We start from the raw sequence: 144,179 nt of genomic DNA, 5'->3' as shown, positions 1-144,179 counted from the left end.
AGGAATATCTGAACATAAACATCCTGTCAACAGGACATGCGCAGACTCTGTGACTCCCCAAAGCCTGCTCCCTTTTAAGGTGGAACGGAAATATCCTAACATCCTCCCCCTTTCCGTGTAACCTGTTGTACCTGTGGTTCACCCAATTGCAACCTTTGTACATAAACCTTAAGTTGTTCTTTGTTAACAACCTTAGACAACAGATCAGCAGGAATTTCATTTCCTGGCATGTAGGACACCTGAATCAGTCCTTTCTGAATACACTCCCTTGCACGATGTAGCTTAATCTGCAAGTACTTGGTTCTCTGCTTGCAACTCTCCGAGTTCAGCAAAGCCAAACACGATCTATTGTCTTGATACACTTGTACAGGACATTTCACAGACACCCCGATGTCCTTAAACAGTTGCATCAACCATTCACAATCCATGAGTGAAAATGACAGAGCATTGAGTTCTGCTTCACAGGAACTTAGGCTCACTGTTGTCTGCTTCTTGCACAACCAGTCAAACAGGCAGTGGTTGTACATGTAGCATACTCCAGAAGTGCTTGTGCCATCCGTGGTGTCACTTCCAAAACTTGCATCAGCAAAGATTTCAAGACCTCCAGTCTTCTGACTGGTAAACCTCAGCCTGTAGTGCATAGTCCCTTTCAAATAGCGGGCTATGCGCTTCAGAGCTTTCCAATCCTGAACTGTAGGATTGTTGGCATGTCTGCTAAGCAGATTACAGCTTACAGCTATGTCAGGTCTTGAACATCTGGCAATGAAATTCAGTTTGCCTAGAATGCATCTGTACAGCGTTGTGTCAGAAAACGCTTCAGCAGTACTGTTTACCTGGTAACCTGTCACCATCGGTGTGTCTGCTGGGTTTGCATCAACCAAATTCAACCTGGTTAATACATCAGCAATTTTCTGTGTTTGGTGTACCAGAAAATTACCTGCTTGGTCCTTCTCCACCTGCAGAGAAAGATAGTTGGATACCTCACCAAGATCCTTCATGTCAAAGTGCTCCTTCAGCTGAGCTAGGGTGCTTTGATAAAAAGCCTGATTCTTCCAAAACATCAGAAGATCATCAACAAAACATAAACAATACAGTTTGTTTTGTCCCTCCTCCTTGACAAACACACATGGATCAGCTTTGCCCTGGTGAAAACCTAGAGAAAGCAATGTCTCAGTGAGTTTTGTGTTCCAACACCTGGCACTCTGCTTGAGACCATATAAGGATTTCCGCAGTTTACAGACCATTCCCTTCTGTATCTGCATCCCATCAGGTGGAAGCATGAACAGCTCCTCCCCCAAAATCCCGTACAAAAAAGCTGTATTAATGTCGTGGTGGGAAACAAGCAGTTTCTGCTCCTCAGCCATCTTGAGCATCAGCCGAATGCTCTCATATTTGACTGTGGGTGAGTAGGTCTCGTGGTAATCCTGTCCTGGTACCTGTGAAAAACCTCTGGCAACCAATCTGGCTTTGTGTCTGACTACCTTGCCATTCTGGTCTGTCTTGGCCTTGAAGACCCATTTGCTGCCAACCAGTCTCATCCCTGGGACTACCGGTACCAATTCCCAAGTTTGGTTCCTGTTCAAGGAATCAACTTCAGCCTTCATGGCATTAAGCCAAGGCTCAGCATCTTTAGAGGTTAACTCCTGAACCTCTTTGAAGCTTGAAGGTTCCCATACCTTCTCTGAGCTACTAAGAACAGCAGTTGCTGTCTTAGCAAACTCATCAGCATACCTCTTTGGAGGTCTGCCTTTGGTCGCCCTTTCAGATCTGCGTACTAGACGCAAGTCTTCTGGACTCATCTCCTCTTTCTTAGGAGAAAAGTGACCAATGGTGAACAGTGGTTCTTCCAGTTCATTGTCAGACGCATCAGATGGTCTGACTGAGGCCTTTGCGCTCTCGTAGTCTGCTGTGTCATCACTGTCACTGACACCAGCAGCAGCAGCAGCGCCGCCCACTGAACTGGAATCCGAACTCTGATCATCATCATCATCATCATCATCCTCATCATCAGCAGCAGCTTTCTCATCTTTAGCTGCTTGCTTGACATCACCTTCATCCTCCTCTGGGTAACTCTGGAAAATTCCCACATTTTCCCCCCACTTGGGATTGTACTCAACACTCCTTGTGAACTTAATGGACTTAGAGTCAGTCATCCATACCCTGTATGCACCTTTTTCGTACCCCATGAACAAACCATGTGCCCCACGCTTCCCAAGCTTGTTGGTTTGTTGTGTGCGTACCCACATGTCCGAACCAAAGATTCTCATGTGTTTGGTGTTGGGTTTCTTGCCAAACATCTTCTCATAGGGGGTACAACCAATGGGTGATGACAATCTGCGATTAAAGGAATAAACCAAATTCCCCAGAGCCTCCCCCCAAAACTTATCAGGGAGATTGGCATCATGCAACAAGGTTTTGATTCCTTGCAGCAATGTCTGATTTGCTCTCTCCGCAAGCCCATTCATGCATGGTGATCTGGGCGTTGACATGTCATGCTGGATTCCCTTCTCAGTCAGGAAAGCTTCAAACTGCTGAGAAGTAAACTCCCCGCCCCGATCAGTAAAAAAACAAGAAATACGTTTACCGTGCACATTTTCCAACCAAGCACAGAATGCCTTAAACTTTGGAAACGCTTGCGATTTCTGTTCGAGCAAAAACACGTGAATGTACCTCAAAAAAGAATCAATTAGAACCATGAAGTACCTTGCTCCTCCTATAGAGGGCGCTAGTGGCCCAACCAGGTCCGCATGCACTAGCTGGTAGGGTTTGGAAGCCTGCCTGCTAGACTCCTTGCCTTTTGGAGCAACCTTCACCTTGTTCTCTGCACAAGATACACATTTCATGTGAAATTTACAGGGTTTGATGTTCAAACTCTCAACCACCTCTGGCATCTTGGCCAGTGCCTTCCAAGAGAGGTGACAAAACCTTCGATGTGCATCGTGAATGCAACCTGCATGAAGAACTTTGTTAGTTTGTGCAACACAACAAGAATCAGCATTATTCACAACAGCAGTGTCATCATAAGTTATATGGAACAAACCATCCATAAACTTTGCATGCAAATAGTCCTCTTTGCCTTTACTGATGACACAGACGCTCCTCTTGAAGGAAATCTGAAAACCACGCCCAGTAAGCTGTGGGACGCTCAACAAGTTGCTCGCCGCTCCTGGAACAAAAAGTACATTACTGATGGTAGTGTGCAGACTTGCAAGTTTCACAGTCCCTTCTCCTGCAATTTGCAACGTCCTTCCATCAGCCAGGTGGATCTCACCTTCCTGAGGCTTGAAGGAGATAAAGAGATGGTGATCCTTTGAAATGTGGCGCGTACAGCCTGAATCAACAACAAAGCTGCCTTTGGCTGTTGGAGCAGTCCTTACAGCAAGCAAACCCTTGTTTTGCACCGGTGTGGGCTTTTGCAGCATGCCCCCCCTGCTGCTCCTGGCCAGCAGACGTGCCTTTAGCCTTTGGTGAAGCTGTGCCAGCAAGCAAAACGTTGCTTTCCACTGGCGTGGGCTTTTGCAGCTTGCCCCCCTGCTGCTCCTGGCCATCTGCAGGCGGCTGCGGCTGTTTACCTTTGCCTTTCCGGCCTCTGCAAAGGCGATGGCCTTGGTTCTCACGAGAACCAGAGCTCTCAGCTGCCGACTCCTTGGCTCCCCCTGGAGGCTGGTATGCTGCCTGGGATGACGTGACGGTCAGCTCCCCCTGCAGCTTGCAACCGGTGCCCTCAGCATCCCTGCAATCACTCGCATTCTGGGAAACAGCTAGGACCTCCGATGCAGTCAAACTCTGGGCTGGGATTACTGGCTTGTGAGCTTTCATCAAAGCATACCACATTCCACGTGCAGTGGTGTTGCCAGCCAGCGTCTTAATTTCCTCAAGAGATACGGATAAGACTATTACGTCTATCGCTTTCGAATCATGTGATTTCCATCTCTCTGTCAGAGGAACTGGGGGGGGGGCTCACTCACGGTATGCCATACCCCAAACTGACGCAGCAAACTCTCACACCATTTTGCCCAGGTTTCATAATTCTGCCCATCTAACTTAGGACAGTCAGCATTTCCAGAAGCTTGGAAAAACTCCATTCCAGCTTTTGGCATTAGCCGTGAGTCTTTTTTAACTTGAGAGACTCCTTATCTTGGCAGCCATTAATCACGAAGCCTTTTTGGCTCAGCTCCCAGGCCAATTAAGCCTTGCCGGAGATCAAAGACTCCTTGCGAGGTAAAACAGAAAAGCGTCCCTTCCTTTCGCTTTCCCCACTTCATACCTCTCAAACGCAGTCTGTTGCAGCTTTACTCTCCTGTAGGTGCCGTGAATCTGGGCCCGAAACCTTGTTGATGGGAAACTGCCAGGGAGATATATGTCCATCATGGCCCCCAAGGCGACAGTCGGACGTCCATCAATCTCCCGTAGCTCAGGCAGATCCAGCAGTTAGCGACACGAAGCCGTTCTGGAAACGGATTGCCACATTCCAGGCTTGTGTACACTGTTGATCAGCAGATAAAAGCACAGCCAAAAGTCGCACCGCAGAAGAGCATAATTTACAGACTTTATTAGCGTTTAACAGAACAAAAGAAAACGTGACCGTTCTGTGTCAGCATCTCTGGCCAACTGGCAAAAACGAAAGGAATATCAGAACATAAACATCCTGTGAATAGGACATGCGCAGACTCTGATCCTCCCAAAGCCTGCTCCCTTTTAAGGTGGAACGGAAATATCCTAACAATCCAGTCATCAGCGGAAATCTGGGTAGCTGGATTGAATGGTGCCGAAGGTCTAACTAAGCGCCAGAAGGAGCGGGAGTCATGCCTCTCTACAGCCGAACGAAGAGTGGACCAAGCCTCAAGGATGTGCTGCTGTTTCTTGCAATGAATCATGTTTCTGTATGTCCTTTTAATCTCTGTGAGCTTTGCACGGGTTTGGGGGTCGTTGGAAAATTTGATGATTCTGACCATTTTCCTAATTCGCCGCCTTAGGGCTTTACATTCCTTGTCAAACCAAGGCGATTCAGAGAAAAGGCGTTGGTGAGTAGGCGAGGTAGTGGTTGTGTAAATTCTTGAGAAAGCATCAAGTAATTTCCGGTATTGATCAGCGGGCAGGATTGAATCAGAGGGAGCTGCAGACATATCAAATGATTTTTGTATGTCCAGGGCAAGGGAGGAGCTGAGGTTTGTCCATTTCTTTGTTTTGTATACAGGGTGGCTTTGTACCATGGTTCTATAGTTTGAGGGGACTGAAGGTGGCTCTGTTAGGTTTAACAATAGAGTCAATGGAAGGTGGTCGCCACCAAAATATTCAGCCACTTCCATTTTTGTAGAAATTGAGAGTAGCTCCGGCGTCAGTAAAATGTAGTCGACAACACTGGTTCCCCGGGAAGTGATACACGTAAATTGCTGCGAGGACAAGGGAGTAATGTTGCCATTCGCGATGCAGAGATCGTTTTCCATGGCCAATTGGGCCATCAGTCTCCCCGACGCATTTGTTATAGGATCAAGAGAGCATCTGTTTCCCCAGGGGGGCTGCAAGGGGTTGTCCAGGAGTGCTGCGGGAGATACTATATCATCATCGTTGGGACCTATTCTTGCATTAAAGTCGCCTAAGAGGATTTGAGGAAGTCCTGGGTTAGTTGTTTGAAGATCATGGAGCCAAGACGAAAGTTCAGACCACCTTTCATTGCGGTCAGAATCGTTAATTACTGGGGGCAGATATACTGTAGTTAACAACCATGGGCTTTTGGTCTTTGGGAGATGGATCTTTATAGTGAGAAAGTAAGGGGAAGATTTAATTTCCTCGCAAATAGTGAGAGATAAGCTGGTTGAAATAAGACAGGCGAGGCCAACTTGGGGGCGACCCCTGTTGGTTAGTTTGCGAGCACAGGAGCTAAAGGAGCAATAATTTGGGAGAGCGATACTTTGTTGGGACCAGGTCTCTTGGAGGCACACAATGTCGAAAGAAGAGATGAAATTCATTGCTTCAGGATCCATTTGCTTTGTCGCCCAGCCGTTAACATTCCAGGAGACAATTTTAAGGCTCTGGGATGGGTTGGGAGCGTCTTTCAAGGAAAGAACTGCTTTTGCTTGATTTGTGAGTGAGGGTTGAGTCTGGACATATCTAATGATGTTGGATTTCCGCGGAGATAGGGAGCCGGCTGGAGTTTGTCTCTGGTCTGATCTTTGTCAATTATTTCCCAAGGTGCTTTTAGGGATTACTTTTTTATGAGCCGGCCCATTGCTCTCCATACATGGCAAACTAGCCAAATGTTCTATAGTTTCAGCTGTTAACTGTTGAATACTGACATTAGTGGTCACCGGGCCTTTGAAGTGTGTTATCTCTTTCCGTAGGTATTTTTCCGGTACCTGACTGTGGCCTAATTCTGCCTCATCTAGGTACCTCAGCTTGTCCCAAGAGCCTGGTGAGTTCACCTTCGGAATGGTTCTCCTTATTGGAGGTGGTGTAGTGTTCTCTTCAGTGTGCCGGGCTTCCTTAATTGAGGGTAGGTTAATCTCAGCCATTGTCTGGAGGTAACATGGCCGACAGGCCGCTGGGTTTTGTTCTTGTATTGGGTTCAAATTATAGGAAGACTGGTCCTTTTTATGGACGTCCACATTGATTTCCTTGATTATATCTCTCCCAGCCAGCTTAGTTCTTAGCATATCTAATATTTCTAATATTTCAGTTTGTATTGGAGATGGAAAATGGCAAAATTGCCTAATTAAGGTATTTTCTTCCACGGAGAAAAGATCCTCATCTTCATTCTCTTGAGGTTGCAGGTCTTGCAGGTGGACATCTTTCCTTTTTAGTTTTTGAGGCTCTCGTTTCTGGAGACCAGGCCGGATTTTGGGAGGTTGTTTCTCCTTACTAGGGTGTGAGGGTTTGATTAGCTGCTTGTGCGTGAAAACGTGCTCCCTCAGAGTTTGTGCGCCCCCACAAACCTCCGTGTGTGACGGAGCTCCTCAGACATGTCTGCTCTAGTCACTAGTAGAGTCCGACAGTGGCTGTCTGCGGAAGCGTTTCCAACAAAGAAGTTCCTTAACGGAAACGCGTCTCCTGGACTCACGGCGTGACAGTTTCCTGCGAGGTATGGGTCTCCCTATGGGAGACTCCGATACCTCCCCACTGTTCTCGCTGGAAGCCTCCCTGAGCCCTCCCTCCTGCTCGCATTCCCTCAGAGACCCACTCCTCCCCCTGCTGGTCCCTGCTTCAGCAGTTGAGTCTCTTTCATCCTGCCTGAGTCCCTCCACCACCTGATGCTCTGATGGCAGTTCCCTGACATCCACCTCCCCTCCAGGGCCCCCCTCACCCCCTCCCAATTCCTCCCCCCTGGGAGGTGAAGGGCTAAAACCCCGAAACGAATCTTCCTCATCTTCTGACGTCTCGAACAATTCTCTCCATCGATCGTCGTCCTGGCCAGCTGAATCCTCCTCCTCTTCAGAATCTGGGAACCCCTCCAACTCCTCTTCCTCGTCGGTGGTGGCAAAGTATTCCCTTCGGAACCTCGCTACAGGCTGAGGTTTACGTGGGAACCTCTGATGAAAAGTCTCTATTAAAACCTCGTCATTGACATCCTCTGCCCTAACCCAGGTGTTTTCCGACTCCGGTTCCCCTTCCCACATTACCAAATACTCTACTTGATCTCCCTTCCACCTGGAATCGAGGATCTCCGCTACATGGTAGCTGTGTTCCTTCTCCTCCATTGCTGGTCCCCTAGTGACCCTCCCCTCACTGTCTCCTCTATACGGTGACAGCAACGACCTGTGAAAAACTGGGTGCAGCTTCATGTGGTTCGGTAACCGGAGCCTGAAAGCCACTGGATTGACCTGCTGTATGACTTCAAACGGACCCAGCCTTTTGGGTCTTAATTTCTTACAACCTCCTTTGAATGGCAACCCTTGGGTTGACAGCCACACCTGGTCCCCCACCCTGATGCTTTCACCTTCCCTTCTGTTTTTGTCTGCTTGCCTCTTATATTCCTCCTTAGCCCTGTTTAAGTTGAGTTGGAGCTGGCGATGGATCGCTTCCATTTCTTCCACGAACTGTTCTGCAGCTGGAACGCTCCAGTTCTCCCCCTCCCCCCCTGGGAAGGCTCTGGGATGGCACCCGTGATTAGCCAAAAAGGGGCTCATCCCCGTGGACACGTTCTCTGCATTGTTGTAGGCAAATTCTGCCAACGCCAGCTTCTCCACCCAATCATTCTCTCTGTCATTAACATAACACCTCAAATATTGTTGGAGAACCCCATTTGCTCTTTCCGCCTGCCCGTTGGTTTCAGGATGACGGGCCGTCGAGAAATTAACCTCTACATGCAGTAAGCTCATGAGCTTCCTCCAGAACCTGGAAGTAAATTGTTTCCCTCGGTCTGAAACCACCCTCAAGGGGGCGCCATGCAACCTAAACACATTCTCTACAAACAATTTGGCGGTTTCTTCTGCTGTAACCGCATGTGAGCAGGCTATGAAGTGGGCCATTTTAGTTAACAGGTCTACTACAACCATGATGGCTGTTTTCCCTCTAGACCTTGGCAGATCAGTCATGAAATCTATTGCCACTGCTTCCCACGGTCTCTCAGGTGTGGGCAGTGGTTCTAATAAACCAGCCGGCGCCTGCCTCTCCCCCTTGGCTCTTTGGCATTGTTCACACCCTCTCACATACTCCCGCACATCTTCCCTGACCTTGGGCCACCAAAATTCCCTGGTAACCAGCCACATGGTTTTGTGTTGCCCAAAGTGCCCTGCTGTGGGGCTATCGTGCAGCTGCTTGAGTACTTTCTCCCTCAATTCCCCTTCAGGTATATATAACGCTCCCTTATAATACAATGCCCCATTTCTCTCCTCAAAACCACCGGGTTTGTCTTCCTCCCCTCTGAGATCCCTGAGTTTCCCCTGGGCGTATGCATCCTGCACCGTACCCTCTACCAATTCCCTTTGCCCCACCAAAGTCGCCCCACACACCCAGCGGTCCTCTGGAATGATATGGGTTTCTTCGGGTGCTCCCTCCCCCTCCAAATATTCAGGCTTGCGTGAGAGAGCGTCCGCCCTAACATTCTCTGGGCCTGGCACATAACAAATCTCAAAGTTAAATTTGGAGAACTCTTGGGCCCATCTCAACTGCCTTTGGTTGAGCACTCGCGCCGTTCTCCAGTACTCTAGATTTTTATGGTCCGTGCACACTTGCACTTTATGTTGTGCACCAACTAGCAGATGCCTCCATCTCCGGAACGCCTCATGAATAGCAAGCAGTTCTCGGTCGTACACCGTGTAGTTCCTCTCGGATTTGTTCAGCTTCCGCGAGAAGAAGGCACACGGACGCCACTCCGACTCCTCCTTCCCCGGCTGCAGAAGAAGCACCGCCCCTATGGCTCTGTCAGATGCGTCTGTTTCAACCCTTAGCTTCTTTCGTAAATCCACATGCAGAAGTTGTTCTTCAGAGGCGAAGGCCCTTTTCAGTTCCTCAAACGCTCGCCCCGCCTCCGCCGTCCATACAAACTTCTTCTTACTGCTGAGACAGTCAGTGATGGGCGCCGTCAGATGGGCGAAGTTGCGGATGAACTTACGATAAAAGTTTCCAAACCCTAGGAACCTCTGCACATCCTTCTTGGTTTTGGGTGTTTTCCATTCCAGCACTGCCTGTACCTTGCCGGGATCCATGGCCAATCCCTTGTCTGACAGGCGGTACCCCAGGAATTCCACCTCCTTGGTATGGAACCGACACTTCTCCAGTTTGACCCACAGCCTGTTGGCTTGCAGTCTGCTCAACACTTCTCTGACGTCTCTCACATGTTGCTCCTCATTCTCAGAATACACCAACACATCATCTAGAAAGGCAACGCAATTCTTGTAGAGCAAAGGGTCCAGCACGTGGTTCATAAAAGATTGAAAACACGCGGAGCCTGCTTGTAATCCAAATGGCATAACGAGGTATTCAAACGCCCCCAAAGGGGTAAACATGGTGGTTTTCCATTCATCCCCTTTCCTTATGCGTATCAGGTTGTACGCCCCCCTTAGATCCAGCTTTGTGAAAATCTTTCCCTTCCTCACCATGGTCAAAATATCATCAATTCTGGGCATAGGGAACGCCACCGGTTCAGTCACTGCATTCAGCCGCCTAAAATCACATACAAGTCTCGGCTTGTCCGCATTCTTTCTGTCCACAAAGAACACTGGGCTCCCCCCTGCTGCTTTGGACTCTCTGATGAAGCCTCTCTTCAGGTTCTTGTCAATGAACCCTCGCAACTCCTGCATTTCCCTGTCTGACATGGCATACAACTTGCCCACGGGAAGCTGTGCTCCAGGGAGTAAATTGATCTGACAATCAAAGGGTCTATGAGGTGGTAGTTGGTCAGCTTCCTTCTCGCTGAACACGTCGCTGAGATCTGCATACTGTGGTGGTACCTTCACCTTCCCCATTACTTCAGTCCCTGCTAGGGTGGCTTGGGCCCCTACTGAACCCTTCTCCCCTTTGCAGTGTTCTAGGCAATGTGCTGAACCAAAGGACACCACTCTTTGATGCCAGCCAACCAGCGGATCATGTAGAGCTAGCCAGCTCATTCCCAAAATAATGGGAGCGCCTCCCAGGGTGGCCACATTAAACGCTATCAGTTCTGTGTGCCTTGCCACCCTCATTATCATTGGGACAGTCTGCAAGCGGACTCCTCCTCCCAACAACTCCCTGCCATCAATCGTGGTCACCTGCAGGGGGTTGCTTAAAGGGATGGTCTGTATCTGGTGTTCAGCAGCAAACTCCTTGCTCATAAAATTGCAGGAGCTGCCTGAGTCCAATAGCGCCTTTATTTTTAGGGGGTGCCCATTCTGCAGCTCTAGCGACACTTCAATCACTAGAGCAGGTCGAGGAGCTTCTGGCACGGGCACTTTCACTGCTCTTTGGCCTGGCTGCAGTGCCCCAATTGTGGCAACCAGGCGTTGGCTTTTACCTGCTCCGCTCCCCCTTCTTCTCCCCCCTCGACAGCTCCCACCATCCCTTGCCATTCCTTCCTCTGGGGGCAGACTCTGGCAAAGTGGCCTGGCTGTTGGCAGAGATAGCATTTCCGGGGGCCCTTTCCCTCCTTCTTAGCTCCCTCGCTGGTTTTTGAAAATGCGCGCGCGCGCGCTGTTCCGATTTCCATCGGCTCTGCCGGCGGGAAAGCTGGCTCAGGAATGTCTGGAATGCGGAACTCCTTCCAACGTTCCCCTCTCCCTTCCCGCCTCTCCAAGGCTCTTGCCTCCTGCCGCGCTCCTATGGTCAGCGCAGATTTGGTCAGCTGATCCATAGACTCCGCCCTGGGGCTCCGTGCCAGCTCGTCTTTCACCCCCGAAGAAAGACCTTCTTCAAATAGCATTTGAACGGGTGCCGCCGATAAATCCCAACTCAGTCTGTGAATCAGCATGGTAAACTCAGTCCAATATTCACGGACAGATCGACTCCCCTGCTTACAAGCCATTAGCTGTCTGCGCACCACCCCTTCCTCAATATCGCTGGAAAACATGATATCCATTGCACGAAAGAACTTCATTGTGTCCTTTAGTATGTCATTGTGCGTTGCCATTAGGGGTCGCACCCAGTCTCTAGCCCCTTTCTCAAGATGCCCAATTACAAAAGCAACTCGCGATTCCTCATCAGGGAACTCATCGAACTGCACATTAAGGGCATATTGCATCTCTGTCCTAAAAGCATGGTAGTCCTTGGGGTCCCCCCCAAATTTCTGCACCAATCCTGGTACCTTTCTGGGGAATTGAGTGGCTCTCCCCTTCTTGTCTGCATCCTGAGCCCTTCTCTCCTCCAGCCTCGCCGTCTGCAGGGCCAGTTGAACCTCCAACGCTCGGTATCTATCTTCCAAGCTTGGACCAGCTCCAGCCCCTGCTCCTCCGGTTCCGGTTGGTTCGCTCATGATGCCTTCTCTTGCACAGGCAGCGTACAAAGACTGTCGGACTGCTGTGAGGGTTTGATTAGCTGCTTGTGCGTGAAAACGTGCTCCCTCAGAGTTTGTGCGCCCCCACAAACCTCCGTGTGTGACGGAGCTCCTCAGACATGTCTGCTCTAGTCACTAGTAGAGTCCGACAGTGGCTGTCTGCGGAAGCGTTTCCAACAAAGAAGTTCCTTAACGGAAACGCGTCTCCTGGACTCACGGCGTGACAGTTTCCTGCGAGGTATGGGTCTCCCTATGGGAGACTCCGATACCTCCCCACTGTTCTCGCTGGAAGCCTCCCTGAGCCCTCCCTCCTGCTCGCATTCCCTCAGAGACCCACTCCTCCCCCTGCTGGTCCCTGCTTCAGCAGTTGAGTCTCTTTCATCCTGCCTGAGTCCCTCCACCACCTGATGCTCTGATGGCAGTTCCCTGACATCCGGTTTGCGGGCTTGGCTTCCAGAAGGGGATTCAGTGGTGCCTTGTTTTCAAAAAATCTGAGAATTTTTATCTGGACCTTTAAGAATATATATCTTGATCTGTAGATGAACTTGGCCAGGTTCTGGTCTCTAAATGTGATCATTGCTCTCATTGAACAACCATCATGATGCAAATAGTCTACAGAAATAATGTCATATGGCTTTACTGCTCCTGGCAATATATCATTCAGAAAGTTCAAGGAGCTCATTCTTCGATCTTTCCCTGTAAGGAAGCCCTTTGATTTTGGGAAGTTTGTAAATACCAATTTTTGGGGATTTAAAATCAGGTTCCAACATCTTGCCTGAGTAAAGATTTGCCCATCTTGTATAGTGTTGCCATCGCGATTGGGCATTGCATCGTCCCCATTTCCCGATTTGCTGAGCGGTTTGCTGCCTTCATTGTCAGCGACCACTTCTCCCCCAGAATCTGGCTCACTGAGTGAACTGTTACCAGAGCTCTGGGACGTTGCTTCCGTCCTCCCATTTAGTTCTAAACTCTGGTTCAGAGATGCCACCTTAGCCGTTAGCTTTAGCGATGGCTTCTTTTTCCCCTTCCTGCCTTTCTCTTTTTTGTCACGTGCAGCAGATTTATTTGAGTCCAATGGGAGTAGATTAAATAGTTTCTGCCATTGTTTATGTCGGCTTATCTTTATTTTCCTTGTTGTTTTAATGTTCTTAGTTTTCTTTTCCTGGGCTTTTGATCTATTTTTTTGCAATTTCTTGGTTGTTACTGCTTGTCTCATCTTCACAAGTTCATCAGGGTTATGCACAAGGTCATCTGGTTTATGCCCTTGGGGTGCATCAGTTGCTGTTGCCTCTTTTGGTTGGAGAATAAAATTTTCCACAAGGGTCAGCAATAACCCATTTGTTATTGTCAAATAATTTTTTATGTTGGAAAGGTCTGTATTTATATTTTGGAAATGGGTCTGAAAATGGCCATCACTCAGTTCAGTTTGAGTATGTTTGGAAGTGGGCGCCTGGTCTTGGTGGCCTGTTGTTAGTTCTGCCAGGGGCCGTTGATTACAAGTGACAGAAATATTTTCCTCAAGTTTCTCAGCTAGAACTAGCTCTTGCGCCAGGCTTCTTGGGGAATTTGTGTTTCCAGAATTTTGTTGAAGCTCTTTGAAGTAATGTGACCGGTCAAGATAAGTGAGGGGGGGAGGAGTGAGTTCATCAATAATTGGTTCAATTTGTTCACTCATGCATTCCTCCCTCTTGGTGAAGTAATTTATAATTTTACTTTGTCTCTTTCCAGGTCCCGGGGGGCTAAGTGGCGTATCTGGCAAGATACCCAACTCCTTACATATCTTTCTAGTGAGGACCATGTTGGGTAGTAGTCTTCCTATTAGAGAGCCAGTTGTCCCCCAGTGTTTCTGCCTAATTGGCAGGGCCAATGGATGAGTAGGGGTGTATCTGCAGCTTTCTCCTGCTTAGCTCATCAACGAGCACTGATTCTCAGTATGTTTCTTTGGTGGAGCTGGAAGAGGGAGGAAGGAAGGGAGGAAGGTTTAAGAGCTCTTCCGTCAGCTCCCAGTGTCCTTTTTACTGATAAAAGCTGATAGAAGCTGGAGGTTAATTGATATAAGGTGAAGGATGGTAATTATTTTCCAAGCCGAGCCTCTTTATCAGCCAGGTTTGCTGAAGACGGTCTTACTCACACAGACGGGACTCAGACGGGGCTCGAAGAAGACTTGCTTCAACCCTTTTTTCGGTGTTTCCGATCACCCACCTTGAGTTTTTTCCTTTCCAGTGACGGGGAGCCCCTTCACGGCAGGGGAATCAGGCCAGACCTCTTCCCTTCCCCACACAGTCGTTTCAGAAGATTACTCAGCTCCACAGCACTAACACAGCACTAACTGCACAGCGAGGGGTGCGGCAAGGCAGCAAGGCTGAAGCACGGGGCAGGTGATAAAACAATAAGGCAATAAAAGCCCAGAGGGGTAAAAAAAAAAAAAAACCTACTTAGAACTACTTGAAACTTGGTCTAAAGCAATAAAACAGTAAAAGCACTGAGGGGGTTAAAAGTAACCACTTAAAACTACTTAAGACTTAATCTAAAGGCAGACGGAGTTAACTAGGCTGCAACCTTCGTCGCCATCTTCTTTCTATGTAGCTGGAACCCAAAAAAACCTGTTTGGCTTTGTGTAGGCTTATTACACTTCGCTTTGCTATTTGTGGGTGAATGAACACCGAAAGAAAAATCCAAGCTTATTTGTCCTCTTTCTATTGAGATGGAACCAAAACACCTATTCTTGATTTGGGCTGATAACAAATATGTCACTCTGCGATTTCGGGGTGAATGTGCTTTCTAACCCCAAAAACACCAATTTGAAATAAGCACATTCAGAGCTTTATCATCTTCTTTTTATGTAGATGCAACCCAAAACACCTTTTTGCTTTGGTTGGGGGTGATTCTGGTGCACACCCAAAAAACACCATGCGAATTGAAATAAGCCCAATCAAAGGTTATTCGTCGTCTTTCTACACATATGGAAGCGAAAAGACGGTCTTGTGTTATTTTGGTCTCATTACACACACTTTGCGATTTTTGGGTAAATGTGCATTAACACCAAAGAACACGACTTGAAATAACCGAGACCCAAGATTCTTCCTTCTATGTAGCTGGAACCCAAAACAACCTGTTTGGCTTTGTTTGGGATTATTACACTTCGCTTTGCTATTTGTGGGTGAATGAACACCGAAAGAACAATCCAAGCTTATTCGTCCTCTTTCTATTGAGATGGAACCAAAACACCTATGCTTGATTTGGGCTAATAACAAACATTTCACGCTGCGATTTTTGGGTGAATGTGCATTCTAACCCCAAAAACTGTTAGGATATTTCCGTTCCACCTTAAAAGGGAGCAGGATCTTTGTGTCACAGCCTGCGTATTTCCTGTTCACAGGATGTTTAAGTTTGCTATTGCTTTCGATTTCTCAGTCTGTCGGAGACACTGACTCAGAACAGTCATGTTTTTCCTTTGTTCTGATCAACGCTAAATAAAGTTTGTAAATATGCTCTCCTGCTGTGCATCTTCTGCTGTGTGCATTATCTGCTGATAAAGAGTGTGCACGAGCCCTGGAACGTTGCAAGGTATTTCCAGGAAACTCGTGTCGCTAGAAGCTGCGTGACTACAGGGATCGATGGATCGTCCGGCAGCCGGCTTGGGGCCATAATGGACTATATCTCCATCCTTTGAAATTAGCCCAATCAGAGCTTTATCATCTTTTTCTTATGTAGATGGATCCCAAAACACCTTTTTGCTTTGGTTGGGGGTGATTCTGGTGCACACCCAAAAAACACCATGTGAATTGAAATAATCCCAATCAAAGTTATTCGTCTTCTTTCTACGCATATGGAAGCGAAAAGACGGTGTTGTGTTATTTTGGTCTCATTACAAACACTTTGCGATTTCTGGGTCAATGTGCATTAACACCAAAGAACACGAGTTGAAATAAGGGAAGCCTGCACTCACCGCCACAGCTTAAGAGGCCTCAGGGAAGCTTCCGGGACACTGCTGCTGCTGCTGTGCTGCCCTACTGAGTGCTGGTTGGGTCGCTCCCTTTCCTGCCAACTCCACCTGGCCTAGGGGGTGGAGCCTGCACTCACCGCCACAGCTTAAGAGGCCCGAGGGAGGCTTCCGGGACACTGCTGGTGCTGCTCCTCTAGTGAGTGCTGGTTGGGTCGCTCCCTTTCCTGCCAACTCCACCTGGCCTAGGGGGTGGAGCCTGCACTCACCGCCACAGCTTAAGAGGCCTCAGGGAGGCTTCCGGGACACTGCTGCTGCTGCTGCTCCAGTGAGTGCTGGGTGGGCCGCTCCTTTTCCTGCCAACTCCATCTGGCCTAGGGGGTGGAGCCTGCACTCACCGCCACAGCTTAAGAGGCCTCAGGGAAGCTTCCGGGACACTGCTGCTGCTGCTGCTCTAGTGAGTGCTGGGTGGGCCGCTCTCTTTCCTGCCAACTCCATCTGGCCTAGGGGGCGGAGCCTGCACTCACCACCACAGTTTAGAGCCCTATGCAGCTCCCTGCAGCAAGTGACAAAATGGTTTTAAATGTTTTAAGTGCTTTTAATTTGCTGCACTTTAAATGGTGGTTGTTTTTTTTATAATATTCTATAATTTTATTGTTTTATTTCTGCTTGGGGTTGGATAAGTATTTAGTCAGGCTGGGGAGTAGTTTAATTTTAGCACTATTGTTTCTTGCTTTGCTTCTTTTTTATTATTCTGTTAACTTATTATATAGTTTGTATATTGCTTTATAAGGGGAAGGGTCAGGGCTGCCTGGGAGTGGGCCTCAGCCAATAGAATGGGTGGGGCAGGTTCCACAGGGGGGAATGTATTGGGACACCCGATCTCAGTGATCATGGGCAGGAGGAGGAGTTACGCTAAGACCAGACCATGTCATTACCGAGGAGGCAGGGTTAGTCGTTGTTTGAGGACTATCCCTACCTCCAGGTCTGGTCCTGACCAGAAGGATACTGGAATCAGCAAGGGAAACCCAAATGACCTGAAAGTGTTGCTGTGCAATGCCAGGTCAATGATGAATAAAACCACTGCCATCCATGACCTGATTGTGGATGGAGGATTTGACCTGGCATGTGTGACAGAGACCTGGTTGGATGAAGCAGATGGGCCTGTCCTTGCCGCTTTCCCACCAGGTTTCTCTTACGCACAGCAACCCAGGTCATGTGGGCGGGGAGGGGGGTTGCAGTGATTTTTAGGAAGTCATTAGTCTGCACCAGGCGTCCTGTTGGGAAGACCCAGTTCTCTGAGTGCATGTTCTGGAAGTTGGGCAATAGGGGCAGTACAGGATTCCTATTTGTGTACCAACCTCCCCACTGCAACAAGGATTCCCTGCCCGAGCTGCTTCAGGTCGTGGCGGATATGCTCCTGGAGACACCTAGCTTGGTTGTCCTGGGGGATTTTAACACCCATGCTGACACGACCTTACAAGTGGCCGCTCGGGACTTCGTGCAAAGCATAGCCTCCATGGGGCTGTCCCTGAATAAGTTTGGCCCAACTCATAGCCACGGACATGCCTTAGACTTGGTGTTTACCTCTACGGATGTTGGTGATCTGACACTAATTAAAAGCGAAACAAAAGAAGTGCCATGGTCAGATCACTTCCTGGTGCAACTGGACTTTTCCGCGACCCTTCCCCTCTGCAGGGAGGTGGGACTGATCCGGATGGTCCGCCCCCGCTACTTAATGGATCCAACTGGTTTCCAGAGAGTGGTAGGGGATGTTTTATCCCACGTTGATGGCCTCTCAGCTGATTCCCTGGTGGCCCGCTGGAATGCGGAGTTAACCAGGGCTATTGACTGTCTGGCTCCGAAGCGCCCTCTCCGATTGCATGGAGCCCGGACAGCCCCGTGGTTTTCCCCGGAGCTGAGGGCGATGAAACAATCGTTGAGACGGCTAGAGCGCCGGTGGCGGAAAACTCACTCTGAATCAGACCAGACACAGGCTAGAGCTCAACGTCGAGCCTACCAAGTGGCAATGGCGACGGTGAAGAGGGCTTTCTTCGCTGCCTCCATTGCATCTGCAGAAAACAGCAGCAGGAGACCTTTTCAGGTGGTTTGCAATCTATCGGAACCACCTGCACCACCGAGGCCTGGTAGGGACCCCAAGGTCTCCTGCAATGCTTTTGCAAAGTTTTTTGCAGATAAAGTCGCTCAGATTCAGAAGGAGGTAGACTCCACCGTGGGAGCAGGGCCAGGGTGGGAGAGTGCTAGAGTTCTGTCTAGTCCTGTTATATGGGACCAAGTCCAATCTGTTACCTCCGAGGATGTGGACAGGCTGCTTGGACAAGTGAAACCAACCACTTGTCTCCTTGATCCTTGCCCATCCTGGCTGATAAAAGCAAGCCGGGAAGGGCTGGGCGATGGGCTCTGTGGGGTGGTGAATGCTTCCCTCTGTGAGGGAGCCTTCCCAGACCCGCTGAAAGAGGCAGTCATTAAACCGCTTCTTAAAAAAAATCTTTAGACCCAATCAATTTGGCTAACTATCGCCCAGTCTCAAATTTACCATTCTTGGGCACGGTGATGGAGCGGGTGGTTGCCGAACAACTCCAAGCACTCCTGGAGGATGCGGACCATTTGCATCCCTTCCAGTCCGGATTCAGGCCTCACCATGGGACTGAAACTGCCTTGGTCGCGCTGGTTGATGATCTCCGGCGGGCTAGGGACAAAGGTGAGAGCTGTTTCCTAGTTCTGCTGGATCTCTCAGCAGCCTTTCACACCATCAACCATAACATCCTTCTGGGCCGTCTTGAGGGGCTGGGAGCTGGGGGCACTGTTATACGGTGGTTCCGCTCCTTCCTCCTGGGCCGTGTCCAGAAAGTGGTGTTGGGGGATGAGTGTTCAGACCCCTGGGCTCTCACTTGTGGGGTGCCTCAGGGTTCCATCCTCTCCTCCATGCTTTTTAATATCTATATGAAGCCACTGGGAGAGATCATCAGGGGGTTTGGGCTGGGTGTTCATCAGTATGCAGATGACACCCAGCTCTACCTCTCCTTTAAATCAGAACCAGTGAAAGCGGTGAAGGTCCTGTGTGAGTGCCTGGAGGCGGTTGGAGGATGGATGGCGGCTAACTGATTGAGGTTGAATCCTGACAAGACAGAAGTACTGTTTTGGGGGGACCGGGGGCGGGTGGGTGTGGGGGATTCCCTGGTCCTGAATGGGGTAACTGTGCCCCTGAAGGACCAGGGGTGCAGCCTGGGAGTCATTTTGGACTCACAGTTGTCCATGGAGGCACAGGTTAATTCTTTGTCCAGAGCAGCTGTCTACCAGCTCCACCTGGTACGCAGGCTAAGACCCTACCTGCCCGCGGACTGTCTCACCAGAGTGGTGCTTGCTCTGGTTATCTCCCGCTTGGACTACTGCAATGCGCTCTACGTGGGGCTACCTTTGAAGGTGACTTGGAAACTACAACTAATCCAGAATGCGGCAGCTAGACTGGTGACTGGGAGTGGCCGCCGGGACCATATAACACCGGTTCTGAGAGATCTGCATTGGCTCCCAGTATGTTTCCGAGCACAATTCAAAGTGTTGGTGCTGACCTTTAAAGCTCTAAACGGCCTCGGTCCAGTAGACCTGAAGGAGCGTCTCCACCCCAATCGTTCTGCCCAGACACTGAGGTCCAGCGCCGAGGGCCTTCTGGCGGTTCCCTCACTGCGAGAAGTAAGGTTACAGGGAACCAGGCAGAGGGCCTTCTCGGTAGTGGCACCTGCCCTGTGGAACGCCTTCCCAGCAGATTTCAAGGCAATAAACAACTATTTTACTTTTAAAAGACAACTGAAGGCAGCCGTCTTTAGGGAAGTTTTTAATGTCTAATGCTGTATTGTTTTTAATATTCAGTTGGAAGCCGCCCAGAGTGGCCGGGGAAACCCAGCCAGATGGGCGGGGTACAAATAAATTGTTGTTGTTGTTGTTGTTGTTGTTGTTGTTGTTGTTGTTGTTGTTGTTAGGCCACACCTAACTCAATGTCAAATCACACATCATAGCCAGGGGCACAGCCTGCACAAAATAAAAACTCAGATCCATGTCTTCTTGGCCGTTCTAGGCCAAAAAACATGCTTTCGAAGCACGAATCCTCATGGATCCTCATGCTTTTTGCATTAAGCCAACCCTAATTCACCATCAAAACAAACATCATACCCAGGGGCACAGCCTGCACCACAAAACTCTAATATCCCCCGCTTCCTGTTCATACCGTGGCCCAAAAACATGGTTTTGAACCACGGATCCTCACGGATCCTCATGCTTTTTGCATTGGGCCACCCCAACCCCCCCCCCCAAAAAAAAACAAACATCTTAGCCAGGGGAACAGCCTGCACCACAAAAAAACACGGATCCACGGCTTCCTGGCCAAACCATGGCCTAAATACGTGGTTTCAAAGCACGAATCCTCATGGATCCTCATGCTTTTTGCATTGGGCCACCCCTAACAAACCGTCAAATCACACATCATAGCCAAGGGCAGAGCCTTCACCACAAAAAACACGGATCCATGGCTTCCTGGCCACTCCATGGCCCAAAAACGTGGATTCGAAGCACGGATCCTCATGGATCCTCACTCTTTTTGCATTGGGCCAACCCTAACTCACCATCAAAACAAACATCTTAGCCAGGGGAACAGCCTGCACCACAAAAATCTAGGATCTACAGCTTCCTGGCAACTCCATGGCCCAAAAACATGGTTTTGAAGCACGGATCCTCATGGATCCTCACGCTTTTTGCATTGGGAGAACCAAAACTCATCATCAATTACACATCATAGCCAAAAACAGGTTTTCGAAGCACGGCTCCTGATGGTTCATCTTGCTTTTTGCATTGGCCACCCCAAACTCACAGTGAAATCACAAATCATAGCCAAGAGCACAGCCTGCACAACAAAAACTTGGATCCACAGGACTTCCGGGGAGGCGCCTCCGGCAATGGCTGAATTCCTCTGATCGGGAGGAATTTGCTCCGTGAAAAGCAGGGTCTGACTGCCACGGTGAAGGCGGAGACCCATAGAAATCACAGGCGGGAGAAGCCTGTGAAGCTGGGATTCGGCTGGCACCGTTTGCGCCCCCCCTACTCGCGGGGAAACCCTGTTTTGGGGATCCGGAGCGATGTGGGGTGAGTGGCGCGGTGCTTTGAATCGATCGCTTCTTTCACGGAGTGAAGCCGCATTGCTGTTGCCGGAGAGCGCTGACTTTTTCCTGTGGACAATTGGATTTTAAACGACTACCCGTGAGTAGAACGGAAAATTGGACTTTGAAACACTTTAATTTGGCGCTGAAGCAGGAAGGCTCTTGTGAGGGTTTGATTAGCTGCTTGTGCGTGAAAACGTGCTCCCTCAGAGTTTGTGCGCCCCCACAAACCTCCGTGTGTGACGGAGCTCCTCAGACATGTCTGCTCTAGTCACTAGTAGAGTCCGACAGTGGCTGTCTGCGGAAGCGTTTCCAGCAAAGAAGTTCCTTAACGGAAACGCGTCTCCTGGACTCACGGCGTGACAGTTTCCTGCGAGGTATGGGTCTCCCTATGGGAGACTCCGATACCTCCCCACTGTTCTCGCTGGAAGCCTCCCTGAGCCCTCCCTCCTGCTCGCATTCCCTCAGAGACTCACTCCTCCCCCTGCTGGTCCCTGCTTCAGCAGTTGAGTCTCTTTCATCCTGCCTGAGTCCCTCCACCACCTGATGCTCTGATGGCAGTTCCCTGACATCCACCTCCCCTCCAGGGCCCCCCTCACCCCCTCCCAATTCCTCCCCCCTGGGAGGTGAAGGGCTAAAACCCCGAAACGAATCTTCCTCATCTTCTGACGTCTCGAACAATTCTCTCCATCGATCGTCGTCCTGGCCAGCTGAATCCTCCTCCTCTTCAGAATCTGGGAACCCCTCCAACTCCTCTTCCTCGTCGGTGGTGGCAAAGTATTCCCTTCGGAACCTCGCTACAGGCTGAGGTTTACGTGGGAACCTCTGATGAAAAGTCTCTATTAAAACCTCGTCATTGACATCCTCTGCCCTAACCCAGGTGTTTTCCGACTCCGGTTCCCCTTCCCACATTACCAAATACTCTACTTGATCTCCCTTCCACCTGGAATCGAGGATCTCCGCTACATGGTAGCTGTGTTCCTTCTCCTCCATTGCTGGTCCCCTAGTGACCCTCCCCTCACTGTCTCCTCTATACGGTGACAGCAACGACCTGTGAAAAACTGGGTGCAGCTTCATGTGGTTCGGTAACCGGAGCCTGAAAGCCACTGGATTGACCTGCTGTATGACTTCAAACGGACCCAGCCTTTTGGGTCTTAATTTCTTACAACCTCCTTTGAATGGCAACCCTTGGGTTGACAGCCACACCTGGTCCCCCACCCTGATGCTTTCACCTTCCCTTCTGTTTTTGTCTGCTTGCCTCTTATATTCCTCCTTAGCCCTGTTTAAGTTGAGTTGGAGCTGGCGATGGATCGCTTCCATTTCTTCCACGAACTGTTCTGCAGCTGGAACGCTCCAGTTCTCCCCCTCCCCCCCTGGGAAGGCTCTGGGATGGCACCCGTGATTAGCCAAAAAGGGGCTCATCCCCGTGGAAACGTTCTCTGCATTGTTGTAGGCAAATTCTGCCAACGCCAGCTTCTCCACCCAATCATTCTCTCTGTCATTAACATAACACCTCAAATATTGTTGGAGAACCCCATTTGCTCTTTCCGCCTGCCCGTTGGTTTCAGGATGACGGGCCGTCGAGAAATTAACCTCTACATGCAGTAAGCTCATGAGCTTCCTCCAGAACCTGGAAGTAAATTGTTTCCCTCGGTCTGAAACCACCCTCAAGGGGGCGCCATGCAACCTAAACACATTCTCTACAAACAATTTGGCGGTTTCTTCTGCTGTAACCGCATGTGAGCAGGCTATGAAGTGGGCCATTTTAGTTAACAGGTCTACTACAACCATGATGGCTGTTTTCCCTCTAGACCTTGGCAGATCAGTCATGAAATCTATTGCCACTGCTTCCCACGGTCTCTCAGGTGTGGGCAGTGGTTCTAATAAACCAGCCGGCGCCTGCCTCTCCCCCTTGGCTCTTTGGCATTGTTCACACCCTCTCACATACTCCCGCACATCTTCCCTGACCTTGGGCCACCAAAATTCCCTGGTAACCAGCCACATGGTTTTGTGTTGCCCAAAGTGCCCTGCTGTGGGGCTATCGTGCAGCTGCTTGAGTACTTTCTCCCTCAATTCCCCTTCAGGTATATATAACGCTCCCTTATAATACAATGCCCCATTTCTCTCCTCAAAACCACCGGGTTTGTCTTCCTCCCCTCTGAGATCCCTGAGTTTCCCCTGGGCGTATGCATCCTGCACCGTACCCTCTACCAATTCCCTTTGCCCCACCAAAGTCGCCCCACACACCCAGCGGTCCTCTGGAATGATATGGGTTTCTTCGGGTGCTCCCTCCCCCTCCAAATATTCAGGTTTGCGTGAGAGAGCGTCCGCCCTAACATTCTCTGGGCCTGGCACATAACAAATCTCAAAGTTAAATTTGGAGAACTCTTGGGCCCATCTCAACTGCCTTTGGTTGAGCACTCGCGCCGTTCTCCAGTACTCTAGATTTTTATGGTCCGTGCACACTTGCACTTTATGTTGTGCACCAACTAGCAGATGCCTCCATCTCCGGAACGCCTCATGAATAGCAAGCAGTTCTCGGTCGTACACCGTGTAGTTCCTCTCGGATTTGTTCAGCTTCCGCGAGAAGAAGGCACACGGACGCCACTCCGACTCCTCCTTCCCCGGCTGCAGAAGAAGCACCGCCCCTATGGCTCTGTCAGATGCGTCTGTTTCAACCCTTAGCTTCTTTCGTAAATCCACATGCAGAAGTTGTTCTTCAGAGGCGAAGGCCCTTTTCAGTTCCTCAAACGCTCGCTCCGCCTCCGCCGTCCATACAAACTTCTTCTTACTGCTGAGACAGTCAGTGATGGGCGCCGTCAGATGGGCGAAGTTGCGGATGAACTTACGATAAAAGTTTCCAAACCCTAGGAACCTCTGCACATCCTTCTTGGTTTTGGGTGTTTTCCATTCCAGCACTGCCTGTACCTTGCCGGGATCCATGGCCAATCCCTTGTCTGACAGGCGGTACCCCAGGAATTCCACCTCCTTGGTATGGAACCGACACTTCTCCAGTTTGACCCACAGCCTGTTGGCTTGCAGTTTGCTCAACACTTCTCTGACGTCTCTCACATGTTGCTCCTCATTCTCAGAATACACCAACACATCATCTAGAAAGGCAACGCAATTCTTGTAGAGCAAAGGACCCAGCACGTGGTTCATAAAAGATTGAAAACACGCGGAGCCTGCTTGTAATCCAAATGGCATAACGAGGTATTCAAACGCCCCCAAAGGGGTAAACATGGTGGTTTTCCATTCATCCCCTTTCCTTATGCGTATCAGGTTGTACGCCCCCCTTAGATCCAGCTTTGTGAAAATCTTTCCCTTCCTCACCATGGTCAAAATATCATCAATTCTGGGCATAGGGAACGCCACCGGTTCAGTCACTGCATTCAGCCGCCTAAAATCACATACAAGTCTCGGCTTGTCCGCATTTTTTTTGTCCACAAAGAACACTGGGCTCCCCCCTGCTGCTTTGGACTCTCTGATGAAGCCTCTCTTCAGGTTCTTGTCAATGAACCCTCGCAACTCCTGCATTTCCCTGTCTGACATGGCATACAACTTGCCCACGGGAAGCTGTGCTCCAGGGAGTAAATTGATCTGACAATCAAAGGGTCTATGAGGTGGTAGTTGGTCAGCTTCCTTCTCGCTGAACACGTCGCTGAGATCTGCATACTGTGGTGGTACCTTCACCTTCCCCATTACTTCAGTCCCTGCTAGGGTGGCTTGGGCCCCTACTGAACCCTTCTCCCCTTTGCAGTGTTCTAGGCAATGTGCTGAACCAAAGGACACCACTCTTTGATGCCAGCCAACCAGCGGATCATGTAGAGCTAGCCAGCTCATTCCCAAAATAATGGGAGCGCCTCCCAGGGTGGCCACATTAAACGCTATCAGTTCTGTGTGCCTTGCCACCCTCATTATCATTGGGACAGTCTGCAAGCGGACTCCTCCTCCCAACAACTCCCTGCCATCAATCGTGGTCACCTGCAGGGGGTTGCTTAAAGGGATGGTCTGTATCTGGTGTTCAGCAGCAAACTCCTTGCTCATAAAATTGCAGGAGCTGCCTGAGTCCAATAGCGCCTTTATTTTTAGGGGGTGCCCATTCTGCAGCTCTAGCGACACTTCAATCACTAGAGCAGGTCGAGGAGCTTCTGGCACGGGCACTTTCACTGCTCTTTGGCCTGGCTGCAGTGCCCCAATTGTGGCAACCAGGCGTTGGCTTTTACCTGCTCCGCTCCCCCTTCTTCTCCCCCCTCGACAGCTCCCACCATCCCTTGCCATTCCTTCCTCTGGGGGCAGACTCTGGCAAAGTGGCCTGGCTGTTGGCAGAGATAGCATTTCCGGGGGCCCTTTCCCTCCTTCTTAGCTCCCTCGCTGGTTTTTGAAAATGCGCGCGCGCGCGCTGTTCCGATTTCCATCGGCTCTGCCGGCGGGAAAGCTGGCTCAGGAATGTCTGGAATGCGGAACTCCTTCCAACGTTCCCCTCTCCCTTCCCGCCTCTCCAAGGCTCTTGCCTCCTGCCGCGCTCCTATGGTCAGCGCAGATTTGGTCAGCTGATCCATAGACTCCGCCCTGGGGCTCCGTGCCAGCTCGTCTTTCACCCCCGAAGAAAGACCTTCTTCAAATAGCATTTGAACGGGTGCCGCCGATAACTCCCAACTCAGTCTGTGAATCAGCATGGTAAACTCAGTCCAATATTCACGGACAGATCGACTCCCCTGCTTACAAGCCATTAGCTGTCTGCGCACCACCCCTTCCTCAATATCGCTGGAAAACATGATATCCATTGCACGAAAGAACTTCATTGTGTCCTTTAGTATGTCATTGTGCGTTGCCATTAGGGGTCGAACCCAGTCTCTAGCCCCTTTCTCAAGATGCCCAATTACAAAAGCAACTCGCGATTCCTCATCAGGGAACTCATCGAACTGCACATTAAGGGCATATTGCATCTCTGTCCTAAAAGCATGGTAGTCCTTGGGGTCCCCCCCAAATTTCTGCACCAATCCTGGTACCTTTCTGGGGAATTGAGTGGCTCTCCCCTTCTTGTCTGCATCCTGAGCCCTTCTCTCCTCCAGCCTCGCCGTCTGCAGGGCCAGTTGAACCTCCAACGCTCGGTATCTATCTTCCAAGCTTGGACCAGCTCCAGCCCCTGCTCCTCCGGTTCCGGTTGGTTCGCTCATGATGCCTTCTCTTGCACAGGCAGCGTACAAAGACTGTCGGACTGCTGTGAGGGTTTGATTAGCTGCTTGTGCGTGAAAACGTGCTCCCTCAGAGTTTGTGCGCCCCCACAAACCTCCGTGTGTGACGGAGCTCCTCAGACATGTCTGCTCTAGTCACTAGTAGAGTCCGACAGTGGCTGTCTGCGGAAGCGTTTCCAGCAAAGAAGTTCCTTAACGGAAACGCGTCTCCTGGACTCACGGCGTGACAGTTTCCTGCGAGGTATGGGTCTCCCTATGGGAGACTCCGATACCTCCCCACTGTTCTCGCTGGAAGCCTCCCTGAGCCCTCCCTCCTGCTCGCATTCCCTCAGAGACTCACTCCTCCCCCTGCTGGTCCCTGCTTCAGCAGTTGAGTCTCTTTCATCCTGCCTGAGTCCCTCCACCACCTGATGCTCTGATGGCAGTTCCCTGACAGCTCTAAACAGGAAGTCCGCCTCCCATTTTGTAAATAGATTGAAGCAAAGACGTTATAAGCTAAAGTCTTTGAAAGCTTTTGATAAAGGATTAAATTCCCACCGGACAAGAATATATAACCCCTCTTGGAAGCAGGAGAAGAGAGGGGAAGTTTTGGATTTAGTGTGCCTGCAGAAGAGAGTCAAAATTAAATTGCCACTGCTCTGAACCTGGAAAAGGGCTGCCAGATGACGTTCGGGGAATGTTTATTGACAGAACGGATTTGACAGCTAGCTAAATAAGAAAGGCACTGTCTCCATTGTCCTCTTCTGCGTTTAAAAATGGAGGAAAAAGTTACTGAAAATTGAAACTATTGTTACTTGCTTGAGTTGTGTTTGAAAGAATTGATACAAACGGAGACTGTTTCCCTCTAGAGGGAGCATGTGAAACTGTCACAGGAGTGCAACAGGGAGAGCTCCAGCTGCAAGATAAGATTCTGAAAAATAGAGTCTGACCTTGGATCACTCAAAATGTTGATAGGAGAAGCCATCGTGACTGTATTATACAAGATAAACTACTCGCTGGAACAGCTTTATAAAAAGACAGATGACACGATCTCTAAAATTGACAATTTGGAACAGAACGTGATTAACTTGAATCAAAAAGTGAGTGTCAATACAGAAACAACTCAGGATTGGGTACAGGAACATATCTTGGTTGGACAAATGGTGGAGGAAAAGGAGAAAGCTGATGATGTGAAAATGGTGGAGAAAAAGGAGAAAGTTGATGATGTGAAACCAAAAATAGTACAAGCGGGATCCTTAATTTCTCAGAAGCAGATTGAGGATTATAAATTGAGGTCTTTCATGACTGAATTTAGCAAAAGTCAAATTTTGAGGCTAGGATCCCGGCTTGGATTGAAGAAGGAAAGTTGGAAAGAACCCTCTATCCAGGGATTGACTGACTTTTGGGACATGGACCTGGGCTTGGAGGAGTTTGAAGTTTTGGGGGTTGCTAAAATTGGAGGAATCCTGAAATACGTTCTGAAACACTCTATGGCCTTTACTTTTAACTTTGGAAATTTGGCTGAACTGTCCAGAAGGAACAAAAGAATTGCTAGGCTGGAGTTTTCCCAAGATTTGCTCCTGAGCATCAAAGAATATGAAGAAGACCTGCAGAAGGGACTTGGAAGAGATTTAAGAGCCTCGGATATAAGGGCACCAGGTTGATGGATTATATGGAACTGATGGAAAGGACTGGCAGAATCCGAAGCCAGGGAGAGGAGATAGTGGAAGATTAATGGAAAATTTAAAGTGTTTATTTTGAAATTTTGTTAAAGTAATGACTGTCAGAAAAATGGTGGAATGATATTTTATGGATTTAGCAAAAATGCTGTAAGAAGTTGGGTGTATATAAGTAATCAACCGTTAATGGGAAATAAGGGTTAGAATATGCTATTCACAATATGACAGAAAACAGAGAAAGATGGAAAGGATTTGCTGAAACAAGTACTAGAAGCGGAATACAAGAAGGGAGGTGTGAGGAAGTCGAGGAAACAAGGGAATGAAAGACAGAGTATGGAAAAGGAGGGATGTTTTTAAATTGTTTTTGTCTTGCTTTGTTTATGTGTTTAGTTCAATGGGTTTAGGGTGGGCTTATATTGTTTATATATTGTATTGTTTTTCTCTTTCTTTATTCTTTTTTTGTTTTTTCTCTCTTTTTCTACTTTTTGGTAACTTTTAAAAGCAATAAATATTATTTTTTTAAAAAACTTAAAACAAAACTAAACAAAAACTCGGATCCACGAGTTCCTTGCCATTCTAGGTACAAAAACATGATTTCAAAGAATGGATCGTCATGGATCCTCATGCTTTTTGCATTGGGCCAAACCAAACTCACCGGCAAATCACACATCATTCCCAGGGGCACAGCCTGCACCACAAAAAACTCAGATCCATGGTTTCCTTGCCGTTTTAGGGCAAAAACGTGGTTTCGAAGCACGGATCCTCCTGGATCCTCACGCTTTTTTCATTGGGCCAACCCTAACTCACCATCAAAACAATTATCATAGCCAGGGTCACAGCCTGCACCACAAAAAAGCGGATCCACGGCTTCCTGGCCACTCCATGGCCCAAAAACGTGGTTTCGAGGCACGGATCCTCATGGATGATCTTGCTTTTCGCATTGGCCACCCCAAACTCACCGTGAAATCACACATCGAAAAACTCAGATCCACGGCTTCCTGGCCACTCCATGGCCCAAAAACATGGTTTCGAAGCACAGATTCTCAGGGATCATCACGCTTTTTGCTTTGGGCCACCTTTAACTCACCGTCAAATCAAACGTCATAGCCAGGGGCACAGCCTGTACCACAAAAATCTAGGACCCATGGCTTCCTGGCTGCTCCATGGCCCAAAAACTTGGTTTCGAAGCATGGATCCTCATGGAGCCTTACGCTTTTTTCATTGGGCCACCCATAACTCACCGTCAAATCACACGTCACAGCCAGGGGCATAGCCTGCACCACAAAAAGCACAGATCCACCGCTTCCTGACTGCTCCATGGCCCAAAATCGTGGTTTCGAGGAACGGATCCTCATGGATCCTCACACTTTTTGCATTGGGCCACCCCTAATTCACCGTCAAATCACATGTCATAGCCAGGGGCACAGCCTGCACCACAAAAATCTAGGATCTACAGCTTCCTGGCAACTCCATGGCCCAAAAACGTGGTTTTGAAGCACTGATCCTCATGGTTCCTCACGCTTTTTGCATTAGCCCCCCCCCCAACTCCCCGTCAAATCACACGTCATAGCCAGGGGCACAGTCTGCATCCCAAAAAACACGGATCCACGGCTTCCTGGACACACCGTGGCCCCCAAACAGGGTTTCGAAGCATGGATCCTCATGGATCCTCACACTTTTTGAATTGGACCAACCATAACTCACCATCAAATCACACATCATAACACAGCCTGCACCACAAAAAACACTGATCCATGGCTGCCTGGTCACTCGATGGCCCAAAAACGTGGTTTCGAAGCACGGATCCTCATGGATCCTCACGCTTTTTGCATTGCCCCCCCCCTCCAACACACCGTCAAATCACACGTCATAGTCAGGGGCAAAGCCTGCACCACAAAATACTTGGATCCACTGCTTCCTGGACACACCGTGGCACAAAAACGTGGTTTCGAAGCACAGATCCTTATGGAGCCTCACGCTTTTTGCATTGGGCCAACCCTATGTTGTTTAGTCGTTTAGTCGTGTCCGACTCTTCGTGACCCCATGGACCAGAGCACGCCAGGCACTCCTGTCTTCCACTGCCTCCCGCAGTTTGGTCAAGCTCATGCTGGTAGCTTCAAGAACACTACCCAACCATCTCGTCCTCTGTCGTCCCCTTCTCCTTGTGTCCTCCATCTTTCCCAACATCAGGGTCTTTTCCAGGGAGTCTTCTCTTCTCATGAGGTGGCCAAAGTATTGGAGCCTCAGCTTCAGGAACTGTCCTTCCAGTGAGCACTCAGGGCTGATTTCCTTCAGAATGGAGAGGTTTGATCTTCTTGCAGTCCATGGGACTCTCAAGAGTCTCCTCCAGCACCATAATTCATTTTTATTTTATTTTTTAGTTTAGAAATTAGCATGTTTATTTTTTTTAATATAAAATATTTATTAAGGTTTTCAAGAAATTACAAAATAGAAAATAAAAAATAAAAAAGGAAAATACAAAATAAAAATAGTTAAAAAACAATTCAATCATCACATATTTTTCATTTGCTTATTTCCCGGACCGCCTCACACCTTCCTTCTCTGTATTCCAGTTCAAATTATTATTTCAGGAAATCCCTCCCCTCTTCATTCATCTTAATCTTCAATTTTTAAATATTATAACAATAAATTTTTACCTATTAATAACCATTTTCTCATATTCCCTTATAACATTACAGCTAAAGACCACTTAGTTTCAATCCAACATCATTCTAACATTCATTCATTTTACAGTATTTCTGTAAATAATCTTTAAACTTTTTCCAATCTTCTTCCACCGAATCATCTCCCTGGTCTCAGATTCTGCCAGTCATTTCTGCCAGCTCCATATAGTCCATTATCTTCATCTGCCATTCTTCCAAGGTGGGTAGATCTTGTGTCTTCCAGTACTTTGCGATGAGTATTCTTGCTGCTGTTGTGGCATACATAAAAAAAGTTCTGTCCTTCTTTGGCACCAATTGGCTGACCATACCCAGGAGAAAGGCCTCTGGTTTCTTCAGGAAGGTATATTAAATACCTTTTTCATTTCATTATAGATCATCTCCCAGAAAGCCTTAATCCTTGGGCACGTCCACCATAGGTGAAAGAATGTACCTTCAGTTTCCTTACATTTCCAACATTTATTATCGGGCAAATGATAGATTTTTGCAAGCTTGACTGGGGTTATGTACCACCTGTATATCATTTTCATAATATTCTCTCTTAAGGCATTACATGCCGTAAATTTCAGACCTGTGGTCCACAACTGTTCCCAGTCAGCAAACATAATGTTATGTCCAACATCTTGTGCCCATTTAATCGTAGCAGATTTGACCGTTTCATCCTGAGTATTCCATTTCAACAGCAAGTTATACATCATTGACAAAGTCTTAGTTTTAGGTTCTAACAATTCTGTTTCTAATTTTGATTTTTCCACCTGGAAACCAATTTTCTTATCCAAGTTATATGCCTCCATTATCTGATAGTAATGAAGCCAGTCTCACACTTTATCTTTTAATTTCTCAAAGCCCTGCAGTTTCAATTTGTCTCCTTCTTGTTCCAAAATTTCCCAATATTTTGGCCATTTGGCCTCCATATTAAGTTTTTTCTGAGCCTTCGCCTCCATTGGTGATAGCCACCTTGGGGTTTTGTTTTCAAGTAAGTTTTTATATCTTGTCCAAACATTAAACAATGCTCTTCTGACAATATGGTTTTTAAATGCTTTATGCGCTTTAACCTTGTCATACCACAAATATGTGTGCCACCCAAAAACATTGTTAAACCCTTCTAGATCCAAAATGTCTGTGTTCTCAAGAAGCAGCCATTCTTTCAGCCAGCAAAATGCTGCTGACTTATAGTAAAGTTTAAGGTCTGGCAGGGCAAATCCACCTCTGTCCTTTGCATCAGTTAATATTTTAAATTTTATTCTGGGCTTCTTGCCCTGCCAGACAAATCTAGAAATGTCTCTCTGCCACTTCTTGAAACAGTAGATAGGTAGCCGTGTTGGTCTGCCATAGTCAAAATAAAAAAATTCCTTCCAGTAGCACCTTAAAGACCAACTAAGTTAGTTCTTGGTATGAGCTTTCGTGTGCATGCACACTTCTTCAGATACACTGAAACAGAAGTTGCCAGATCCTTTTATATAGTGAGAAGGTGGGGAGGGGTGTTACTCAGAAGGGTGGTGGGAATGGGAGATAGGCAGATAGCTGAGAGAGCCTGTTGATGACTCTTAACGACTGTAATAGGTCTTACAGGAAAAGGCAAGGGGTGAGAAGGTGAGAAATGGTTTAGTCATGTATAGTGAGATAAGAATCCAATGTCTTTGTTCAGCCCAGGTCTTTCCATGGTTTTAAGTTTGGTAAAAATAAAAAAATTCCTTCCTGTAGCACCTTAAAGACCAACTAAGTTAGTTCTTGGTATAAGCTTTCGTGTGCATGCACACTTCTTCAGATACACTCAAGTTTGGTAATGAGTTGTAATTCAGCAGCTTCTCTTTCCAGTCTATTTCTGAAATTCCTTTGTAGTAAAACAGCTACTTTGAGATCTTGTATAGAATGTCCTGGGAGATTGAAGTGTTCTCCTACTCTTACCACATTGTTAACTATTAGTTTGGCCTTTTGTTCTGAATAAATTGCACTTACACCATTTTCAAACCCTTGACCAACCCCCATCCCCTGAAGATTTTTCTTCATGAAACTCCAAGAAATATTGTCAAAGGCTTTCTCCGCATCTACAAAAAATAAAACAGCTTTAGTGTTAATATTCACTTGCAACTTCTCTAAAATATTAATTATATTTCTCGTGTTGTCAGACAAGTGTCTGCCCAGGAGAAAGCCCGCTTGGTCCTTATGTATCTCCTCTACTAGGACTTTTTTCAGTCTTTTAGCCAAAATGTCTGCAAAAATTTTGTAATCCACATTAAGTAGGGATATGGGGCGGTAATTCTTGAGTTGCGTCTTTTCAGATTCATTTTTCGGTATTAGTGTAATATAAGCTTCTTTCCACGACTCTGGCGCTTTTTTCCCCTTCAAGATTTCATTTAGTGGTTTTATTATCCAGTCCTTCAAAGATCTATAGTATTTTGAGGTCAAACCATCTGGCCCTGGAGATTTGCCCAACTGCATGTTCTGAATGGCACCTTCCACCTCCTGTTCTGTTATTTTGTAGTTCAACATTAACTTATTTTCTTGAGAGATTTTCTGAAGTCCATTTATTTTTAAAAATTGGTCTAAATCAACCTCTTTCTGTGGCCCTTGTGTATATAGCTGTTTAAAATACCTCTGGAAGCATTTTCTAATTTCCACTGGATTCTGGATGTTCTTTCCTTCCACTTCCAAGTTAATAATGGTGTTGAGTTTTTGTCTTTTTTTTCATTTGCCAGGCTAACAGTTTTCCACATTTATTAGCCAATTCAAATGTCCTTTGTCTCATCTGCTTAATTTTCCATTCTATTTCCTGATTCATCATCTTCATATATTGAACTTGGTATAACTTTATTTCTCTCAGAATCTCTTGTGACTTTGGTTTCGCTCTCAGTTTCTTCTCACCCTCTTTTATTTTTTCCAGAATTTTATCTTTTTTCTCATTTTTAGTTCTCTTCTTTATTGCATTCTGTTGAATAAGAAACCCCCTCATAACTGCTTTACTTGCATCCCAGATTACTCTTTTTTCAATGGTAGTGTTCATGTTTATCTCAAAATAGTCTCTCAAGGTTTTTTGGGCCTTCTTAACGACTTCTTGATCTCTAAACAAGGTGCCATTCATCCTCCATCTGAAGGAACCGGCAGGTGTTAGTTTCATCTCCATTTTCACAGCGTTATGGTCGGAGCATGTTTTAGGGCAAATTTTCACTTTTCGAGTCTTAGGTGCCAGTCCTCTAGTTATCCAGATTTGGTCAATTCTTGTCCATGTCAGTTTGGCTTCAGAGAAGAAGGTCCCCTCTCTACCCAAGGGGTTCTTTATTCTCCATATGTCAATCAAGTCCATATTGTCAGTCATTTCAAAAAAGGTTTTTGGTAGTCTTCCATCTTTAGTGACTAACTGTCTCTGCGACTTGTCCATATTTGTAGATACCACTCCATTCATATCTCCCATCATAATAATGTTGTAATCCATGTAGTCTAACAATGTCTCATGCAACTTCTTAAAAAATTCAGATTTCCCCTCATTTGGTGCGTATACTCCTACTATCAAGAATTTTTCTCCTTGTGTTTGGATTTCAATTGCCACATATCTTCCTTGATCATCTTTAAAAATAAATTTTGGTGATAGGCTTTCTTTGGCATAAATTACTACTCCTCTCTTTTTGACCTTGTCCAATGAAATAAACTCCTGGCCCAATCTTTTATTAATCAATACTTTCCTATGAAGCCTTATCACATGTGTTTCCTGCAAACAAATCAAGTCCAATTGTTCCTTTTTCAATAAATGAAAAACTTTTTTCCTTTTCTCCGGGGAATTACATCCATGAATATTCCAACTTACTCCAGCACCATAATTCAAAAGCATAAATTCTTTGGCGATCAGCCTTCTTTATGGTCCAGCTCTCACTTCCATACATCACTACTGGGAAAACCATAGCTTTTACTATACGGACCTTTGTTGGCAAGGTGATGTCTCTACTTTTTAAGATGCTGTCTAGGTTTGTCATTGCTTCTCTCCCAAGAAGCAGGAGTCTTTTAATTTCGTGGCTGCTGTCACCATCTGCAGTGATCATGGAGCCCAAGAAAGTAAAATCTCTCACTGCCTCCATATCTTCCCCTTCTATTTGCCAGGAGGTGATGGGACCAGTGGCCATGATCTTCGTTTTTTTGATGTTGAGCTTCAAACCATGTTTTGCGCTCTCCTCTTTCACCCTCAATAAAAGGTTCTTTAATTCCTCCTCACTTTCTGCCATCAAGGTTGTGTCATCTGCATATCTGAGGTTGTTGATATTTCTTCCAGCAATCTTAATTCCGGCTAGGGATTCATGCAGCCCAGCCTTTTGCATGATGAATTCTGCATATAAGTTAAATAAGCAGGGAGACAATATACAGCTTTGTCGTACTCCTTTCCCAATTTTGAACCAATCAGTTGTTCCATATCCAGTTCTAACTGTAGCTTCTTGTCCCACATAGAGATTTCTCAGGAGACAGATGAGGTGATCTGGCACTCCCATTTCTTTAAGAACTTGCCATAGTTTGCTGTGGTCAACACAGTCAAAGGCTTTTTGCAATTTGGTCTCTGATTCCTCTGCCCCTTCTAAATCCAGCTTGCACTTCTGGGACTTCTCGGTCCACATACTGCTTAAGCCTGCCTTGTAGAATTTTAAGCATAACCTTGCTAGCGTGTGAAATGAGTGCAATTGTGCGGTAGTTGGAGCATTCTTTGGCACTGCCCTTCTTTGGGATTCAGATGTAGACTGATCTTCTCCAATCCTCTGGCCACTGCTGAGTTTTCCAAACTTGCTGGCATATTGAGTGTAGCACCTTAACAGCATCATCTTTTAAAATTTTAAATAGTTCAGCTGGAATACCATCACTTCCACTGGCCTTGTTATTTGCAGTGCTTTCTCAGGCCCATTTGACTTCACTCTCCAGGATGCCTGGCTCAAGGTCAGCAACCACACTACCTGGGGTGTACGAGCCATCCATAGCTTTCTGGTATAATTCCTCTGTGTATTCTTGCCACCTCTTCTTGATGTCTTCTGCTTCAGTTAGGTCCTTTCCACTTTTGTCCTTTATTATGGTAGTCTTTGTACGAAATGTTCCTTTCATTTCTCCGATTTTCTTGAACAGATCTCTGATTCTTCCCATTCTGTTGTTTTCCTCTATTTCTTTGCATTGCTCGTTTAAGAAGGCCTTCTTGTCTCTCCTTGCTATTTTTTCTTTCACTATCTCCCTCGCATTTTGCTTGCCTTCTCTCCCCCGCTATTTGTAAGGCCTCGTTGGACAGCCACTTTCCTTTCTTGCATTTCCTTTTCATTGGGATGGTTTTCGTTGCTGCCTCCTGTATAATGTTGTGGTTCGAGGACCCAACCACCGCAAAGTGAAATGAAGACACAAGGACACGTGATATAAGGTTGATGGGCTAGAAAAGGCCACAACTTTATTGATTACAGCAATGAAAAGGTATTGGCTTAGGCATTGGATCGCAAAACAAGTGGGTTTATTCACCAGGGGTTCAACACCTGTTGATGCTAATCCAACTATAGGCTCACCCCTGATGTCACCGAGGGTCGTGCCATGGCCTCCCGCCAAGCAGGCATCGGACGGAATACACGACCCCCAGATTCCTTTAACGGAATACCCCTAAAATTGAAGGCATAGGCGATGGCCACACCTAGCACTTCGACGCACCACAACACATTATTCCAATGCCTAACCGCCACCCGATACCCTCAAAGCTGCAACCAATCCCAGATGCTTTTAATGACACTAGCTAACTAAATGTCGTTCCCCAGATCCGATAGGTGGACACCATCATTCCGGTATAAAGCTTGGTCGCCGATCCGGATACGGTCCTGATAAATGACTCGGCCATACATAAAGCACACCCAACGGGCTACCGCCCGATTTACGAGTTTCCTGGTTCTTTCAATGGCCATACAGCTTTGCGCACCGCGCCAAACAGTTCTTTTCAGGAAGGAGGACCAGAGCACCATCGTTCTGGGACAGAAGGCTCCAAATGCATTCAAGTCTCTTTTTGTGCTCCACAACAAGCCCACACTCCTTCTGTTAGCGAGGTCATTCTCCCCCAAATGAATCACAAGGATATCAGGAGGGCCGAACTTGGCTACTTTCTCCCACAGCAATGGCATAAGCTCCTCCCAAGGCATGCCTCTTCTCGAAAACCAGGAAACTCGAACACCATGTGGAAGGCCAAGACTGGGTGCCAGGCCGCAGCTCACCGCTCGCATGCGGGCCCAATGCACTATACTGTGGCCGCAAATCCACACGCTTCTTCTGAGCATAGCTGGGGGTAAAGACAGAAAAGAAAAGGCAGGTAAGTAGGGTAAAGCGTCAGGTCGCGTACTAGCGAATATAAGACTTATAAGCATTGGATTTCCACCGGCCCATTTCTTTGATCCTGTCCGCCAGTAACCCCAGGTGCGCAGCCGTGGTTGCGGCACCAATCCTAAATGAGTGCGCAGCGTACTCCTGGGAGGATAGACCACAAGCCTCAATAGCCTTGCGCGGTACTCTGGTGAATTGGTGCCTCAACAAGGGTGACCCATCTTCGTGGACCAGAAACAGACCCGGGTCGGGCGGTCTGAGGTAGAGATACCGCCTAGTGTCCTTTACCGGGCATGGGCCCTGCTGCACCGACGCCGTGAGCTTAACTAGGACACCCTTACCAGCCTGATCAGTCTTGGACTGACGTATACGCATTGTCACGGTAGTTTCGGACACCTGCACGTCCTTGCACCGGAGGCCGCGTGTTGAACCTCATGCACTAACTTAAACACCACCTCACCAACTCTGAGCGCGCCAAAAAAGGCGATAGCGTATGCTGCGGAAAAGAGACGTGCCTCGAATCTGGACCAGCAAATTGACCTGACTTTTATGCTTATCTGAGATGACAACCCGTATGAAATTGGCTTACGGCCCTTGGCCCTGTGAGGTTGTAGCCTGCCCCAACCCTCAATGGCTCCACGGATCAAGAAGTCGCTACTCGGGTCATGAGCAAATGTAGCTTTTGAAAAGAAGCTGATGGCGGCTACATGTATCTTTAAGGTTTTGGGGGCATGTCCCAAATCGTCAAGATGGGAAAGGTATTGCAGAACGTCATCCGCGCTTGGTGGCACGCTAGGCGAAAGCCCCAATATCCCTGACCTGAAGCCCATGAAGTCACACCATGCTTTTTTGTAAGATCTGAGGGTGGAGGGTGTGACAGATGCCAATACTCCCTTAATCAGTTTGCATCTCCAAGGTTCCCCAGGTGCTCCGGAAAGGGTTCGGGCAACAGTCGAGCTCCAGGCGCTAGCAACCGGAAGCGAGGCATGACCGCAGCAGGGACGACACCCTCTCAGAACGAGATGACTGCCTAGCCAGTATGTTCACCACCGCCTGGTTATCAGTTCTGAAACACACCCAGCGATTCCGGAACTCCTCCGTCCAGATATGCACGGCCACTACTATGGGAAAAAACTCAAGAAAAGTGAAATCCCGCGTGATAGCCTTGCTCTGCTACCCCGCTGGCCACTGTTGAGAGCACCACCGACCCCTGAAGTACAAGCCAAAACCCAGGGGCCCTGCTGCATCTGATAGAATCTGGAAATCTGAGGACCAGTTAAAGGCCTCCTGCCATAAGGATACTGCATTGTAGCGGTTCAGACATGTAATCCCGATCTCTAGGTCAGCCTTGACTGACTTCAGTAGTCTGAATTGTTGGTAAAAGGTTTCAAACGCAGAGAAAACACTGACTAGGCCTGTGGTTTGCAGGGCACAGGAGGCTACCCTGACCCATCTTGCACACAGGACCCCCTTGTATTGGGGAGTTCTTGGGGAGGAACAGAAGATTGTGCCTGATGGGTTCTCTTGGAAGCCATTATATCGCCCGCACATTAACCCTTGTACGCTAAACTTTAACAGTGTAAATTGGTCAAGCAGGCCAGGCACTGTTTAGAACCGCCAGCCTGTGCCTTTCCCTTTTAACTTAGGCCTTTATTACAAGAGGGCACTTTAGCCCAGCCGGCCTAGTTCAGTAATGATGTGAGCATAGGCTGGTCATTTGCATGTTGGCTTGAGTTGTGCTCTGTGTTGAAATAAGTTAAAGAACAAAAGGGGTGCTTAGGACGCCTAAGCCTTCTTGTCAGCCCCTATCCCTCACAACTAAAACGATAGTAAAGGGTGATACGGAACGGAAGGGGGGGGGGGCTCCTGTTACAATGTATCCATTCTGTTTCTGCTTTTGCCCTATAGTACAGAATGGGTTTGAAATCATTGAAATCTTTAGAAATTGATATAAAATCAACCGTAACTCCGATTTCTTCGCTCTTGGTGTCATTCAGCTCAGTTCCCCGTGGACTCCATGATGCTATCCCTACTTCCATAATCCCCGAAGCAGCAGGTCACGTACGCAGGAACTTCTTAATCCTGTCAGATCGTTTCGCCAAACCTTTCCTCTAGGCAATATTAGGTGGCAGACGATGCATATCTCTGACCCATTGTCTTGCCACCACCGGTACTCAATAAATGTGTATCTATGTATATTTCCCGCTCCGCATATCCCCCCTCCCTCATCCGAAAATGCTAATTAATGTAATCCCACCTTTTCATAATGTATTTATGACATGTAAAGTATATTCATGATGTAACTTGTGAAACCCAACCTTCCCATAATGTATTCGTGACGTTTCATGCACTGTATTCTGGGATATGGAGGGAAATTTCAAAAGTTCATGTCACCCCTTTCTCTGGGTTCAATCTCGCCTTGAACCTGTTGCGCAATAAACTTGGACCTTCTGCAGTTTGCTCCTGTGTCCGGCTGAGCTCATTTTCTTCCGCAGGGACCCACGGACTTAGTCCGATGAGCTGGGTGGCAGAGTAACCCCGCACCCAGATTTTAGCCGTAACAGTTGGCTGCCCAACGCGGGGCTTGCGGTTCTCCCGAGCTGCTGACTGGGGGCCCCGAAATCTTCAGCCGGCTCCAGGCCATTTTGCCTAGGAAGATCCTTTTGGACCCCCAGCCATCTTCTGGGCGGTAATCGAAAGCCCTAGGAGTTCAGCCGGGGAGCAAAAGAGGGATCCAGCCGGCTTATTCATCGATCCCGGGATCATCATAGAAGACGCGTGAGTATAAGGAAAAAGGAAAATCCAGTGCACTGGTGGGAAGGGGGTGGAATCTCCTGGCAACTGAATTCTCTGCCCTCCTCTCTATCGCTCCTTCTCGCCTTTCTCTTGGTCCGGTTAGTGAGAGAGACCGTGGACCGCTGCTCAACCCGAAAGGGGGGTTCTGAGCTCTATCCCTTTTCCTTAAAATCTCCAGCCAGCCGCACCAATTGGGAGCCCGAAAGTAAGACGGAGAGACCCGACTTGAAAGGTAGCCGACTTTCTGCAACGGGCATCCCAGTTGAAAGCAAGGGGTTGGAGCTCTCTTTCCGAACTTCCCGAGCGTCCTTGCTAGGGGGCAGGAAGTGGTCTTGCTTTCTGTATCAATCCCAGCCGCACCGGTCGAGCTACATACCACGTGTACTGTAAGCTCGCTTCCGAAAGCAAGGGGGATTTTCGACCCGAAATTCTATCCAGGGACCACCCGATCTGGCACCGCATGGCGCGGGCGTCCAGTAGGGCCCCTTTTCCTGAGATGTGACGATAGGTAGGAGGTTGCCAGGAGGGATAGCCCATGAGGAATTGGGCAGGACCGGCAGAGTGGAAAGAGACCCCAGGTTATAGGAAATAAGGAAATAAGGAAATAAGGAAATAAGGAAATAAGGAAATAGGAAATGGAATGCAAGGAACCGGATAGCTAGAGCTCTCTAAAACCCACTAAGGAAGTTGCCAGGCAACTAGAAGCCCCTTCTCCTCTTTACTATATGTCCCTGTACTAAGCATACCAAACCCCTAGACATACCAATCCTAATCAGCCCCTCTCTTTCCCCCTTCTCTATCCCAGACACCCCCCCCAAAAAAAAGGAAAAAGCAAAAAAAAAAAAAGCAACAACAGCAACGCATGCATCTATAAAGGGGTACCCAGTCAACCAAGCGTTGTGAGCCCTACCAGTTTGATTAACTGGTGGTGTGTTTGAAGAGGCAAGGAGGCTCATAAAACCATGTGGGACCTTCCTACTAATTTCACTTAATGAAGCCAAAGGTAGTGGCCCAACTCCTTGCAATAACCAACTAAAGGATGAGAATATATATGTTTACATGTTTACATGTTGTCTGTTATGTGTGTTGTCTGTTAATACATATATGAGAATATGTATGTTTACATGTTGTCTGTTATGTGTGTTGTCTGTTCCTTCTGTCTCTGGCAGACTGCCTTTCTTAAGTGTGCATAGTTTAAACTGCAAGCTTGCTTCAAAATTTAAATCTAAGGAAGCCATGCTGGATCTTAGCAGTCCTAAATAAGAGAAGATGAGAATGAAGTGTGCAAATGTTTACCCCACCTCTTGCTTTGCCCCAACTTTTGAGATTGTGAGTCTACAGTCTTATTTTGGAAGGTGCTTTTAACCTAATGTTTCTGCTGCAAAAGCCTAGTTGAGCACAACTGCTCTCTCAAGCTAAAATGCAGTGTATGCATTTCATTAAGCGTATGCCTATAAAAGTATGGTGTTCATTCTAAGAAAAATATTTGAGTCCAGTTTTAACTTTGATTTGGTTGGACAGAAGAGTTATTGTAAGGCTCCTGATATCAGTCTCTATAAGACTTCATGGCCTCTTTTGTTAGAAAATGCCCCCCCTCCCCCTTGTTTCACTCTGCCTCTTTCAGTTGTTTTCTCCCTTCTTACTTCTGTGCCAGGTAAATTTACTCCCGAGTAAGCTTCCTTTAAAGGAAACTGCAAAGAGGGGAGGGGGCAACACTTGTGTATTCCCTTTAAAAATTAAATCTAGGGCTGCTTTAACTGTGCTTTATAAGAGATCCTCTCCCTATCTTACGAAAACTGTTCACTTCTTCCTTAAATATAATTTCAAACTCACTCAAACTATCTCAAGATCTGCAAAAAGGGTTCTGTGTAAAGTTATGTACTTTTATTTTCCTCTTCCTTAGTACATGATATGAGCATAGATGATTCCTTTCCCAGCTGTAAATCTGTACTTAAATGTGTATGCCTCTTTGGTAGTACAAATCTTGCTGCGAAATCTTGCTGTGAACCCTATATTTTGGAGGGTTGGACTAGATGACCCCAGGGTCCCCTTTCAACTCTCCCAATTTGTGGCTGTGTGGAAGGCTATGTGTCTGCAAGCATTGGAGGGTAATTCTTAAATTCTGGTGTGGTAATGGAGTTGAAATTCAGCCTAGCTTTGCTCTTTAGTTTTAAAAGGTGAGAGGTGAAGCCCAACTGGTAATATCAAGCATTTGAGTGATTACAGTGTTTATCATTTTGTCTACTATTTAAAAATCAGATTTAAAAGTCTACTCAAAGTTTAAGCACATACAAATGAATAATCAAGTACAATTAGCCTTGACCAATGACTGGCCATTTTTACTCATAAATAAGAGAGCGGTTGATTGTTCTGCGAATGACCAGATAAAATGACCAATAATGATAGCCCTTTCCTGTACATAAAGGAAGGTGAATACTGTACTTGAATTACTGAGTTTCTCTTTTTGTGTTTTAAAATCTAACTCTACTTTTAAAATCTACCCCTTACCTTTCCCTTCCTTATTCAAATTGAGCCAAAAGATGCAACATTTTCAATGGTATAAAAGGTTTCTGAGACATGAACTCTGCACATGCACAGAGGCTAGATCAGCTGAGAGAGAGAGAGAGAGAGAGAGAGAGAGAGAGAGAGAGAGAGAGAGAGAGAAAGGAGGGGGGAGAGAGAAGGTTTGGAGAGCAGTGTGCTGCAGGGAGAAACCTTTCCAAATTTCCTTATGTAAAACGTGGAACCATTGAGGGAAATCATCCTTAATGTGTTTTGCTCCAGGGGCTACTTAAGACAAGAGTTAAGTACTGGACATGCCAAATTTTTTTCACAGGTAAATATCAAAGCACTCCCACTGTGAGTTCCTCTCTTGAGTAGTTTCTCCCCCCCCCCCATGGGATTTAAATTTTATAAGAGGTTTTTTTTTTTGGTGTGTGTGTATATGCCTATACATTGCCTATACATTTAGGAACAGCATTTCCTGACAGGCTTCTCACATGAAATAATTTTCCCTTTTAACAGGATATGTGAACCCCGATAACAAAGTGTTTGTCCCTTTTCCTCCCACAGCAACTTTCTTTCTGTTCTGTGAAACAAGTCTGAATCCCTGCTACAGTTTGACTTCCATCTCTTTGTGGCTTTGACACTTTTTTTAAAGTTACAAGTAATCTGTTTTCATTTATTTAATCTGTCTCTCCATGATGTCTATGAAGTTAATCGAAGCACAACCAAACATTGTTTGTGGAATGGTATTTGTTTACCTTTTTGCCTGAGCATTTCTTATTAATTCTGTCATTTTGGCTAGTGCAAGGTACTTGCACAACTTTAAATTGCCATTCATTTTTTCCCTTGGTATTAAGTCATTTTCCAGTATTGTCCTATAGCCAATGTTGTCACATCAAGAAACACTCTTTTATTTTCATTGTTACTTCAGATTTCTTAAAATTGTGTGTCTTAGCATTTATTTATTTTTCGTTCCTCATAAGTCATTGTGTGTGTTTCATTATTATTTTAACCTTGTATTTTTTACAGTTCTCTTTCTCTCCAAAGTGAAGGAAAGCAAACGAACTTGGCAGATAATAACAGTAGTTATAGGAAAATGTGATAGTAATATTGGAATGAATGAAACGCTTAATGTGCTAAGATTTTTTATTATTTGCAGCTTCCCATGAAAACTGGAGGACATCCTTCTTGTCTAACTGTGTTTTTAAGTCGCCCCAAAACCCTGCCCCTTACAGGATATCACTTCTACAGATGTGCAATGATGAAAAGCAGCAACAACCCCTTCGCCATCACAAGACCTGCAACGCCAGAGTTTTCAAAGTGCCCACAGCTATCTCTTTCAAAGGATATAGACTGATGGGGAGTGGGGCTGACAAAGGGGGGAGGAGTTGAATTGCAAGGACATTTTCCCACTTTTGAACCTTAAGACTGTGCTCCAGGATTCAAAAGATACATACGTAAAAGATCACAATTGTGTCAAGATATGTAACTGATATTTAATTAGTTTGTTTTGTATTATGTGTTATTATGTAAGAATGTTGAAATGTGTCTGACAGTGTGATTTCCACAAAGGGGGGCAATTTTGTGTGTAATTGTTTTTATGTTTAATGTCTTATTGCTTACACACCAATGGAGAATTCTCATGCATTTTATACTTTCTAATAGCTCACACTATTGTGTAGTCCAATGTTTAGATCAACTTGTAACCACATTTAATTGTTCCACCGCCAACTTTCCCTATCCATTTTAAAATGTGTTAAACCTCGTTTTGCCAAGGACAAGCTTCTGGATCCACAAAACACCAGGTACATGAAGGTGCATATGCTTTGGTTTAGCAGGAATGATTTCTTATAGACTTAAATTGACTTATTTGGACAACTGCCCTTGTTAAGAATGGTTTTCTTTTAACAGATTGGTTTGAAGAGATGAGAACCATGGGGCAAGATAAATTCAAATTGGGCTCAGTTTGAATTGGGCAAGTGTATCCAGGCTGCAATTAGCCTTTTGGTCCTTTAAGTGCAAGTGAGCAACCCCCATGCGTGCAAAACCACAGCCTATAATAGAATCCCATAGGAAGGCCAAGGCCAAGGCATCTCCCTCACGAGATGTCCAACCTGTGCCAGCTATGGTGAATGCCAGGCAACATGGTTAAATGAAAGCCCCGAGGGGATTCAACAGACAGGATGTGTTGCTGTAGCACTATGTCAGTGTGAGACCACAGAAGAGCTAGCTTGACACCTGAGAAATACACAAAAATGGCGAAGGACAAAACACCAACTGCATTTTTCAGTCAATAAGACCTTCCTGCTAGGTGTAAAGCATAAAACACTATTGAGAATGCCACAAGTAATTTAGCAACAAAATACAAGAGGTGTTCTTTATATAATACCCTATATGCAGCTACCTGCACTGCTATACTTGCAAATGACCGTAAGAGGCATGGCTTGCAAGTCCCTTTCAGGTTTGCATAAAGACACACATCCCATTCACCAAGATTTAGGGTGCGGAGAAAAGATTTGCAAGTTCTTACAGAACTTTAATGCAAATCTATCTCCGAATGGGGGACTGATACGGAACGGAAGGGGGGGGGCTCCTGTTACAATGTATCCATTCTGTTTCTGCTTTTGCCCTATAGTACAGAATGGGTTTGAAATCATTGAAATCTTTAGAAATTGATATAAAATCAACCGTAACTCCGATTTCTTCGCTCTTGGTGTCATTCAGCTCAGTTCCCCGTGGACTCCATGATGCTATCCCTACTTCCATAATCCCCGAAGCAGCAGGTCACGTACGCAGGAACTTCTTAATCCTGTCAGATCGTTTCGCCAAACCTTTCCTCTAGGCAATATTAGGTGGCAGACGATGCATATCTCTGACCCATTGTCTTGCCACCACCGGTACTCAATAAATGTGTATCTATGTATATTTCCCGCTCCGCATATCCCCCCTCCCTCATCCGAAAATGCTAATTAATGTAATCCCACCTTTTCATAATGTATTTATGACATGTAAAGTATATTCATGATGTAACTTGTGAAACCCAACCTTCCCATAATGTATTCGTGACGTTTCATGCACTGTATTCTGGGATATGGAGGGAAATTTCAAAAGTTCATGTCACCCCTTTCTCTGGGTTCAATCTCGCCTTGAACCTGTTGCGCAATAAACTTGGACCTTCTGCAGTTTGCTCCTGTGTCCGGCTGAGCTCATTTTCTTCCGCAGGGACCCACGGACTTAGTCCGATGAGCTGGGTGGCAGAGTAACCCCGCACCCAGATTTTAGCCGTAACAAGGGAAAAGCAGCAAAAAATAGAAAAGGTAAGGCAAAACTTCTCTGCTAAAGGTCCTATTCGAAGTTAGATCCACGTGGTCATCACTGCTGGGCAGACGGAGGAGATGATGACTCGCGATGGGGCGACGACGAGGAATGAGGCCAGGGAGAGCCTGGCGCTGCAGCAAAAGGCTGCTGAACACGCCCCCTCTGCGGCACCTGGTTGGGTGGCCACCGGGGGCGTGAGCGCCAGCCAGGTGAGCTGGAAGCAGGGGGCCACGCCCCCTGCTGGGCGGTGCTCGGGCTCCCGACCACAACCACTCCCCTCTCTTTCAGGGAGGAGAGTCTTTGCGAGCCTCCATCCATAGTTCTTCAGGCACTCTGTCCACCAAATCTAAATCCTTAAACCTGTTCCTCACTTCCACTGTGTATTCATACGGGATTTGATTTAGATTGCATCTTACCGGCCCAGTGGTTTTTCCTACTTTCTTCAGTTTAAGCTTGAATTTTGCTATAAGAAGCTGATGATCTGAGCCACAGTCAGCTCCAGGTCTTGTTTTTGCTGACTGTATAGAGCTTCTCCATCTTTGGCTGAAGAGAATATAGTCAATCTGATTTCGATGCTGCCCATCTGGTGATGTCCATGTGTAGAGTCATTTCTTGTGTTGTTGGAAAAGCGTGATTGTGATGACCAGCTTGTTCTCTTGACAGAACTCTATTAGCCTTTGCCCTGCTTCGTTTTGATCTCCAAGGCCAAACTTGCCAGTTGTTCCTTTTATCTCTTGATTCCCTACTTTAGCATTCCAATCCCCTATAATGAGAAGAACATCCTTCTTTGGTGTCACTTCTATAATGTGTTGTAAGTCTTCATAGAATTGCTCAATTTCAGTTTCTTCAGCACCAGTAGTTGGTGCATAAACTTGGATTACTGTGATGTTAAAAGGTCTGCCTTGGATTCGTATCGAGATCATTCTATCATTTTTGAGATTGCATCCCAGTACAGCTTTTGCCACTCTTTTGTTGACTATGAGGGCCACTCCATTTCTTTTACGTGTTTCTTGCCCACAGTAGTAGATATGATGGTCATCCAAACTGAATTCGCCCATTCCCGTCCATTTTAGTTCACTGATGCACAGGATGTCAATATTTATTCTTGTCATCTCATTTTTGACCGCATCCAACTTACCCATGTTCATGGTTCTTACATTCCAGGTTCCTATGCAATATTTTTCTTTACAGCATTGGACTTTCCTTTCGCTTCCAGGCATATCCGCAACTGAGTGTCCTTTCGGCTTTGGCCCAGCCACTTCATCAGCTCTGAATCTACTTGTACTTGTCCTCCGCTCTTCCTCAGTAGCATTCCTCTTCCTTGGACGCCTTCCAACCTGAGGGGCTCATCTTCCAGCGTCATAACATTTATATGCCTGTTGTCTTTGTCCATGGAGTTTTCTTGGCAGGGATACTGGAGTGCCTTGCCAGTTCCTGCTCCAGGTGGATCATGTTTGGTCAAAACTCTCCACTATGACCTGTCCATCTTGGGTGGCCCTGCACAGCATAGCTCATAGCTTCTCTGAGTTATTCAAGCCCCTTCGCCACGGCAAGACAGTGATCCATGAAGGGGGAGTCTTTTTAGATGAGTCTAAAAAGCCCGGGACACAAATTTTCACGGCCCTCTAATGGCTATGGTGGCTGATTTACAGGTAGGTCTGCTGTAGTTGAAACAAAATAAAAAAAATTCCTTCCAGTAGCACCTTAGAGACCAATTAAGTTTGTTATTGGTATGAGCTTCCGTGTGCATGGTATCTGAAGAAGTGTGCATGCACACGAAAGCTCATACCAATAACTAACTTAGTTGGTCTCTAAGGTGCTACTGGAAGGAATTTATTTATTTTGTTTGTTTGTTTTGTTTTGTTTCATATTACAGATGTAGGAAATCTTTGGCCATCCAGATGTTGCTGAAGTATAGCTCCTGTCATTTCTGGCCATTGGCTAAGCTTGCTTGGCCTGATAGGAGTTGCAGCTGAGCAACGTCTGGAGGGCCAAAGGTTCTGCATGCCTGCTATATAAGCATGGCGGTCCTTTGCACCTGGTCCTTTATTGGCACAGTTATCCCATTCAGGACCAGGGTGTCCACCACACCTGCCTGCCCCCTCTCCCCACGAAACAGTCCATTGATTTCAGTGGATCTGCTCAAAGCTGAATTCAACTCTACCCTATACATGCAAATTTGCTTCAGGAACATTCAAACCATTGAGCAGGGTTGGGGAACCTGTGGCTCCCCAGAACTCCCATCATCCCTGCCACGAAACCACTGCTTGACCTGATAACTGGGGCTGAAAGAAGTCACCTGCACATTTCTTCAAAGAGTCCACAAAATCCCGTACAAATTCCTTTTCCTGACTGCAGGACATCTGCTGCCTCTGAAGCCCTCTTGGCTTCATCATAGAAGGCTTCCATATCATATTCTGGAGAAATAAACACATTTATGAACTATCACCCCAAAGCACGAAATGCATAGTGAACAAGGGTCTGCAAAGGTCACGTGTGGGTTACAAACGTTCAGAAGATGCGAGCGATCAATCAATTCAATGAACATATATCTTTTTTCCTTAATGAAATAACAAAAGTTTATTGTGTAACAAACCACCTATATGATGGCAGATCCGCATCCAAATGGCTCGGACTTTCTCCAGGTCACTGTGGGCTTTTTTGAGGAAGACGCTCACCAGGTTTTCCACGCTATCCTTGACATTCACCTGTTTCACAAAAGGTAAATAGATTTGGTAGCAGTTAGACTGGGTCAGTGTCAGGATGCACTGGTGGACTGGATGAGGGACAATAAACTGCATTTGAATCCTGGGGCGATGGAGTAGCTTGGTGGGTGGTTCTCATGTTCCAGAAATTGACGGGTTTCCTGTTCTGGATGTGGTTGCACTCCCCTGAAGGAGCCAGGGCATAGCTGGGGGCACACCTGGAATAATAATAATAATAATAATAATAATAATAATAATAATAATAATAATAATAATAATTTATATATATATATATATATAAATTTTTATTGCATTTTTTCCAGATAGAGATAACCAGTCAGATATACAAAGAAACAAGAATAGCAAGAAAAGAAAAGAAAAAAAGAGTTGTTTCTAAACTTATTTCAGTCTTCTATCGGACTTCCCCACATCTCCCACACAATGCATTCTTGACAATAAAGTTATCAGCAAATTATAACCTTGTTTCATGTGTTTCTTTTGTACTTTCAAATCATTACTTTTTAAGTTTAAATTACTTATTATCCATTTACTTTGCAAACCAATATAATATCATTTTAAACATTTAAATATTTAATCCTTTCATTGATAATTTCATATGTCCTCCACTCTCGTTGCTGGAGCTAACCTTTCCAAATCATGCGAATTTTTATAGTTCATATAATTTATAAAATTTTTGCAAATAGTCCTTAAATTTTTTCCAGTCCTCCTCGATTGTTTCTTCTCCCAAATCTCGGATTCTGGCAGTCATCTCGGCCAGTTCCATGTAGTCCATCAATTGCGTTTGCCACTCTTCCAGTGTGGGCAAATCTTGAGTCTTCCAATATTTAGCAATAAGAATTCTTGCTGCTGTGGTTGCATACATAAAAAACGTTCTATCCTTCTTTAACACCTTTTGGCCGACAATGCCCAAGAGGAAGGCCTCCGGTTTCTTAGGAAAGGTGTACTTAAACACCTTTTTTAACTCATTATAGATCATTTCCCAGAAGGCCTTCACTCTTGGACAGGTCCACCAGAGGTGAAAGAATGTCCCTTCACCCTCCTTACACTTCCAGCATTTGTTATTAGACAAATGGTATATCTTAGCAAGCTTGACTGGGGTCATGTACCACCTGTATATCATTTTCATAATGTTTTCTTTCAGGGCATTACATGCCGTAAATTTCATACCGGTGGTCCATAACCTCTCCCAGTCCTCAAACATAATGTTGTACCCAATGTCTTGAGCCCATTTTATCATGGCTGATTTGACTGTCTCATCCTGAGTGTTCCATTTAAGCAGCAAGTTATACATTCTTGATAGTAACTTAGTCTTTGGTTCTAACAGTTCTGTCTCAAGTTTCGATTTTTCCACCTGGAATCCTTTTTTTTTTATCCAACTTAAAAACCTCATGAATTTGGGCATAATGTAACCAGTCCTGCACCTTAGTCTTTAATTTTTCATAGCTCTGCAGTCTCCAATTATCTCCATTTTTTTCTACTAATTCCCAATATTTCGGCCAACCGGCCTCCATATTGGTTTTTTTCCGAGCCTTGGCCTCCACTGGTGATAGCCACCTCGGGGCCTTACTTTCTAATAAGTCTTTGTATTTTGTCCAGACCATAAATATTGCTTTTCTGACAATATGGTTTTTAAACATTCCATGTGTTTTTACCTTGTCATACCACAAATATGCATGCCATCCTAACGAGTTGTTAAAACCTTCCAGATCTAGGACATCAGTGTTCTCTAGCAGAAACCAGTCTTTCATCCAGCAGAAGGCTGCAGCTTCATAATATAACCTTAAGTCTGGCAGGGCAAACCCCCTCTTTCTTTTGCATCAGTTAATATTTTATACTTTATTCGGGGCTTTTTGCCCTGCCAAACAAACTTCGAGATATCCTTCTGCCACTTTCCAAAACATTCCACTCTGTCCACAATCTGCAAGGTTTGAAACAAAAACAACATCTTTGGCAATACATTCATCTTTATAGCTGCAATTCGGCCCAACAAGGAAAGTTTCAGTCTTGACCAAGATTCTAGGTCTTTTTTAACCTCTGACCAACATTTTTCATAATTGTCTTTAAATAAGTTCAGATTTTTGGAAGACAGGTTCACCCCCAGGTATTTCACTTTTTTAACCACATTTAATTCTGTTTCCCTCTGGAACCCATCTGTTTCTAACGATGTCAAATTCTTTCCCAAAACTTTAGTTTTTTGTTTATTCAACTTAAATCCCGCCACCCGACCAAACTCCTGAATCAATTCTAGAACTCTTTTTGTAATAGATTCTGGCTCCTGAAGTGTTAAAACCAAGTCATCTGCAAAAGCTTTCAGTTTGTATTGTTTCGCTCCGACCCGTATTCCTTGTACCTGCCGGTCCTTCCTAATCATATTCAAGAGTACCTCCAGGACCGAAATAAATAATAGGGGGGAAAGGGGGCACCCCTGCCGTGTTCCTTTTTCAATTTGGAACTCTTCTGTCACCACATTGTTCACTATCAACTTAGCTTTTTGTTCTGAATAAATTGCTTCTATACCATTTTCAAACCCCCGTCCCACTCCCATCCCTTCCAAGTTTTTCTTCATAAACTTCCAAGAAATGTTATCAAAGGCCTTCTCTGCATCAATAAAAATTAGCACAGCTTTAGTGTTAATATTTGTTTGCAAAAGTTCCAGAATATCAATAATGTTCCTGGTGTTGTCAAACAAATGCCTGCCTGGGAGAAGGCCTGCTTGGTCCTTATGGATTACTTCATTTAGTACCTTTTTAAATCTACTTGCCAAAATGTCTGCAAATATTTTGTAATCCACATTTAGGAGTGAGATGGGACGGTAGTTCTTAAGTTGGGTCTTTTCAGTTTCCACTTTAGGTATCAATGTGATGAAAGCTTCTTTCCACGTTTCCGGTGCCCTTCCTCCCCCCATAATCTGATTGCAAACCTCCATTAATGGTTGTGTCAAATAGTCCTTTAACATCCTGTAGTACTTGGAGGTAAGTCCATCTGGGCCTGGAGATTTACCCAACTGCATGTTCTGAATGGCATCCTCAATTTCCTGTTGTGTTATTTTGTAATTCAAGATTGATCTCTTCTCCTGAGATAGTTCTGGTAACCCATTGACTTTTAGAAATTGATCCATCTCAGACACTTCCTCAGGCCCTTGCGTGTACAATTTTTTAAAGTATTTCTGGAAACACTTTCTGATTTCCCCTGGTTTCTGGATATTTTTCCCTTCAACCTCTAGATTGGTAACATAATTTAATTTTTGTCTTTTTTTCAACTGCCATGCTAGCAGTTTTCCACATTTGTTCGCTGATTCAAAAGATCTTTGTTTCATTTGTTTAATTTTCCATTCTACTTTTATCAATTTCGTATATTGTGACTGGTGGAATTTAATTTCTCTCAGAATCTCTTTTGATTTTGGTTTTGATCTCAATTTTTTCTCTCCATCTCTTGTCTTCTCTAGTATCTTATCCTTTTTTCCGTTCCAGAGTTTTTTCTTAATCGTATTCTGTTGTATCAGAAACCCTCTCATAAATAATTTTAAAAATAAAAAATTATATCCTGTCCATCTGGCTGGGTTTCCCCAGCCATTCTGGGTGGCTCCCAACAGAATATGAAGAAGAAGAATAATTAAAAAATAAAACACCAAACATTTAAAACTTCCCTAAACAAGGTTGCCTTCAGATGTCTTCTAAAGGTCAGGTGCTTATTTCCTTGACATCTGATGGGACGGCATTCCACAGGGTGGGCACTACCACTGAGAAGGCCCTCTGCCTGGTTCCCTGTAGCTTTACTTTTCGCAGTGAGGGAACCGCCAGAAGGCCCTCGGAGCTGGACCTCAGTGTCTGGACTGAAGGATGGGAATAGAGATGCTCCATCAGGTATACTGGGCCAGGGCTGTTTAGGGCTTGAAAGGTCAGCACCAACACTTTGAATTGTGCTCGGAAACGTACTGGGAACCAATGTAGGTCCTTCAGGACCGGCGTTATGTGGTCCCGGCAGCCACTCCCAGTCACCAGTCTAGCTGCCGCATTCTGGATTAGTTGTAGTTTCCGGGTCACCTTCAAAGGTAGCCCCACATAGAGCACATTGCAGTAGTCCAAGCAGGAGATAACCAGAGCATGCACCACTCTGGCGAGACAGTCTACATCTTTGTCACTAGACAGCCCAAGTTTCTTACAGTGGTACCTCGGGTTAAAAACTTAATTTGTTCTGGAGGTCTGTTCTTACCCTGAAACTGTTCTTAACCTGAGGTACCACGTTAGCTAATGGGGTCTCCTGCCGCCGCGCGATTTCTGTTCTCATCCTGAAGCAAAGTTCTTAACCCGAGGTACTATTTCTGGGTTAGCGGAGTCCGTAACCTGAAGCGTCTGTAACCTGAAGCGTCTGTAACCCGAGGTACCACTGTATCTGGCTAGCAGTGCCTTTTACCAGCTTCATCTGGTTCGCCAACTATGGCTGTTCCTGGCTAGGGATAGCCTGGCCACTGTAGTCCATGCTAGATTACTGCAATGTGCTCTAACTGGGGCTGCCCTTGCTTTGGAAGCTAGTGCTGTTGCAGAATGCCACGGCCAGATGGGAGCTTGTGGTGGAGACCATGTGACGCCATTGTTGTATCAAGAACCCTCTCATAACCACTTTACTTGCGTCCCAGATTATTCTTTTTTCCACATTGGTGTTCATATTTATCTCAAAATAGTCTTTCAAAGTTTTTTCGGCCTTCTTAAGCATGTCTTCATCTCTGAATAAGGTGTCATTCATCCTCCATCTAAAGGAGCCAGTTGGTATTAATTTCATTTCCATCTTAACAGCATTATGGTCGGAGCATGTTTTTGGGCAGATTTCCACTTTTCTTGTCTTTGGTGCCATTCCTCTAGTTACCCATATTTGGTCAATTCTTGTCCATGTCATATTGGCTTCAGAGAAGAAGGATCCTTCTTTAGCCATGGGGTTCTTTGTTCTCCAAATATCAACTAAGTCCAAGTTGTCTGTCATCTCAAAGAAAGTTTTCGGTAGTCTACCATCCTTGGTGACTGCCTGTCTTTGTGCCTTGTCCATATTTGTAGATACCACTCCATTCATATCTCCCATCAAAATCATGTTGTAATCCAAATAGTCCATCAGGGTCTCATGCAACTTTTTTAAAAAAATCATATTTCCCCTCATTTGGTGCATAAATTCCTACTATCAAAAATTTTTCTCCTTGTAATTGAATTTCGATTGCCACAAATCTTCCTTGGTCATCTTTAAAAATAAATTTCGGTAATAATCTGTCCTTTGCATAAATCACAACCCCTCTTTTTTTAACCTTGTCCGATGAAATAAACTCCTGACCAAGTCTTTTATTAGTCAATATTTTCCTGTGTAACCTTGTTATATGTGTTTCTTGTAAACAAATCAAGTCCAATTGTTCCTTTTTTAATAAATGAAACACAGATCTCCTTTTCTGAGGGGAGTTCAAACCATTACAATTCCAGCTTAATAGTTGCAGAGCCATGATGTAGTTACTTTACTTCTCCTCCAACTGCACCCAGTGCCTGTTCCTGTTCTGTCGGTGGTATCACCTTCTTCAGGCGATCTTTTAGTTCCGGAGGTAAATCTGGTATATCTAAGGTTTCACTTACAAGTGCTCTTAGCTCTCCTGTAACTTTCTTCTGCAGGTCTTCTCCATGGTCTCTCCAAAATTTATCTTTGTCGTCTTCTGATCTTATTTTTATCTTCTTCCCTTTATAACTGAAGGATAGGCCTTGGGGGAATTCCCACCTAAAAATGATTCTGTTGCTTCTCAACAGGTCAACCAAATCTCTGTAATTGGACCTAAGGTCCAAAAGATGCTTCGGAATATCCTTAAATATTTCCACTTTCGACTGATGTATTTCCAAAGTCTTCTGGAAGTGCAGACTCAAGATTTTATCTCTCTCCTCTTTTGTTCGGAGGGTGATCAAACAGTCTCTCACCCTGTTCTTCCTCCCTCCTTTTCCAAGCCTAAAAGCTCTCACTATCTTGAAACTATCCTTCCCCAAATCTGGGTTCCAAAAGTCTGCAAATTCCTGCGTGAGAAATTCAATCAAATTATCTTTCTCCAATTCAGGTACGGCCCTGACACTTAAATTCACCTGTTTCTCCTTCAATTCAATCATAGACAGTATTGACTTGTGGTCTTCAAGTTGTTTGTGCAACGGTGGTATCTTCTCTTCTAGAACAGTGGCTGTAGCAGTTGCAATTTCTTTAGCCTCCTCGGCTGTCTTTCGTGTCGAAGTGGATTCCTGCAATAATTTCTGGATAGTTTCTGTGTTAGTATTTACTTTCTGTCCCAAATTGTTAATACTTGTGGTATTTTGATCAATTTTACCCGATGCCTCGGCTACTTGTTTGCTTATTCTTTCCAAAGATTCATTTATTTTTCCTAGTGCCTGAGCCAGGGCATCGTCAGCAGCCATACCTTTGGGTTTTGGTTGTGCCGATGAGGTTGCTGTTGGTAAACCAGAAGGGCCAGATGTCGAAGCCCTTCTTTGCAGCCCGCCGTCTGTGCGAAGTACTTTGCCAGACCTCGTTGCTTGTAACAAAACTATCTTCTCTTTCCCATCTGCCATATCCCTCTAGATATAGCCCAAGGTCAATCTCACGCTCAGAATCAACATTGTTTTGAAGTGGAAAATCCCCTTAGCCCAGCTGCAATTGTAACAATTTCAAACTTCCTCTAGGGGGACACAGTAACAATCGGAAATGTCTTTAAAGTAATTAACTTCTCCCTTTCGCCCCCCAGTTCACCAAAAAGACAACAGTTTCTTTTTTATATATATAAAATTTTTATTGGTTTTACACGTTTAAGACAAACATACAAACATGCAAAAACAAACACACACACGTATAATCTCATATCCTTAATTTCTTAACCTCTATCCCCGACCTCCCCACCCCTCCCCTTCTTGTATCCGCATTCCAATAGTTAATTCAGCAAGTTCATTATTTCCACTTTACCCTTATCAATATATTACTTAATTCGTCTTAATAGCCACATTTATCTTATATATCTTATATATCTAAATTAAACCATAATATAAATCCTTACACCCTTTTCTAAGGTCGACCCAAATTCCCTTCCACAAAATTCCCAATTTTTATATTGATTACCTACTAAAGGACAGCTTATAATTATACACCCCTTACATTACAAAATTTTCTCCCTCCCCCTTTCCCGGTTTCGATCCCCAAAAGAAATAGCCTAGGCCAATCAGTTCTCAGCCTGGATCTCTCACGTCCGAGGCCCTCAAATCTCCCACAGTCCCTCTCAGCCGGTTCTGTTGATAGTCCTTTAAGTTGAACCTCATATCTCGGAGAAGCTCTGTCCCAGTAAGGTCAATATTTCTTCCAGCCAGTCCTCCACGATCAAAACTGGAGCCCAAGACATGTTTCATATTTCTTTTAAGTCCAAATGTCTCAAATGTCCCAAAGGCTCCATCTTTCTCCTTGTGCAAGATTGTAATCCAAGGGTCTTCCAATATCCCCTTGGGAAAGTCTCTACAATTTTCCTTCTCGGTTTCAAACCAAATTTTAATTGTCCAAATCTTATATTCTTGCACGAAGGGGAGGTATGGGGGAGTCCGAGAAGTAAGGGATATGAAAAAAAGGTTATGAAATTATACATGTTTGTTTGTCTTTTTATTTGTTTGTATTGTTTTAAAAAATGTTGTAAAACCAATAAAAAATTTATAAAAAAACCCAAAACAAATCTTATATTCTTTGTAATCCAATTTTGGAGGCCTTTGGTTGTCCTTTTTCACCAACGGCTTTTCAGCTCCTCCTTCCCATTCCTCTGAAACAACACATTTCTCTTCTTGTTCAGCTGCAAGATTTTTTTGAATCCAGTCCTTGGTAACATCAGCAAACTTGTTTACTGTAGCATTCAAGGTCTTAATATCTGTAGTCATAACTTCACTCTGGTCTTTCAGCTTTCCCACGAGGAAGAACATTCTTTCCAACTCAGCCTGTATTTTTCCATCTACAGCCATTGTAATGTCCAGAACCCCCTCTAGAGGGATTCTGGTTACTTAGTATTCTTTCTCCAACAGTCAGTTTACTTTGTTTTGTTTTATTTCTTCTTTACTTTCAGCAACTTAAAGTCAAATGTAACAAAATAACCAGCAGAGATAGCCACAAGTTGATTTTCCTTACTTTGACAGCTCGTTTGACAGCTGTCGAACTCCTTATGTCTCCTCAGCCGACTCTCTCACGGATCGCTCCCGGATCCAGGGAGGGTTACAGATCAAACTTTAAAAAACAGTTCTTATCCTTAGACACTGTACTTGTATTATCAAATCGTGGAATTAATAATTTTTGTTTCGCAAGGAGAGAAATGGTCTCTCGACCTTAGTTGTCCAATTCTTTCTTTAAATTGACTACAAAACTGGGGGGGGGGGCGGACTTCCTTTTGACACTCCCCCCAATCATGCTGAAATTCAAAAAGAGATTTTAAATCCAATTTCCGTAGTACTCACGGGTTGTTACTTTATGGTCCAAATTTCAAGGAAGAAAGTCAGCGCTCTCCAGCCATGGCTTGCGGCTTCACTCTGTAGAAGTAGCGGTTTACTCACAGCACCACGCCACACTCCGTCCCCCGCTCCGAAGCCTTTAAAAAGGCTTCTTCGTGGGTTGGGGGGCGCAAACGGTGCCCGCTGAGTCACCAGGTCCACAGGCTTCCGCGCCTGTGGTTTCTAAGGGTCCCCGCGTCATCGCCGCGGCAGGACCCGTCCTCTACAGAGCCGATTCCCTCCAGAGCTCGGAGGGAATCCGCCATTAGCTTTCCGCGCCAACCCGGAAGTCCCCAAAAGACAACAGTTTCTATCTCAGTTATATCCAGTTACTTTAAGACCAGAAGAAGCCTGTCAGCAATATTGTATCTTAGTTGTATCTCAGATGCAGAGTTAACTGTCAAAAAGAACTTTCAAAAGCAGTGCAATTCTCAATACGGCTTTCTTACTGTCACTGGGAACCGTTCCAGGGTTTTGAGCAGTGGATTTTAACTCCTCTTCCTCTTTTTGCAGGGAAATAACGTTCCAATCTTCTCCCCTCTCCTCCCCTGTTTTTAAGGGGGGAAAACACTATTTTGATGCTCGAAATTATTATCCTTCTCCAACGTCTTTTAAAGCTTCCACTTTCAAGTTCATTGCTTTACTCCACTTACAAGAACGGGAGGCAGACTTCCTGTTTATACCTCTCCGCTTCGGTGCCAAATTAATCATAAAATTTGTAAAGTTCCTTTAATTCCGAAGTTAGCCTACTCATGGATCATTGTTTTACAGCCAAATTGTCCCAGGAAAAAGGCAGCGCTCTCCGGCAACAGCTGCGCGGCTTCGCTCCATGGAAGAAGCAGATGACTCACAGCACCGCACCACTTCCCCACTCCGCTCCAGAGCCCGTTGTCGGGCTCCTTTGCCAATTGGGGGGGGGGCGCAAACGGTGCCCGCCGAGTCCCACGGTCACAGGCTTCACCTGCCTGTGATTTTTGAAGGGTCCCCGCTGCGCTGTAACGGTAAAGACCCGATTTCCGTAGAGCTGGTTCCCTCCTAGTCAGAGGGAATCCGCCATTACCGATGGCGCCACCCCGGAGGTCCTCCTACATTGGTTTCCAGTACGTTTCCGAGCACAATTCAAAGTGTTGGTGCTGACCTTTCAAGCCCTAAACAGCCCTGCTGTGAACAAGCAGTTCGATGTTTACATCACATGATGGGTCTAACCGTGGGACAGGATGTTCCAGGCATTTCTCAGGGATTTGTTCTCTGTGTAATATGAGACCTTCCTGTTGTTCGTGTCCGGGAGGACTTCTTCAGTTGCTCGGAGGATTCTGAGTGAGCAGACAAGCTTTTTGTACAGTGTACAGTCATGAATAAAGTAGAGATGAAATAGTCTACTTTCTGACTGTTTTCTTTCTCCTGTGGCTATGCAAGGGGGAAGGGGGTGTGCACCTTTCATCAGGGAGGTGTCGCCTATTAAGATCTCCCTGGTCTGCCGGGATGCCAGCCAAGGTAGGTCACCGGCAACAGGCACCGACAAGCCTGGGAAGTGGAGCCAGCTTTTCCCGAGGGGGCCAGTTTCCAACAAATGGTAGCAGAGCTGATGGTTGTGCCAAGAAATGGTAGCACCATGGATGGCTGTGGCAACAAGTGACGACTAAGGACGGCTGAAGCACCGGGTGAAAGCGTTTTTGCTGATTGCTACGTTCCACGGACCTCTGACAGTTCCTGATGGATGGCTGCCTGGTGAACGTGGATTGAATGGTTCTCCGGTTCTTCGAAGAGCTGCTGTTTTTGGATTAAAACACAGCGAGAAAGCCACATTCCTGCATTCTGGGGGAGTGCTGATAACCATTGTCGGCAACCGCCAAGGAATCGTGAGTACTTTGGGCTGATTTATGGGCTCGTTAAGCTTCAAAGGCAAAAGGGAAGCAAGCCGGAGTTGAGCAGCTCAAAGGCTGTTGGATATTTCAGCGTTGTTTGCTGCCAAAGGCTTACGGCTCGTAGCTGATAGCTGTACATTGGGATCAAGATGGATGCCAAGCAAGGGGCGGGTCTGCCTTATCCACCCCCCCCAACAAATGACAATTATTCCTCATAGTCTTTTAAAATGAAAGCCCTACTTGAGAGACAGAGAATATTTGGGGTGATTCAAAATCCCATTTCTGCAGTACCTTCAAGGGCCTGGAATGACTCTAATGTGCAGGCAAGGTCTGCTATCGTCTTGTGTGTTGCTGACGATCAGTTAGTGCATATATCCCATTTGGAATTTGCGAGAGAGATTTGGCTCACGCTTCAGCGTATACATCAGCGAGACGCCGCTGGCACAGCGCTGCTGCATTTTGAAAAGCTCACAAACATGAGACTGAAGCCTGGTGAGGATGTGCAAGTGCATTTGACAGAGATGCAATTTCTACGCCAGCAGATGGCGCAAAGAAATTTTCCTCTTGAGGAGTCTATTTTTTGTCTTATGATAATCAGCAGCTTGAATCAAACGTACAAAACGGTTGCAAGTCAGCTTGGATCGCTACCTGCTGCTGATCTGAGAGTTCAGAGAATTTGTTCCGTTGTTCTGAATGAAAGAGACAGACTTGCTGCAATAGCTGTTGCTGATGGGGGGAGTGAAGCTAGCAGTTCAACCACTCCCACTGTTGTTGCTGGAGGAGAGCAGGCTGTAGCTCTAAACGTCGTTTGTTGTTATAATTGTGGCCAGCCTGGGCATATTCAGAAGAATTGTAAAAAGGCACGTCAGCCTAAAGAAGCCAAAGGGGGCTCAACAAAGCCAGAGGCTACAGGCAGGGGTTGTGCCAAATCACAGGCAAGACCAGCGAAAGCTCTGTTGTCGCCAAAGGCCTCATCATCGGTTGAGAATGCTTTTATTATCGACACGGGCGCGACAGAGCATCTGACCTCACGCAGAGAGTTATTTTCTACATTTGAGAATCAACGCTTCACTGTGAAACAGGCCAACAGTCAAGAGATGGAAGCGACTGGAATCGGGACTGTTTATCTGGAAAGTCTGAATTTGACTATAAGTAACGTTTACTATGTTCAATTTGTTGAGTGTTTCTCAGATGACAAAGAAAGGGTTGGTGTTATCCTATGATAAGGAGAGATGCAGAATCTTTAAAGACGGAAAGTTGTATCTTTCTCCCAAAGAGAAAGATGGACTGTATTTGTTGACTTTTGCAGAGTCTGATTACAAAATGTGCAATGCATGTGAGTCTAAAATGTCTTCTCTTGCAGGTGTATCCAAAGGAGCCACGGAGAAGAAGTCAACAAAGATTAACACTGTTTTTCAGCGAGTGTATGCTGATGTAATTGGTCCTCTAGCACCCTCTAGAGGCAGTGCAAAATACTATCTTGTATTTGTTGATCCCTATTCTAATTATGTATGAATTTACATATTACAGACACCAAAAGAAACCTTAGCAAGGTTTAAATAGTTTTGTGATACGGTTAAGACTGTTCATGATGCTAATATTGAATATCTTTTCACAGATGAAAAGCCATTTTTTCTTTCACAGGATTTTCAGGATTTCCTAGAGAAACATGAAATAGAGCATAAGATTGCTGTCTCTGAAGCTTCATGGAACAAGAGTGTATGTGTGTCAAGATGAACACAGAATTGCAGAAAGGCATGGAAGCACAATTGCTTAGTTCACATTTGCCACAAGAGTTCTGGGCTGAGTCCTTAAACTCATTCTGTTACACATGGTTGAGGAAGGTTCCAAAAGGTATGGAAAGTTCTCCATTTGAGAAACTGTTCCAGAGGAAACCTTCGGTAAAACACTTTAAGGTTTTTGGATCTCATGTGAGTGTGAATACTCCAAAAGGGGTCAGAAATGCCAAAGGCATTTTTGTGGGTTATGAAAATGGGTTCTACAGAGTAATTTTGTCTGAATCTGGTCAGGTGATTCTCACAAAGTTCTAGAGAGCACTCCAAGACAGGAGAGAGAGGTTCTCCACACATTTCCCACTGATGTCAATACAGATGAATATTCTGATACTGAGAGTGACACAGAGAGCTCAGAGAGTTCTGCTGACACAGTCATTGAGAAGGGTTCACACACAATGTCTAGTCCTTCACAAGTTAAGGCTGAACTAGAATTGACAGAACCGCTGGGCCCTGAGCTGGAATGTGCATGGCCTCAACATTTCGGGAAAAAGGCGACGAGTGTTTCATTTATTGAAAAAAGAGCAATTGGACTTGATTTGTTTACAAGAAACGCATGTGACAAGGTTACACAGGAAATTATTAAGCAACAAAAAATTAGGCCAAGAATTTATTTCATCGGACAAAGTTAAAAAAAGAGGAGTGGTTCTCTATGCAAAGGAGAACCTATCAACTAAATTTATCTTTAAAGATGAACAAGGAAGACTTGTAGCAATTGAAATCCAATGTCAGGGAACTGCCATCAGAGGCAGGGAAGAAGGAGAGGGTCTCTGATTCTGCAGGGGAAGGTCCAAGCGCTAGAGGGAGACTTAGCCGGGAAGAAGGGGAAGAGAATGAGTGTAACACCAGGGATCCAGGAGAGCAACGGGACAGGGGGGTGCAGGGGCTCCAGGACTCTTCGTTGGAAGTTAGCGAGGAGAGCCCAAGCACCCCACTGCCCACGCCCACCCTGCGCAGGAGACTCCCGCGCAGTGAGAGGCGGAAACGATTGGGCGTCAAACAACTCTTATGTTGGCAACGCCTTAAGAAACGCCCACAGACAGATTCTACAAGTGACTAAGGGCAGCCACGCTAATATGGGCTGCGTAGTCCGGAGGGTTTAACCAGGCAATCCGATGCTCAAACAGAGCAGGATTACGCACAAGTAACTCCCAACCACTACAGCAATCTGTCTGTCTCTGAAGGTTGCTCGTGCGCAACAAGCAGAAGGGGGCATCATGAGTAAGACCGGAGGAGCTGGAGCCATGGGAGGGGCGGCTGGAGGCCAATCGCTGGAGGAGAGAAACCGCGATTTGGAAGAGCACAAAGCCATCCTGACGGCAAGGCTGGAAGAACGACGGTCGCTGGATGCTCAGGGGAAACCCACCCCCATAGCGAGGAAGGTACCGGGACTGGTGCACAAGTTTGGGGGAAAGCCTCAAGAGTATGGGGCGTTTAGGACAGAAATAGAATATGCATTGAAGCTGCAGAAAGATGATTTTGAAAATGACGCAGCCAAAGTTGCTTATATTGTGGGGCACTTGCAGGACGGGGCGAGAGAGTGGATTCGACCGCTCATGGCGACGCAGAATGACGCCATGGAGGATCTATCGAAATTCTTTCAGGCGATGGACGCTATGTTCAGTAGCAATGTGGAACAGAGTGTGACCAAACAGGAACTGCTAAGCTGTAAGCAGGGAGAAGGGTCAGTTAGAGACTATTGGTCACGTTTTGCAATGATTGTTCATCGTCTGGGGTGGCAGCTGGACGCGGAACCCATACAAATGCTATTTGAGGAGGGGTTGTCACCAACGGTCAAAGATGAGCTTTCGCGCGCACCCCGCCCACAGTCTATGGACCATCTGACCAAGGCAGCCCTTGCGATTGGAGTAAGACAGGAAGCGCGGGCTCAGGAGAGGTGGGAAGGGAGAGAGCAGCGTTGTCATGACTACCGCATTCCTAGAATGCCTAGGCAGCCTTCCCCGCCGGCGGAGCCAATGGAAATAGGCGGTGCGCGCGCCCAGGAAGTTTCAAACGCCAGCGAGAGTCGCAAAAAGGAGGGAAAGGATGTAAAAATGACCAAGAAATGTTTCCTTTGCCAAAAGCCAGGACATTTTGCCAGAGTCTGCCCACAAAGAAAGGCCTGGCAAGGAATGGTGGAGGCAGTGGGGGGCGAGGAGGAGGAACCCCAAGCTCCGGAGCAGGGAAACGGAAACGCTTGGCTGCCAATCAGCGGGCACAGCAGCCGAGCGCACAACCAATAAATGTGCCCAAACCAGATTCTCCAAGAGCAGCAATTGCCATTGAGGTGGTGCTTGAACTCCCAAATGGGCACCCAGTGAAGGTTCAAGGTATGCTGGACTCAGGAAGCTCATGCAATGAGAAGCGGGAAGCAGAGCCGGAAGTGGCTCCGGGCTTCTTCCTAATACTGGTCTAAAATTTACTCTTTCCGGTCAGAGGCGGGACAGAAGGAGAGCGGGGCCACCTCCTAGGATGAGTATTTTCTGTTGCGGAGTGGGCTGGGCCACTCCGACCGGAAATGCCTGGAGGGAGCGAGGCAAAGCCTCAGAACAGGAGAACGGGCTGGCGGTGTGAGGGTTGGGAAGGAGTGAGAGAGTGCAGCTGACTGCCTCGGAGACTCCTGCCCGGAGAAGCAGGTAAGGGGGAGTACAAAAAATCATCATCATAACAACAGTTAATTATCATGAATTATTCTTATGGGGTGCTGGTGCTTCTATTCTCCTTCTCTCTCAGCTACTCCTCACAACTTTTTTTTTATTCCTCTCCCGTCATTTCTATCACATCCTAGAAGGTGCCTTTGCTTCTCCTCCTCTCCCCCATGCCAGGAGAGGGGTGCTCTCGTTATATATGGCTGTTTCTCTCCTGACTAGAGATGGGAAGGCCTGGGGGGGGGGGGAATGGGGAAAAACCCCAGGTATTTTCTGTTTTTTTCCAGAGCCGCTTTTTCCGGAAAAATGGGAAAAAAAGTTTGATATAGGTTGAATATTCCACACACTCTTTCCCCCCAATTTTTTTCCTGAAAAAAAGTGGCTTGGGGGGGAACTGAAAAAACCTGTTCCCTCCCCCCAATTTTTCCTCCCCCCCCCCCGGCCTTCCAGCACCCACACTTTGGTGCCCCGTGCCAACTGACACCAGGCAGGTGCTCTCACTGTACTCTTTCTGGGTGCTGCTCAAAACATTTTCGTTAGGGGCAGCCCATCTGAACACGTAGAAGCTGCATGTGATTTACCACTGCTGACTTTAAAGATCTTTTGAATACTCTTAAATACCTGCTTTTAACTGTGTTTTATCAATCATTTTAATATTCCGTTGTATATTTTTGTAAACTGTTTAGAAAGCTCTCTTACCATCATGCAGTTTATAATAAAGGTAAAGGGACCCCTGACCATTAGGTCCAGTCGTAGACGACTCTGGGGTTGTGGCGCTCATCTCGCTTTACAGCTTCCGGGACATGTGGCCAGCATGAGTAAGCCGCTTCTGGCGAACCAGAGCAGCGCACGGAAATGCCGTTTACCTTCCCGCCGGAGCGGTACCTATTGATCTACAGTGGTACCTTGGGTTACATACGCTTCAGGTTACAGACTCCGCTAACCCAGAAATAGTACCTCGGGTCAAGAACTTTGCTGAGTGGGATGAGAACAGAAATCGTGCTCCGGCGGTGCTGCAGCAGCAGGAGGCCCCATTAGCTAAAGTGGTGCTTCAGGTTAAGAACAGTTTCAGGTTAAGAACAGACCTCTGGAACAAATTAAGTACTTAACCCGAGGTACCACTGTACTTGCACTTTGACGTTCTTTCAAACTGCTAGGTGGGCAGGAGCAGGGACCGAGCAACGGGAGCTCACCCCGTCGCGGGGATTTGAACCACCAACCTTCTGATCGGCAAGTCCTAGGCTCTGTGGTTTAACCCACAGCGCCACCCGCGTCCGGTTTATAATATATAATAACAAATTCAATAAAAAAACCACATACACGCCTTTTCCTTTCAGAGTTTAAGCCGTAGTGCAACATACTATTCAGTAACTGGATGTTGGTTACTTCTTGGCCTGGCATGCAGAAAAATTGCCTTATGCTTTGCGCTGCCTGTGGTCAAGTAGAGATTGAAAGACCTGGGGGGAAACAGGGGGAAAAACAGGTGTCCCCCCCATTTTCCCCCAAAGCCTTTTTTTAGAAGTCCATGAGAAAAATGACAAAGAGGAAGAGGAAGAAGAAATGGAAAATGATAGCAGTAGTTCAAAAAATGAGATAGAATAAACTGTATATGTTGTTTCTTCTGGTTTTGGTTTTGTTTTGGATTTTGTTTTGGATTATTTTTTTAAGCACTACTCAAAGGGTAGACCTTCTATGGAGCTTAAATATTGAGGTGGACCTTAAATTTATTTGCTGTTGGTTCTAAGGGGCAAATCTGATTATTTTTAATGTTGATGGTTTCTTGCTTTTTTTGTTGCTTTTGAGGAAAAGGGGTTGGTTACCTGTTTTATTGCAAGCATAATACTTTTATCTACACTGTGTTTTATGCAATTTGTAAAACTACTCCACACTGACCTTTTTTTCAATTTTTCCAAAATTTCCATTTCCCCCCGGGAAAAAACTGTTGGTTTCTGCTCTCTTCACTGTGCAGCAAAGTGCTTGTCACAAGACAATGTTTACATTCCACAGTCAGAGTACTGTTGGGTTTTCCCACGGGAATGGGAAGCTGGATGTGACGTACACTGGTTTCCTGTTTTTCACTGTGTTCTCTCCGTGTTCGTTATTCCGAGGAGAAGGATGGTTGCTTCTCTGCTCCAGCAGAGGCAAGATGCATGTTTGTAATTTCTCAATACTGAACTGAGAATAAAGCAACTTTAAGCATGTGGCACGTACTGTTCGTCATTCCGTTGTGCACAGGACTCTGCAATAACAACATTTTGGTTCCGGGCCCAGAAGGACGTAAATCAAGCTGAGGAATGCCGGCAGAGGTACAGAGGAACGGATCGCGTTATCTGCTCTGCGCGTCAAGTTTGATTGATGAAGGTATGTGCTCATGCTGCCCGGAGCAGCCGGGAAGCCTGCCAGTTTCTAATTTATGGTTTTATGGCTGGACTTTGAACTTTTAAAGCCGTTTTGCCGCGATAAAGGCAATGGCTGGGGAAAACGAAAGTACTCTTTAAAAGTGCTTTTGGAAGAAGCTGAAGTACTGTGACGCAGCTTGTTTAAAGCAGCAATGATGGCTGATGCAAAGCTGGTTGATGCTTTTGGGATTCCTAAGCTCAATAAGAAAAATTACACGGAGTGGGTGCAGTCTGCAGAGGCAATTCTGCGGAAAGAAGGTCTGTTTAATGTTATTACAGACAACCCCCCAGCTCCAATTACAGCTGAATGGAATGCTAAGGATTCAAAAGCACGGGGAACGCTTATGTTGATAGTATCCCCAGAAGAGCTCTGTCTGTTGCGTGACAAGACCACAGCCAAAGAAATTTGGAACACTTTAAGAGAGGCTCACTTGAGGACAGAAGCTGGTTCCTCAATGTACTACTATGCCAAGCTGCATGATATGGCTCTTGCTGAAGGTGGAGATGTGCGTAAACACCTGATGGAGATGCAGAATCTGAGACATGAGTTGCAACAGAGAGGACTCAACTTTCCAGAGGCTGTGTATTCCTTCTTGATACTACATTCTTTGGGACCAAGTTGGGAGTCCGTTGCCACTCAGATTGCTGTTCAACCAACTGCTCAGCTCACAGTAGCCTATGTTACTGCCGTGATCCAGAATGAAGCAGATCGCCGGGGTGCTAGCTGCATGGGTAAGGGGGAGTCTTCACAGACGTCATCCCAGAGTGCAGTGGAACCACCAGAGGGCGCCAAAGCCTTGAAGGCAGTGAAATGCTACTCGTGTGGACGTCTAGGCCATATGAAGAGGGAATGCAAACATCCCAGGGCCAAGACAGAGCAGCGCAGCGGAGGTTCATCGCGTGGAAAAGGCCAAAGCAAAGGCAAAGGTCCGGTGTCCAGGACAACGCAGCACAAGGCAATGGTCTCACGCTTCACTCCAAAGGTCGCAAAGGTCCAGAAGACGTCTAGATCTTTCTTCGTTGTTGATTCAGCAGCTACCCACCACATGTGCAACGATAAGAGACTGTTCGTGTCTTTTACACCGCAGGAAGGTGCGATTCACCAGGCGGATGACCACACGATCCCAAGTCAAGGCTACGGAACTGTTGTTCTTCACAGTTTGGACTTATCAATACAGGATGTACTTTATGTTCCAGATGCCACACACAATCTTCTAAGTGTGATGCAGCTGAATGAACGGAACATTGACGTTTCCTTCAAGAACAAGAAATGCACCATCACAAAGAAAGACGATTATGTTTTGCATGCTGAATGTGTTGATCGTTTGTTTGTTTTGTATTATGATGATGTTGTGCAGAATGATACTTGTTGCATTGCAGGTTCCAACAAAAGTTTGCATGCAGGATGTATTCATGATTTTCACAGGAAATTTGGTCATTTGCATTTTGAGGCAGTATCGAAAATGCCTACCTTGGTTGAAGGTATGACTATTAAACCCTGCAGGTACCACATGAAGTGCAAAGCATGTGCAGCAAACAAGGTGAAAATGGCTGCGAAAGGTAAGGTGTCTAGTAGGCAAGCTACAGAACCATACCAGATTGTTCATGCTGATTTAGTTGGTCCACTATCGCCCTCTTTGGGTGGCAATAGGTTCTTCATGGTTCTCATTGATGCATTTTCCAGGTATATTTACGTGTACAATCTCAAGCAGAAATCAGAGGCTTTTCCAAGGTTCAAGGAATTCTGTGCTTGGTTGGAAAATGTGCATGGTAAGAAGATAAAAATTCTTTTCACAGATCGCGGGGGAGAATTCACTTCTCAGCAGTTTGAAGCTTTTCTGACTGAGAAAGGAATTCAACACGATTTGTCCAGTCCTCGCTCGCCATGGCAGAATGGACTTTGCGAAAGGGCAAATCAAACATTGCTTCAAGGGTTAAAAACCTTGCTGCATGATGCCAATCTTCCAGAGAGTTATTGGGCCGAAGCTCTCTCGTGTTTTATTTACAGTTACAATCGCAGGTTATCTTCAGCGATTGGTTGTACCCCGTATGAGAAGATGTTTGGCAAGAAACCATACATCAAACACATGAGAATATTTGGTTCTGACATGTGGATTCATTCACCACAAAGCTCCAAATTAGGCAAACGTGGATTGCATGGTATCTTTCTAGGTTATCAGAAAGGTTCTTACAGAATAATGATGACTGACTCTAAGACAATTAGGCTCACAAGAAGTGTTGAGTACAATGCCAAGTGGGGGGAGAACGTGGGAATTTTCCAATGTTATCCTGATGACAGTGATGAGACTGAGGATAAGCAACAACAACCCACACCCACTGATGAAGGTTCTGATTCTGAGTCTGAAACTGAATCAGATAGTTCAGAGGATTTCAAGAGTGCGAAAGCCTCTATGCGACCCTCTGAAAGCTCTGATCAGGAATTGGAAGAACCGTTGTTCACAATAGGTCACTTTTCTCCTAAGAAGGAAGAGGAGAGTATTGAAGACCAAAGGCTGATTCGCAGGTCACAAAGAGCCACTAAAGGCAGACCTCCAAAGAGATTTGCTGATGAATTTGCTAAGACAGCAGTAGCAGCTGTTAAAAGCTCCAAGAAGGTATTTGAACCTTCAAGTTTCCAAGAAATCCAGGATTTGGATTCTAAGGAAGCTGAGCCATGGTTAAATGCAATGAAGGCTGAGCTTGATTCCTTAGAAAAGAACAAAACTTGGGAGCTAGTTCCAGTAGTTCCAGGAATGAAACTGCTTGGAAGCAAATGGGTCTTCAAAGCGAAGACTGATCAAAATGGCAAGATAGTCAGACACAAAGCCAGATTGGTAGCCAGAGGTTTTGCACAGGTACCAGGTGAAGACTATCACGAGACCTACTCACCCACGGTGAGATATGAGAGCATTAGGCTTATACTCAAGCTAGCTGCAGAGGAGAATCTTCACATTAGTCACCACGATGTGAATACAGCGTTTTTGTACGGATCTCTAGGTGAATCACTTTATATGCTTCCACCTGATGGCGTACAGGTAAAACAGGGATTTGTTTGTGCTCTGAAAAAGTCCCTTTATGGTCTCAAACAAAGTGCACGGTGTTGGCACACAAAACTCACTGAAGCATTGTTTTCTCTAGGTTTTCAGCAAGGGAAAGCTGATCCATGTGTGTTTGTCAAAGAGGAGGGGCAAAAGAAACTGTATTGTTTGTTTTATGTTGATGATATTTTATTCTTTTGGAAAGATGTCACAATGTACAATAACACCCTAGCTCAACTGAAAGAGCACTTTGACATGAAAGATCTTGGTGAGGTAAACAATTACCTATCTCTGGAAATAGAGAAAGATCAAAGTGGTAACATTCTAGTACACCAGTCACGGAAAATTGCTGATGTGTTAAGCAAACTGAACCTGATGGATGCTAACCCTGTAGACACACCGATGACAACAGGTTATCAGGTAGAAGACACTGAAGAAGCATTTTCTGACACTACACTGTACAGAAGTGTGCTAGGCAAGCTAAACTTCATTGCCAGATGTTCAAGACCTGACATTGCTGTTAGCTGTAATTTGCTAAGCAGACAAGTTAACAATCCTACTGTTAAGGATTGGAAAGCTCTGAAACGCATAGCACGCTATTTGAAAGGCACTATGCATTACAGACTGAGATTTAACAATCAAAAGTCTGGTGGTCTTGAAATTTTTGCAGATGCAAGTTTTGGAAGTGACACTACAGACAGGAAAAGTACGTCTGGAGTTTGCTACATGTACAATCAGGGTCTATTTGATTGGTCATGCAAGAAGCAAACAACAATTAGCTTAAGTACTTGTGAAGCTGAACTGAATGCACTGTCTTATTCACTTAAGGATTGTGAATGGTTGTTACAATTGTGCAAAGACATGAAAATTCCTGTCAAATGTCCAATCCAAGTTTATCAGGACAACAAAGCATGTTTGGCTTTGCTGAATTCGGAAGGTTGTAAGCAAAGCACGAAGCACTTGCAATTGAAGGTGCAACATGCTAGGGAATATATTCAGAAGGGACTCGTAACGGTGTCCTATATGCCAGGTAATGAAATTCCTGCTGATGTATTGTCCAAGATTGTCTCAAGGGATCAACACTGTACCTATGTACAGAAGTTGGGTTTGTACTGATATTGTACGAACACGCTGCCCAGTGATGTTCACGGAAAGGGGGAGGATGTTGGTTTCTGCTCTCTTCACTGTGCAGCAAAGTGCTTGTCACAAGACAATGTTTACATTCCACAGTCAGAGTACTGTTGGGTTTTCCCACGGGAATGGGAAGCTGGATGTGACGTACACTGGTTTCCTGTTTTTCACTGTGTTCTCTCCGTGTTCGTTATTCCGAGGAGAAGGATGGTTGCTTCTCTGCTCCAGCAGAGGCAAGATGCATGTTTGTAATTTCTCAATACTGAACTGAGAATAAAGCAACTTTAAGCATGTGGCACGTACTGTTCGTCATTCCGTTGTGCACAGGACTCTGCAATAACAACAAAAACAGAGGGGAAACGTTTTTTTCCTCGTGGCTTCAAAATTTCCGGAAATTTTACATCTCTACTCCTGACGGACACGCAGAGACCCCGTCCCCTCACTGCATGTGTTTGACTTTTTGCCCCTCACCATGGGCGTAGCCAGGATTTATGGGGGGGGGCGGAACCTCATCTAAGTATTTTGTATGGACTTACTTGATTTAGGGGGACAGCTGCCCCCCTTAGCTGTGCCTTGTTGCCTCGACCATCCACGTGCTACCACTTGTTGGAAACTGGCCCCCTTGGGAAGGCTGGCTCATCTTCCCAGGCTTGTTGGGGCCTGTTTGCCGGTGACCTACCCTGGCTGGCATCCCGGCAGACCAGGGAGATCTTGATAGGCGACACCTCCCTGATGAAAGGTGCACACCCCCTTCCCCCTTGCATAGCAGCAGGAGAAAGAAAACAGTCAGAAAGTAGACTATTTCCTCTCTACTTTATTCATGACTGTACACTGTACAAAAAGCATGTCTGCTTACTCAGTCTCCTCCGAGCAACTGCGTTAGACTTCCTCGACACAAACAACAGGAAGGTCGCATATTAGACAGAGAACAAATCCCTGAGAATTGCTTGGAACATCCTGTCCCACGGTTAGACCCATCATGTGATGTAAACATTGAACTGCTTGTTCGCAGCTGCGTAGTACTCATATCCCAACAGGCTACGCCCATGCCCTCAACAGACATATTTTCTCACCTCATTTGTTCTCCATGCAACTCAGTTTCCCCCTCACAGCAGGCACACAGGAGTCCCCCTTTCTGTATTTTCTTCCCATATGATTGTTTCCCCCGCTAAACAGCACAGAAGAGTCTCCCCGCCATTTTTTTTATCTCTCTTGCGCGCGCACACACACACAAAAACAACAACACCCCATGCATTTGCTGCTTCCCTTCTAATACACACCTGGGGAGAGCCCCCAAATATGTGACTTTCCTTCTTGATCTGCACACACGCAGGAGAGGGTTCTTGTGTGTTTGACCTCCTATGACACATACTTCAACCCACCAGAGAACTGCCCATTTATATTTCCCCACCCCCACTGCAACCACCTAGGCTGAAATAATTTCCTGGTAGAGCATATACAGTATTTCACATGCAGAAGGTCCCAGTTTAAATCCCCAGCATTTCCAGGTGGCCCTGGAAATGTCCTCTGTGTGAAACTGGATGGTTGCTGCTAGTCTGTGTAAACAGTGGTCTGAATTGGTTTAAAGGAGAGCCTGATGGGACAGGCTATGACCCTGTCACTTGCTGGGGATTGGAGTGGGGAGCGTTTTAGATAGTATCTTAAATACAGAGCTATATTGTATCGTTGCACAATTGGGGTTTTTTTATACTGTAACTTAAGCATGCAAGGGCGTTTACTTGAATAAAACATTGGGGGGGGCAGGTTAGCCCCACCACCAATCTTAGCAACGGTAGTACCTAGTGCTGGTGAAGGTTTATTCCCTCCTCACCCCACTTTTTATCCACCAAACAGCTCTGTGAGATTGACTGGTCTCAGAAACAGTGACCGATCCAGGGTTACTCTGAATTTTTAAAGTTAAAAAGGGACTTGAATCCATTTCTCCCCATCTGGTTGCCTCCACCCCCCCCCAAAAAAAAAAAAAAATCAACAAGGGTTGGCTGGCTGCAAAATTATGCATTTGCCTGCTTGGGCATATTTTTAGAAGCCACCTTATTTCTGTGACAGTAAATTGTTTCAAATTGCTTTTAAATAATTGTGTTTTAACTGTTGTAACAGTCCATGGACCTTGGATGAATGAATAACAATAATAGTCATTCCATTGGGGTCTCTATGCGGGTTGTCTCATTTGACAAAATGATTGGCTTTTGTAAAATCCTTCAATTGGAACATCTTTATTTAATTGCTCTGACTCTTTTAATAATATTGGAAGGTCGAACTCTTGAAGAGTCTCCTGGGAAGAAACATCAGGTAGATGCAAGTTTTTCTTTTGGCCATGTAGCTGTTCTTGCCGAGCAGGAAATATTTGCACAGCAGTTTCTTGCTCACCATTCTCTAGAAGTTCTTGTGCCAGATATTTAAGGTTTGCAGATTCCTGATGCTCGCTGCTGTGGTGTGATTTGTATAACGTGCGCAGGTCTACTTCATAGTCCACACAGCCTGTATGCATATGTGGTGTAAGTTCTTTCATGTCACCATTATGGTCTGTCTGATGTTCATCCAGGACTGTATTCAGAGTCTCTCTTAATAAATTCTCTCTATCTGAGCCAAGTTGAATTAGTGGATCAAGTCTTCCTGATGGTTCATCCACTGATGAACATGTGTGAGGATTCCAAGGTCAGCATAGAGGCAAAGGAGCAGCATGATACTACGTTATGAGCCTTTGTGCCTGTCAGTGGGAAGTTTTCCCTAAGTCCCATAGCTTCCACACTATCTGCAGCATCTTTGTTTTGTTGGTCCATCTTCTGTTCTAAGGACCGTTTATTCTGGATCTTTTTTGGAGTCTGGGGAGAGTCTTGTAAGTCTACTTACTGACTCCCTCAACTGAGTCATAGTCCCCTTTTTCTGTGAGGTATGTAAATCTGGTCTTGTTGCTATGGAGACGGAGCCTCTGTTCCTCTGGCTTTGCTGTTCTTGGCTGAGCTCTTTATCTCACCAAGGTCATTGCTTAAACACAAGCAGCTCTGGAGGGGAGGTGTGGGGGTGGGCTGAAAAAACCAGCTGCTCTGCTGTTTTTTCTACAGCAGACCAGCAGACAATTTGCTCTGCAGCTCTTGCAAACAGTAGCACAATGGAATCAGATTTCTTCTTCCTGCGTATCTAAAGGCTTCTTGCAGAGTGCCTTAAGCTCAACAACCTGGTAACAGGTTTTCAGCTTTTGTGCTTGCTCTTAGGGATGTTGCCCTTGCTGGAGATTTTAGTCGCAACATTGCAACAGGAAATCTAAACTTGGTTGCAAGGTGGCACTATTGAATTGCAAAAAGCACGTGTTCGTTTTGAACCCTGGGCCGAATGTACCTCAACCCCAAGGAGTTGGCTCCAATGAGTGATACCCAAGTGAATGTGATATGGACACCAGTGCTTCTGGAGATGTAAGCCTTTGTAGTTTTCAGTGGTGCCCTCAGGGAAGTGGTTCAGTGTAGCTAATACTCTGCCCTCCAACATTCCACATCCTCACCCGTTCTCCAGCAGCCGCTATGCGCTACCCAAGGGAGGGGGTTGGTGGCGGCGGCAATGGCCATGGAGAGTCCACAGGATGCTCCCTCACTGCCGCAGCTCAGGACAAGTGCCGGCTCCTCCCTGAATTTGGTGGCGGCAGCACTGACATGGGGAAACAGGGACATTCCCAGATCAAATCAGAAGCCAGGATGGCTTTCGTAATTCTGGGACTCTCCCTGGAAAATAGGGATACTTGAAGGGTGTGCAAGGGTATGCAATACTGAGAAAGTTGGGCCAATGGTCCTCAGCAGCACAAAGCAACTTCCTATGTCCTCTCTGTCACTTATACTTCCAAAGAGACAAGTATATGAAATTGAGCCCCAGTCCTGACTTGGTTTCTAGGTTGCTCCCCGCTGCCTCTGAGTATCTTCCTCTGCTACTGCATTCCCACCAGCCTCTGTCTGGGCTCTGACCCTCCTAACTACCCCCATAGCAGCAGAGCATGTCTCTCCCCCTCCCCTTCACCACCCTCTCAAGTCCCCTACGTGGGAAGCAGAATGCCTTCCAAATGTTGGTGTGGGACTCTGGGAGAAAAAGGGGGCCACTGCCTCCATACAAGGCAAGTGAGTGTTACTGTGGCACCTATAAAATTCCAGTGAAGCAGTGAGGTGGCTGCTCCTGTGTTCACCATCTGGATGACCCCTGGAAGATTGAAAGAGCAGGTGTGGAGTGGACAGTGGCATCAGTAGCAGGATACTCTTGGTGATGGGCTCTGGGAAGCCATTCTGGGATGCTCTGCATGTTGCCTCTTCTCTGTACACTGCCCAAAGCAAAGGTGTGTGGCAGATGGGCAAATCCTTTATCACCTTTGTGGGAAGCTTTTGCTGCTTTGCCTGTCTGTGTTCTCTGTACAGTAAATCATAAATAACTTGTCTGCAAAGACAAAAAGATTTCTGGGGCTGGGTCTTCCAATCACTTTGCTACGAGATGGTGCTTGCTTGCCGGTGTAGGGAATCAGTCACTGTTTGTTCCAAACAAGTCTCCCCGTTATGTTAATTGCTCTCACTTACAGAATCTGGTTTTCTTTTCTTTAATGCTGCTCTCCCTTTATCTGTCCCCATATGATGTCTGCACTCTGTGGTGTCCATGCTGCCCAATGTGAAATTCATAGTTACACACAGCAAAGCAAGCTTTTCTTGAACGAAAAGTTTACTTTCTGTGAGGCACTCTGTATACACTAGTGGCCAAAATTGTGGAAACCTTTTGGAAAAAGTGTATCTCCGAGGTTTGATGGCTCATAACACCACTATTTTTTGGAGTAATACCATAAAATTATATATCAATGGAAAGATAATTTAATGAAGAATGTAATGCAATAAATTTTATGAAGGATTATTTATTACAGCAGTCATCAAGAAGAAACATGAAACACATAGAAAAAATGAGATATACAAAAATTCTCACCATGTCAGTTAATACTTAGTTGGGTAACCTTTAGCTTTAATTACGGTCTTACAACGCCTTCCCATGGAGTGAACCAAGTTTCTTTAGTTCTGCAGTTATAATAATGTGAAACCCAGATTGAATTATTGCCTCTATTAATTGGGTTTTATTGCTGAGTTGCTTCTGACTAACAAGGTTCTTTAGTCGGCTCCATAGATTTTGGATTGGGTTAAGGCATGGGTAGGCAAACTAAGGCCCGGGGGCCAGATCCGGCCCAATCACCTTCTAAATCTGGCCCGCGGGTGGTCCGGGAATCAGCATGTTTTTACATGAGTCGAATGTGTCCTTTTATTTAAAATGCATCTCTGGGTTATTTGTGGGGCCTGCCTTGTGTTTTTACATGAGTCGAATGTGTGCTTTTATTTTAAATGCATCTCTGGGTTATTTGTGGGGCATAGGAATGCATTAATTACTTTTTTTCAAAATATAGTCCGGCCCCCCACAAGGTCTGAGGGACAGTGGACCGGCCACCTGCTGAAAAGGTTTGCTGAGCCCTGGGTTAAGGTCTCTAGGCTATGTATTTTGGGGCATTTACATTCCCATTAATGATGCAAATTCTGCTCACACCTTTTGCTGTCACACAACCCCAGATCATAACACTAACTGGGTGTTTCATGGTAGGTGTAATGCAAGTAGGATGCACAGCGGTGCCTCGCAAGACGAAATTAATTCGTTCCGCGAGTTTTTTCGTCTAGCGAATTTTTCGTCTTGCGAAGCACGAAATCCGATAGAAATGCATTGAAATTCAATTAATGCATTCCTATGGTCAAAAAAAGTCCAAACAAAGCCAAATTTGGTACAACAAGAGTTTATTAAGTGCTCTTTAAAGTCACACATACTGTAAAGAGCATTTCAAAAATTGAAGGAACAATAAATTAAGTTTCTAAACATGACAGAAAAACATTTAAAAATCAACAAAGTGTACAGTACATTTTCTAAGACTCTGGGGGACCACTCGAAGAAGGTTCCTCTTCCACTCTTTGCTTCTTGCTGAAGAACCTGCCCATGGTCTGCTGCTTCATCCGCCTTTTCAGCACCTCCCTGAAAGGCGACATGACCCTCGTATCAAAAGTGTTCGCGAGGTCATGTGCCACGTGCTTGTCAGGGTGGCGCCGCTGTGCAAAAGCCTGCACATCCTTCCACTTCAGGCAAATGTCCCTCAGTTCTTTGGAGGACAGCCGTTCCTCAGTTGCTTCCTCCTCTTCCAGCGAGGCCTGCTCCTGCGCAGCCTCTGCCTGCAGTTCGACCAGCTCCTGGGTGGTCAGCTCGTGGTCGTGCTCCTCCACCAGCTCGCTGATGTCCTCCTCTGTGACCTCCAGGCCCATGGTCCTCCCCAAGGCAACAATGTCCTGCACCACTGTTGACTCTGGTGCATCAGAGTCACTTGGTGCCACGCAGTCCGGCCACAGGCTGCGCCAAGCGCAATTCAAATTTCTCTGGCTGATCCCATTCCAGGCCGTGGTGATCATCTTCAAGCAGGTGACGATGTCAAAGTGGTCCTTCCAGAATTCCCGCAGGGTGATGGTGGTGCAATCAGTCACCTCGAAGCATCGCCTGAAAAGCTCCTTGGTGTAGAGTTTTTTAAAATTGGCGATGACCCGCTGATCCATCGGCTGGAGCAGTGGCGTGGTGTTAGGCGGCAGGAACATGATTCTGATGAAGCTGAACTCCTCCAACAAGTCCTCCTCAAGGCCTTTAGGATGAGCAGGAGCATTGTCCATCAGAAGCAAAGCCTTCAGCGGCAGGTCGTTGTCCAGCAGGTACTGTTTGACAGCAGGGCCAAAAGCAAGATTGACCCAGTCCACAAACAGCACACGTGTGACCCAAGCCTTACTGTTGGATCGCCACATGACACTCAGCTGCTCCTTGTCAACCTTGTGTTTCTTGAAGGCCCGTGGGTTCTCCGAGTGGTACACCAGCAGGGGCTTGATCTTCAGGTCGCCGCTTGCGTTGGCACAGAAGAGCAGGGTCAGACGGTCCTTCATGGGCTTGTGGCCAGGCAACTTGGCCTCCTCCTGTGTGATGAAAGTCCTTTTGGGCATCCTCTTCCAAAACAGCCTGGTCTCGTCGCAGTTGAAGACCTGCTGTGGAACGTAGCCCTTCGTCTTCACAACCTCCAGGAACTCCGCTGCAAAGTCTTCAGCCACAGGAACATCAGAACTGGCAGCCTCTCCATGCCTGACCACGCTGTGGATTCCAGATCTTGCCTTGAACCGGTCAAACCAACCTCTGCTTGCCTTGAAGACTTCTGGCTCGCCTGAGGTTCCTGGCTGTTCCCGGACGAGGTCTGCGTGCAAGGCCTTGGCCTTCTCACAAATGACGGCCTCAGTCACTGTGTCCCCTGCATGCTGCTTCTCTTCTAACCAGATGAGCAGCAACTTCTCGACCTCCTCCAGAACAGCTGGGCGCTTCTTCACGATCCTGGTGACTCCCTTGGCTGCATCAGTCGCAAGGATCTTCTCCCTCATCTTCAGGATGGTGCCAATGGTCGATGGGTTCCTGCTGTACTCCCTGGCGAGGTCTGTCACACGCATTCCACCGTCATGCTTCCGGATGATCTCCTTCTTCATTTCCAGCGTCACCTTCTCCTTCTTCCTCTCGCCGGCCTCTGCAGCAGCAGTCTTCTTGGGTCCCATGGCAGCACAGCTCCTACCTTCGTAAACTCAGAAAAAAGAAAAAAAAATCAGTGCTTCACATCAAAAAAATTCAAAAGCACCCAGCCACCCACCACACAGAAATTCAAACCCAGAACCAAGTCCTTGAATTCCAAACAACCAACCCAAAATCCAAACCCCCCCAAAAAAGTTTTAAAAGTTTAACTTACGAAATGGCTGCAAATCACCAAAGTCTTCAAAATCCTCAAATGGCTGCAAAAGAAGTTTTGGAAAAGCTTTAAAAATCACCAAAGTCTTCAAAAACCTCAACTGTTCCCCCAGCCACCCACCCACCACACAGAAATTGCAAACCCCTCCCCAACTGTTCCCCCAGCCGCCCACCACACAGAAATTCAAACCCAGATTTTTTATTTTTTTAAAAAAAAAATCAACATGGCCCAATGGTCACAGAAAATCATAAAAATTCAAAAAAACCCCACACAAGCTCCCAGATTCTTGCAACCCCCTCCTCAACTGTTCCCCCAGCCACCCACCACACACAAATTCAAACCCAGATTTTTTAAAAAAACAACATGGCCCAATGGTCACAGAAAATCATAAAAATTCAAAAAAAAAACCCACACAAGCTCCCAGATTCTTGCAAACCCCTCCTCAACTGTTCCCCCAGCCACCCACCACGCAGAAATTCAAACCCAGAATTTTTTTTAAAAAAAAACAGCTGAGTGCCCCAATGGTCACAAAAAATCATAAAAATGCAGAAAAAAACCCACACAAGCTCCCAGATTCTTGCAAACCTCTCCCCAACACCAAGTCCTTGAATTCCAAACACCCCAACCCAAAATCCAAAAACCCCCCAAAAAGTTTTAAAAGTTTAACTTACCAAATGGCTGCAAAAGAAGTTTTGGAAAAGCTTCAAAAATCAGCAAAGTCCTCAAAAACCTCAAAAAAGGCTACCACACCGCGTGCTATGTGTTGCTCCCCGAAGTCAAGTCGCACCTTGGGTTTTAACAGTTTTACAAAAAAGGAAACAAACTTGCAAGACGTTTTCGTCTTGCGAAGTAAGCCCATAGGGAACTTCGTCTTGTGAAGCACCTGAAAAACGGAAAACCCTTTCGTCTAGCGAGTTTTTCGTCTTGCGAGGCATTGGTCTTGCGGGGCACCACTGTAAATCTCCTCTGATTCTTCTCACATATTTCATGCCACCACTACTAAGCAAAGAGATTTTGGTTTCATCACTCCAAATAGCACTGTCCCATAGTTCCGCTGTCCAGTTCACATGGGTTTTAGCTCAGTTTAATCTTTTCAACCTTTGTTTGAGAGATAACAATGCCCTTTTTTAAAACAATGGTGACAGGGAGCGGCTGCCGAGACCACATAACACCAGTCTTGAAAGACCTACATTGGCTCCCAGTACGTTTCCAAGCACAATTCAAAGTGTTGGTGCTGACCTTGAAAGCCCTAAATGGCCTCGGTCCAGGATACCTGAAGGAGCGTCTCCACCCCCATCGTTCTGCCCGGACACTGAGGTCCAGCCCAGAGGGCCTTCTGGCGGTTCCCTCACTGTGAGAAGCCAAGTTACAGGGAACTAGGCAGAGGGCCTTCTCGGTAGTGGCGCCCGCCCTGTGGAATGCCCTCCCATCAGATGTCAAAGAAATAAACAACTATCTGACATTTAGAAGACATCTGAAGGCAGCCCTGTTTAGGGAAGTTTTTAATGACTGATGTTTTAATGTATTTTTAATCTTTTGTTGGAAGCCTCCCTGAATGTCTGGGGAAACCCAGCCAGATGGGCGGGGTAGAAATAATAAATTATTATTATTATTCCATGGAATTCTAGCATTTAGACCATATTCCTTCAATCTACGCTGAACAGTGCTAGCAGTCAACTTCACATTACGTTGCGCCATGTCATCTTGTATACACCCAGATGACTTTCTTCTGTCACATAGGTACAGTCTCTCAGTTCTTCCATCGTCACTTGCTGTTTTGCACCTTTTCCTGCCTTTACCAGTCTGATTTTGTAGTGACTAAGTCTCCTTGTTGTTGTTTAGTCGTTTAGTCGTGTCCGACTCTTCGTGACCCCATGGACCAGAGCACTCCATGCACTTCTGTCCTCCACTGCCTCCCGCAGTTTGGTCAAACTCATGCTGGTAGCTTTGAGAACACCATCCAACCATCTCGTCCTCTGTCGTCCCCTTCTCCTTGTCTAAGTCTCCTTACACCTCATCAAACATTAGGAGGAACTTCCTGACAGTAAGAACTGTTCGACAGTGGAATTTGCTGCCAAGGAGTGTGGTGGAGTCTCCTTTGGAGGTCTTTAAGCAGAGGCTTGACAACCATATGTCGGGAGTGCTCTGATGGTGTTTCCTGCTTGGCAGGGGGTTGGACTCGATGGCCCTTGTGGTCTCTTCCAACTCTATGATTCTATGAAAAATGTAGGAATGCCACCTTTGGTTAAGTTTTCACCATTTTTTATTCTAATTTCTTCATAACTGTTCACTTGATAGTACTATTTTACATGACTTTCTGGGTGACCAGTCAACTCTTTGTGCCATTCCTTTAATTTTATTACATTTTACAAGCTCACTAAATGAAAGAACACACACAAAAATAATCAACTTGATAGCAATCACATAAAAACACTGACAAATGTCCTCCTCTCAGCTCCAGTACATAACATCAATAGCTGAATCCTCTGTTGGGAAACTGCCAGGGAGATATAGTCCATCATGGCCCAAGCCGGCTGTCGGACGTCCATCGATCTCCCGTAGACAGGCAGATCCAGCAGTTAGCGGCACGAAGCCTTAGAAATAGATTCCCACATTCCAGGCTTGTGCACAATGTTTATCAGCAGAAACACAGCAGAAAGCTTGCACCGCAGAAGAGCATATTTTACAGACTTTATTTAGCGTAGAACAGAACAAAAGAAAACATGACCGTTCTGTGTCAGCATCTCTGACCAACTGGCAAAAATGAAAGGAACAACAGCAGAACATAAACTTCCTGTGAACAGGACATGCGCAGACTCTGTGACTCCCAAAGCCTGCTCCCTTTTAAGGTGGAACGGAAATATCCTAACATCCTCCCCCTTTCCGTGTAACCTGTAGTACCTGTGGTTCAACCCAATTGCAACCTTTGTGCATACACCTTAAGTTGTTCTCTGTTAACAACCTTAGACAACAGATCAGCAGGAATTTCATTTCCTGCCATGTTGGACACCTGAATAAGTCCTTTCTGAATACACTCTCTTGCACGATGTAGCTTAATCTGCAAGTACTTGGTATTCTGCTTGCAACTCTCGGAGTTCAGCAAAGCCAAACACGATCTATTGTCTTGATACACTTGTACAGGACATTTCACAGACACTCTGATGTCCTTAAACAGTTGCATCAACCATTCACAATCCATGAGTGAAAATGACAGAGCATTGAGTTCTGCTTCACAGGAACTTAGGCTCACTGTTGTTTGCTTTTTGCACAACCAGTCAAACAGGCAGTGGTTGTACATGTAGCATACTCCAGAAGTGCTTGTACCATCCGTGGTGTCACTTCCAAAACTTGCATCTGCAAAGATTTCAAGACCTCCAGTCTTCTGACTGGTGAATCTCAGCCTGTAGTGCATAGTCCCTTTCAAATAGCGGGCTATGCGCTTCAGAACTTTCCAATCCTGAACCGTAGGATTGTTGGCATGTCTGCTAAGCAGATTACAGCTTACAGCTATGTCAGGTCTTGAACATCTGGCAATGAAATTCAGCTTGCCTAGAATGCATCTGTACAGCGTTGTGTCAGAAAACGCTTCAGCAGTACTGTCTACCTGGTAACCTGTCACCATCGGTGTGTCTGCTGGGTTTGCATCAACCAAATTCAACCTGGTTAATACATCAGCAATTTTCTGTGTTTGGTGTACCAGAAAATTACCTGCTTGGTCCCTCTCCATCTGCAGAGAAAGATAGTTGGATACCTCACCAAGATCCTTCATGTCAAAGTGCTCCTTCAGCTGAGCTAGGGTGCTTTGATAAAAAGCCTGATTCTTCCAAAACATCAGAAGATCATCAACAAAACATAAACAATACAGTTTGTTTTGCCCCTCCTCCTTGACAAACACACATGGATCAGCTTTGCCCTGGTGAAAACCTAGAGAAAGCAATGTCTCAGTGAGTTTTGTGTTCCAACACCTGGCACTCTGCTTAAGACCATATAAGGATTTCCGCAGTTTACAGACCATTCCCTTCTGTATCTCCATCCCATCAGGTGGAAGCATGAACAGCTCCTCCCCCAAAATCCCGTACAAAAAAGCTGTATTAATGTCATGATGGGAAACATGCAGTTTCTCCTCCGCAGCGATCTTGAGCATCAGCCGAATGCTCTCATATTTGACTGTGGGAGAGTAGGTCTCGTGGTAATCCTGTCCTGGTACCTGTGAAAAACCTCTGGCAACCAATCTGGCTTTGTGTCTGACTACCTTGCCATTCTGGTCTGTCTTGGCCTTGAAGACCCATTTGCTGCCAACCAGTCTCATTCCTGGGACTACCGGTACCAGTTCCCAAGTTTGGTTCCTGTTCAAGGAATCAACTTCAGCCTTCATGGCATTAAGCCAAGGCTCAGCATCTTTAGAGGTTAACTCCTGAACCTCTTTGAAGCTTGAAGGTTCCCACACCTTCTCTGAGCTACTAAGAACAGCAGTTGCTGTCTTAGCAAACTCATCAGCATACCTCTTTGGAGGTCTGCCCTTGGTCGCCCTTTCAGACCTACGTACTAGACGCAAGTCTTCTGGACTCATCTCCTCTTTCTTAGGAGAAAAATGACCAATGGTGAACAGTGGTTCTTCCAGTTCATTGTCAGACGCATCAGATGGTCTGACTGAGGCCTGTGCGCTCTTGTAGTCTGCTGTGTCATCACTGTCACTGACACCAGCAGCAGCGCCGCCCACTGAACTGGAATCCGAACTCTGATCATCAACATCATCATCATCATCATCATCATCCTCATCCTCATCCTCTTCAGCAGCTTCCTCAGCTTTAGCTGCTTGCTTGACATCACCTTCATCCTCCTCTGGGTAACTCTGGAAAATTCCCACATTTTCCCCCCACTTAGGATTGTACTCAACACTCCTTGTGAACTTAATGGACTTAGAGTTAGTCATCCATACCCTGTATGCACCTTTTTCGTACCCCATGAACAAACCATGTGCCCCACGCTTCCCAAGCTTGTTGGTTTGTTGTGTGCGTACCCACATGTCAGAACCAAAGATTCTCATGTGCTTGATGTTGGGCTTTTTGCCAAACATCTTCTCATAGGGGGTACAGCCAATGGGCGATGACAATCTGCGATTAAAAGAATAAACAAAATTCCCCAGAGCCTCCCCCCAAAACTTATCAGGGAGATTGGCATCATGCAACAAGGTTTTTATTCCTTGCAGCAATGTCTGAATTGCTCTCTCCGCAAGCCCATTCATCCATGGCGATCTGGGCGTTGACATGTCATGCTGGATTCCCTTCTCAGTCAGGAAAGCTTCAAACTGCTGAGAAGTAAACTCCCCGCCCTGATCAGTAAACAAAGAACCGATACGTTTACCGTGCACATTCTCCAACCAAGCACAGAATGCCTTAAACTTCGGAAACGTTTGCGATTTCTGTTCGAGCAAAAACACGTGAATGTACCTCGAAAAAGAATCAATCAGAATCATGAAGTACCTTGCTCCTCCTAAAGAGGGCACAAGTGGCCCAACCAGGTCTGCATGCACTAGCTGGTAGGGTTTGGAAGCCTGCCTGCTAGACTCCTTGCCTTTTGGAGCAACCTTCACCTTGTTCTCTGCACAAGATACACATTTCATGTGAAATTTACAGGGTTTGATGTTTAAACCCTCAACCACCTCTGGCATCTTGGCCAGTGCCTTCCAAGAGAGGTGACAAAACCTTCGATGCGCATCGTGAATGCAACCTGCATGAAGAACTTTGTTAGTTTGTGCAACACAACAAGAATCAGTATTAGATACAACAGCAGTGTCGTCATAAGTTATATGGAACAAACCATCCATAAACTTTGCATGCAAATAGTCCTCTTTGCCTTTACTGATGACACAGACGCTCCTCTTGAAGGAAATCTGAAAACCACGCCCAGTAAGCTGCGGGACGCTCAGCAAGTTGCTTGCAGCTCCTGGAACAAAAAGTACATTACTGATGGTAGTGTGCAGACTTGCAAGTTTCACAGTCCCTTCTCCTGCAATTTGCAACGTCCTTCCATCAGCCAGGTGGATCTCACCTTCCTGAGGCTTGAAGGAGATAAAGAGGTGCCGATCCTTCGAGACGTGGCGGGTCGCACCTGAATCAATAATAAATCTGCCTTTGGCTGTTGGAGCAGTCTTTACAGCAAGCAAACCCTTGTTTTCCACTGGTGTGGGCTTTTGCAGCTTGCCCCCCTGCTCCTGGCCAGCAGACGTGCCTTTAGCCTTTGGTGAAGCTGTGCCAGCAAGCAAAACCTTGTTTTCCACTGGCGTGGGCTTTTGCAGCTTGCCCCCCCTGCTTCTGGTCAGCAGACGTGCCTTTAGCCTTTGGTGAAGCTGTGCCAGCAAACAACGCTTTGTTTTTCCCTGGCGCGGGCTCTTCACCCTCCCTCTGCTCCTGGCCATCTGCAGACGCCTGCCTGTGTTTACCTTTGCCTTTCCGGCCTCTGCAAAGGCGATGACCTTGGTTCTCACGAGAAACAGAGCTCTCAGCTGCCGACTCCTTGGCTCCCCCTGGAGGCTGGAATGCTGCCTGGGATGACGTGACGGTCAGCTCCCCCTGCAGCTTGCAACCGGTGCCCTCAGCATCCCTGCATTCACTCGCATTCTGGGAAACAGCTAGGACCTCCGATGCAGTCAAACTCTGGGCTGGGATTACTGGCAAATGAGCTTTTTTCAAAGCATTCCACATTCCACGTGCAGTGGTGTTGCCAGCCAGCGTCTTAATTTCCTCAAGAGAGACGGATAAGACTATTATGTCTATCGCCTTCGAATCATCGGCTTTCCATCTCTCTGTCAGAGGAACTGGGGGGGGGGCTCAAATACGGTATGCCACACCCTAAACTGACGCAGCAAACTTTCACACCATTTTGCCCAGGTTTCATAATTCTGCCCATCCAACTTCGGGCACACAGGGGCCTCAGAAGCTTCAAAAGCGTGGAAAAACTCCATTCCAGCTTTTTACTTTAGCCGTGAGTCTTTTTTAACTTCAGAGACTCGTTATCTTGGCAGCCATTAATCACGAAGGCTCTTTGGCGCAGCTCCCAGGCCAATTAAGCCTTGCCGGAGATCAAAGGCTCCTTGCCGAGGTAAAACAGAAAAGCGTCCCTTCCTTTCGCTTTCCCCACAACATACCTCAAACGCAGTCTGTTGCAGCTTTACTCTCCTGTAGGTGCTGTGAATCTGGGCCCGAAACCTTGTTGTTTGGAAACTGCCAGGGAGATATAGTCCATCATGGCCCAAGCCGGCTGTCGGACGTCCATCGATCTCCCGTAGACAGGCAGATCCAGCAGTTAGCGGCACGAAGCCTTAGAAATAGATTCCCACATTCCAGGCTTGTGCACAATGTTTATCAGCAGAAACACAGCAGAAAGCTTGCACCGCAGAAGAGCATATTTTACAGACTTTATTTAGCGTAGAACAGAACAAAAGAAAACATGACCGTTCTGTGTCAGCATCTCTGACCAACTGGCAAAAACGAAAGGAACAACAGCAGAACATAAACATCCTGTGAACAGGACATGCGCAGACTCTGTGACTCCCAAAGCCTGCTCCCTTTTAAGGTGGAACGGAAATATCCTAACATCCTCCTCCTTCTTCTTTGGCAATCACTCGTAGCCGAGTAAGATTATCTTCCATAAACACGGATTTAACAATGAGTCCGTAAGTGACTATGGAAGCCAATTCTGGACCCATAAGTCCTTCCACAGTGGGGACATTGGTTTCCGGGCGGGAGTTGATCACAGTGTGGATTTGCCAAGTGTGCCTTCCTCTTAGCATGTTTCTCCCTTGCGTCCTGAGTTCGAGTGTCTTCAAAGCCCAGGACACCTTTGGTAAAGGCTGTTCTCCAATTGGAGCGCTTGCAGGCCAGTGTTTCCCAGATGTCTGCGTTTATACTACTTTTTAAAGATTTGCCTTGAGACAGTCTTCAAACCTCTTTTGTTGACCATCAGCATTACGCTTTCCATTTTTAAGTTCAGAATAGAGTGGTTGCTTTGGAAGACAATAAACAAGCATCCACACAACATGACCAGTCCAACGAAGTTGATGTTGAAGAATCATTGCTTCAAGACTGGTGATCTTTGCTTCTTCCAGTACACTGATATCAGTTCTCCTGTCTTCCCAAGTGATGTGTAAAATTTTTCGGAGACACTGTTGATGCTAGCTAAACACTCGTGCTCATTGGCTACCTTCCAATGAAGGAAAGCTGCAGCATATCAACCTAAGCAAGTTGTGCTTCCTTTTTCTGGTTATGTGGCTATAACCTTTGATAGAATACAGATAATTGAACAAAGTTTCTTGTATTACATTCTTCATAAAATTATATTTCCATTGATATATAATTATATATATATATGTGCTTGTAAAAAACAAACATCCTGTGGTCGTCATAGTGCAGGGTTCACTAACCCATAACCCTTCCTGGACTACAACTCCCACCATAGGAAACCTAGGAAGCTGTCTTATACTGAATCAGACCTTTGGTCCATCTAGCCAAGTATTGTCTACACTGACTGGCAGCAGCCCTCCAGGGTTTCAGGCAGCGTTACCTGGCAGTCTTACCTGGAGATGTTGGAGATTGAACCTGGGACCTTCTGCATGCAAAGCATGTGCTCTAACCACTGAGATACAGCCCTTTCCTACCATTGGCCATGCTGACTGGGGCTAATGGATACTGGAGTCCCAGCATCAGTGTTAGAAACTGGGGTAGGAAAGCTAGGAGCCATGTGGCTTCTGGGACCTAGGTTGTGGGTGCCAAAACAAAATGTCTAGGTGCCATTTTAAAATTTTTTTACTGCCGTGCCACCCCACACAACACCTGATTTGGTTTCAGGAATATTGGGGGAGAAGCAAAAAGGTTACAGATGGTGAATAAATGAGGCTGTATTAAATAATTCAGAAGTAGTAACCAAAGGGAAGGCGATTCTAAGATAACAATTTGAACTTAATCTCAACAAAGACGTAGATGCAAATGTGGTGTGGGACACAGGCACGGTGGTCATGAAGGGGATATATGATCCAACAGAATGCATACCAAAAAATAAGAGAGGCAATTAGAATCATAGAATCATAGAGTTGGAAGAGACCACAAGGGCCATCGAGTCCAACCCCCTGCCAAGCAGGAAACACCATCAGAGCACTCCTGACATATGGTTGTCAAGCCTCTGCTTAAAGACCTCCAAAGTAGGAGACTCCACCACACTCCTTGGCAGCAAATTCCACTGTCGAACAGCTCTTACTGTCAGGAAGTTCTTCCTAATGTTTAGGTGGAATCTTCTTTCTTGTAGTTTGGATCCATTGCTCCATGTCCGCTTCTCTGGAGCAGCAGAAAACAACCTTTCTCCCTCCTCTATGTGACATCCTTTTCTATATTTGAACATGGCTATCATATCACCCCTTAACCTCCTCTTCTCCAGGCTAAACATGCCCAGCTCCCTTAGCCGTTCCTCATAAGGCATCGTTTCCAGGCCTTTGACCATTTTGGTTGCCCTCCTCTGGACACGTTCCAGTTTGTCAGTGTCCTTCTTGAATTGTGGTGCCCAGAACTGGACACAGTACTCCAGGTGAGGTCTGACCAGAGCAGAATACAGTGGCACTATTACTTCCCTTGATCTAGATGCTATACTCCTATTGATGCAGCCCAGAATTGCATTGGCTTTTTTAGCTGCCGCGTCACACTGTTGGCTCATGTCAAGTTTGTGGTCAACCAAGACTCCTAGATCCTTTTCACATGTACTGCTCTTAAGCCAGTTGTCCCCCATCTTGTATGTGTGCCTCTCATTTTTTTTGCCCAAGTGCAATACTTTACATTTCTCCCTGTTAAAATTCATCTTGTTTGTTTTTGCCCAGTTCTCTAATCTGTCAAGGTCGTTTTGAAGTGTGATCCTGTCCTCTGGGGTGTTAGCCACCCCTCCCAGTTTGGTGTCATCTGCAAATTTGATCAGGATGCCCTTGAGTCTGTCGCGTATTCCACGCGGCGTTTTCAGCAAAACACTAAGAGTTCCAGGTTTTTCAGTGCAGTCCTTTTTAATGTGAGCTATATACAGGCATTTACAAAAGAAACAGTCCATACAGAGTACTTACAAACGAATACTCTCCACCACAGCACCACCACACTACAGCACAACCACCACACTACCTGTTAAACAGGCTTTCCTTTTTAAAACAGGTGATAGCCAATTACACTAATCACACTCCTGCTGAGTCACTCTGACCCAGCAGAGTATTGCATCATCCTGTTGAAGCCTGCAGACTTATCCAGTATCCTGCGAATCCCAACACTCCTCCTTAAGTCAAAGGGTTGAGACCCAATAATTCTCTTAAGTCTCGAAATTTAGGAGCATCCAAACATTTTGTATATAAATCTGCCACATTACATTTTGTGTTACAGTGCTGTACCTTTAATACATTTCTTTCCAAAGCATTTTTCACATTTCCGTATCTTATCGCAATATGTTTACTCTTGCTCTTAAAGTTCTGTTGGTTAGCAAGCTGTTGTGCAGCCATGTTGTCACTTAGTACAGTGATTGGCATTTCAGAAGGTATTCCAAGCTCTTTTGTTAGGCAAGCAAACCACTCTATTTGTGATACACATTCGCTTATGGCTGAGTACTCTGCTTCACAAGTACTTGTGGCAACAAATGTTTGTTTCTGGGATTTCCACTGAACCAGGGCATTTCCAATATATATGGCATAGCCAGTGGTAGACTTTCTATTTTCTCTGTCCCCCCAGCTGGCATCAGCGTATGCATACACTTGCTGATCATATCCTGTATTCAGCACCAGTTTGTAATCTTTTGTGCCTTTCAGATACCTTAGGATTCTTTTAAGTGCTACCCAATCTCTCTGAGCCGGGTCTGCACTTCTTTGGCTTAACATGTGCACTGCCAATGTTATGTTGGGTCTTGTCCAACAACTTAAATATAACAGAGAACCCAACAGAGAATGAAACGCTGTTGCATTCTCACATTTTTGCCCTTCTGGTTCATTTTTGTACTGGGTAGTTATGGGAGTGTCAACCTCATTTGCCCTCTCCATTCCATATGTCTTCAGTAATTTTTCGATTTTTTTCCTTCTGACTCAGAGAGTAAACGCCCTCTTCATTTCTCTGAACCTCTACTCCTAAGTAATTTTGAATCTCTCCCAAATACTTCAGTTTGTATTTGTTACCTAGGCTGTTTATAAACCAAGACACTTGCTTTTGTGCGGTTGTTATTAGACAGATATCATCAACATACAAAAGTAAATAACAAACACTTCCTTGCACCATTGCTGAATATAAACAGGAATCAGCCAGGCTTTGTTTGAATCCCATCTTTTTCAAAGTTGTGTCTATGCTTTCATGCCATAGACGTGCACTTTGGTGTAGACCGTATAGTGCCCTTTGCAGTTTTAACACCATACTGTCTTTCTAGCTCATAACCTGGTATTTGCTGTAAATATACCTCGGCATCAATAGGAGCATTTAAATATGCTGAGGCAACATCAAAATGATTAACTTTTAACCCTCTCAGACTTGCCATTGCTAAAACTGATTTTACTGTTTCAGCCTTTGCTGTTGGGGCAAACACTTCATCATAATGTATCATTTTCCTCTGTGTAAAGCCCCGTGCAACCAACCTGGCTTTCCTCTGACAACTACAATCAGCCAGCTTTTTCACTTTAAAAACCCACTTACAGCTTATGGGCTTTTTACCTTCAGGCAATTCTGTAGGTACAAACACATTGTTGTTTAGCAGAGAGTTATACTCTGCCTGCATTGCCTTTAACCACGCCTCTTTCTCTAGAGTAGGTAACTCTTGCACTTCTTCAAAGTTTTCTGGCTCAGTTACACAAACCTGGTTTATGGTGGCTGGGAACCCATAACGGTCTGGAGGTTGACCTTTATTACTTCTTGCAGACCTCCTTGGTTCATTAATCTCACCCCCTGGGCTACTTTCAGGGCTGCTTTTGGGGTGGATTGACTCTGTAGATCTACCTCCTCCTGTCCCTGTTGCACTTTCTTCTCTCTCCTGCTCCATGCTAGCAGCTGGAGAAAAATGCTCAACCTTTACTTCCTCCCTTTCAGTTTCTCTGGGAGAGCTGCCAATTCTTAGCTTTGTTTCAGCTGCCTTATCAGGTATGCTCGGCAGTAAAACTTTTTCTGTCAGCAGGTTTGCATGTATCTTGGGCCAATTTCTTTGCTCATTAAAGCTGGCTGATCGACTATAACTCAAAAGGTTTTTATCATTTTCAAACCTGTAGGCTTTCGTACCACTTTCATACCCAAGAAATAGCAACTGCTGTGCCCTTTTCCCACCTTTTCTTCGGTTTTTCACAGGTATGTCAACCCATGCCTTTGTCCCAAAGATTCTTAAATGTTGCAAACTGGGACTTTTGTTATAGAGAATTTTATAGGGTATGTCATCTAGTACCCTTGACCACAAACGATTCCCAATATAATTCGCAGTCTTAATACTTTCAGCCCAGTACTTAATTGGAAGATTTGCATCTGCTAACAATGCTTTCATTTGTGTCTGCAAGACACCTCCCCTACGCTCTGCTACTCCGTTCTCCTGAGGCGTGGCCACATTGGTAAGCCTATGTTTAATCCCTTGGGAATGCAACCAGTTTCTTAGGGAGCTTGCCATAAAATCCCCTCCCCTGTCTGTTTGAATAGAGCACAACTTTTCACCAAGTTGCCTTTCTTTCTACCCTTCTTACCCAGAACTTCAAAGTTTGGGCAACGTCAGACTTTTGCTTTAATGGATAGACCCAGCCAAATCTAGAAAAATCATCCACTAGGATCAAACAGTACTTGTTGTGGGAGACACTTGGTGGAAAAGGACCAGTTACATCAGCATGAATCAATTCCAGTGTTTTTTTGGTTTCTCTCTGGCTTGCTCTTGCTACTGGGCAAGCCCTGCTTTTAACCTCCTTGCAGATATTGCAGTCTAAGTAATTATCACAACTTTTTATGTTTTTCATCCCCCCACACAACTCCAATGTTTTGTTTAGCACCTTATAGCTAGCATGAGCCAAACGCCTGTGCAGGAGATGAATACTCATATCATGGGTCAGGACATTTTGCACATTTGCAACCTTAGATTCACACTGCAGTACATACATATTAGTTCTAAGGCTAGCATTTGCCAACACTGCCCCATTTTGCTTTATCTGGCACTGATCTCCCACAAAACTTACTTCAAAGCCTGCTTTTGCCAAATCAGGAATGCTCAGGAGATTGTTTTGCAAACTAGGCACACACAACACATTCCTGAATGTGTGTCCCAGCTGTGGGAACACAACCTCCCCCTCACAAACCACATTAGCTTTCTGGCCCGTAGCAAGACTGACATGTTTTTTGTTTGAAGCCCTAGCATCAGTTAGCAATCCTTTTCTTTTACAAAAGGTTTGAGAAGCTCCACTGTCCAGAATCCACAGCTCCTCATTTTCTTGACCATCTGCAGACACCCAAGCGGTAGACTCCCTCTGCTGCCACTTGTGCTTCCGCTGTTTTTGTTGTTGTCTTCTCGGGCAGTCCCGCAGCAGATGTCCACTGGACTTGCAGCAAAAACACCTTTTTACTTTGTTGACCACCGGCTGGTCTGCAGCAGCTCCTCCTGGCTGTTTCTCTGGCTCCCGACACCTCTGCTCTTCCCGGCTGTTGTTCCCTCTGGGATGCTCCAACAGCTGGGCTGAGGTCATCTTTCGCTCTGCACGCCTGTCCTCCTCTGCATACAACCGTCCGGTCACGTATTCCAGAGTCAGCTTATCAGTCTCTACAGACTCGAGGGAGTTGACCAGCATATCATAGCTGTCACCAAGGGAACTCAGGACTATAAAGACTTTGTCCTCTTCCCCCACAGGCCTCCCTCTTAAGGCTAGCTCCTGGAAACAGCCTGTTAGGAATTTTAGGTGGTTTACCAGGGAGTCCCCCGGTTTCTTCCGACACCGGTACAGTCTCCTGGTCAGTGTTATCAGTGAGCCAGCTGTCTCTCGCACATGGACAGCCTTGAGCGCATTCCACGCCTCACTTGCCGTCACCTTATCAGCTACGTAGACTAGCTGGCTGTCGTCCACTCCAAGGATGATCGTAGCCAAAGCTTTCTCATCCTTTTCAAGCTGGGCCTCTGCTAGTGCCAGCTTTTCATCGTCGTCCTCATCCTCCTCAGGGGGCTGCGGTGGAGTTTCCACCACCTTCCACAGGCCCTCACGCTTGAGGAAGTGTTGCATGCGGACCGACCAGATGCTGTAGTTCGTGGCCGTCAGCTTCTCCAGCAACACACCAGTTCTGGACTGCTCCATCCCTGCAGCTCACCTCCAGCACCCACGGCTAGATAACTGCCACCTGTACTCTTGCGCAGCGGAAGCGTGCTGGGCCCATAACCCTGTCGCGTATTCCACGCGGCGTTTTCAGCAAAACACTAAGAGTTCCAGGTTTTTCAGTGCAGTCCTTTTTAATGTGAGCTATATACAGGCATTTACAAAAGAAACAGTCCATACAGAGTACTTACAAACAAATACTCTCCACCACAGCACCACCACACTACCTGTTAAACAGGCTTTCCTTTTTAAAACAGGTGATAGCCAATTACACTAATCACACTCCTGCTGAGTCACTCTGACCCAGCAGAGTATTGCATCATCCTGTTGAAGCCTGCAGACTTATCCAGTATCCTGCGAATCCCAACAGAGTCCATCATCCAAGTTGCTGATAAAGATGTTGAATAAGACCGGGCCCAAGACAGAACCCTGTGGCACCCCACTAGTCACTCTTCTCCAGAATGAAGAGGAACCATTGATGAACACCCTTTGGGTTCGGTCAGTCAGCCAGTTACAAATCCACTGAGTGGTAGCATAGTCAAGACCGCATTTTACCAGCTTCTTTACAAGAATATCATGGGGCACCTTGTCAAATGCCTTGCTGAAATCAAGGTAGCCTATATCCACTGCGTTCCCTTCATCTACCAGGCTTGTAATTCTGTCAAAAAACGAGATCAGGTTAGTCTGACATGACTTATTTTTCAGAAATCCATGCTGACTATTGGTGATCACAGCATTCCTTTCTAGGTGCTCACAGACTGTTTGCTTAATGATCTGCTCCAGAATCTTCCCTGGTATTGATTTCAGACTGACTGGGCGGTAATTATTTGGGTCCTCTCTTTTCCCCTTTTTGAAAATAGGGACAACATTTGCCCTCCTCCAGTCTGCCGGGACTTCGCCTGTTCTCCAGGAATTCTCAAAGATGACTGCCAGTGGTTCTGAGATCACATCTGCCAGTTCTTTTAATACTCTTGGATGCAGTTCATCTGGCCCTGGAGACTTGAATACATCTAAACTAGCCAAGTATTCTTGTACTATCTTCTTAGTTATTCTGGGCTGTGTTTCCTTTGCTGAATCATTTGCTCCAAATTCTTCAGGTCGGGCATTGTTTTCTTTATCGGAGAAGACTGAGGCAAAGAAGGCATTGAGGAGTTCAGCCCTTTCTGTGTCCCCTGTTTGCATTTCACCATCTTCTCCTCTGAGTGACCCCACTGTTTCTTTGTTCTTCCTTTTGCTACGAACATACCCATAAAAGCCTTTTTTGTTGCTTTTAACCTCTCTAGCAAGCCTGAGTTCATTCTGTGCTTTAGCTTTTCTGACTTTGTGTCTACACGTGCTGGCTATTTGTTTGAATTCCTCTTTGGTGGTTTCCCCCCTTTTCCATTTTTTGTACACATCCTTTTTTAATCTTAACTCAGTTAACGGTTCTTTAGATAGCCACCCTGGCTTCCATGTCTCCGTCTCATTGGTATTGCCTGAAGTTGTGCTTTTACTATCTCCCTCTTCACAAACTCCCAGCCATCATGAACTCCCTTTCCTTTTAGTATTACTGTCCATGGGATCTCACCCAGTACTTCCCTAAGTTTTATGAAGTCGGCTTTCGTAAAGTCAAGAAATTGAGTCCTAGTATGCTTGGCTGCTCCTTTCCGCTGTATAGTAAACTTCAGAAGAGCATGATCACTCGCGCCTAATGATCATTCCACTTCTATCCCACTAACCAGGTCATCAACATTGGTTAGGACCAGATCTAAAATGGCTGTTCCTCTTGTTGCTTCTCGCACTTTCTGGACAATGAAGTTGTCTGCAAGGCCAGTGAGGAATCTGTTTGACCTTATGCTCTTGGCTGAGTTTGACATCCAACAAATGTCCGGGAAATTGAAGTCCCCCATTACTACTATATCCCTTCTTTTTGCATGCTTGGCCATCTGTTCCAGGAAGGCATCATCTATGTCCTCCGTTTGGCTTGGGGATCTATAGTAAACTCCCACAATGAGGTCTCTGTTATTCTTCTCTCCCTTAATTTTGACCCAAATGCTCTCACTTTGGCTTTGAGGTTCTAAATCTTGGATCTCTTCACAGGTATACACATCCCTGACATATAACGCCACTCCTCCTCCTTTCTTGTCTGGTCTGTTTCTCTGAAATAGATTGTATCCCCCCCCATTATTACATTCCAGTCGTGGGACTTATCCCACCAGGTTTCAGTGATGCCTATTATGTCATATTTAGTTTGCTGTACCAAGAGCTCAAGCTCATCTTGTTTATTTCCCATGCTTTGCGCATTAGTGTACAGACATTGAAGTCCATTAATCATTCCCCCGTGTCTCTTATTTAAGGATTTTTTCCTCCCACCACTAGGTCTGCGTGCTGTTTGCTCCATTTGGTCTATGACATTTGGGTGATCATCTTCATCAATTGATAGACTCCTACCTTCAGGAGCACTGTCTCCCTCCCCCACATTAGTCAGTTTAAAGCCCTCCTGATGAGGTTTCTGAGATTTTTGGCAAAAACATTCTTCCCAACCGTTGTGGGGTGCAGCCCATCGCTTGCCAGAAGTCCATCTTCAAGAATCTAAGAATCCAAACCGTTCCTGTTTACACCATTTGCGAAGCCAGCTGTTCACTTCCACTATTTTTTCTTCTCTCCCTGGGCCACGTCGTTCAACTGGGAGGACAGGAGGTTGCGTTGTTGCCTGGAGCGTTCTCAAGCCTCTTCCTCTTTCCTCCCGTGTGCTAAACAGCAGCCGGGGGGGTGCTCGGGGGGGGGGAGAGAATTCTTGCTCTGCAGGAACCCTTGGGTCCCCACACTCCTGTGGGGTTTTTTTGGGGGTGTGCTGAGCTCTGGCGCTGCCATGAAAGGCTCTCCGCCGGCTCCGTGTCACAGATGACACTCAGCACACCGACATTTTCCTCTGCAGCAGCCGGAACTGAAGTCTGTTTTCATATAATTTAGTTTATTGGATTTTTTACTTTGGTTTATTTTTGTTTAGTTAGAAATTATAAGAAAAGAGTACAGTGGTGCCCCGCAAGACGAATGCCTCGCAAGACGGAAAACTCGCTAGACGAGTTTTCCGTTTTGGTGGTGCTTCGCAAAACGAATCTCCTATGGGCTTGCTTTGCAAGATGAAAATGTCTTGCGAGTTCCTGCGGGTTTTTTCCCCCTTCCCCCCCTTTTTCTAAGCCGCTAAGCCGCTTATCTGCTTATCCGCTAAGCCGCTAAAAGCGCTAATCCGCTAATCCGTCAATGGGCTTGCTTCGCAAGACGAAAAAACCGCTAGACGAAGAGACTCGCAGAACGGATTCTTTTCCTCTTGCGAGGCACCACTGTATGTACAAATACAAGTTTTAATCAATATTTAATGGTATAACTATTTAAGGCTGCACATGTACCTAAGATCGTGTATGGATGTAAATTAATTTAAAAAAGAGAGAGATCGGCCCTTGGGGAGGATTGCGGCACCAGCAAACTATTAAAATACAATAGTCTTTCAGATATTAAAAGCTTCCCTAAACAGGGCTGCCTTCATATGTCTTCTAAAAGTCTGGTAGTTGTTTTTCTCTTTGACATCTGCTGGGAGGGCATTCCACAGGGCGGGCGCCACTACCGAGAAGGCCCTCTGCCTGGTCCCCTGTAACTTGGCTTCTGGCTTCTTGCAGTGAGGGAACCACCAGAAGGCCCTCTGGGCTGGACCTCAGTGTCTGGGCTGAACAATGGCTTTGACAGGGGCGCCAGTCATATCAGCCGAAAAATCCCCCAGACCTGTTTGAAATCCCACTGGATCCATCAGCCTCCGAGGGCGGACCTTCCTAATAGATCCCCCTCTGCGGAGGGGGAAAGGTGCTGACATCCTAAATCTCAACAGGAAGTGATCTGACCACGACAAGGGACTGATGTCAATGTCCCCCACTTTCAAATCACCCTCTTCCTGTCCAGTCCAGAAAACAAGGTCCAGAGTGTGTCCTGCCTTGTGTGTTGGGCCGGTGACATGTTGGAACAGCCCCATGGTTGTCATGGCAGCCATTAAGTCCTGAGCCGCCCCAGAGCCAGCTGTCTCAACATGGATGTTGAAGTCTCCCAGAACCAGTAGTCTAGGAGTCCCCAACACTGCCTCCAAGACCAACTCTGTCATCTCAGGCAGGGAGACTGCTGGGCAGTGAGGCGGGTGGTAAACTAGCAGAATCCCTAATCTGTCCTGATTGCACAACGCCAGGAACAAACACTCTAGGTCCTGTCCCCCCCCCCCAAACTGGACAGAGAGCCTGGAGATAGAGAATCTCTATGTTGTTGTTGTTGTTTAGTCGTTTAGTCGTGTCCGACTCATCGTGACCCCATGGACGAGAGCACACCAGGCACTCCTGTCTTCCACTGCCTCCCACAGTTTGGTCAGACTCATGTTTGTAGCTTCGAGAACACTGTCCAACCATCTTGTCCTCTGTCGTCCCCTTCTCCTTGTGCCCTCCATCTTTCCCAACATCAGGGTCTTTTCCAGGGAGTCTTCTTTTCTCATGAGGTGGCCAAAGTATTGGAGCCTCAGCTTCAGGATCTGTCCTTCCAGTGAGCACTCAGGGCTGATTTCCTTCAAAATGGAGAGGTTCGATCTTCTTGCAGTCCATGGGACTCTCAAGAGTCTCCTCCAGCACCATAATTCAAAAGAATCAATTCTTCGGCGATCAGCCTTCTTTATGGTCCAGCTCTCACTTCCATACATCACTACTGGGAAAACCATGGCTTTAACTATACGGACCTTTGTTGGCAAGGTGATGTCTCTGCTTTTTAAGATGCTGTCTAGGTTTGCCATCGCCTTTCTCCCAAGGAGCAGGCGTCTTTTAATTTCGTGACTGCTGTCACCATCTGCAGTGATCATGGAGCCCAAGAAAATGAAATCTCTCACTGCCTCCATTTCTTCCCCTTCTATTTGCCAGGAAGTGATAGGCCCAGTCGCCATGATCTTCGTTTTTTTTGATGTTGAGCTTCAGACCATATTTTGTGCTCTCCTCTTTCACCCTCATTAAAAGGTTCTTTAATTTCTCCTCACTTCTGCCATCAAGGTTGTGTCATCTGCATATCTGAGGTTGTTGAAAAAAACCCCACAATTTAAAAGGCTATCGAAACAGTTTAAAAACAGTTTTTTTAAAAAAATAGGTCCTCTCTGCTGAGCAGCAGTCCTCATGGGCCTGTCAGGCCCCGCTCCAGGCCAGGTGGAGAGAGGCAGGAATGGGGCCCTCAGGCACTCAGCAGAGGAGTCCTCTGGTTGAAACCCAGATATCGCCCAGCCCTACTATTGCATATCTCTGTCCAGGTGCTAAGTACTTTTATGCTGCTTTACAAATGTGTCCACCACCTAGTTGATTTGTGCAGTATATTTGCCTGTAAAATAAATATAAAGAAAGTAGTGGGGGTTATTGGGAATGTTTGATGTTTTATTGTGTTCTTTATCTGCAGGAAGCTGCCTAGAGTGGCTGGGGAAACTGAGTCAGATGGGCAGAGTACAAATAATAAAATTATGATTACTATTATTTGGTTACAAAGAACATGAAGTAAGTGACACAGGGTGGCGTCACTAGAAAGTTATCTGTGATTAAGCCAAGAGTAAATGCAAACATGGGAAAAGTGAGACCCACTAAAAACCACAGGCGGGAGAAGCCTGTGGACGTGGGATTCAGCTGGCACCTTTTGCGCCTCCCCTACTCGCGGGGAAACCCGGTTTCGGGGATCCGGAGCGACGTGGGGTGAGCGGCGCGGTGCTTCGAATCGACTGCTTCTTTCACGGAGTGAAGCCGCATTGCTGTTGCCGGAGAGCGCTGACTTTTTCCTGTGGACAATTAGACTTTAAACTTTAAACAACTACCCGTGAGTAGAACGGAAAATTGGATCTTTAAACATCTTAATTTGGCACCGAAATGGGAAGGTTTCAAACAGGAAGTCCGCCTTCCTCTTTTGTAAATAGATTGAAGCAAAGACGTTGCAAGCTAAAGTCTTGGAAAGCCTTTTGTAAAGGATTAAATCTCCATCGGTTAAAATTACTAAACCCCCCTTGGAAGCAGGAGAAGAGGGGGGGAATTTTAGATCGCCTAAGCCTGCAGGAGAGAGAGTGAAGAAAGATAAATTACCACCGTTTTGAACCTGGGAACGGGCTGCCAGTAAGATCGACGTTTTGGGAAAGTTCATTGACTGTGAATAAAACGTATGTTGACAGATAGTTAAATAAGAGAAATATATTGTTTCCATTGTTTCCTTTTGCACTTAAAAAGGAGCAAAAGTAACTGAAAAGCGAAACTAACTTTGTTGCTGGATCTGCGTTTAAAAGGACGGATACAAATAGAAATTGTTTCCTCTAGAGGGAGCTTTTGAAACTGTTGTAGGAGTGGAGCTGGGGAATTTCCAACTGCAGAGATTAAAGACCGTGAGATTGACCTTGGACAAGAGTGTCAACAGAAGAAGCCTTAGTGATTGCATTTTGCAAGACAAGTGCTTTATTGGAACAGCTTCATGAGAAGATGGATGTGATGACTATTAAAATTGATAATTTGGGACAAAAAATGACTGATTTGGGACAAAAAGTGAATACCTATAGAGAAACTACTCAGGAATCGATTCAGGAATCTACTTTGACATGGCAAGCTGTGGAGAAGACGAGGGAGAAAGCTGTTGTTAAATCTCAAGTAACACAAGTGGAGAGAGCCCCAGCCTTACAGAGGCAATTTGATGAATATAAGCTGTTGCCTTTTACGATTGAATTTAGAGAAAGCCAGATTTGGAGGGGTGGAGTCCCGCTTGGATTGGAGAAGGAAAGTTGGATAGATCCTCTTATGCAGGGATGTTCTGGCTTTTGGGATTTGGATTTGGGTCAGGGGGAGATTGGAGTTGTGGGGGCCTTTACCTTTGGAGGGATTTTGAAACACGCTCTGAAATATCTCTTGGACTTTAGTTCTGACTATGGAGAATGGGCTGACCTGTCGAGAAGGAATAACGACATTGTTAGGTTGGAGTTTCCCCGAGATCTACTCCTCAGAGCCAAAGGAAGGAAATTAAGAACATGATCAGCAGAAGATAAGGTAAAGTGCATGTATAAATATGAAGAAGATCTGCAGAAGGGACATGGAAAAGAGTTAAGAGCCTCGGACAGAAGATCACCAGGTTGATGGACCATATGGAATTGATAGAAAGGACTGACAGAATCCGAGACCAGGGAGAAGAGACGGTGGAAGAAGATTGGAGAAAAGTTTACAATTTATTTAGAGAAATATTGTAAAATTAATGAGTGTTAGAAAAATGTTGGAATGAAATTACATGGCTTTAGTAGAAACGTTATAAGGAGTTAAGTTTTAGGGTTTTAATGGTAAGATAAGGTTAAAATAAATTAAGACAATTAAATGACATAAAACAGTGAAAGATGGAAAGGATTTGCTGAAATAATTAATAACTAGAACACAAAAAAGGGAGGTGTGAGGAGGTCGATGAATCAAGTTAATGAAGGACAAAGATATGAAAATATTGGATGTGTTTTTAATTGTTTTTGCTTTTGTTTTTGTTTTGGTGTATTGTGACTTGTTTTTTTAATGTATTTTTACTTTTTCTCTTTCTCTTTTTTTTTTTTTTACTTCTTTCGGTAATCCTTAAACTTTTAATAAATATTATTTTAAAAAAAAGTGAAAGTGAAAATTTCACTAGCCTTTATCTGCTTTAATGTGTATTTGAGGTAAATATTTATATTTTATTAGAGAGAAATTTTGAATTGTCTTAAAACAAGCCTATCCAAGAAGCAGAGAACAGTTTGCGTATTAAGCATCCATAGCTAAAGCTGAAGTTTGCGCATCCCATTTCTTGTGATCTGGTGGAATTTATTTATCACTTCAAATTTCTAAACTGCTTCTCCTCTCCAAAAGGAAACTGGGGAGCTAACAACCATCAAACTGCTACATGTAAAAACCTGGAAGACATCAACTGAACCACAGGAAGCTATAGCTGTTAATGCATTCACTCTAAAACTTCCCTAAACTGCATTTCAAAGGCCTTGAGAAATAATAATAAAAAGTGTTAACAATCTTCCTGGGTGCAACTATAGTATGAGACTGTCCAATTTCCCCTGGGAACATAGGAGGGTTGTGCATATATTATCTTCAAGCATTGGCAGATTCCTTGTTCATTTTCTCGGTAGTGGTACCCGCCCTGTGGAACGCCCTCCCACAAGATGTTAACGGGAAAAACAACTACCAGACTTTTAGAAGACATCTGAAGGCAGCCCTCTTTAGGGAAGCTTTTGATGTTTAACAGACCACTGTATTTTAATACTTTGTTGGAAGCCGCCCAGAGTGGCTGGGGAAACCCAGCCAGATGGGCGGGGTATAAATAAATTATTATTATTATTATTATTATTATTATTATTATTATTATTATTATTATTATTATTATTATTATTATTATTATTATTGCAACCGCTTTGGATTACAACCATTTTGGATTACAACCACGTCAAACCCGGAACCTGTTTTGGTTTACAACCAGACCTCCAGAACGGATTATGGTTGTAAACCAAGGTACCACTGTATTGGTAGTTCTTGTATGTACAAGTATGGGTTTGTGTATGGGAGCTTCTCCCTGAGATAACTTGGGAAGAGCTGTAGCTCAGTGGTGGACCATCTACTTTGAATTTAAACAGTCCCAGAGTCAGTTCTCAGTATCTCCAGGTAGGGCTGGGTGTTGTCCTCTGTAGGAAACCCTGGAGAGCTGGTGCCAGTCAGTGCAGACAATATTGTGTTAGATGGAACACAACGATCCAACAGGAGGCAATGATGGCCACCAAATCAGATGGCTTTAAAAGAGGTTTGGGCAAATTCAAGGAGCATAATGCCGTCAATGACTACTAGCTATGACAGCTATGCTCTGCCTCCATGGTTGGAGGCAATAATACTTCTGAATGCCAGTTTCTGGAAACAGCAGGAGGGGAGAGTGCAGTTGTGCTTGGGTGTTGCTTGCCAGTCTCCCACAGGCATCTGGTTGGCAACTGAGAACAGGGTGCTGGACTAGATGGGTGATTGGCCTGATATATCAGGCTCATCTGTGGTCTTTTGTGTGGCTCGATATAAAGCAGCTTTCCATGTTGTTGAACTTTACTCAGAACATTTCTGTGTTCGTGTTTTCAAAAAATTACAAATAATTATTTCTCTTTCTCTTTTTCATTTTTGTGTTTATCTGCAGAATGGGTGCATGTCGTTGGTGCACCTCTGATGATTCAGTCGTCAACCTGCTAAAAAGTTATGCTTCCTCTACATTGCCTGCAAATGAATTTGCTTCAGCCAATAATGATCTCTGTTACTGCATAGAGTGTGTGGATGAGTACCATAAAGCAAAGGAGGAGTTGCCATCCTTCCATGAGGTAATTTGCTTTGATTGATAGCCCACTATATCCTGGCTGTGTTGGGGCTGGCTGATGACAGAGACAGTCATAGCAGATTTGGGCAGGCAGAAGGCCAGTAGTTATTTGATAGCTTCAGGGGTGGGTAGCTTGATTCAGCTGGTGGTAGAGGTTGGTGGGGTTGCTCACCTGAAGTCGCAGTGATGTCATCAGGTGTCTCATTCCCCCCTCCCCTATGTGATGTGCAGCACTTTGAAGCCGCAACAACAACAAAATATTGGGGGTGCCAAACAAATCTCTTCCTTACCTTCCTCCCGCCTGCTGAAATCTGCTTTGGGCTGTAAAGTGGGTGGTAGCCACCCTGGTGTATGATCCTAAGAACTGGCTTAAAATAAGATCTCCAATTAAAAAAAGACAGCCCACATGACTGCCCCCTGGAGAGCTGATGGTCAAGCAGAGCAGGCAATACTTGGATAAATGGGCCAGTGATACAAAGCTGGTTTATATGTAAGAAATGGGATCTGTAAAGGTGCCCTTAGGAATGTAAGCACTGCGCAGTTCCAGCTCACTTAGAATAATAATAATAATTTATTATTTATACCCCGCCCATCTGGCTGAGTTTCCCAAGCCACTCGGGGCAGCTCCCAATCGGATATTAAAAACACAATACAGCATTAAACATTAAAAACTTCAAAACTTCCCTAAACAGGGCTGCCTTCAGATGTCTTTTCCTTGACCTCTGATGGGAGGGCGTTCCACAGGGCAGTCACCTCTACTGAGAAGGCCCTCTGCCTGGTTCCCTGTAGCCTCACTTCTCACAGTGAGGGAACCGCCAGAAGGCCCTTGGCGTTGGATCTCAGTGTCCGGGCTGGAAACCCAGCCAGATGGGCGGGGTATAAATAATAAATTATTGTTATTATTATTATCGCCCAGTCTTTCCCGGCTAGCTTTTATAAGCCAGGATGGGCAAGGATCCAGGAGACAGGTGGTTGGTTTCACTTGTCCAAGCAGCCTGTCCACATTCTCGGAGGTAACAGATTGGAATTGATCCCATATAACATGACTAGACAGGACTCCAGCACTCTCCCACTGAGGCATCTGTTCATAGTCTGCATTTTAATCAAGACTTATATTTTTATCAGATACCTGTATTCTTAAAATGAGCTTAAAATATATATTTTAAAATATCTGTATCTCTCATGCCAGGCAGCATCTTTCATGCCAGGTAGCTGAGTGTATCGGCAGATGTGCTCATCTTAAACAGGGCCCCTCTGGTTTATTGTGGTCATAAAAAGCCTGAGAGCAAAAGGTCACTGACCCTACATATTACAGAATATAATAAAGCTGTAATAAAAGCAGCTAAATTAAGAACTGGTAAATAATAAGGTTTTGACATTTGGCCTGTCATCATACAAAGAGTCATTTGCCTAAAGGTCAAAAGGCTAAGCATCTGGCTGGCAGAAAGGGAGGGAGTATTTGGGGAAGCCTTTTAAAATTGTTTCTTTTTAAACAGATCCTTTTACTCTGCAAAGATTTCTTTTCCTTTTAAAAGCTTATTTATGTTATGTATAATATGATATTCTGTTGTAAGCATCTAGAGAGTAAGAAATGTTAAATTCTTATTTCATAGAATCATAGAATCATAGAGTTGGAAGAGACCACAAGGGCCATTGAATCCAGACCCCTGCCAGGCAGGAAACACCATCAGAGCACTCCTGACAAATGGTTGTCTAGCCTCTGTTTAAAGACCTCTAAAGAAGGAGCTCATTCATAGATGGTGTGTAAAAAGGTGAACAAAAGATCTGTTTAAGATAAAATTAGAACAATTAGCCATCTGCTTTGCAGTAAATAGGGCAAGAGGCCAAAGGTTATCTGATAATTAAGGTGCCTTGTTGAGGTTAATGGCTACTTGTTTGCCATTTATAAATAGAAGAAAATATAGCTCTCTGTCTCCCATAAAAGGTAATAGGAAATGGGTGTATCTTTTATGATTGGTTCTAGCAAACAGCCAAAGGAGGAGCAAGGGGGCTGGGCTGAGGGAATATAAGTGCTGGCCATAATGGCAGGAGGCCAGGCCAGAGCTTGGTAACCATATACCACTGTGCCTCTTATTTATTTGTCCGACAAATAAATTATTATTTTAATTTCTCTATTGCTGCGTTGAATATTTCATTCCAGCTAAGCGTTAACCACAAGCAGGGTGCTACACCACCCTGGCCCTGCTCCCACGGTGGAGTCTACCTCCTTCCGAATCTGAGCGACTTTATCTGCAAAAAGCTTAGCAAAAGCATTGCAGGAGACCTTGGGGTCCCTACCAGGCCCCGGTGACGAAGGTGGTTTCAATAGATTGCCAACCACCTGAAAGAGTCTCCTGCTGCTGTTTTCTGCAGATGCAATAGAGGCAGTGAAGAAGGTCCTTTTCGCCGTCGCCACTTGGTAGGCTTGACGTTGAGCTCTAACCTGTGACCGATCCGATTCAGAATGAGTTTTCCGCCACCAGCGCTCTAGCCATCTCAACGATTGTTTCACTGCCCTCAGATCCGGGGAAAACCACAGGGCTGTCTGGGCTCCATGCAATCGGAGAGGGCGCTTTGGAGCCAGGCAGTCAATAGCCCTGGTTAACTCCGCATTCCAACGGGTCACCAGGGAATCAGCTGAAAGGCCATCAACATGGGATAAAACATCCCCTACCACTCACTGGAAGCCATTTGGCTCCATTAAGTGGTGGGGGCGGACCATCCAAATTGGTCCCACCTCCCTGCAGAGGGGAAGGGTCGCGGAGAAGTCCAGTTGCACCAGGAAGTGATCTGACCATTGGCACAGAATAAAAGTGTGGTGTAGCTTTTTCTGGAGGTGATGCACTTGCTCACTTAAACTTAATGGAGGGGAAAACACAGGGATTTGGACCAGGGAACAGCAATGTGAAAGGAGGGCAGGGATCTGTGAGTGGACAGAAATCTGTTAATGTTAATACATAACATAGCATACATTTAATATTGTTTCAGTTGTGTGTCACAAGCACATTAGCTATATAGCTTGCTGGGTTCTAGCCAACAATGTTTTCCAGGTAGACCCATTGAAATATATATCTGCCTAAATTAGTCATGCCCATTAATCTAAATCAGACTTCAGTTCAGAGAACACTAGATACAATCAACTGTATTTTTAAAAAGTTGCACTCATAAGCTGGCTGCAGCAATTATGAAAGTAAATTTTCTGCATTTAACTCACTTTGTAAATAAGTGTTTCTGTGGCATCTGAATATAGACTGCATTTTTAATCAAGGCTTATATTGGCTTATATCTTGATCAGGTTCCTAAATTAAATGGGCTTAGATTTTCAAATGTTTCATGCCAGGCAGAAGACCAGCTGCTTAGAGAACCTTGGCAATGTTTTCCTCCTAGACAAGGGGCCCCTTGATTTATAGCAGAAAACAATTCTCAAAGTCGTAAAAAGGGGGAATTACAGGCTGAGAGTGAGGACACTGACCCTACATGTTACAGAAGATAAAAAAGGCAGAGATAAACATAATTAGGAATGAGTAAATAGTAAAATAATACCAATGTGCCTCCCAGTAAAATGAGCCAGATCTTCTAAGGTTAAAAGGCCAAGAGCAATGGAGAAGCATCTAGCTGGCAGAAAGAGAGCATTTTTGGGAAGTCTTTTTAAAGCTGTTTCTTTCTTAAACTGAGAGAGTTAAAGGGCAATAAATGTTGGGAAGAGCTAATGGGAAAAGCAGCTGGCTGAAGGGGGGGTGTAAACTGAAGAGGCTTCTTTTGAAGCTGTTTTTTACTGAGTTCCTTTTTTACTTTACAAAGGCCTTATTCCTTTTAAAAGGCTACCTATGTTATGTATTAAATATATTGGCTTAAATGTAATTATGCAAAGGATTTAAGAAATGCTAGATTCTTATTTCATATAGTTGTAAGAGTTGTATTTATCCTGAAATTAAGTCAGCCACCAGCCTAGCCCCCCTGCCAGACAGGAGACGCCATCCAAGCAGTCCTGATATATAGTTGTCAGGCATTTGTTTAGAAACCTTCAAATGAAGGAGATCTTTCAATGTTGATGTGAACTCAAGATCCTTGACATATGTTTAAGATAAAAATTTAAGATTAACCATTTGTTTTGGAGGGCAAGGGGGGCAAGAGGTGAGCTGGTAATTAAGATTCCTTGTTGAGACACATGTAAGATATATTACTACTTATTTGTCATTTATAGATGTAACAATATATAGCTCTTTGTGTTCCATATAAGGACAGGAGGATATGGGTGTATCTTTTAGGATTGGTTATAGCAATCAGCCAATAGGAAATTCAACCAGGCTGATTGGACAGAGGCAGCCAAAGGAGGAGCAAAGGGGGCTGGATTAAGGGAATATAAGTGCTGGCCATAATGGCAGGAGGCCAGGCCAGAGCTTGGTAACCATATACCACTGTGCCTCTCATTTATTTGTCTGACAAATAAATTATTATTTTAAATTCTCTATTGCTGCGTTGAATATTTCATTCCAGCTAAGCGTTAACCACAAGCAGGGTGCTACATTTCCTTGTGTGAAAAATAAAATTGCCTGCAAGTCCTTTTCTTCCCCTTGCAACCCTAATGTTTCTCTGTCTCTGTCTGTCTGTCTGTTTGTCTGTCTGTCTCTTCCTCTCTCCCTCTCCTTAAAAAGAGTTCCTCTTTGCTCTGAAAACAGAGCTCAAATTAACTGTTGCTGTTTAGACTTTCAAGTGGGAGCAGCTGCTTAGTTTTGTTTTGTCCCAGTCACCCTTGGTGTAACTCAAAATCTGAATTGCACGAAGCATGATCTAACTAATTAAGTCTGCTTAAGTGTACTATACGCAAAGCTATTACCAGCTGCAAACTTTGGAGGAGTTTTTTCACCATGCCCAGCTTTTTCCTCTCCTCTGTCTCATTCTTCTGGCATACACGTTTTAATACTTATCTAACCCTGAAAAAGAGTTCCGGGGAGTGCCAAGACTTGCTGACTACATTCTGACATTTCAGCTTCTTCTAACAACAAGAAAAAAACTAATGAATATAGGAAGAGCCTGATGAATCAAGCCAAAGGGGGCCCACCTAGTCCAACATCCTGTTCTCACAGTTAGTTGTGTGAAACCCATCAGCAGGGCCCGAGCACAAGAGCCCCCTACCAGTGGCGGAGCGGAGAGCAGGTGGGGGTGGGGCTGGCATGCGCCACCCGCAGCAGTGTGGTACGCCCAGTGCAGGTGGGGGGGCAGGTGCGATGGCACCCTGCCGGGATCGCGCTGCCGGGGGCAGTGCGCTCCCCCCCACTCCTCTTCCTCCACCAGTGCCCCCTACCCTCCTGTAGTTTCCAGCAACTGGTATTCAGAAGCATTACTTCCTCCCAACTGTGGAGACAGATCATAGTCATCATGGCTAGGAGCCACTGATAGCCTTCTCCATGAATTTATCTAATCCTTCTTTTAAAGTCATCCAGGTTGGTGGCAACCACTGCCTCCTGTGAGAGCAAGTTCAATAGTTTAACTATGTGCTGCATGAAGAAGACCTTTCTTTTATTTGTCCTAAATCTTCAAGCATTCAGTTTCATTGGAAGTCCATGAATTCTAGTGTTATCAGAGAGGTAGGAAAACTTTTTTCCATGTCATGCAAACATTTATAAACTCCTACCATGTCACCCCTTACTCGCCTTTTCTTTAAACCAAGAAGTCCCAAACATTGCAACCTTTCTTCATAGGGGAGTCACTCTATTCTTTTCATCATTTTGGTGGCCCTTTTCTGAAGGTTTCCAAACTTCACAATATCCTTTTTGAGGTGAAGCAACCAGAGCTGTGCACAGTACAGTGGTACCTTGGTTTAAGAACAGCTTAATTTATGAACAGCTTGATTAAGAACGCTGCAAACCCAGAAGTAGGTGTTTTGGTTTGTGAACTTTGCTTTGGAAGCAGAACATGTTCCGCTTCCTGTTGAGTGTAAATTGAGTCCCCTGCTGCTATGGGAAAGCACACCTTGGTTTAAGAACGGACTTCCGGAACGGATTAAGTTCGTAAACCAGGGTACCACTGTATTCGGAATGTGGTCGCTCCATAGATTTGTATCGGTGTGCTTGGAATTTTTTTTCTCTTAATGGACTAAAACTATGCCCTCGTTATTTTAACAATTTTCAGAGAGGTAGCCATGTTACTCTGTTGCAGCCTAAGCGACTAATTTCTTGGTCTTTGGGTGCCACTGGGCTTTCTGGGTTACTGCAGTTTTCTGTTTTTCTTTTGTCTGCCACTTCTTTGCCTTTCTGTTGTATTGCTTCCTTTCCTGTTTGGTTTAATGCTTAAGCGTCTTTTCAGTATTTTGTCTGGCCAGTTAGCCTGACTCATAAAACAGTTTGTTCTTCCTTGCCTGGATCTTCCAGGATCTTGGCTATATATCTTTTCTAAAACCTTGCACAGTTATTGAGAGTCCAAACGTGTGTTTGAAGACTGTGATTGAATTACAAGATGGCCAGGGATATGTTTGTGTGGCTGCTGAATAGACTCCATGTAAGTAAAGTACACAGCACCATTTGCCAGTGCTGAGCTCCATTCTGTCTTGACCCTTCCATTTGCAGCATTTTTGTGTTGGCACAGCTTTTAAAGTTCATTTCTTATTTAAAAATGTCTTCTCTGCCTTTGAAATTGTTACAAAGGAAGCTGTCTTGTAGATAATTAGACCACTGGTCAATATAGCTCAGTATTGAGAGTCTCTCCCAGCCCTGCCTAGAGATGCCTGGGATTGAACCTGGGACCTTGTGCATGCAAATCAGGTGCTCTGAGCTGCAGCCCTTCCCCTTACAGCCCCTGCTGGGAATCTGAGGTGAGAGACCCACATAGCCCATAGTTGCCCCCAGTTCCAGTCACCACCACACAGAGGCAGCTGAAAGTCCAAAAAGTTTACTGGTGCAGACGATATTACAGTTCTGGACAGTGATATATACATACAGCTTGTAGGCTTTCCAGATACAATTGATGTCTGGCAACTTTAACCTGTTGCAGGATCTTAGCCAGACCCAGTTGAATATAGCAGAGCATATGCAGACTTCCAGAAGCAATCAGTTGCAGGCAGGTAGGATCCTCTACATGGATCACTGCCTTGCCGTGGCGAAGGGGCTTGAATAACTCAGAGAAGCTATGAGCTATGCCGTGCAAGGCCACCCAAGATGGACAGGTCATAGTGGAGAGGTTTGACCAAACGTGATCCACCTGGAGCAGGAACCGGCAAGCCACTCCAGTATCCCTGCCAAGAAAACTTCATGGACAAAGACAACAGGCACATAAAAGTTATGATGCTGGAAGATGAGCCCCTCAGGTCGGAAGGCATCCAACATGCTACTGAGGAAGAGCGGAGGACAAGTACAAGTAGATTCAGAGCTGATGAAGCAGCTGGGCCAAAGCCGAAAGGACGCTCAGTTGCGGATATGCCTGGAAGCGAAAGGAAAGTCCAATGCTGTAAAGAAAAATATTGCATAGGAACCTGGAACGTAAGAACCATGAACCTGGGTAAGTTGGATGTGGTCAAAAATGAGATGGCAAGAATAAATATTGACATCCTGGGCATCAGTGAACTAAAATGGACGGGAATGGGCGAATTCAGTTCGGATGACCATCATATCTACTACTGTGGGCAAGAATCCCGTAAAAGAAATGGAGTGGCCCTCATAGTCAACAAAAGAGTGGTGAAAGCTGTACTGGGATGCAATCTCAAAAATGATAGAATGATCTCGATACGAATCCAAGGCAGACCTTTTAACATCACAGTAATCCAAGTTTATGCACCAACTACTGGTGCTGAAGAAACTGAAATTCAGCAATTCTATGAAGACTCACAACACCTTATAGAAGTTACACCAAAGAAGGATGTTCTTCTCATTATAGGGGATTGGAATGCTAATGTAGGGAATCAAGAGATAAAAGGAACAACTGGCAAGTTTGGCCTTGGAGATCAAAACGAAGCAGGGCAAAGGCTAATAGAGTTCTGTCAAGAGAACAAGCTGGTCATCACAAACACGCTTTTCCAACAACACAAGAGACGACTCTACACATGGACATCACCAGATGGGCAGCATCGAAATCAGATTGATTATATTCTCTGCAGCCAAAGATGGAGAAGCTCTATACAGTCAGCAAAAACAAGACCTGGAGCTGACTGTGGCTCAGATCATCAGCTTCTTATAGCAAAATTCAAGCTTAAACTGAAGAAAGTAGGAAAAACCACTGGGCCGGTAAGATGCAATCTAAATCAAATCCATTATGAATACACAGTGGAAGTGAGGAACAGGTTTAAGGATTTAGATTTGGTGGACAGAGTGCCTGAAGAACTATGGATGGAGGCTCGTAACATTATACAGGAGGCAGCAACGAAAACCATCCCAATGAAAAGGAAATGCAAGAAAGCAAAGTGGCTGTCCAACAAGGCCTTACAAATAGCGGGGGAGAGAAGGCAAGCAAAATGCGAGGGAGATAGTGAAAGATACAGGAAATTGAATGCAGATTTCCAAAAAAATAGCAAGGAGAGACAAGAACGCCTTCTTAAACGAGCAATGCAAAGAAAGAGAGGAAAACGACAGAATGGGAAGAACCAGAGATCTGTTCAAGAAAATTGGAGATATGAAAGGAACATTTTGTACAAAGATTACCATAATAAAAGACAAAAGTGGAAAGGACCTAACAGAAGCAGAAGACATCAAGAAGAGGTGGCAAGAATACACAGAGGAATTATACCAGAAAGATATGGATGTCTTGTACACCCCAGGTAGTGTGGTTGCTGACCTTGAGCCAGACATCCTGGAGAGTGAAGTCAAATGGGCCTTAGAAAGCACTGCAAATAACAAGGCCAGTAGAAGTGATGGTATTCCAGCTGAACTATTTAAAATTTTAAAAGATGATGCTATTAAGGTGCTACACTCAATATGCCAGCAAGTTTGGAAAACTCAGCAGTGGCCAGAGGATTGGAGATAAGTCTACATCCCAATCCCAAAGAAGGGCAGTGCCAAAGAATGCTCCAACTACCACACAATTGCACTCATTTCACACGCTAGCAAGGTTATGCTTAAAATTCTACAAGGCAGGCTTAAGCAGTATGTGGACCGAGAACTCCCAGAAGTGCAAGCTGGATTTAGAAGAGGCAGAGGAACCAGAGACCAAATTGCAAAAAGCCTTTGACTGTGTTGACCACAGCAAACTATGGCAAGTTCTTAAAGAAATGGGAGTGCCTGATCACCTCATCTGTCTCCTGAGAAATATCTATGTGGGACAAGAAGCTACAGTTAGAACTGGATATGGAACAAGTGATTGGTTCAAAATTGGGAAAGGAGTATAGAATAGAATCATAGAATAGAATCATAGAGTTGGAAGAGACCACAAGGGCCATCGAGTCCAACCCCCTGCCAAGCAGGAAACACCATCAGAGCACTCCTGACATATGGTTGTCAAGCCTCTGCTTAAAGACCTCCAAAGTAGGAGACTTCACCACACTCCTTGGCAGCAAATTCCACTGTCGAACAGCTCTTACTGTCAGGAAGTTCTTCCTAATGTTTAGGTGGAATATTCTTTCTTGTAGTTTGGATCCATTGCTCCGTGTCCGCTTCTCTGGAGCAGCAGAAAACAACCTTTCTCCCTCCTCTATGTGACATCCTTTTATATATTTGAACATGGCTATCATATCACCCCTTAACCTCCTCTTCTCCAGGCTAAACATGCCCAGCTCCCTTAGCCGTTCCTCATATGGCATCGTTTCCAGGCCTTTGACCATTTTGGTTGCCCTCCTCTGGACACGTTCCAGTTTGTCAGTGTACTTCTTGAACTATGGTGCCCAGAACTGGACACAGTACTCCAGGTGAGGTCTGACCAGAGCAGAATACAGTGGCACTATTACTTCCCTTGATATAGATGCTATACTCCTATTGATGCAGCCCAGAATTGCATTGGCTTTTTTAGCTGCCGTGTCACACTGTTGGCTCATGTCAAGTTTGTGGTCAACCAAGACTCCTAGATCCTTTTCACATGTACTGCTCTCAAGCCAGGTGTCACCCATCTTGTATTTGTGCCTCTCATTTTTTTTGCCCAAGTGCAATACTTTAAATTTCTCCCTGTTAAAATTCATCTTGTTTGTTTTTGCCCAGTTCTCTAATCTGTCAAGGTCGTTTTGAAGTGTGATCCTTTTCTCTGGGGTGTTAGCCACCACTCCCAATTTGGTGTCATCTGCAAATTTTTTCGGGATGCCCTTGAGTCCATCATCCAAGTTGTTGATAAAGATGTTGAATAAGACTGGGCCCAAGACAGAACCCTGTGGCACCCCACTAGTCACTCTTCTCCAGGATGAAGAGGAACCATTGATGAGCACCCTTTGGGTTCGGTCAGTCAGCCAGTTACAAATCCACTGAGTGGTAGCATAGTCAAGACCACATTTTACCAGCTTCTTTACAAGAATATCATGGGGCACCTTGTCAAATGCCTTGCTGAAATCAAGGTAGGCTACATCCACTGCGTTCCCTTCACCTACCAGGCTTGTAATTCTGTCAAAAAACGAGATCAGGTTAGTCTGACATGACTTATTTTTCAGAAATCCATGCTGACTATTGGTGATCACAGCAATTGAAGTCCCCCATTACTACTATCTCCCTTCCTTTTGCATGCTTGGCCATCTGTTCCAGGAAGGCATCTTCTATGTCCTCCATTTGGCTTGGGGATCTATAGTAAACTCCCACAATGAGGTCACTGTTATTCTTCTCTCCCTTAATTTTGACCCAAATGCTCTCAATTTGGCTTTGAGGTTTTAAATCTTGGATCTCTTCACAGGTATACACATCCCTGACATATAACGCTACTCCTCCTCCTTTCTTGTCTGCTCTGTTTCTCTGAAATAGATTGTATCCCTCCATTATTACATTCCAATCGTGGGACTTATCCCACCAGGTTTCAGTGATGCCTATTATGTCATATTTAGTTTGCTGTACCAAGAGCTCAAGCTCATCTTGTTTATTTCCCATGCTTTGCGCATTAGTGTACAGACATTGAAGTCCATTAATCATTCCCCCGTGTCTCTTATTTAAGGATTTTTTTCCTCCCACCACTAGGTCTGCGTGCTGTTTGCTCCATTTGGTCTATGACATTTGGATGATCATCTTCATCAATTGATAGACTCCTACCTTCAGGAGCACTGTCTCCCTCCCCCACATTAGTCAGTTTAAAGCCCTCCTGATGAGGTTTCTGAGAGTTTTGGCAAAAACATTTCTCCCAACCGTTGTGAGGTGCAGCCCATCGCTTGCCAGAAGTCCATCTTCAAGAAACTGCAGTCCGTGATCTAAGAATCCAAACCGTTCCTGTTTACACCATTTGCGAAGCCAGCTGTTCACTTCCACTATTTTTCCAGCACGCTTCCCGAGACATCGTGTCAGGCCCACAGATCACTGCTTCTGTTCCCCTCAGTAGGGAATCCCCTATCACCACTACACGCCTCCTCTTAGGTTTGGTCGGGGTTCTTCCGTGAGCTGTCCGTTCCAAGGTCGCCTGCACATTCCCTGAGGACTGACTTTGCTGCTCGTCTTCATATACCTGATTGACTGTAATGAGGGAGAGATCCTCAAATGGAGTCTGCTCTTCGTCTTCCATGCTAGGGGAGAGGACCTCAAAGCGATTGTGTATTTCTAAACAATCAGAGCGAACCCTGGTCCTCCTACTTCTTTGAGTCACGTTTCTCCATATATCTGGCTCCTGTGTTGGTGAACTAGCCTCCTTCTCAGGGGAGTCCCATGTCTCCTCCTTGGTGGAGACGGTGTGCTCTGTTGCTTCCAAGAAGAGCTCCAGCTCTCTAATTCTTTGGAGCGTAGCTACATGTTCCTCCAGTTGCTGGACTTTGTTTTTTAAGAGGGCAATCAACATGCAATTGCTGCAGGTAAAGCTGCCTGCAACCTTTGGCAAGATGGCAAACATTGCGCAGGAACCGCAGGCGACTGCAGCTGTTCCCTCCCCCTCCATCTTGAGAACGTGTCTTTGGGGGTGGCTACAGCGGTCCTCCATCATAAAAAGCGTGAAGACAGGACAAATAACTCCCCCCACAAAAAAACCTAGGTCTCCTCCAACAAACGTTTGAGACTAGCTCCCCTAAATCTAAAAGATGGATTAAGCTACCCTGCAAGCTCTGATAAGCTCCTCCAACAGCTAATCACCTGCCTCAACAGAAATCCTGCCCCCTCTGACCTTTGCACAGGGAGAACAGCTAATCAGCCACAAAGAAACACACACACACACACACACACACACACAAAAAAAAAAACCCACACCCCTTTTTGCTCCTTCTTCAACTGCTGCCCTGCAAGCTCAACTGCTGCCCTCAACAACCTCAGATATCAGGTTACATACGCTTCAGGTCACTGACTCCGCTAACCCAGAAATAGTGCTTCAGGTTAAGAACTTTGCTTCAGGATGAGAACAGAAATTGTGCTTCGGCAGTGCGGCGGCAGCAGGAGGCCCCATTAGCTAAAGTGGTGCTTCAGGTTAAGACCAGTTTCAGGTTAAGAACAGACCTCTGGAACGGATTAAGTACTTAACCCGAGGTACCACTATACAAGGCTGAGATGCTTCCTTTCTCCCAACAGCTTCACGGGCCCAGAGTGTTCCTGATAAGCATCACCAGTCTCCTCCTCAAAATACCCAAACAGAGAGACAGTCTTTAGACAGTCAGGGATTTGAGGTTAGAGTAGGAAAAGGTTTTTGGTTGCTGCACTTCTGCATTGTTACTTGATTTAACTTTTGGCCCAGTATTTAGTTCTGGTTTTTCTGGTATACTGCTGCATTATTTCCTCCTTCTAGTCCCAGCTTTTGCCTTCTCTTTGAGAGAAGATAGAATTTAATGATTTCAAACACCCATCCCTTCATTATTTTGTTGCTCAGTCTAACTTTTGAGCTGCCATCCTGTGTTGGGGATTGGCTTAGGAACAGTTGTATTTCATTTTTTTTCAGTCTCTCTTTTCTCATTACAGAAGTCAGGTTAATTTTGTTTTTTGATTTCATTTTGTTTCCTTTGTTCTCTGGTGATGCTCAGACAAAACTCTTTTCACTTTTAAAGCTATTTTTTACTCTAATGTATTAACTGGATTAATTTTCCCTGGACTTCCTTTGCTGGATTGATTTAAACTTCTGCTTTGAATAGTTAGCTGTTTTTCTTTTTCTCCCTTTGGAAACCTAATATACTTTTAGGGGGGTGGTGGAGGAGGAAGGCCAGGAGCAGAATTGTCTCAGCAATAACTAATTTTGCCTGCTCTAATCAATGCATGTCACCATATGCTTTAATACAGTTTTATTTCACATTTAATTCACAGGCTAATTATTGTACTCTTCTTTTCTGTGAAGATGCTGTTCCTTAATTTTTCTTACCCCTAAATTTCATTGGGCTGTAGCCAATGTTAGTCCCACTCAGAGTAAACCAATTGAACTTTATGAACATGACTGGTGTACATTAATTTAAATGTGTCTACTCTGAGTAGAGTGAGGTCAAGTGGGCCTTAGAAAGCACTGCAAATAACAAGGCCAGTGGAAGTGATGGTATTCCAGCTGAACTATTTAAAATTTTAAATGATGATGCTGTTACGGTGCTACACTCAATATGCCAGCAAGTTTGGAAAACTCATAAGTGACCAGAGGATTGGAGAAGATCAGTCTACATCTGAATCCCAAAGAAGGGCAGTGCCAAAGAATAATAATAATAATATAATAATAATAATTTATTATTTATACCCCGCCCATCTGGCTGAGTTTCCCCAGCCACTCTGGGCAGCTCCCAATCAGTGTTAAAAACAGTACAGCGTTACATATTAAAAACTTCCCTGAACAGGGCTGCCTTAAGATGTCTTCTGGATGTCAGGTAATTATTTATCTCTTTGACATCTGATGGGAGGCCGTTCCACAGGGCGGGCGCCAGTACCGAGAAGGCCCTCTGCATGGTTCCCTGTAGCCTCACTTCTTGCAATGAGGGAACCGCCAGAAGGCCCTCGGCAAAGGATCTCAGTGTCCGGGCTGAACAATGGGGGTGGAGACGCTCCTTCAGGTATACTGGACCGAGGCCGTTTAGGGCTTTAAAGGTCAGCACCAACACTTTGAATCGTGCTTGGAAACGTACTGGGAGCCAATGCAGATCTCTCAGAACCGGTGTTATGTGGTCCTGGCGGCCACTCCCAGTCACCAGTCTAGCTGCCGCATTCTGGATTAATTGCAGTTTCCGGGTCACCTTCAAAGGTAGCCCCACGTAGAGCGCGTTGCAGTAGTCCAAGCGGGAGATAACTAGAGCATGCACCACTCTGGCGAGACAGGCTGCGGACAGGTAGGGTCTTAGCCTGCGTACCAGGTGGAGCTGGTAGACAGCCGCCCTGGACACAGAATTAACCTGCGCCTCCATGGACAGCTGTGAGTCCAAAATGACTCCCAGGCTGCGCCCCTGGTCCTTCAGGGGCACAGTTACCCCATTCAAGACCAGGGAATCCCCCACACCAACCCGCTCCCTGTCCCCCCAAAACAGTACTTCTGTCTTGTCAGGATTCAACCTCAATCTGTTAGCCGCCATCCGTCCTACAACTGCCTCCAGGCACTCACACAGGACCTTCACCGCCTTCACTGGTTCTGATTTAAAAGAGAGGTAGAGCTGGGTGTCATCTGCATACTGCTGAACACCCAGTCCAAACCTCCTGATGATCTCTCCCAGCGTCTTCATATAGATATTAAAAAGCATGGGGGGGAGGACAGAACCCTGAGGCACCCCACAAGTGAGAGCCCAGGGGTCTGAACAATCATCCCCCACCACCACTTTCTGGACACGGCCCAGGAGGAAGGAGCGGAACCACTGTATGACAGTGCCCCCAGCTCCCAGCCCCTCTAGACGGTCCAGAAGGATGTTATGGTCGATTGTGTCAAAGGCCGCTGAGAGATCCAGCAGAACTAGGAAACAGCTTTCACCTTTGTCCCTAGCCCGCCGGAGATCATCAACCAGCGCGACCAAGGCAGTTTCAGTCCCATGGTGAGGCCTGAATCCCGATTGGAAGGGATCCAAATGGTCCGTTTCCTCCAGGCGTGCTCCAAAGAATGCTCCAACTACCGCACAATTGCACTCATTTCACACGCTAGCAAGGTTATGCTTAAAAATCTACAAGGAAGGCTCAAGCAGTATGTGGACCAAGAACTCCCAGAAGTGCAAGCTGGATTTCGAAGGGGCAGAGGAACCAGAGACCAAATTGCAAACATGTGCTGGATTATGGAGAAAGCTAGGGAGTTCCAGAAAGACATCTACTTCTGCTTCATTGACTATGCAAAAGCCTTTGACTGTGTCGACCACAGCAAACTATGGCAAGTTCTTAAAGAAATGGGAGTGCCTGATCACCTCATCTGTCTCCTGAGAAATCTCTATGTGGGACAAGAAGCTACAGTTAGAACTGGATATGGAACAACTGATTGGTTCAAAATTGGGAAAGGGGTACGACAAGGCTGTATATTGTCTCCCTGCTTATTTAACTTATATGCAGAATTCATGCCAAAGGCTGGGCTGGATGAATCCCTAGTTGGAATTAAGATTGCTGGCAGAAATATCAACAACCTCAGATATGCAGATGACACAACCTTGATGGCAGAAAGTGAGGAGGAATTAAAGAACCTTTTATTGAGGGTAAAAGAGGAGAGCGCAAAATATGGTCTGAAACTCAACATCAAAAAAACGAAGATCATGGCCACTGGTCCCGTCACCTCCTGGCAAATAGAAGGGGAAGAAATGGAGGCAGTGAGAGATTTTACTTTCTTGGGCTCCATCATTGCAGATGGTGACAGCAGCCACAAAATTAAAAGACGCCTGGATACAACCTACCGTAATTTTCGCTCCAAAACACACACTTTTTTGCTCCTAGAAAGTAAGGAAAAATGCCTGTGCGTCTTATGGAGCGAATGCACAGATCGGAGCCATGGCTGCCGTCAGTCAAGCAAAGCAGGGCTCTCACTTTGCTTGCTTTAAAGCGACCTGGAGCAGGGGAGGAGGGAGGGAAGGAGAGCCATGGCAGCAAAGCCGGCAGCAGCCGCTTACACGGGAGGAGGGACAGACGTTAAGCAAAAGTCCGCGCGCTCTCTAAACAGAGTAATGAGGCTGCAGAGGGACTGCAGGAAAGATAAAATTTAAGCAACCAGCAGCAAAATAAAACCAACCTCGAGCTCTGAGCCAGCGCAGTGAAAACCAGGAAGTAAAAAAAAAGGCTGGGGAGGGCATGAGGGAGAGGGGAAAACTTCGTCTCAGCTGATCGGCTGGGACGGAGCAGCTTGTTTTCAGGCAGGATAGATTTGAGCATTGTCTGGGTCCTAGTGCCCCTACCGCTTTTTTGTGCTCCATTCTATTGCTGCTGGTGGCTGCTTATCGTTCAGGCTGCAAGGAGGAGCGCTTTTACACAGCTAATGGCGAATCCCCTGCAATCCAAGTCCTCCTCTGTTATGTACGGAGTTGAATAGGATCCAAACTGCAGCAGTCTGATTGGTCCTAGAACAATAGGATCCAAAATGCAGCAGTCTGATTGGTCCTAGAACAATAGGATTCAGACTGCAGCAGTCTGATTGGTCCTAGAACAATGCAGCAGTATGATTGGTTGGCAGGAACCACCCAATCCTGCTCCAGATAGAAGTGAATCCACAACCTGATTGGCTTACAGTAGAATTCCGGAATTAGCCAATCATGTGCAGCCCATTGTGTAAATGATGTATATAAAGCAGATACTGTGAGGGGGCTTTCATTCATTCCTCCTCACCACTATGAGCTGAATAAAGAGCATGAAATCACTTTGCGACTCTGAGTATATTTCATCCTCACTTGCTCAAATCTATTCTGCCTCAAAACAAGGAGCGGAAGGAAAAGGCTGCAAACTGTTAAATGGAAAAAACCCCAGGCACAGGGCGAATACCTTAAGTATACCTTTAAAGCCACAGTGCTCTTTCCCTCCCTCCTCCCCACTCAGCTCGCGGAAAAGCTCCTCCACACCCCCCACGCGTGTTCCTTGTCCCTTGAGTTCTTTTCCTTCCCTCCCCACTTAAAACGTGGTTACAAAGCACGGATCCACATGGATCCTCAGGATTTTTGCATTGGGCTACCCCAAACTCACTGTCAGTTCACATGTCTGTGGCCACAGCATGAACCATAAAAATCATACATCCACTGTTTCGTTTAGAATATTTTTTCCTTGTTTTCCTCCTCTAAAAACTACGTGCGTGTTATGGTCAGATGCGTGTTATAGAGCGAAAAATACGGTAATTATGCATAATGTACTTTTTCTTTCTTTTATCCTATATAATTCCTTGTGAGTTATACTTCTATAGCCAAGAAGCTTGAATGCAGTCATTTTTTATCTGTTGTGGTGTCTTTATATATATATATATATATATATATATATATATATATATATATATATATATATATATATATAATAAATGATTCTGATTTATTCCTTCTTAAAACTGACGTGTTCTCTCTGGTTGTTGCCACTTGACCATTTAAGGCTTTTAAACAGAGATCTTCCTCAGTCTGCATCTCTATTGGAATAGCTTTTAGATCTTTTAATTATTTTATCACTTGTGTGTTTGGTGCCCTGGGTTCCTTTTGGGAGGAAAAGGGGGATATAAATTTAATAAATAATAATCTACAGATTCTGTTGTTTTCAGCTGGTGTCTTCTTAGGACAGCAGAGTCAGTTGCTCTCTCTGTTCTAGAATTTTATAAGGTCCCCCCCCCCAATTGCAGATCCTGTGCAAGCTTGAAATCACTCGCCTTATTACCCACTTTGAGAAATCAATGCAGGAGGAAGATGACAGTGACCTCTTCATTGTAGACAAAGATGGGGAAACGCAACTGTGCCATTATACGGATTCCAACTTTGAGGAGAACCTCAGAGTGCCATTGTTGGAAATGCTGAAGTACCCCTACCTGTTACTTCATGAACGTCTCAGTGAGTATCTGGTGGCACCTGAACATGATCCAGTTCTCCCCCTGCATTAGTAGTTCAATAAAAGCAGCTATGGAAAGTCTTCTCAGAATACAGCTGGAGGTGATATGTTGACTGGGATTTGTTTTTTTTGTTTTACTATCCCCCCCCCCAAAAAAAAACCTATTACAAAAGGAGTATTATTTTTATTTATAGAATATATATTCTGCTGCTCATCTAGGGTTGTCACCTTTGGTTGGGCAAAATATGGGACGGGGGGGGGGGGTAAAATTACTTTACCTGATGCAGAATGAAATGACTTCAAAGCAATCAATCAATGTTATTACGGCAAACAGCCAGCATACTAAACCAGAATTTATGCATAATTCTCTACATAAGCAATGAAAATGATAAATATGGGGTTTAACAATCAATATACTAATTGAATGTACTTAAAATGTGTGTTTAGAGGAATAAAATACCATAAAAGTGTAAAAGAATAGGAGTTTTAACTAAGAACTGTAGCGGTTTATAACATTTTATGCAGCTGTGTAATCTTTTGCTTTCTTTGACTTATGGCTATTGCATAAAATCTAGCTACATTTCCAATGCTGGTCATACTCATAGGGAAGACCCAATGAAATTTATAGATCTAAGTTAGCAATGCACATTAATTTCAATGACTCATATCCTCCACACATGCTGAATTTCTGCCTGACAGATGAATGGTAAATGTAGAACCCCAGCCAAAGAAAGAAAGAGAGCAACAAATTCTGTTTCTCTTCCTAACAGAGCTTTGCCTCCAACGTCCCTTTCTATATAGCTGCTAATGCCAATTCATTCACACACACACACACATGCCTCATAGTCAGACAAGTTCATCCAACCACTAGGGTTACATCTTTTCTTGTCACATATTTCTTAAAAAGCTTTCATGTGTTATCTATAGGCATTCATAGAATCATAGAAATGTAGAGTTGGAAGGGACCCTGAGCGTCATTTAGCGCTATACCACTGTTCTTCATCAGCTAGCAAAATGTACAGTGGTACCTCGGGTTGAGAACTTAATTCGTTCCGGAGGTCTGTTCTTAACCTGAAACTGTTCTTAACCTGAAGCACTACTTTAGCTACTTTATTGCCGCTGCGCCGCCGGCATGCGATTTCTGTTCTTATTCTGAAGTAAAGTTCTTAACCCGAGGTACTAATAATATTATAATAATAACATATTATTTATACCCCGCCCATCTGGATGAGTTTCCCCAGCCACTCTGGGCGGCTTCCAATCAAGTGTTAAAAACAATACAGCATTAAATATTAAAAACTTCCCTAAACAGGGCTGCCTTCAGATGTCTTTTAAAGAGAAGATAGCTGCTTATTTCCTTCACATCTGAAGGGAAGGCGTTCCACAGGGCGGGTGCCACCACCGAGAAGGCCCTCTGCCTGTTCCCTGTAACCTCACTTCTCGCAATGAGGGAACCGCCAGAAGGCCCTCGGCAAAGGATCTCAGTGTCCGGGCTGAACGATGGGGGTGGAGACGCTCCTTCAGGTATACTGGACCAAGGCCGTTTAGGGCTTTAAAGGTCAGCAACAACTCTTTGAATTGTGCTCGGAAATGTACTGGGAGCCAATGCAGATCTCTCAGGACCGGTGTTATGTGGTCCCGGCGGCCACTCCCAGTCACCAGTCTAGCTGCCGCATTCTGGATTAATTGCAGTTTCCGGGTCACCTTCAAAGGTAGCCCCACGTAGAGCGCAATTGCAGTAGTCCAAGCGGGAGATAAGCAGAGCATGCACCACTCTGGCGAGACAGTCCGCGGGCAGGTAGGGTCTCAGCCTGCGTACCAGGTGGAGCTGGTAGACAGCCGCCCTGGACACAGAATTAACCTGCGCCTCCATGGACAGCTGTGAGTCCAAAATGACTCCCAGGCTGCGCCCCTGGTCCTTCAGGGGCACAGTTACCCCATTCAGGACCAGGGAGTCCCCCACACCCGCCCGCCCCCCCAAAACCGTACTTCTTTCTTGTCAGGATTCAACCTCAATCCGTTAGCCGCCATCCATCCTCCAACCGCCTCCAGGCACTCACACAGGACCTTCACCGCCTTCACTGGTTCTGATTTAAAAGAGAGGTAGAGCTCAGTATCAGTAGAGCTGGGTACTATTTCTGGGTTAGCGGAGTCTTTAACCTGAAGCTTCTGTAACCCGAGGTACCACTGTATTGGGCAAACCAAGTCCTGCCTATTTAAACAGACAAGAATAGCTTCCCTAACCTGGTCACCATTTGGAGTTTCACCATTTGTCTAGAGGAAAGTAACCCAGTTATAGCGATTCTGCCAGTCTCTGCTTCCTCTTCCTCCATTTGTAATCTAAGGGGTAGCAAGTTTGGTCTGCAATACAGGGGTATAAGAAGTGCTGGAAAAAATGATGACTTTTTAAAAATCCCACAACCAGTTCTAACAATTGTAGGCGACATGTGCCCTCATAAAATATGCATTTAGTTCTGTGTGTGAGAAGGGCGGGGGGAAGCATCTTTCAAAAACAATTAATTGGCAGGATTAATAGAGGACACCAGGATTAACAGAAGACATCAGTGATCACTTGTATTCACACAGACCAGAGCTGCTGCTTTTGGGACAAAACACTAATAATAAAAAGGTAGGGGATCAAAACAAAGAAAGCCCCCTTCCCCAAATGCCTGACCATGTGATTCATTTTGCAAACAAAACAAAGCGAAGCTAAACACACTCCTTTCTGAACTTCATGAAAAGGCGAGTCAGGTTCCCTTAAGACGCTTTATAGGATAAAACCATCTGCATAGTGACTGTTCCTGTTCTATGATTCTTTGAGGATGACTTTCATCTTATGCAGGGATCATTTGCCTTCATATTATGGTGGTTCCAACAGCCCTAACATTTGGCGTTCTCTTTTTTAAATTGTTAGGTGAGCTGTGTGTGGAGGCTCTTTGTAAAATGGAGGAAATCAACTACTCCTACCAGGTGGCTGGGAAACACCCTGGGATCTATCTGCTCATGGTACATCCTAATGAAGTGGTGAGCTGCTTTAATTTCCTTTTTCCGGTTATTCTTTTCTTCCTTTTCAGTTTTGCTACGTAGGATTAAGCTGTCCTAAACAGATGACAGATGAAATAGATCCTCCTTGACACAGTGCACAGTTAAACTATGGAACTTGCTCCCACACAGTGGCATGTGGTCAATGGACATGGGGGACTAGGCTAGTCCCCTAAATCAGAGGTTTTCAACATGTGTGCCTTCATAGTCTGAAGCAATAATGCTTCTGATTGCCAGTTGCTGGAAACCACAGGAACGTAGATGCTCTTGGGCTTGGGTCCTGCTTGTGGGTTTCCCACTGGGGCATCTGGCTGGACACTCTGAGAAGAGGTTATAACAACAACAACAAATTTATTATTATTATTATTATTATTATTATTATTATTATTATTATTATTATTATTATTATTATTTATACCCCGCCCATCTGGCTGGGTTTCCCCAGCCACTCGGGACGGGTCCCAACAGAATATTGAAAACACGATAAAACATCAAACATTAAAAACTTCCCTAAACAGGGGGTGCCTTCAGATGTCTTCTAAAAGTCAGATAGTTGTTTATTTCCTTGACATTTGATGGGAGGGCATTCCACAGGGTGGGCACCACCACTGAGAAGGCCCTCTGCCTGGTTCCCTGTAACCTCAGTGTCCGGGCTGAAAGATGGGGGTGGAGACGCTCCTTCAGGTATACTGGACCAAGGCCGTTTAGGGCTTTAAAGGTCAGCACCAACTCTTCGAATTGTGCTCCGGAACATTCTGGGAGCCAATGTAGGTCTTTCAGGACCAGTGTTATTTGGTCTCGGCAGCCACTCCCAGTCACCAGTCTAGCTACTGCTTTCTGGATTTGTTGTAGTTTCCGGGTCACCATCAAAGGTAGCCCCACATAGAGCATATTGCAGTAGTCCAAGCAGGAGATAACTAGAGCATGCATCACTCTTGCAAGACAGTCCACGGGCAGGTAGGGTCTCAGCCTGCATACCAGATGGAGCTGGTAGGCAGCTGCCCTTGACACAGAAATGACCTGTGCCTCCATGGACAGCTGTGAGTCCAAAATGACTCCCAGGCTGTGCCCCTGGTCCTGCAGGGGCACAGTTGCCCCATTCAGGACCAGGGAGTCCTCCACACCCACCCACCCCCTGTCCCCACAAAACCGTACTTCTGTCTTGTCAGGATTCAACCTCAATCTGTTAGCCGCCACCCATCCTGCAACCGCCTACAGACACTCACACAGGACCTTCACTGCCTTCACTGGTTCTGATTTGGAAGAGAGGTAGAGCTAGGTAACATTTGCATACTGATGAACACATAGCCCAAACCCCCTGATGATTTCTCCCAGAGGCGTCATATAGATGTTAAAAAACATGGGGGAGAGGACAGAGCCCTGAGGCACCCCACAAGTGAGAGCCCAGGTTTCTGAACACTCATCCCCCAACACCACTTTCTGGACACGGGCCAGGAGGAAGGAGCAGAACCACTGTATAACAGTGCCCCCAGCTCCCAGCCCCTCTAGACGGCCCAGAAGGATGTCTTGGTTGATGGTATCAAAGTTTGCCCTGCGCCTTTGGGGGAAGCAGCCAGCACCTGCCCGCCCACCCTGAACCCATCCCAGGGTGGTAGATTACTGCCAGTTTTTTATATTGGATCGTAGATCACAGCCTACTTGAAGATAGACATGCCTGCCCTAGGGTAACCAAACTAGGTGTCTCCAGGAGAACATCTGCTACGACTTGAAGCAGCTTGGGCAGGGAATCCTTGGTGCAGCGGGGAAGTTGGTACACCAAAAGAAATCCTGTACTGCCCCTATTGCCCAACTTCCAGAACATGCACTCAGTAAACTGGGTCTTCCCAATAGGACGCCCGGTGTACGCTAATGACTTCCTAAAAATCACTGCAACCCCCCCTCCCCACCCATATGACTGTTGAATGGTTTCTTTAAATGTAAAGGTTCATCATTGTTCCACTCCATGTGTATGTCTTTAAGGGGCCAGAGCAAGGGCCAGAGCAAGATAACGAGACCCAGCTTTACAGCTGTGAAACGTAGCAGGTGCTGCTGAGTTGTATTTGATTAAGGCGTGTCAGCATTTGGGTAGAGTATATAAGGAGCAGCACCTAGCTCTCCCATTTACCCTGGGGGATGGGTTGGTGGTTGGGTCATGTTTGTTTGTTAATATATTTAGTGTAAATGGAGTTTTTGTTTTTCTTATTAAAACCTTCTTTAAGTTATTTTTTGAGTCCTTTCTTTTTAATGCATGATCTCCCCAGCAAGCTCTCTGCAGCGTCACTATACTGCAAAAAGACAACATCTTTGGTTATGGGCCCAGCTGCTGAGTGGATGACTGCATATTTTTGGACTCTGAGAAAGGTTTGAAAACTCCTTCTCCTGTTAGCGTAGTTTTTGTGGGTCTGGAAGAGTTCCAGAATGGTTGACTGGGTTCCTGAAGCTGAGAAGGCTCTGGTCTTCCCACAGCTGACAGATGAGAACTATAGTTTATGGTCTTTTCGGGTGGAGGCACTTTTGACCTCTAGAGAAGTATGGAACTATGTAACTGATGACCCTCCTAACCCTGTAACTAATGCTTGGTCGAAAGGAGATGCAAAAGCCAGGGCGATAATTAATTTGGCAGTCAGCGACCAGCAAGTAGTCTATATAAGAAATAAGAAAACTGCCAAAGAAATGTGGGACAGTCTTGCAGCAGTGCATGTTAGAAAAGAGTCAGCGTCTGCATTGACGTTTTTCAAGCAGTTGTACCAGACGAAGTTGCAGCCTGGTGGTGATTTGGCAGCACACTTGAGACGTCTGGAGGCAATACGCGGCGAGTTAATTCGAAGGGACATGGAGGTACTTGATATTCAGTATGTTTTTATCATCCTTTGTTCCCTTAATGAGGACTTTGATGGTATAGCTAGCCAGATATCTGCCGTTCCACCAGCACAATTAACTGTGGAAGGGGTAACGGCAAGATTAATGGGCGAGTTGGATAGAAGGGAGGCTTGTGCCATAAGCACTCCTGTTTCCAGAAAGAATGAGGAACACCATATGCAAACCTGTGGTGATACAACTGCATTTAAAGCTGCAAAGCGTTGTTGGTTCTGCAATAAGCAAGGACATTTTGCAAGGGACTGCAGATCCAAAAGAAAGCAAAGTACTCCCAAGCCTGTTTCTGTTCATCAATCACGGTCGTCAGCCCAGCAGCCGGCATCGTATAGTAGGGACAGAAACGAGCCGCGAGCTTTTCACGCTCGGACTAAAGATCGTAAAAGAATTAAAGATGCCAAGTGGAAGTCTTTTGTTATCGACTCAGGAGCATCGCAGCACGTTTGCAACGATCAAAGCTTGTTTATTTCTTTCGAAGAGGAAATTGGTAATGTACATTTAGCCAATTCACAAGTCCTGCAGTCGCTTGGCAGAGGTACTGTTAAACTTGACTCTTTAAACATTACAATAGCGAACTGCATTTACTGCCCGTCAATAGACAATTTATTATCAGTAAGGTGTTTTGCTCATCAAGGGATAACTGTGCGTTTCTTAAAGTCAATGTGTGAGTTTTTCGAGGGGAACAAACGTCTATTATATGCCCGGGAATCTGATGGTTTATATAGACTGTATTTTCGAACCTACTCCCAATCGCCTATAAATTGCAGAGCAGCACAGTCAAGCCAGGGGTTGAGGAATGTAAGGCCACATTCTGGGTGTGTCCACATGGCGCACAGAATTCTGGGACACCTGAATTTTGCTGATGTAATTAAGACACAGAATATTGTCAATGGCCTCAACTTAAAACCATGTAAATTCTTTATGCAGTGTCTATCCTGTTGCAAGAATAAGATTAAGGTTGCACGCAAGGGTAGGTGCTCAGATAGGAAAGTAACTGAGCCATTTGAGCGTGTACATTGTGATTTAGTTGGGCCACTCCCACCATCATTAGGAGGTTCTAAGTACTGGCTTACTCTCATAGACCAGTATAGTAGATATTGTTGGACTTATGCAATAGCTGAGAAGTCCCAAGCATTTGAGAAGTACAAGGTTTTTTGCAACTGGGTAAAAACGCACTTTAACAAACCTATTAAGAACCTGTTTTCTGACCGGGGTGGGGAATTTGTTTCTGAAGATTTTGAGAAATTCCTGGAAGCGCAGGGGACTACTCATGAGTTATCTTGCCCCCGAAGTCCCTGGCAAAATGGGCTTGTTGAAGTTGTGCAGCGTGACCTGCAGGCAGGGGTTAAAACTTATCTGCACGATGCTAATCTGCCCAAAGACTTTTGGGCTGAAGCGCTCCATGCCTTTTGTTATGTTAGAAATCGCAGTTATCATTCTGGTTTAGATGTTACCCCCTATGAGAAGCTGTTTAAAAAACGCCCTAATCTGAAATACCTACGCATTTGGGGTTCAGATGTAATTATGCATTATCCTGCTAAGCAGAAATTGGGTGAACGTAGTGTTCAGGGAAAATTAATGGGCTACCAGCAGGGGGCGTACAGAATTTACATACCAGCAACTGGCAAATTTCATATTACCAGAAGCATGATACAAACTGTAAATTGGAATGGGGTTGCTATTTTCCAAGATACTGATGGTATAAATGATACTGAGGAAGAAGAGGAAGAAGCAGCAGCAGGAAGAGGAAATGGTGATTCTGAACTAATAGAAAAAGACAAAAAGCCTGTTGAATCTGATAATTTGTTTGACTTAAAGTCACAGGCACCTGAGGGGAGGTTAGATTCTCTTGAGTTTTCTGACCGTGAGCTTAGCCTACAGGCACCTCTTCAGTCTGACAATGATGATTTACAACCTGAAACTAGTAGTTCACTGAGTCCCATTAAGTCTGAGGAGTCTGACTCTCCTTCCGGACTGAGACGTTCAGATAGAAAGAGGCAGAAACCACAACGATTTGCAGATGAACATTTTAATACTGTGTATGCCAATAAGGTGGTTTTTGAGCCAAAAAGCTACAATGATGTTCAGAATTTACCTAAGCACCAAGCTGTAAATTGGTATAAAGCTATGAACTCCGAGATAGCTTCTTTAAAAGAGCATAACACTTGGTCTCTTGTACCACAAACCCCAGATATGAGACTTATTGATTCAAAATGGGTTTATAGAGTTAAAATGAATGACAAAAATGAAGTTGTAAGGTACAAGGCAAGACTAGTTGCTAAGGGGCTTTCAACAAATTCCAGGCAAAGATTATGATTTGTGCTATTCACTAAGTGTAAAATATGAAACAGTTAAGCTTTTGTTAAAAGATGCATCACAACGTGGACATTCTGTTTATCACCTAGATATAAAAACTGCATATTTGTTTGCAGATTTAAAAGAACAAATTTTTATGCGTGTCCCTGAAGGCATAGAGGCTGCTGAAGGTTTGGTATGCAAATTAAATAAATCCCTTTATGGTCTGCACCAAAGCGGAAGGAATTGGCACCAAACTTTAGCAAAAGAATTGCTAGATATTGGTTTTTCACAAGGAAAGGCAGACAATTGTGTGTTTATAAAGGAAAGGGCAAACTCTGTAACAAAAATATGTGTGTATGTAGATGACGTGTTAATTTCTACAAAAACCAAACAGGAATATGAACAGGTAGTTTCACAGTTACAGAAGAAATTTGATGTGGTGGAATTAGGCATAGCTAAAAATTACTTGTCCATGCAAATTGAGAAAGGCAATAATGGATCTTTTCTAGTTCATCAAACTGCAAAAATTGATGATCTTGTGGAAATGCTATGTTTAGAAAATGCAAATGGGAAGGAAACGCCTATGGTGTGTGGTTTCACCTTTACAGGTGAAGATAAGCCATTTCCTAACAAAACTTTGTATCGTTCTGCTATAGGCAAGCTAAATTTCATTCAAAGAATCTCAAGACCAGATATAACTTATGCTTTTCACTTTCTGGCAAAATTTGTGGAAAAGCCCACTACGCAATGTTTCTATGCTCTTAAGAGAGTGGTGATGTACCTTAAACATACCAAACATTATAGGTTGCAGTTTACATCAAGTATTGACAAAGGTTTTGAAATTTTCTGCGATGCATCTCATGCAGTGGAACAAAATAATTGCAGGGGTGTGTCTGGTATGGTGTTTTGTTACAACGGTTGTCCATTTGAATGGAAGTCCCAGACACAAACCATTATTTGTCTCTCCACAACAGAGAGTGAATTATGTGCATGCGTTCAGGCCACTCGTGATGTAGAATGGTATCTGCAAGTATTCGCAGACCTACAGATGCAAGTAACACTACCAGTAAAAGTTTACCTTGATTCCCAGAGTGGACTTGCTATCCTGTGTTCAGAGACCAATACGCAGCGCACTAGAGTCTTAAGATTACGTTTAGAATTTGTAAAGAAACTAATTGCTGATGAAATGGTTGTATTTAAATATGTTCCAGGTAACAGTCAAATTGCAGACATTTTTACGAAAGCACTTCCAAAGGTTACACATGAAAAACATGTACAAAGTATGCTTTATGTTTCTGTTCCACAATGATGAACCGCAGGGGAAATGTTGAATGGTTTCTTTAAATGTAAAGGTTCATCATTGTTCCACTCCATGTGTATGTCTTTAAGGGGCCAGAGCAAGGGCCAGAGCAAGATAACGAGACCCAGCTTTACAGCTGTGAAACGTAGCAGGTGCTGCTGAGTTGTATTTGATTAAGGCGTGTCAGCATTTGGGTAGAGTATATAAGGAGCAGCACCTAGCTCTCCCATTTACCCTGGGGGATGGGTTGGTGGTTGGGTCATGTTTGTTTGTTAATATATTTAGTGTAAATGGAGTTTTTGTTTTTCTTATTAAAACCTTCTTTAAGTTATTTTTTGAGTCCTTTCTTTTTAATGCATGATCTCCCCAGCAAGCTCTCTGCAGCGTCACTATACTGCAAAAAGCCAACAATGACCTGGGTGGCTGTGGGTAAGAGAAACCTGGTGGACAAGCAGCGGCAAGGACAGGCCCATCTGCTTCATCCAACCAAGTCAGGTTACACATGCCAGGTCAAGTCCTCCATACTGGAGTAGATAGATGGGCCTGTTAGAACACGCTTCCTGCAAAAGGATGGTTGCTTCAAGATTGCATTACTACAATGCACTCTATGTGTGACATTCCTTGCGCTTGATCCAGAAGCTGCAGTTAGTGCAGAATGGTGCATCATGGTTGCTGACAGGAATGAGACCGTGTCAGCATATAACACCTATGCTCACATACCTGCACTGGTTGCCCATTTGGTATATAAAACACTGAACAGCTTGCAACCAGTTTACTTGAGAGATGGCCTTACCCCATATATGCCCATTTGACTGCTTCAGTCTGCAGAACTGACACCGATACAGGTGTCACATAATACTCGTTCTGCCGTTGAAGGAAATCAATCTTTTAGCATGGCAGCACCTACACTTTGGGGCTCCCTGCCTACTAACAATACTGTACTCTTTTCAGCACCTGCTAAAAGCCAAGAAGAACACCATTCCAAAAATGAGTTTGACGATTCCCTTGCCTTTGATGAAAAGAGACACTTAAACTCTTTTTTAGCCCTCCCTTACCAGTCACAGGAAGAAATCATTAGCAGAATGACTTCCTTACAATACACCCTTATTCACTTTCGGCCTCCAGAGAAAGCTAATACAACCACGGATCAAATTATGGAAATAATGTCTAACCAACACAGAGGTAAACAAAGGGAAGAGGTGGAGAAACCCCCCCCCCCATAAACAAAGATAATCAAATTGATAAGGAACACCCTCCTATCAGAGAGTATAACTATGCTGTCCCTTCAAGTTATTCTATAACCTCTGTTGAATGGCTCCAAAGAAGATTTCTTAATCTGGAAGAATTAGCTCTCCCTGACCTGAAATCAACAACCCAAATTCTAACTACTAAAAAGGAGTTCTCTAACCCTTTGATAGGAGGCGGGTCTGTGTTTGTGGACAAAGTTGGGGAATCAAATCAAATTGTAGAACTGGATTGATATAATGATTCTTGTAATGAACAGTTCAATAGAGTTTTCAGCACCCAGTGCCACACAAACCTGGGGGGGGGGGGGAGAGACACATGAAGTTCAAGCCTTGTCTGACTATGAAGTTATAACTCCAATAAGGAATTCAGCAGGCCAGCCGCACAATCAACCTGTCCTCAACAATACATGCAAGGTCTTATCATGGAATGTGGCAGGATGGTCCCCCAAGTTAGAAGATATGAATTTTAAAGAATTCTGCATAAATTTTGATATTCTCTGCCTACAAGAAACTTAATAAAAACATTTCTTCCAGTAGCACCTTAGAGACTAACTAAGTTAGTTACTGGTATGAGCTTTCGTTTGCATGCACACTTCTTCAGAACATTATCTGTTGCTGGAATTCAGAAGCTGACAAAGACTTGACCAGCAATGAACTTTTTATTGCTTCACACACAGAGATAGCCAGACACACTCCACATTAGTAAGTTGCAGGATTGAGTTTCCGACTTCTCCTTCCCTCTTTTAAGCCTCCCTCCCGGCAGCCTTCTGTGACTCAGCTCTAAATTGCTTTGCCCTTTTCTCTGCTCTACCCTCTCAAGCTCTGAAGGGGAGAGGGAAAGGGGCTGGAACAGAACTGTCTTGCAGAGCAGGAGACGTAGCCCTGTCAGAGTCTGTGCCCACACTGAGCCAATGTCAGGAACTGGCTAGATAAGTAGTGCTGGCAGCCAGTTAACCAGGAGGGACCAGGGAGTGACACTGGGGAAGAAGAGGATTTTGAGCCTGGTTCAGACTGGTGGGACATGGAAGAGCAACCCACGGAGGGAACTAGCAAGGAAGCATCAGAGCTGGAGAGTTTTGGGGAGGGGGGTCCTCTGGTTTCCAGCAACAGACGGTGGCCAACGCCTTCGCCAAAGACAATTTGGCTGCGCCGAGGGAGTGAAGCACCAGGATGGAGCTTTTTTCAGAGAAAGATGGCCAAGTTCTACGTCAGTGCCACGACAGCTCGCTTCGGACAGCATAAAACCTTGTATCACTTGATGTGGCAGGTTTTGGTTTTTCAAAAAATCATTTTTATTGGTTTTCCAATAAAAACAGCCAATCAACATATCCGGATCATAATCCAATTAAAAATAATAAACTAAAAATTTTAAAAATGACAGAGCTTGCAGGGCAGCAGCTGAAGAAGGAGCAAAAGAGTTTTCTTAAGTGTGTGTTTCTTTGTGGCTGATTAGCTGCTCTCCCTGTGCAAAGGTCAGAGGGGGCAGGGTTTCTGTTGAGTCAGGTGATTAGCTGTGGGAGGAGCTTATCAGAGCTTGCAGGGCAGCTTGATCCATATTTTAGATTTAGGGGAACTAGTCTCAAACGTTTCTTGGGGGAGACCTAGGTTTTTTGGGGGGGTTATTTGTCCTGTCTTCACGCTTTTTAAGATGGAGGACCACTGTAGCCACCCCCAATGACACGTTTTCAAGATGGAGGGTGAAGGAACAGCTGCAGTCGCCTGCGGTTCCTGCGCAATGTTTGCCATCTTGCCAAAGGTTGCAGGCAGCTTTACCTACAGCAATAGTATGTTGATTGCCCTCTTAGAAGACAAAGTCCAGCAACTGGAGGAACGTGTAGCTACGCTCCAAAGAATTAGAGAGCTGGAGCTCTTCTTGGAAGCAACAGAGAACACTGTCTCCACCAAGGAGGAGACATGGGACTCCCCTGAGAAGGACGCTAGTTCACCAACACAGGTGCCAGATATATGGAGAAATGTGACTCAAAGAAGTAGGAGGCCCAGGGTTCACTCTGATTGTTTAGAAATACACAATCGCTTTGAAGTCCTTTCCCCTAGCATGGAAGACGAAGAACAGACTCCATTTGAGGATCTCTCCCTCATTACAGTCAATCAGGTATATGAAGACGAGCAGCAAAGTCAGCCCTCAGGGAATGTTCAGGCGACCTTGGAACGGACAGCTCATGGAAGAACCCTAACCAAACCTAAGAGGAGGCGTGTAGTGGTGATAGGGGATTCCCTACTGAGGGGAACAGAAGGAGTGATCTGTGGGCCTGACAAGAGGTCTCGGGAGGTGTGCTGTCTCCCCGGGGCTAAGATCCAAGATGTAACTGAACGACTGCAAGGAATCATAAAACCCACTGACAAATACCCCTTCCTCTTGGCTCATGTGGGAACCAATGGCACTGCAAGCAATAGCCTCCAGAAGATCAAAAGAGACTACGAGGCTCTGGGCAGGAAATTGAAGCAATTAAATGCACAAATTGTCATCTCATCTGTCCTCCCAGTTGAACGACGTGGCCCAGGGAGAGAGGGAAAAATAGTGGAAGTGAACAGCTGGCTTCGCAAATGGTGTAAACAGGAACGGTTTGAATTCTTAGATCACGGACTGCAGTTTCTTGAAGATGGACTTCTGGCAAGCGATGGGCTGCACCTCACAACGGTTGGGAGAAATGTTTTTGCCAAAAATCTCAGAAACCTCATCAGGAGGGCTTTAAACTGACTAATGTGGGGGAGGGAGACAGTGCTCCTGAAGGTAAGAGTCTATCAATTGATGAAGATGATCATCCAAATGTCATAGACCAAATGGAGCAAACAGCACGCAGACCTAGTGGTGGGAGGAAAAAATCCTTAAATAAGAGACACGGGGGAATGATTAATGGACTTCAATGTCTGTACACTAATGCGCAAAGCATGGGAAATAAACAAGATGAGCTTGAGCTCTTGGTACAGCAAATTAAATATGACATAATAGGCATCACTGAAACCTGGTGGGATAAGTCCCACGATTGGAATGTAATAATGGAGGGATACAATCTATTTCAGAGAAACAGACCAGACAAGAAAGGAGGAGGAGTGGCGTTATATGTCAGGGATGTGTATACCTGTGAAGAGATCCAAGATTTAGAACCTCAAAGCCAAAGTGAGAGCATTTGGGTCAAAATCAAGGGAGAGAAGAATAACAGTGACCTCATTGTGGGAGTTTACTATAGATCCCCAAGTCAAACGGATGACATAGATGATGCCTTCCTGGAACAGATGGCCAAGCATGCAAAAGGAAGGGAGATAGTAGTAATGGGGGACTTCAATTACCCGGATATTTGTTGGATGTCAAACTCAGCCAAGAGCATAAGGTCAAACAGATTCCTCACTGGCCTTGCAGACAACTTCATTGTCCAGAAAGTGGGAGAAGGAACAAGAGGAACAGCCATTTTAGATCTGGTCGTAACCAATGTTGATGACCTGGTTAGTGGGGTAGAAGTGGAAGGATCATTAGGCGCGACACCTGGCTTGAGAGCAGTACATGTGAAAAGGATCTAGGAGTCTTGGTTGACCACAAACTTGACATGAGCCAACAGTGTGACGCGGCATCTAAAAAAGCCAATGCAATTGTGGGCTGCATCAATAGGAGTATAGCATCTAGATCAAGGGAAGTAATAGTGCCACTGTATTCTGCTCTGGTCAGACCTCACCTGGAGTACTGTGTCCAGTTCTGGGCACCACAATTCAAGAAGGACACTGACAAACTGGAACGTGTCCAGAGGAGGGCAACCAAAATGGTCAAAGGCCTGGAAACGATGCCTTATGAGGAACGGCTAAGGGAGCTGGGCATGTTTAGCCTGGAGAAGAGGAGGTTAAGGGGTGATATGATAGCCATGTTCAAATATATAAAAGGATGTCACATAGAGGAGGGAGAAAGGTTGTTTTCTGCTGCTCCAGAGAAGCGGACACGGAGCAATGGATCCAAACTACAAGAAAGAATATTCCACCTAAACATTAGGAAGAACTTCCTGACAGTAAGAGCTGTTCGACAGTGGAATTTGCTGCCAAGGAGTGTGGTGGAGTCTCCTACTTTGGAGGTCTTTAAGCAGAGGCTTGACAACCATATGTCAGGAGTGCTCTGATGGTGTTTCCTGCTTGGCAGGGGGTTGGACTCGATGGCCCTTGTGGTCTATTCCAACTCTAGGATTCTGTGATTATAGTCCAGATTGTAATTATTAATTTTCCCGGGCTCTCCATAGTCTGGACCTTTGAAGCATATCTCCAAATCTTTGTTCCTGCCTCTTCTCGTTTTCATATTTTCCGCCTTCTGATCTCAACGCTTTAAAGTTCTCCGTCCCTGACTCTGCGATTCTCAGTCATGTCAGAAATCATATATCCTTTCATCTGTTGAATACAGCTTTATTTGTGTATATATATATTTTCAACTGTTTATTTGCCAGTGCAGCTTTCCCTGACTCCGTTCCAATCTTCCAATCCGGGCTGTTGTCCAAGCTTTTTGTTTGAGATTTAATAACATAGTAGCTTCCACATTGTTAAGTTATTACTGTAAATTGTTAAGCATACTGTTTGTAATAATGCAATGTAAATGAGCTGTATTCCACAGATATAAGTCATTTGGCGATCAATCAGTCTCTCGGAGACCACACAATTCCCCCCCTCTGTGCCCTATGGGGGGGCTGCTAGAAATCCATCAGCCTTCTCTCTCGCTCATAATGCAATAAACTTCTGCAAACAGCTGCACTATATGTTATCCCAAATTGTTATCTCCAGTCATTACAAAGTCAGCCAGCAAATATTTCCCACTTCTCTCGAAAAGGGAGGAATTCTCATTTTTCCGTGCTGGGTCATATTAACAAGCGCCATCTTGTTTCTACATTTATCTTTATCAAGTCTTTCAAGTCTAAGTAAAGCTGTGCAATTGAATACTTGTTGTGCTCTGGGACCCAGTGTCCTGCTGCGTGCACCTTGATGCAAGCTGACAATTTCAGATGCGGCAGTTTTGGTGGCTGTGGGTGCCTGAGGACGTCAAGGAGTAGGTTCACGCCTGCAAAAGCTGTCAGTGTGCCAAGCGGCCTCAAGAAGCCCTGGTGGGGCTACTGCAACCCCTGCCTACACCGCAGGGGCCCTGGGAGACCATAGCCATGGACTTCATTACTGAACTGCCGTCCTTGTGACAGCAGACTGTGATCTGGGTGGTGGTGGACCTGTTTACCAAGATGGCACATTTTGTGTCTTGCAAGGGGCTTCCAACAGCCTAAGAGACAGCCCAGTTCTTCGTAGATCATGTCTTCAAGCTGCACAGTCTGCGACAGCGAATTGTGTCTGAAAGAGGAACCCAATTCACCTCCCAGTTCTGTAAGAAGGTCATGCAACTTCTGGACATGGAACTGTGCCTCTCTTCAGCTCATCATCCGGAGACCAACAGAGAGGCAGAGAGAACCAGCAACACACTGCAGCAGTACCTGTGTTGTTACGTCAGTTACCAGCAGGATGACTGGGTGGCCTTGCTCCTCTTGGCCGAGTTTGCATATAAAGAAGTCTGATCCATCTTCTTTAACTTTCCATATGCTGGTGGAATCCCACCACTCCAAATGGTTGGCTCGCATTGAAAGCAGAATCAGAACATGTGGCCTATCACTCGAGTCGCTGCTTATGCTCCCATAATTGGAAGCATTCCAGACAATCAAGTGCAGAATCCTAGAGATTGAATTCCAAGCCCTTAGCAGTACAGCCAATAAAACCTGTTCCCCATTGGGGTTGGGAATTCTACCCTCATTTGGCCAGGGCCCTCCATATTTACATTACCTTTATGCTCCCCACCTAAGCAGAGCTATTTCCCTCTCAAGATTTCACATCTTGCCATCTAGTAAGATGTTAGATTCTTGAAAATCCCTTATTCTGAAAGGTACTGCCCTTGTGGCACAAAACAGGCTGTATCTATCACACACGTTTTATTTCATTGCCCAGTTTATGCAAAAATAAATGATTAGTATTTGGCCCCCTTATTGAAGGAGGGGATCTTCCAGGGTGACCTATCTGTTGAATAACTGTAGGAATGACTTGGAGAATGCAGCAAGATTTTGGAGTGACGCCATGAAATTACGTCACCATAGGTCCTAAGAGCCACCTTTGTATCTCACAACGTCTGGACAGTTTTATCCTAAAGTGCCTCCTACTATGTTTTGTTACCTGTGTTGTTTTCCAATCCATGTATACGACATACTCTTACTATGCCAATAAAGGAGATTGATTGAGAACTAACTTATACTTAAGAGTACACCCATTGAAGTTAACAAACCTAAGTTGATCGTGCCTGTCAGAGGACTGCCATCAAAAGGGGGGAGGGAGGCAGGAACGATAGGGAAACAGTCGCCTAGTTTTCGCAAGGGAATCAAACATAAGGAAAAGAGGAGGAGATTGGGGATGTCCAGCTTCTTATGATGGGGGGGGGGCGGAAGAACCCACTCTTGGAATCTGCTACTGACTGAGGCAGACATGAACTTTGGACTTCTGCACTGTACATAGTTTGCACCAAATAAAACCTATAAAAAGGCAGGTCGGAGTCCTGGCTGTTTACTCGTGAGCAACCATACGCATCCTTGACAGCGCCCATCAATTTCAGTGATCCTGCTCTGCATAGGACTGACACAGGATACAACCCAAAGTAACATCCAAACTGTTCTACATTGTTATTAACACAGTTCTATTTTTAGTAATTCTGCCCAGAATCTTTTTTTAAAAAGGTTGTTGTTAAAAGGTGGTCTCTTGTCCCTCAGTGTCTAGGGTGGTTGGGAAGTGAGGAGGCTAGGAAGTTCACAACCTTCAAATAAGCATTTCTAGAAATAGATATCTAGGCTGTCTGGTTTGGAATTTGAACCTTTATCTTACGCTTTATAATAGTTGCTTTTCATGCCAACTTGCTTCCTGCCCCAATTTGTCTTAACAATTACTGTTGTGATTCCTTACTGTAGTAATTCCTAGTGTCCTTCCAAACCCACAGATTCGTCAGTGGGCCATCCTGAAAGCCAGGAGCCTGGGGAAGGTGGACAGGGACGACTATTACAACATCCAGGAAGTGTTGACGTGCTTGTTCAGAGTCATAGAGCTGGACCACTTTGAAAACTCTGATACTTATAACCTTGCAATAGTTGAGAAGGGGAATCTTATCTTGTTGCCTCGCCATCTGTATGATACCACCAGTTACAAAAACTACTGGCTAGGTGAGTAGAAGCAAGCTGAGATGTTAGGCATGAACCATTCTAGAGAGTGGTAGCATTGTAGTACAGCAGAGATGGCTAAACCTTTTTGTCTTTTGGTACAACCACCCCACACTCAGTCTGTGTGTCTTCCCCTCCAGTGCATGCATGCATGCACACACACACACACACACACACACACGGAAAGCTACCTTACACTGAATTTGACCATTGGTCCATATAGCTAAAAGCTTACTAACCTGTGGTCTTAGATGTTGCTGGAATATGTTTCTCATAATCTTGGACTATTAGCTTGCCAGTTGGGGCTGGTGGGAATCGTAGTCTAATAGAATTTAGAGGGCTGCAGGCTTGCGCCCTGAGGCTCCTTTTCTCCTGTTCCTTGTAGAATGAAAACTTTCCTTCCTTTACCTGTATCAAACATTTTTTGTGGCATTTAACTGTTGCATATATCATTTATAAAAATTACACCATCTCAACTATGTTTGTGCAACCTGTTCAAAGAAATGTGTAATGAAAAACAGGGGAAGCTAACATGATGCCCTCCAGATGTTGTTGGACTCCCAACTCCCATCAGCCCTAGTCAATATGGTCTGCTGCCAGGGATGATGGGAGCTGTATTCCCAAGCTCTAGAGGCCTCCAGAGATTAAAAGTTTGAGTGGCATGCTAGCAGGTGCAATTACAAAAGTAGGTTTTGTTTTGGTTGTGGATTAAGATTGGGAGTTAAGCCAACACCCAGTGATAGCTTCTGAACTTTCTCATTTGCATTGTTGTAGGTATCTGTACGTTGTTGATGGTGCTGGAAGAACAAGCCATGGATTTGTTGTTGTTTGGCCCAGACAAGCAGATTGACTTCATGCCGTGCATAATGAAGGCCATGAAGAAACCAACAGAGGGTAAGTAACTAATAATCATTGGGGGCAGCGATACAAGCAAATTAAAAACAGTCTGAGTGTCCACTCTCTTAAGGTAAAATCATTCCTTTCACAGAACTTGTACGCCAAGTAACTTACTTAATGTGGAAATGTTATGGTATAGTATATGATGGCTGACAGCTAGTTTCTTTTTTAAAAAAACTTTTTTATTTATTCAAAATGAAAAAGTAAAAGAAAAATCATTATTCCATTTTGCATATCATACTTTGGAAAAAAACAAAACAAAACCCATATACACAAAAATAAAGAAATACTAAAACTTTCACCCGTGTAGCTTCCCTCCACCACAACTTGACATCCTTTATACTATAAATAGTTTAACATTGTGTCTTGTATTATCCAATATATATCCATTATTAATTTTACCTTAGTTTGATTCATCTTTACATACTTATTCTACGCATAGCAATATATTATTCTTAGAGCAGTGTTTTTTCATATAGTCCTCAAAACATTGCCATTCCTTCCTTAGATTTTGGTTGGACTGATTTCTTATGGCTGCCATTAATTTGGCCAATCTTATAAATTCACATAATTTAATTATCCAATCTTCTTTAGTGGGAATGATGTCTCCTTTCCAATTTCTAGCAGGTAGCAATCTGGCTGTGACTGTGGCATATAAAAACATCCTTTTCTTATCCTGTGGGATGTCATTTCCTAAAATACCCAATAGGAACGCCTCCAGTTTCTTCTCTCTAGAAATTTCGAACTTTTTTTTCTTTAATTCTTCATGGATACATCCCCAGAAGTTCTTAACTTTCTCACATCCCCACCATACATGGAACATTGTCCCCTCAATTTTATTACATTTCCAACACAGGTTGGATTTTAGTTTATATACCTTGACTAATTTAGAGGGTGTCATATACCACCTATATAACATTTTTACCAGATTTTCCATAATGGTGTAACAGGCGGTAAATCTGATGTCTGGTCTCCAAAGTTTTTCCCACTGCTCCATCTGCATTGTGTGGCTGATATCCTGGGCCCATTTTACCATAACACCTTTTACTTGCTCATCTTTCAGGTCCCATTCAAGTAATAGATCTTAAATTTTAGATAATAATTTCTTATTGTTCTTTAATAATATAATTTGTAATTTGGATTGTTCTTTTCCGAAACCTATTTTTTTATCTGAATTAAATACATTATTTAACTGGTGGTATTGTAGCCAATCGGTGAGATACTGCCTTATCTCTTCAAATGATTTCAATTTCATTTGCCCTTGATCTTCTTTTAGTAGTTGGCTGTAAGTTCCCCAATTGCTATTCATATTTATATTTTTAACTGCAAAGGCCTCTAATGGGGACAGCCACCATGGCGTTTGAGGTTCAAGTAATGGTTGGTATCAGTCCACACCTTATAGAGGGCATTCCTAACTATATGATTAGTAAACCCACTGTGGACTTTGACTTTATTGTAGCCAAGGTAGGCATGCACACTGACAACTGGGAAATACTGGCCTGTGAGCGCTCCAGTTGGAGAACAGCCTTTACCAAAGGTGTCCTGGGCTTTGAAGACACTCAAACTCAGGATGCAAGGGAGAAACGTGCTAAGAGGAAGGCACGCTTGGCAAATCCACACCGTGATCAACTCCTGCCCGGAAATCAATGTCCCCAATGTGGAAGGACGTGTGGGTCCAGAATTGGCCTCCACAGTCACTTACGGACTCATTGTTAAAACCGTGTCTATGGAAGACAATCTTACTCGGCTACAAGTGATCGCCAAAGAAGAAAAAGAAGAAGCCACCCATATCTGTTGTTGTAACTCTCCAAGTCCAGTAAATCTGTCTTCTCTAACAAGATCCAATCCTTAATCCACGTCAGGAACGCTGCCTCGTAATACTTTCTCAAATTTAGAAGTGCAAAGCTTACCCATCAGTAATTTGTTATTTATATGGGATTTCTTACTCAGCCAGATAAACATTGTCAAATCTTTTCTCCACCTATCTAAACATTCAATTTTCCCTATAATTGGGATCATTTGAAAAAAGGAAGATCATTTTGGGGAGCACATTCATTTTTATTACCAAGATTTTCCCCCAAAATGAAAGTTTTAGTTTGGTCCAAATTTCCAATTTTTTAAAAAATTCTTTCCAAAATTTATTATAATTATCATCAAAAAAGGTTAATATTTTACATTGTTATTTCAATTCTGAGATATTTTGCTTCTTTCACTATCATCAAACCCATTTTATCCTGTAGCTCCTTTTTCTCCTAACCCCTTAAATTTTTAATCATTAGTTTTGTTTTTGATCTGTTGAGATTAAATCCAGTACAATCCAGAAACCTCACCAAATGCTGATATTTTTTCCAACGCTTTAGGTATACTCGATTCTGGGTCTTCTACTGTAATGATTAAATCATCTGCAAAGGCTTTCACTTTGTTTTTATATATATATATAAATATTGTTATTCAGTTTTCAAGCATAAAATAGAAAATCACAAATAACATTTTAGAAAAAAGAAGAACAGAAAAAAAGAAAGAAGAAATAAAAACACAACTGGTTCATAATATCTTTAAATAAACTATCTGGACTTCCTCGCATCTCCCTACCATGCATTCTCTATAATAAAAATACCAGCAAATTAATACCTTGTTTCAGTTCTTATTTTATACCTCTCAGATGTTATACTTCTAATCTTAAAATAATTTTTAAACAGTTAATTGTAACTTAAATTGAATATAATATTGTTTTAAGTTTCGACCTTTTCTTGCATATCACTTAGTTTTCTAAATCTTTCAGACGAGTTACTGGAACCATGTTTTTCTGAATCATGCAATTTCTTAACATTCATACAATTTGTATTGTTTTTGTAAATAGTCTTTGTAAATAGTCTTTAAACTTTTTCCAATCCTCTTCCATTGTTTCTTCTCCCAAATCTCGGATTCTGCCAGTCATTTCAGCCAGTTCCATGTAGTCCATCAGTTGCGCCTGCCACTCTTCCAGTGTGGGCAAATCTTGTGTCTTCCAGTACTTCGCGATAAGTATTCTTGCTGCTGTGGTTGCATACATGAAAAAAGTTCTATCCTTCTTTAACACTTTCTGGCCGACAATGCCCAAGAGGAAGGCCTCTGGTTTCTTGGTAAAGGTATAATTAAATACCTTTTTTAGCTCATTGTAAATCATTTCCCAGAAGGCCTTCACTCTTTATTTGACTGACTATTTGATTGTTGTTAGCCGCCCTGAGCCCGGCTTCGGCTGGGGAGGGCGGGATATAAATAAAATTTATTATTTATTATTATTATTATTGGACAGGTCCACCAGAGGTGAAAGAATGTCCCTTCAGCCACCTTACATTTCCAACATTTGTTATCAGTTAGATGATATATTTTTGCGAGTTTGACTGGGGTCATGTACCACCTATATATCATTTTCATAATATTTTCCTTCAAGGCATTACATGCCGTGAATTTCATGCCGGTGGTCCATAACCTTTCCCAGTCTTCAAACATAATGTTGTACCCAATATCCTGAGCCCATTTTATCATGGCTGATTTAACAGTCTCGTCCTGAGTGTTCCATTTAAGCAGCAAATTATACATTCTTGAAAGTACCTTGGTCTTTGGTTCTAACAGTTCTGTTTCTAATTTCGATTTTTCCACCTGGAATCCTATTTTTTTGTCCAAATTAAAAACCTCTTTAATTTGAGCGTAATGTAACCCAGTGTTTTTCAACCGCTGTTCCGCGGCACACTAGTGTGCCGCGAGATGTTGCCTGGTGTGCCGTGGGAGGGAGGCGGGCGAGTCGGGCGGCGAGAGGCGGGGCGGCGGCGGCGAGGAGAGGCCGCCCAGCGCGGGGCTCTCGCCGTCTGCCTGCCTGGCTGCCTGCGTGGCGCTGACGTCACGGGGCTGTAACGTGCCCCACATAGGCACACGCGGGGCGCCGAGCGAGCTCCCTCCCACATCCCATCGCCGCTCTACCGCACGCTAGCTCGCTTCGGCCGGCCTACTGGGCTGTCGCAGGCGGAAGGCCTGCACATGCGCGAGGTTTTCGCGCCTTCGGGATTCCCTTCACGCCTTCCTCCTCCCGGGGCCTTGAGAGCGCGGGAAGCGGCAGCGCGAGACCGGCGTTGAGCCTGGCAGGTATTGTGCGGTGCTGGTGCCAATATGGTAAATATCCTTTGCTTCATTCTTGTCACATCACTCCTCGTTCTGACTCAGTCTCTTATGATCCTCAGTGCAATGGCAAAGGTACCTAGTAAATAGTAAGAGTGGAAAGAATTGTTCTATTGGAAAAAGTGACCATTTTAAGTTTTAGAATGACAAGCTTCAAGATTTGTATTTATTTATTTATTCTGACATTTTTATACCTCAGTTTTTATTATCTTCTTAATAACAAAATATATAAAATAAAATGCAGAGAAATAAAAATCTCTCTCTCTCTCTCTCTCTCTCTCTCTCTCTCTCTCTCTCTCTCTCACACACACACACACACACACACACACACACACACACACACTGCACAGGAGTGGGACCAGGAGGAGGGACCCCTCCATAAATCTTAGCTGCCAGCCTGGCACATAGCAGGAGGGGTGCTCCAACAGGTATCTGAGTACCAAAAACACGCACAATCATTTCTGTTAAAAACAAAACCAGACAATGTAAAATACTTTCTTTGTGTTTATTTGATTCCTATTAAAGAGAATTACTTTATATATAGTCAATATAGGCACAGAGTTTATTTTTTAAACATTTTCTAATGGTGGTGTGCCTCGAGATTTTTTTCATGAAACAAGTGTGCCTTTGCCCAAAAAAGGTTGGGAAACACTGATGTAACCAATCTCGCACCTTGTTCTTCAGTTTCTCCAAACTCTGCAACCTCCAATTGTCTCCTATTTTTTCTATTATTTCCCAATATTTCGGCCAGCCGGCCTCCATATTGAGTCTTTTCCGGGCCTTAGCCTCCATTGGTGATAGCCACCTTGGGGTCTTGTTTTCTAATAAGTCTTTGTACTTTGTCCAGACAATAAATATTGCTTTCCTGACAATATGGTTTTTGAACACTTTGTGTACTTTTACCTTGTCATACCACAGATATGCATGCCATCCAAAAGCATTATTGAACCCTTCCAGATCTAGGACATCAGTGTTCTCTAACAATAACCAATCCTTCATCCAGCAGAAAGCTGCAGCTTCATAATATAACCTTAAGTCCGGCAGGGCAAATCCCCCTCTTTCCTTTGCATCAGTTAGAATTTTAATTTTTATTCTGGGCTTTTTGCCCTGCCAGACAAACTTCGAGATATCTTTCTGCCACTTTCCAAAACATTCCACTCTGTCCACAATCTGTAGGGTTTGAAACAAGAATAACATCTTTGGCAATACATTCATTTTTATAGCTGCAATTCGTCCCAACAAGGAAAGTTTCAATCTTGACCAAATTTCTAAATCCTTTTTAATTTCTAACCAACATTTTTCATAGTTATCTTTAAATAAGTTCAGATTTTTCGCAGTCAAATTAATCCCTAGGTATTTCACTTTTTTAACCACATTTAAGTCTGTCTCTTTCTGAAACCTTTCTGATTCCAAAGGTGTCAAATTTTTCTCCAAAACCTTAGTTTTTTGCTTATTCAATTTGAATCCCGCCACCCGACCAAACTCCTGAATCAATTCCAAAACTCTTTTCGTACTAGATTCCGGCTCCTGTAATGTTAAAACCAGGTCATCTGCAAAAGCTTTAAGTTCAAAGGCTTTCACTTTGAAAGCCTTTTGGCCCAGGGTAATTCCTTTAATTTCTTCTTCATTCCTCAATACCGAGTTTAGTATTTCCAAAGTCAATATATATATATATTTGTTATTAGTTTCAATTATACAACACCAAACATTAAAACAACAAAAAAGACAAACAAAACACAAAAAACAGCAAAAAAGGAAAAACATTACATAACAAAAGACACCAACAAATTAAACTTACAATAACTAAATAACTAAATCACACAACAATGATTGACTTCCTTCAACTCGGTTTTGGGATATGTTACAAGAGGTTTTCTATCTGCAGTTTCGTTTTCTTTTTCTTTTTTTATAAAATATTTATTAAGAGTTTTAAGCAATTTAAAAAATACAACAATCTTCCCATTCACAATCCAAAAGAAAAGAAAAACATCATAAGCCAGAAAAAAGACAAAAGAAAACATACTGTCAAGGGAATTGGGGTTGCTTGCGTGTAAACCTCCAGCTGTTCCAAACTGCTTAGGGGTGGTTGTGTC

At 45.0% G+C, this 144,179-nt stretch overlaps 1 protein-coding gene and 2 long non-coding RNA genes across 3 annotated transcripts; 2 read left to right on the top strand and 1 right to left on the bottom strand.

Moving 5' to 3' along the window:
• The first annotated feature begins 62,874 nt into the window (after nucleotides 1-62,874).
• Nucleotides 62,875-121,987, top strand: LOC308577862. Its single transcript, XR_014003729.1, has 3 exons — nucleotides 62,875-63,014; nucleotides 100,935-101,112; nucleotides 121,971-121,987. It is a non-coding gene; the product is annotated as an uncharacterized lncRNA (long non-coding RNA).
• LOC308578055 (tigger transposable element-derived protein 1-like) lies at nucleotides 73,198-77,586 on the bottom strand (the record flags this gene model as incomplete). The annotated part of the gene is made up of 3 exons (XM_081178339.1): nucleotides 77,420-77,586; nucleotides 75,633-77,257; nucleotides 73,198-73,254 (listed from the first exon to the last, which is right to left on the bottom strand). Exons 2-3 carry the CDS (start codon nucleotides 77,229-77,231, stop codon nucleotides 73,198-73,200), a joined length of 1,656 nt encoding a protein of 551 aa, XP_081034465.1. The 5' UTR covers nucleotides 77,232-77,257; nucleotides 77,420-77,586.
• Nucleotides 121,988-122,016: 29 nt separating the features above from the next.
• Nucleotides 122,017-137,928, top strand: LOC308577861. The gene is made up of 3 exons (XR_014003728.1): nucleotides 122,017-122,080; nucleotides 136,818-137,037; nucleotides 137,809-137,928. It is a non-coding gene; the product is annotated as an uncharacterized lncRNA (long non-coding RNA).
• Nucleotides 137,929-144,179: the final 6,251 nt, after the last annotated feature.

This window comes from Podarcis bocagei (genome assembly GCF_964188305.1).
Source record: "Podarcis bocagei genome assembly, chromosome: W".
NCBI lineage: Eukaryota > Metazoa > Chordata > Lepidosauria > Squamata > Lacertidae > Podarcis > Podarcis bocagei.
This window is presented reverse-complemented; position numbering and strand designations above follow the sequence as displayed.